Raw genomic sequence first — 144,179 nt, forward strand, 5'->3', positions numbered from 1 at the left:
ATCTAAAACAGCTCTAAACAAATACATTTGTGGATTTTGATGTGAGAGAACAACAGGAGATGGACTTTTTCACTGGAGGACGTGCTATCATGAATCACGGAGTCACATTTTGATCAGAAGCAACACTTTAAAGTTAGAAAATGCCTTAATTAAGGATTTGTTTCTTACAAACACACAGCTTTTGGCTTCACTAGATGTTAACTGATGGACTGGAGTGGTGTGGATTACTTGCGCATTATTGCAATGTTTTTATCAGCTGTTTGGGCTCTTATTCTGACGGCACCCATTCACTGCAAAGGATCCACTAATGAGAAAGTGATGGAATGCTACATTTCTCTGCTCCACTATTATGCCCTGTCCGACGCCCCTGATTCCATTACTTGCTCACCAATGGAAGTGAATGGGTGCCGTCAGAATGAGAGTGCAAACAGCCGATAAAAACATCACAATAATCCACAAATAATTCACATCACTCCAGTCTATCAGTTAACATCTTGTGAAGCCAAAAGGTGCGTTTTTATGGAAAAAAAAAATCAATCATAAAGTTGTTTTTAACTTTTAAAGCATTATTTCTGACTAAAATACGAGTTCTCTGTCCATAATTCTGCTTTCTCTAGTAAAAAAGGAGAGAAATCTGCACAGAAATTAAGCACCGTTTACACGGCAAAACCGTCTAAAACAGCTCTAAACAAATACGTTTGTGGATTCTGATGTGAGACAACAGGTGATGGACTTTTTCACTGGAGGAAGTGCTATTATGAATTATGGAGTCATATTTTGAACAGAAGCAACAGTTCAAAGTTTGAAAATGCCTTAATTAAGGATTTGTTTCGTACAAACACGCAGCTTTTGGCTTCTCAAGATTTTAACTCATGGACTGCAGTGGTGTGGATTACTTGTGGATTATTGCAATGTTTTTATCAGCTGTTTGGACTCTCATTCTGACGGCACCCATTCACTGCCATTGGTGAGCAAGTAATGGAATCAGGGGCGTTGGACAAGGGGTAATAGAGGAACAGAGTAACAGAGGCCCTCCGTCACTTTCTCATCAGTGGATACTCTGCAGTGAATGGGTGCCGTCAGAATGAGAGTCCAAACAGCTGATAAAAAAATCGCAATAATCCACACCACTCCAGTCCATCAGTTAACATCTTGTAAAGCCAAAAGGTTGTAAAGCCATAAAGTTGTTTTTAACTTTTAAAGCATTATTCCTCTGTCCATAATACTACTTTCTCTAGTAAAAAAAAAAGGAGAGAAATCTGCACAGATCAAGCACCGTTTACAAGCCAAAAATGGCTAAAACAGCTCTAAACAAATACATTTCTGGAGATGTGAGAGAACAACAGGAGATGGACTTTTTCACTGGAGGATGTGCTATCATGAATCACGGAATCACTCTCATTCTGACGGCACCCATTCACTGCAGCGGATCCACTGGAGAGCAAGTGATGCAATGCTGCAGAAACAAACTCATCATTTTGCAGCACGTTCTTTTTTGGGTGCACTATTCCTTTAAATCATTGTGCTATCTGGAAACACTCACATAACACTAGGGTTGGTCGATCGGTTGTATTGTTCTGTGTTGACGATAGTCGGCGCTGTTTCTTAGTTTTTTTGTCGACGAAGCGCACAGTGGGAGTGTTCCTTCTCATTCAAGGGGTTTCCTTCTCCAGCGCTGCTGTCATTTACAACCAGAAAAGACACAAAGGAAGATCACTGATGAAGGTGTAAAGCTCACCGCATGTTCGAGCTGGATGTGAGCTGGACTGCGTTTATTCCGCTGGAGGATCGTCTGATCTGATGTCTGGCGCAGGTGGATCATTTACCGCATTGATCAGCTGAGCCTCGAAAATCAGCATCAGCATCAGGCGGTAAGACAACTCTTCATATAAATCATTCATATCAACACAGCTGCTCACATTAATTAACTTCATGATACAGTGCGTCCCAGTAAATGGTATTAATAATCATTCTGAATTAGTAAAGAAACCACTTTTTCCTGTCAATGGATTTTTCTTTTGAATAATAGTAACTGGGTTTCCTAAGATGGTAATGCAGCAGTGTTTTCATCATCTTTGAAAGATTGGGGCTTTTTATACCATTACAAGGTAATATATGAAGACATATACGTAACGTGTTTTATGGAAGCTATCACCTACCAGATACCTGTTTTCTGGTATAGTGGGCTTATAGGAGAATACCGGGAACATCGTGATCTATACTGTCACAGGGCATTATGACACAAGACCCAGCCTTACAGAAATGCAGTGCAAACTGTTGAACACCAGTGCATTTTAGGAAGTACTTTGTATGCATTCTGTTTTGACTTGCCTTTATTAGCAAGGCAAAATCAGATGTCACTCATTGTCATGAAAATGGCAAAGTCTTTGCATTGCACTGCATATACGCCCATGTCAAATGCAATTCATTAATAATAGTTCCAGTGCTTTATTCTGATTGGATGAACGTAAAATGCAAATAAGCGCACAATTCTAATGACCGCATATTCGGTATTAATGCGCATAAAAGTGTTGATATATGTGACCCTGGACCACAAAACCAGTGGCATGGGTATATTTGTAGCAATAGCCAAAAATACATTGTATGGGTCAAAATCATTAGGATAGTAATTAAAGATCATTTTCCATGAAGATATTTTGTACATTTTCTACCATAAATACATCAAAAGTTAATGTTTGATTAGTAATATGCATTGCAAAGAATTTAATTTGAACATCTCTAAAGTCGATTTTCTCAATATTTTGGTTTCAGATTCCAGATTTCAGATTTTCAAATAGATCTCAGATATTATTCCTATCCTGTCAATGTAAAAGCCAATTTATTCAGCTTTCAGATGATATTTAATTAAAAAAATAACCCTTATGACTGGTTTTGTGGTCCAGGGTCACATATGACAATAATTGATATATGTTTATTATTCATATGTGACCCTGGACTACAAAACCAGGTATATTTGATGAAATTAAGACTTATGTGTCATCTAAAAGCTGAATAAATAAGCTTTCCATTGATGTATGGTTTGTTAGGATAATATTTGGTCAAGATACAGCTATAATAAAATCTGGAGTCTGAGGGTGCAACAAAATCAAAATATTGAGAAAATTGCCTTTAAAGTTGTCCAAATGAAGTTCTTAGCAATGCATATTACTAATCAGAAATTAAGTTAAATTAAGTTTTGATATACTTATGGTTGGAAATTTACTAAATATCTTCATAGAGCATGATCTTTACTAAATATCCTAATGATTTTTGGCATAAATTTTGAGCCATACAATGTTTTGTTGGCTATTGCTACAAATATACCTGTGCTACTTGGTTTTGTGGTTCAGGGATTTCATGAAACATTGGTGTCTTTTATTTATTATTTATTTTTTCTGGGTACTCAGTTTTGCATATAACTTATTTTACTTATGGAAAATCACTGGTTATTGCTTTAGTGGTGTTGTAAGCATTATTATTATATTTTTTTATTTTACCAAACATTTTTTTTTTTTGCTTGATGTATAGCCATATGACATTTTTAAACCTTATTTTCCTAAGTTATATCATCTAAAATGTAATTTATCTTGATTTAATATTGAAACTACAGACTTCTCTCTGAGAATTAAGTTTAGGTTTGTAACAGAGAACTGCTACAACTCTAAATGACTATGGGTAGGGTAGTTATGGTTAGGTAAAACTAAAACTAAAACCATAAAATCTGTTACCTGAAACAAAGTAAATATCAACTGAAATAAAATAAAATACAAAATAATACACTTGTTTTATTTCAGTTTATTTCATTTATTTATTTTTTCATGCTAAAATACAACAACAAATGAAGAAAATGACCTCAAATTATAATATATATATATATATATATATATATATATATATATATATATATATATATATATATATATATATATATACAAAAAATGTATTTAATATAAAATTGACATCAACAAAAGTACTAAAATTAAAATTAAAGTGAAAACTAAAATATATAAATAAAATCTAATTCAAAAGATTAATAAACTATACTTTATCATACTAAAACAACACTGGGCCTGGGTCTTTTCCTCATAACATGTAGCTACACCATCTGACTGCAAATACCATCTTTCTCCATTGATGACCATTCAAAAATGTCTGTGCATTGTGATAAAATACACATTTTTTGCATACATTTACATATGCTATAAACTGCATGCAGAGACAGGTTTGTGCACACTGCAGATGAAGATGTAGGTCAGGCCTGTCTGTCTGTGAGGCAGTTTGCAGAACAGAGAGAACTGAACTGTACAAAATCAAAATCATGGCATTCCTACCTGATCTCTTCCAAAGCTGTGAGCTCAGATTGCAGTATATTCAAATTATGGTGTTATGTTTATATTTCAGATTGCAGAACACCACGTCTGCATGTACGATCGTAGAACGAGAAACAACAAGCACTACTCTACACTGCTCAAAACTTGCATTTGAATAGCCAGTAGCAAATTCTTTAAATATGAAAGCGTATTTACAGGCTGTGAGTCAGACGCGCCAGATTGTTTTTGCAAAGTTGGAATTGCCCCACTTTATAGTGTTCACAGCCGCATTGTAGGCTACTCTCCCAGATTCAGGAAACAGTCCTTCGTAAAATGGGCTGGACACACTCAAATATTTGCGTTGTACTCTTCTGGAACAGTGTTGTAGATACAACTTAACCACTGATTTCTAGTTGTGTACTCGTTTGGAAGGCCAAACAAAGTGCTTTTGGTTTCTCAAAACGAAACACACTTAATGCAAATCTCTAATGATATACATTGATGGATTGATACAGTATGAGTAAAAGTAAAAGTGGTAGTAGTCTTGTTTTAGTAAATTAAAGAAGGACAAAAACCAATGTACAATAAAAAAATCACTACAATTTTAAAGGGGTCATGTGATGTTGCTAAAAAGAACATTGTTTTGTGTTTAAGCAGGTTAAGGTTCAAAAAACACATTATTTTCCACATACTGTACAGTCGTGGCCAAAAGTTTTGAGAATTACATAAATATTGGAAATCGGAAAAGTTGCTGCTTAAGTTTTTATAATAGCAATTTGCATATACTCCAGAATGTTATGAAGAGTGATCAGATGAATTGCATAGTCCTTCTTTGCCATGAAAATGAACTTAATCCCGAAAAAAACTTTCCACTGCACTGTTAAGAAGGCTTCAGGGCGTCCAAGAAAGTCCAGCAAGCGCCAGGATGGTCTCCTAAAGAGGATTGAGCTGCGGGATCGGAGTGCCACCAGTGCAGAGCTTGCTCAGGAATGGCAGCAGGCAGGTGTGAGCGCATCTGACGCACAGTGAGGCCAAGAGTTTTGGAAGATGGCCTGGTGTCAAGAAGGGCAGCAAAGAAGCCACTTCTCTCCAAAAAAAACATCAGGGACAGATTGATCTTCTGCAAAAAGTATGGCGAATGGACTGCTGAGGACTGGGGCAAAGTCATATTCTCCGATGAAGCCTCTTTCCGATTGTTTGGGGCGTCTGGAAAAAGGCTTGTCCGGAGAAGAAAAGGTGAGCGCTACCATCAGTCCTGTGTCATGCCAACAGTAAAGCATCCTGAGACCATTCATGTGTGGGGTTGCTTCTCATCCAAGGGAGTGGGCTCACTCACAATTTTGCCCCAAAACACAGCCATGAATAAAGAATGGTACCAAAACACCCTCCAACAGCAACTTCTTCCAACAATCCAACAACAGTTTGGTGAAGAACAATGCATTTTCCAGCACGATGGAGCCATAAGGCAAAAGGGATAACTAAGTGGCCCGGGGACCAAAATGTTGATGTTGAAATTTTGGGTCCATGGCCTGGAAACTCCCCAGATCTTAATCCCATTGAGAACTTGTGGTCAATCCTCAAGAGGCGTGTGGACAAACAAAAACCCACTAATTCTGACAAACTCCAAGAAGTGATTATGAAAGAATGGGTTGCTATCAGTCAGGATTTGGCCCAGAAGTTGATTGAGAGCATGCCCAGTCGAATTGCAGAGGTGCTGAAAAAGAAGGGCCAACACTGCAAATACTGACTCTTTGCATAAATGTCATGTAATTGTCGATAAAAGCCTTTGAAATGTATGAAGTGCTTGTAATTATATTTCAGTACATCACAGAAACAACTGAAACAAAGATCTAAAAGCAGTTTAGCAGCAAACTTTGTGAAAACTAATATTTGTGTCATTCTCAAAACTTTTGGCCACGACTGTACATTATTGTTTCCCCCACCTTTCGGAAACGCTTAGATTTTGACAAAACTCATCGCTCTGAAAAGCCAGGGGGTCTTTGATTAGCCTGCTATTCGGTGCATTGCTATTGGCCGAATACCTCAAGCCTGGACGGAAAAGTTACGCCCATTACAATGTTTCCGACGCGACGAGACAAAAACAATAAAAACCTATTCTAAATGAGGCATTTGTTGCATCCAGTGAATACATATCTACTAATTATAATGACTCATACTGTCTTTTTACATTACATTGCGTCATGCCACATAAACATAACACTAGGTCTGCACTTGTGTTTGTAGAAATGACAAACAAGCATTACTCTACACTGCTCAAAACTTGCATTTGAATAGCCAGTAGCAAATTCTTCAAATATGAAAGCGTATTTACAGGCTGTGAGTCAGACGCGCCAGACTGTCCTTGCAAAGTTGGAATTGCCCCACTTTATAGTGTTCACAGCCGCATTGTAGGCTACTCTCCCAGATTCAGGAAACAGTCCTCCTTAAAATAGGCTGGACACACTCAAATATTTACGTTGTACTCTGAAACAGTACTGTAGATACTGAACCACTGATTTCTAGTTGTGTACTCGTTTGGAAGGCCAAACAAAGTACTTTAGCTTTTTCAACGAAACACACTGTGTCTCCTCAACATGTTGGCGGCTGTAACAATACTACAGAATAAAAGTTTGCCGTGTTCTTTGACATTTGGGTGGTGTTATGCAAATCTTTCTTCACTGTGACATAGAATTGTGGGAATGTGTTTAAATGAGTCGTTTTAGAAAGGTGTGGCTGAGTCTTAACTTTTATAAAGAATATATCTCCAAAATATTACAAACCCCTCAACAAATCCCTCCGTAAAAACCTTCAGGATATAGACAGGAATAAACATGTAAAGTTTGGTGTGTGTAAGTGCTACTGAAGTGGAGATTTATGGCTCAGTGTAGGAGAAAAAAACTCATTTTGAGAAAACGGCCTTTAAAAATATGTATTGCAATCTAAATCTATTGACACAAATAGATAAAAAAAGGCAAAAAAAGAAACACTTAATGGTGTCTTTTGGATGTTTTCTTTCCACTAGTCTTAAAAAACATTATATGGAAAAACAAAAAGCCTAAAATCTCAAAATTGACAGGTGCATGAAAAAACTGTGTTTTTTTTCACTGTGTTTTCTGCAGTGTCTCCCCTTAATGCTAAGAACATGACTCCTGGTCTGTTTTAGTCTTCTGTACATGTCCCAATCAATCAGATAACAGTAGCTTCAGGCGTATTTGACGCCTGCTACATTTGCATTGCCTTTTCATCATCCCTTTAAGTGTTAATTGTCAGATCAGCAGATCAGAATGTAAAGTCACCATGTTTTTTGTTATCATCTCTTTGGTCACAATGCAGCGGGGGAGGCAGATATCGTCTTTGCCCTGCGGCGTGACACGCGAGACATGCAGTCAGGAAACTAGTTTAGTCAGCAGACATTCATATCACAGCTGGGCAGAAAGAAAGGAAACGACCTTCATCTAAACACCTCTGTGAAACTTAGTGCACTACATGGTTGCAAAACAACACCTCGCTCTTTAAACCTTCAAGAAGCTAGACACTATTGATACCAGTGTTGGGGGTAATGCATTAAAAGTAACACAAGTTACCTAATAATAGTACTTTAGTAAAGTAACCCATTCATTCAGTTACTTTTTCAAATAAATAACGCCAGTTACTTTTTTCCCTCATTTATTGATTAAAAGCTCTCCTGTTCTCATGTTGAGAGAAATTGTGAGTAAGATGTTACTTTAGTTCTAGAATAAATGTGAACATGCATTAATTCATCTCACTCTCTAAAAAAACAGATTCCTCAAAATGAATAAAAACTGTGAAATTCAACGCAAACCTGCAATAATTAAAATGTTAAATAATACAAATATCCTTTATGTATTTAATCTAATTTTATTAACTGATGTCTTTGCTGCCGACCTTCGATGATCCAATTCATCCATACTAATAAGCAAAATGACTCAAGATAATCTAACATTTGTCTTCCTTTTTTATTGCTGAAGAGTTGACATTTTTTCTTCTGCGGTCTACTGTACAGACGTCAATTTACTTTTCTCTAAACCTGAGGCTTTTGGTGTGAAAAGGCTTTTACATTTGACAAAAATAGAACTTTTTATATTAAAAACAAACAAGCAAGCCCTGCCCAGATTGAAAAAGTAACGCAAAAGTAACGTAATGCATTACTTTCCATAAAAAGTAACTAAGTAACGTAATTAGTTTCTATTTTAGGGAGTAACTCAATATTCTAATGCATTACTTTTAAAAGTAACTTTTCCCAACACTGATTGACACTACTGTCAGGATGTACTAAACACACATAATTGCATATCCTTTATAGGTCCAAACCTTGTGAGAGCTCATTTGCGCTACTCTTGGTAGATTGTGTTGGTCATTTTGGAAATTATTCGACTGCATATGTGTTCTTTCATTGACCATATGCACGGATTACTTCCTTGTTTTAGAAAAGCCAGCTCAGTCATTTCTGGTCAACTGTACTGAGCTGTAATAGCAGTGTACTTTGCTTGTTTTCTTTACATAATCCATCAACAATCGAGGAAACGTTTTGTTTGTCTAATAGGACCAAACGTCCATGTATAGCTTTTCAAGAATGACAAACGCCAGTTAAAAAAAATATTTGAGTAAATCGGCGAAATATGCAAAAAAAAGAGCTGTGCATTAAATGATTCAGACTAAATTCAGAGTTACAAATCTACAGCAGTAACAAGTTAAATATAGGCTCTTTAATAGCTTTTACAGTTCAAAATAAAGCTTAAAAGATGTAGTTATATCAAATATTTCAGATTCACATTGAGTGCATTTTTTAATTCTTATGCCATTTATATTTAACCTATTTAATTTGTAGTGAACTATATATAAGTATTTAAATAATTCACCCTTATAGGCAGTTAGTGTCTAAGCTTAATGACTTTCTGCACTTGCTATATTATATACTTCAGTGCGGTAAAAGTACTACAATTTATTCTACTAGTCGTTTTATAATAAATCGAAAAAAAACTTGAAAAAAATAGGGAGCTGAAATGGCAGCCATTGATTGATCCTATGCTGCCATCTTCTGGTTATATGAGTCATTTCATGTCATTTTTATCTTAAAAAAGACGTTTTTTGTGAAAAGACATTTTTTTCCATGTCGTCTTTATGAATGAACAGTGAATCTTTGAAGTGAATTTTATTGCACAGCTGTAGAGTTGAAAAATAATAAAGACTTGTTCATGACTATGAACGCAAGTTACTGATCATCAAGAATACGATTAAGATGATAAAAGTATAACGTTAGCCTAAACAGGTTATGATAGTGTTTATCTGTCAGCATTTAAATGTAGAACTACGCAGGTCTCCTGAGATTAGCAGACTCAGCATTTAAATGATATGTTGTTAAATAATATGAAACTGAACTTTCATGCCGCTATCATTATTTATAATGTTGCAATTATTATTTGTCTCAGTTTCTGATAAGAACGAGGCAGTAGAGGAGCCTCAAGAGTGTCCACCGATATACAGCACATATAAAATTAGCTTCAGTGGAAGTTTACAAGCTGCTTATCATTGAACGCTCCATGCATATGGTCAATTCCCTCATTGTCAGTAGATCAACCACAGAGCAACCACTCCCATTGGGCTTTTATGGGATTGTGGTCTCATTTTCCCTGTTTAGTAGCCCAAATCTGGCTCTAAGTCCATAATCATACTGTTCAATCAATATTGTAACATTATGTGTATACTGTTTAGCCAGAGGAGAATTGGATCCCCAGTGTAGCCTAAGGTTGTTTTCTTCTCCATTATCCAACATCAAATGGAGTTTTTCATTCATTGCCACAGTCGCCTTTGGTTTGCACACCAGGGGACTAAAGATAAATGATATGGCATGATGTTCTATCAACTTTTTGATGAAACTGCTTGGAGGTGAGCGATATGACCAAATCATTTTATTCATAATTGTGATACACATCACCTAATAGTAATTCTGGCTGAAAATGGGTTTGTCATTACACTAAAATGTATCTTCAGTTGACAACTATTACAGTTCTCAAAAGAAAAATATAGGCTGCTATAGCAACACTGCAAAAAATGCTTTTTTTATTTAGGTTTTTTGTCTTGTTTCCAGACAAAATACCAAATAATTCTTAAATCAAGAAGGATTTTCTAGACGAGTAAAAATGATTTTTGTTTTCAGAAAAAACAAGTCAAAATTATGAATGTTTTTGCTTGAAACAAGCTAAATAATCTGCATAATTGGCAGATTATTTTGCTTGTTCTAAGCAAAAACTCACTTAATTTTGACTTGTATTTTTTTTCTGAAAACAAGACTTAAATCCTTCTTGATTTAAGAATTTTTAGATATTTTGGCTGGAGACCAGACAAAAAATCTAAGTAAGAAAAGCATTTTTTGTAGTGAAATCTCAACTGGTTGATCGCCTTCATTATTGGCAATTGTGCACTATTATAAAACATTAAAGCACTATAGACTTTATTTGCATTTTAGCTTATTACACTGTCTAACTTAATAATATTACATTGTCTTGGCTTGACTTCAGACCTTTTGTTTAAGTCTTTAAGAAATTATATTGTTCAGAACTCTTCTGCTCACCAAGGCTATTTATTTGGTCAAAAGAAAAGTAAAAACAGTAATATTGTAAAATATTATTACCATTTAATAAAACTGTATTGTATTACAGTACAGTACAGAATATATTGTAAAATGTAATTTATTCCTGTGATCAAAGCTGCATTTTCAGCATCATTACTCCAGTCTTTAGTGTCACATGAACCTTTAGAAATCATTCTAATATTCATATTTGCTGCTCAAAAAACACTTATAAATGTTGTGTTGTGCTGCTTAATATTTTTGTGGACATATATTTTATTTGGTGATTAAAAAGGCCAAAAGCATTATGATTATTTGGTGAATAGAAAGGCCAAAAGAACAGAATTTATTTAAAATCAATTTATTTTTAGTGTCACATTTGATCATATTTAATGTGTCCTTGCTTGATAAAAGTTTTTTTTTTTGGTTGCACTTAGTGTTTAGGAACCGATTCTCACTATTAACTAGTTGCTTATCGCCATATTACTAGAATAGTGGCTCTTTATTAGTACTTATAAAGCATGCATTAATGTCTTATTCTGCATGAGCATATTTTAGATGCCTTAACCCAACCACATATCTGAACTTAACAACTACCATAAGTATTAATAAGCAGCAAATTAAGAGTTTATTAAGGCAAAATTCATTGTTTATAGTTAATTAATAGTGAGTATTGGTCACCTAACTAAAGTGCGACCTTTTTTAAATTTTATTGATTACAAACTTTTGAATGGTAGTGCGACTTATACACTTGTTATACAGTTGAAGTCAAGAGTTTACATACACCTTTCAGAATCTGCAAAATGTTAATTATTTTAGCAAAATAAGAATGATCATACAAAATGCATGTTATTGTTTATTTAATACTGACCTGAATAATATATTTCACATAAAAGATGTTTAGTCCACAGGAGATGAGAAATGACCCCGTTCAAAAGTTTACATACACTTGATTCTTAATACTGTGTTGTTCCTGAATCATCCACAGCGGTGCTTTTTTTGTTTAGTGATAGTTATTCATGAGTCCCTTGTTTGTCCTGAACAGTTAAACTATCTGCTGTTCTTCAGAAAAATCCTTCAGGTTCCACAAATTATTTGGTTTTCCAGCATTTTTGTGTATTTGAACCCTTTCCAACAATGACTGTATGATTTTGAGATGCATCTTTTCACACTGAGGTCAACTGAGGGACTATTATGCAACTATTACAGAAGGTTCAAACACTCACTGATGCTTCAGAAGGAAAAAACATGCATTAACAGCCAGGGTGAAAACTTTTGAACAGAATCTAGATGTGTGCATTTTCTTTGTTATTTTGCCTAAATATCATATTTTTCTCATTTAGTACTGACCTTCAGAAGATACTTGTTTCCCAGAAGACAAAATAAGTTAAATTTACCCTGATCTTTAAATTCAAAAAGTTTTCACCCCCCGGTTTAACTGTTCAGGACAAACAAGGGACTCATGAACAGCTATTACTACAAAAAAAAAAAAAAAAAAGCACAGCTGTGGATCATTCCGGTAACAACACAGTATTAAGAAGAATCAAGTGTATGTAAACTTTTGAACAGGGTCATTTTTATAAATTCAGCTATTGTTTCCTCTTGTGGACTATATGTAAACATCTTTTATGTGAAATGTCTCATTCAGGTCAGTACTAAATAAAAAAATAACATGCATTTTGTATGATCCCTCTTATTTTGGTCAAATAATTAACATTTTGCAGATTCTGAAAGGTGCATTTAAACTTCTGACTTTAAACTGTACATGATTTAGAAATGCACAAAAACACTCTGGCTATGAATAAAGTACAAAAATAGACTACAATTGCAATTTTTGACATTTTCTTCAGAATGTAAACATCTATTTTATGACTAATAACTGAAACCTGCTCTTCATAATTTTGTAGTAAGTGGGCTTTTGCCTACATCATTGCACTGCCAAGCTCTCTTATCTCTTCAGTCATCTGAGATTTATGAGTTACAGCAAAGCTATAGTGAAGAATGTTTTTGCACTTTTTTGTGCCTACATCTGCAGAAGTGTAGCTCTGATATATTACACAGCTTCAGCTTCAAGATGTATGATATGTTGCATCTGTGATTATTTGGATCTTGATTGCACTAGCAGGATTTAGTTGACAAATGCCAGCGGCTTGGATTAAATCCGCAGACAAATCCTGGTGGAACTTTAGTGAACCCAAGACCAGTTAGCAAATTACTGAATTAGGCTGAAAGCCACTCTTTTGTACACTCTTTGTGACAACTCTGTCATTATACAGTTGTTCATGTGTTGCTTGTTTTCCGTGATTTTTCTCAAGTAGAATCTTGTATAGAGTCGGTTCGTTTTAAAGTTTTAAAAGATTAATTACATTGTGTTCTAGAAACCATAGATGACTGCAAGCTTTAATAAGAGCATAGTACTGTTTTGCACTCTAGTTCTTCATCATATGATCCAAGAGCAAAACAAATAATCTTTATTTGGTGCTAAGCGCAGAAATCTGGTCAAGTACTCATTGAGTGAATGATTGCACCATTGTTATTGAGGACAAAACAAGAGTGTATTCTGGGATTGTTTTAATACCAAGACTGTGAAATCGCATTTTCCGCTCAAACCGTTGCATTTTCGGTGTGAGTTACAGCACGCCGTTAAGCTGCGTGTTTGTAGTCAACACTGCAGAATGCTCAGGAACGTCCTAATCTAATCTAGCCTCCATATGTTTCTCTTTAAGAGATCCTCCCATGCTTAAGACCTTTCGTCTGTGCGATGGTCAGAAATTCCTTGCGTAATTGTATCTTGGCACCTGTCCCTGAGTGTTTGTGGCATTGCAGCTTTAATTCAGTTTTGGCCTTTGCAGAAGAACCAAACATGCTTTCGTTCATTAAGTTATAGAGCGTCTCGCAGTGATTGAATTGATGTAAATTGTATTAAACAATGTGGAATATTCGGTGGTTGTTTTTCTAAGGCAAGCATCACTTGTAGTTCTGTGAGTACTGAACTTGCAACATGAAAAACATGCCTCTACCTGCATTTTTGCAAAACTTAACAACATACGTACAATTCAATGCAAGTAAAGTCACAGTAAAATTCTCTTCCGAAATTTTTGCATGCAAAAAAAAAATATATATATATATATATATATATATATATATATATATATATATATATATATATATACAACCTCACATTGTGTCAATCATGTCTACACACTAAAAAATAAAAATAAATCAGATCGGGTTTAATGTTCTGCATTTTTTGCATTTGTAGCAAGCATTTTAAGAGGTGTTTTGACAATTCCGAGCCACCGCGATGTTCTGTGAGTGACGAATTTTGAAAAATTCAGTCAAACTCAGTGTGCAAGGACCTTAAAACACCAACAACTTTGTATTCCCTTTTCACACAAATTGTGATTACGGGGACAGATTTACAATGAATAAAGACTTATTTTTGCATGATTTCTTGCACATAGTTATGTTATGACCTCAAAACACTTTTATCACAGTGCATGATTTGTAAACGAACACATTTTGATGTTTCCATCACATAACCAGCTCCATATGTATGGCTTATCTAAAAAAGTAAAATTGCTCAGTAGCGCACCTGGTACGCCATTAAGTTTGTCATGTTAGGTGCTCAAGTATGAGTTTCGTGACACATGAGTTGCGATAAAAGAGCTTAAAGACTTGTAGAAGCGAGATAAAACAACATGGTTGTTTTAGGAAATATGTTTTTATCTCACGTTTTGTTATGAGATTTTCAATACAGCATTAAAATTATAGTGCCACTCACAGACATTTAATTTCAGAATTTCTGCAATACGTACATTAAATAAAATAATAATATATTGCCTGATGCATGTTGGTCCGTGTAACGATTTGCAGTTCTTTGTTCAATTTGCACCATCAAAATTAAACAGATAAAAATTGGCTTCAAACTTTCATTTTTTCGTTTTTTTCAAATACTTCAAAAACGGAAAATTGTCTCTCTGTTTAATTTTCTTTTCTACAATTTTAGGTTGTGGCATCTGTATAAGATTTTTTTAACAAACAAAACATAACTCATTATTCTGATTTTCCATTTTTTGTGTGTTTTGCGCTCGCGGTTGGTCCGTACCATTACCGCCGGGGGAGGAGACGGGGTGGCTGGATAGCCTACAGCCAGAGCCCTGCTGCTTTGTGTATAGTATAATTTATTGTCTAAATCAGAACCCAGTGACTGTGACTGCGTTAACAGCCACAGATTGTGTGTATGATAGTGTGGTAAAGTTGGTTTTAGTTTCGATATTCGCCGTATTGCTTTCATTTGCCACTGTTCAAAGATATCACTATCACGATTAGTTTTAACAATTATATAGACATGAAAAAATATTTTAAAACTGTTGTATTGCAAAAGCAAACTTAAACTGGAAAAAGTTTGATGCGCTATTGCAGCACTTGATGTGTGACGCCTGTTTCACACATACTCCGTATTCAGTGCGTATGTGCTGCGTATTTTTTTCCGCACCCATGTTAACGGATCAGAGCGTTCACACTGCACGCGTTTGCTGTCCAGCAGTGCGTTCCAGAAGTGGAGCGTTTGCAGCAGTGCAGCGATCATTTCCGCACCGAGTCTATTTTTTGCTGTGCTGTATGCGCTGCATGCGCTGAATTAAAGTGACAGCGCATTGTTCGCTGTAAAAATGAACATGGATTGACACGGAATTTCCGTGACGGAAATGAGACTACACCATAAATGCATATAAATAAAGTCTACTGTGTTTCACAGTCAACGCGTTGCTTTTTGGTTAGGTTTAAAACAAGGAAAAGTACAGTTTTAAATAAACAAGGCAACATAATAGATGCACTTGCCCGGGTAGAAAAGTTCTTTAAAGGATTGTTTTTAATAAAGATTTAGTGTGAAAGAATGGCACAAGAGCCGACTGTTTCTGTCTGTGGTAAGTTTTAATTTAAAACATTTGTGATAGCCCAATTTCAATAAGAACATGAAGCTATACCTATGCTGTGTTTAAATGTGTTGCAACTTGCTTGAGCAACTTAATATACAAATCTAGTCAAGTGCATTGAATAATACGTTGTTTATATTTATTGAGTTTAAACGTGAATATGTATATTAATGATTGTATTAATGTACTGTGATAAAAGAGGATCACAATGCTGAAAAAGCACGTTTGGGCTACAGGTGAGACTTTGTCAATATCTCCCTTACTGTATGTACAGTATACAAATATTTTCAAGAAATAATTACTGTAATTTACCAAAAAGGTTTTATCATGTTCCAAAGGTAATTGTGTACTTCACACATATGAAGGGAGGTATTGGCAAAATCTCATCTGTAGTATGTCAGTCGTGTATCTTGGAACATAAATACTACAACTATTTTTTTCTAAACTTATTTTTATTCACTGTACCTACAGTAATGGAGGTTTCAGCAAAATTTCACCTTTCATAAGTCAGTCTTGTAACTGCAAAATATTACAACCTTTGCAACATGAAAGAAAACTGTATATATGAAGGAAGATATTGGCAAAATCTCACATGTAGTAAGTTAATCTTGCCACTAGGAACATACTACAACCTAGAACATGAAAAAAATATTTTGGGAGTGTATAGTCGGTTTTTATGATAATGTTTGAACACTGCACATACAGTAAGGGAGCTATTGGCAAAATACCACCTATACTAAGTCTGTCTAGTCACTATAAACATACTACAACATTTGGAACATAAAAAACCCACTGGTAATTTAAGTTTTTCATAAATTGTGTACTGTACATACAGTATAAGAGAGATATTGACAAAATCTCACCTGTAGTAGGTCAGTCATGTAAGTAGGAATATACTACCTTGGAGCAAAAAAAAAAAACTCTTTGGTAAACTACATTTGTTTTCTAAAAATTATTTGTGTACCGTTCACACAGTAAATGAGCTATTGGCAAAATCTTCTGGCCACTAGAAACATTGTACAACCACTGGAACATAAAAACTGTTTGCTGTTTGTACTTCTTTCTTACAAGCTTTACAGTTTAACAATGTGCTTTTTCAATGTTAAAAGTCATTTTAATTAAAATACGTTTTAACCCAGTCGACGGAATTGTCAGACGGTCCCTTACACATCAAGCGCTGCGAAAGCGCGTCAAAGCTGTCTCCGGTTTAAATTTACTACAATACACATGGGCAGTTTTGAAATAATTTTTTCATGTTTATATAAGTTGGTTGCATATTATTAAAACTAATCCTGATAGTGATATCTTTGAACAGTGGCAAGCGAATGTAATCCAGCAAATATCGAAACTAAAACTAACTTTACCACGCCATCATAAATGTGGCTGTAAACACGCACAATGCACGTTTCCATTACATATTTGTAATAAATTATTCACTAGCTGGTTTAAGAAATTTCCAACAGTAAAAAACTGCTTCTTTTCATTGTTAAGGTTCATGTTTTCGTTGCAATATACTGATCCAAATTAGTAATCGATAATAGTTATTATTTTACGCACCTCCCCTGACCAGAGCCGTATAGAGATCTCTCTATGGTTCTGCCCCTGACATGCTCTTCTCTTGCGTACTATGAACACGCAGAATCTGGGTGGAGGAGTGGACGGAGCGGGCGCATTAGGCGCAATCATGAATTAGCTATTCATGTGGTGCACTGTCATGATTTTTGGCTAATGCAGGACACTACTGAATCATGCACATCAGAGTGATTTAGAAGTGGATATATGGAAAGGCGACTGATAAAGTGGGTATACGCCGTATACCTATGTATACCCTGCACTACACCACTAGTTCTGAAGTATCCATTAAATTATCGCATGGTCAAATCATTGAACCTCATTCCAATACATAAAGCGGCAGCGCTCTGGCTGTATAGGCTAATCCAGCCACCCAGTCTCCTCCCCCGGCAGTAATGGTATGGACCAACCGCGAGCGCAAAATCAGAATAGCGACTCATGTTTTACGTGTTAAAAGAACACTCCACTTTTTTTGGAAATAGGCTCATTCTCCAACTCCCCCCGAGTTAATAAGTTGAGTTTTACCGTTTTAAAAACCATTCAGCCGTTCTCCTGTTCTGGAGATATCACTTTTAGCATAGCTTAGCATAGATCATTGAATCCTATTAGACCAATAGCATCGCGTTCAAAAATGACCAACGAGTTTCGATATTTGTTGTATTTAAAACTTGACTCTTCTGTAGTTATATCGTGTACTAAGACCAGTGGAAATGCAAAGCTTCAATTTTCTAGGCTGATAAGATTAGGAACTACACTCCCATTCCGGCGTAATAGTCAAGGAAGTTTGCTGCCGTAATATGGCCGAAGCAGATGCAGTAATACCACGCAGCACATTTGCAAATGCTAAACTAGCTGGGAACTCATTTCTGATAATACTCCGCCTGCTGCGTCCATATTACGGCAGCAAACTTCCTTGACTATTACGCCGGAATGGGAGTGTAGTTCCTAATCTTATCAGCCTAGAAACTCGCAGCTTTACATTTCCACTGGTCTTAGTACACGATATAACTACAGAAGAGTCAAGTTTTAAATACAACAAATATTGAAACTCGTTGGTCATTTTTGAACGCGATGCTATTGGTCTAATAGGATTCAATGATCTATGCTAAGCTATGCTAAAAGTGATATCTCCAGAACAGGAGAACGGCTGAATGGTTTTCAAAACGGTAAAAATCAACTTATTAACTCGGGGGGAGTTGGAGAATGAGCCTATTTCCAAAAAAAGTGGAGTGTTCCTTTAAATAATCTTATTCGGATGCTACAACCTAAACTTGTAGAACACAAAATTAAACAGAGAGACAAATATCTGTTTGTGAGGTATTTGAAAAAAAAAAAAAAAACGAAAAAATGAAAATTTGAAGCCAATTTTTATCTGTTTAATTTTGTTGGTGCAAATTGAACAAAGAACTGCAAACCGTTACACGGACCCATGTTCCTATATTTTGGATAAAACTGAACATGCTTTTAGTGCAATGCAATGGAAATTTAGAAACATACAAGAAGCAGCATAAAATTATTTTGCTGAAATGTTGCCACAGGCCTGAGACTTATCTAGAGATCAAAAATATCATAGACACTAAAGGTCATTGCATACTGAGTCCAAAAAAACGCATACGGAAAATTCTGACTCAGTGTGCAGGACCTTAAGGGCCGTTTTTACATTACTTACTGTGTGAAGATGCATCAAGCAAAATCAAATGAGTTTCAAGAACTGTGGCAGATTTCATTTTTGTGGAAACCACAAGTGAATGTGAACTGAACCTGAAGCCCTTCTTCCACATAATGTTTCTTCTACAGCTGAAAAGCTCTGTAAAGCATATCACTGATGTTATTTCAATCACTTTCATGAAGTACAGATATTTCCCCTCCTGTTCATTACAAACACATGATGTGTGTGTGTTTTACATTAGCTGCAAAGAGAGTTTGTGGCCTAAAAAATAGTCCAGACACTGGCGTCTAGAAACCCACACTTGTCACTTTGACAATTATGAATTTGCAACTTGTCAATCAAATGGGTTACAGGTTTACAATATTTTGCCAATTTGGTCTATATGCACTGTACTTGAAGTACAGTGAGTCACAGTGTCATCACTTTGAAGAAAAAGTCAGAATAGTAGTTCATAGGTTATATTAAACTCAAATAAACAGTGAGGTAAATATGAACAGGATTCAAATTTTTTGATGAACTAAACCTTTAAGTTGGGTTTTCATATAGGGTTGCATTTCATTCAGAACGAAAGTGAGAATATTGGTAACTTCCAAATTTAGATACTGAGTTTTTAAATTAAGGGTTCAAGCATGTAGCGCTGAAACCCTATTGTAATTGATAGAATGGCCAAGCATCAGCAATCTCAATGTAAAACTGATCAGGCAGACCAAACAAAAAAGGTTCTTCTAAGGCATCGTGAAACGAAAAACCTACTTTTGCAAATTAGTCCTAGGTTTTGCCCGATCAGAACCGAACCAGTGCAGAAAGATTCTCTGTAGAGTGAATATCAATTATCAAAAACTCGACTCATCGTCGCAAAGGGACGAAAAACACAGCAGTACAATTCTCTGGACTCCCTAGCTCAATAATTATCAAAAAAAAAAAAAAATATTTGTGACACTGGACCACAAAACCAGTCATAAGGTTAAATTTGACAAAACTGAGATTTATACATCATATGAAAGCTCAATAAATAAGCTTTCTATTGATGTATGGTTTGTTAGGATAGGACAATATTTGACCGAGATACATCTATTTGAAATCAGAAATCTGAGGATGCCAAAAAATCAAAAAGACTGAGAAAATCATCTTTAAAGTTGTCCAAATTAGGTTCTTAACAATGCATATTACAAATCAAAAATTACATTTTGATATGTTTACAGTAGGAATTTTACAAAAAATCTTCATGGAACATGAACTTTACTTAATTTCTTAATGATTTTTGGCATAAAACAAAAATCAAAAATTTTGACCCATGCAATGTATTTTTGGCTATTGCTACAAATATACCCCAGCGACTTAAGACTGGTTTTGTGGTCCAGGGTCACATTTACGATTTGGGAAACTATAACAGGGTCATTTAGAAAAGAGCCCTGTCCAAATTTACTCAAAATCCTATAAAGCCTAAAGGAAAGCTCAAAACTTCACGAAACCTGGTAAGCACGTGCGACAGGTGATTCTAAACAAGCACGCAAAGTTTAAAGGAGATCGGACCACAGTTGGCACTATAACGGTCATAAAAGTTAAAAACATAATATTTATATGGTAAATTACCTGGATTTGCCAAAAAATGTTTTTTAAAATTTAGGTGGTTACAGGCTTGCTAAATAATGTGTTTTTTCATATATGCTTAAGGAGAGACACTTCAGGTGAATAGGGTAAAAAAAATTAACTAATTGTTATCACCAGTCAATCAGTTGATTGATTAAATTGTTAATTGTTAACATTTTTTGTATTGTTAATCACATTTTCTAAATGTTAGGTTTTAATATGCAAATGAGCCATTGTTTAGTGAAACGTGCTAATTTGCATACATTTCTAGTACAAAAATCTAAACAATAGATGAAGTCAGGTTAAAATTTCTTGTTTAATTTGACATATTAGAGTCAAATGTTTTTGGGGTAACTCATTTTGTCACTCCATAATTCAGAAAATATTTAGAACAGACAGAAAACGATTGATTTTTTTTTTACAGTTTTTGGGGAATAAAATGTTGTAAAAAATCAAGCAAATTATATATGAACAAATCCCTTCAGAATATAGTCAGGAATAAAAATGTAAAGTTTGGTGTGTGTTAGTGCTACTGAACTGGAGATTTATGGCACAGTCTAGCAGAAAAACTCATTTTGAGAAAACAGCCTTTAAAAATATGTATTGTAATTGAAATCTATTAACACAAATAGATAACGTGCTATAAAAGAAACACTTAACAGTGTCTTTCGGATGTTTTCTTTCCACTAGCCTGAAAAAAACACTTTCAAAAAACAAATCCCAAAATCTCAAACTTGACAGGTGCATGAAAAAACAGTGTTTTTGCCTGCAGTGTCTCCCCTTAAATGACTTAAATCGCTTGAACCCCGGTAATCGCTATTTAATCGCTTATTTTTAAAAATCTTGGTTCTTAAATTAATTAAATTTGAGGTTTGTAGGGTGGAACACTAATTAATGAATTGAAAAGGAGCAGGCAATTCTTAAATTCAGAATTTTGTCTAGTCCTAGGCAGAAAGGATTAAGTCAGTCAGCGTAAAATTGGTAAAGATCTTTGATTTAATTTGCCTGCTTTGAGATGCCAACGGAAGTAGCGTAAGCAAGTATAGTACCCTAGTATCAGGGGCAGCTCAGTGTCTTTGGCTCTTTGTAGATGAATCTGAGCGACTGAAACCATGTCATTGTCTATCAGCGTGCATCCTGTTTTCGGCGGCTGCGCACGAGAACGATCAACTCTCAAGCATGTGATGAAGTGTCCCGTGAGCTCATGACACACGGTTGGATTCTTGAAAATAAAGCTCATTCTGGGTTCTTGTATTTGATCATTACATTTATCAGAAGGCTTCTGCACCTCCATACTTTTTAATAACCAGTATTAATAATTAATAAAAAAAAAAAAATAGGTGCAAATGCTAAAACCGTTTCTTTGTTTGCGGTCAGAGCTGTACCAGACAAAACTGAAGTGAACCTGCAATAGAGACTGAAACTGATACCTTTGTTGGATCTCTTTGCATTTGGCATAATGTCAGTCACAAGCCAGTTATGAAATTATGATGCATTGCAATGCATTGAGTTGTGACATTATTTTGTCATATTGTATCATTAGGTAGTTGTTGATATCAAACCAAGCTCATCAAAGATGATTTTTGTTTCCTAAAAATATAAAAAGCTACTTCCCTGATAGCCCTGGAGGGTATAATGGTTATAAGGAATGTAAGATATTTCTCTACAAGCCAAAAATGGCAAACTGGGCCTGGGCAGACAGTGATGGCTTTATTAAGCAACTGGTCAATCTTCAGTATCTGGGTCATTGCCTTAAGGAGAGATGAGACATTGATATTGCCTTTGCCAGCTGGCTGTAATGGCAGAATAAGGCAGGCTTTGTTAACACTTTCTTTGCAAAGGGAAATGAACCCTCTACCAGTGGTGCAGCCATGCAAACATATCGTGCCAGACTTGGTGACATTTGTGGTCAAACACATCCTTTCTTGCATGCTGCAAGGTGTAGCAATCTGCATCAGATATCTCAAGTCAGCTGGTTGCATTGAACTGTCTTAAAACAACATCCCATCTCTGTATTTTAATTAAACTATGCTTTAAAGATTTTCACCTTGCCTAGAATATGCACCTTTATAGGTCAGGGAATGCATGCATTGAATGCAATGTAAATCCCTTTGTCCAATGCATACATGTATTTATTAATTATTAGTATATTAAAGTGAATGTATAATTAGTATTATCATGCCAATCTACTGTCAGACTTTTAAAGGGGCCATGCCCATTTTCCACAAGTTCATATGATTCTTTAGGGTCTTAATGAAAAGTCTACAATATACTTTGGGTAAAAATTTTCAACAGTAGTGTAAAAAACACCCCTTTACCTTGTCAAAATCAGCTCTGCAAAAAATCAACTTATTCTATTGCATGCTCCTTTAAATGCAAATGAGTTCTACTCGCCCCGCCCCTCTCTGCTGTGAGATGATGAGCCGTGATTTTACTTTAGCCGCGTTTAGCCGCGTTTAGCCGCGTTTAGCCGCGTTTAGCTGCGTTTAGCGGCGAAACTTGCCAACAAGCACATTATTAAGAAAGGCCATTTGCAAAGATTCATAAAAAACCTTTATACTCACTTCTGCTGTGGGTGAAGCTGCATCACGAATGATTTGCACGAACATAGACGCATATGTAGATCGGGATCGGCGCTTTCCTTTCAAAAACGAAAGTAACGTTAATCCTCTGTGTCTTCAGCGGCTCAGATGTCGGGAGTAACTGACGACTGCTATGTTCATTATTACATCCAACAATAGCACACCTCAAGAACTGCTCTGTTCTGCATGAAAGCAATGGAAAAATCGTGGTCACGCAAATCTTAATAACTGGAAATCTCATGTGACTGGGAGAATTAAGATAAGAAACCATATGTTTGTTTGAAAGGTTTTCTAAAACTTAAAGTGGGCCAGCTACACTCCAGATGCCATAGAAGAACCTTTTTTTCTCTATATGGTTTCATAAAGAACCCTTAACATCTGAAGAACCTTTGTTTCACAAAAGGTTCTTTGTGGCGAAAGAAAGTTCTTCAGATTATTAAAAAGGTAAGAAAGAGATGGTTCTTTGACGGAACGGTTCTTTGTGAAACCAAAAATGGTTCTTCTATGAACCTTTTAAAGCACCTTTATTTTTAAGAGTGTAATGGGTCTTCAGAGGTCTGTGACTATGTGGTCTTGTGATCTGGTTTACAAGGAGGACTTGTCTACCAGAAACAGAGGAAAAGCATGATGTCATCAGAATGTGCCGCTGGCACAGTGAAGAGAAACATTCGTAAATATTTCAACAACGTTATGAGATCAGAACTATTTCCTGGTTCTTATGTGTAAATAAGGGAGGCATTCAAAATGTGCAGGTCTGTGAATTCCCAGGAACAAAGCTGAGGACCACTGATGAACTCATCTGGCTGATAGGATGATCTTGTAACATGACTGAGAATGGCTGTATTGACATCCAGAGATCTCAAGACGCTTGGCCCAATGTGTTTCCAGCTGCCATCTAGTCGTGTACCAAAATAAATGCAACAAAGCATTGGTCTGCTCAATCTGGTGCACAAAGCAGTTCAATAAGACTCCATAACTTCTGAAGCGATGTCCATCAGCAAGCAAGATCAAATTTTGTCAAGTTTACAAGACGCTGCACACTTTCCACCAATCTTTTATTGGTTATGAGCTACTGTTTTACTACCCAGGCGTTTTCTGCCAAACGTACCAAAATGTACGAATTGCTGCAGTTTACAGTTAAAATAAAGAGTAAAACTCAAACTTTTATTCCTTTTCATGCAACTTATGATTTACAGGGCAGTTTCGATTAAGAAAGCCTCATTTTGGCACAATATTATAGTGTCTAATCATTATTTTGACAACTGAGTAGATTCTGACGATTAATCGAGTAATCTGATAATTAGGGGCCAAGCGTCGAAGGTGCGATGGCACCTGTTGTATCTGTTTGCGTTCTTCTTCTGTTTCTTCTGCTCTTGAGTCTATGGCAGCCCATAGAACCGGTTGCGGGAAAGCTGTGCAATTTGGCACACTGATAGAGGACAGTGTCAACATTAACCATAGCAAATTTGGAGTCTCTAACTCACCCATACTTGTATGTATGGGTACAGTCATTTTAAACAGTTGCAACAGAGATGGAAATGCAATTTTTAAATACATGAATTATTGTTGCCACAGTTTTGGAAGTGCCTTTTTCTGTTCTAAAGAAGGGGTGTCCCAATACTTTTGTCCATATTGTGAATGTACAAGTCATTGGTGTTTGGTGATGAGTTTTTGGCTCAAGGTCTGCATTTAAAGTCACCCCAGAGGTGTTAAGATGAGATTAGGACTTGGCTTTACACACTGACTGAATTAATAGTTTCTTTTTGAACCTTGCTTTATACACAGATGTATTGTTAGAATAGAAAAGGGCCCTGTCCAAACTGTTGCTATAAAATTGGAAGCACACAATACTTCATAATATAATTATATGCTTAAACATTAAGGTTTGTACTCATGGAAATTATTACAGCAGTCAAACCTGTTCATTAGAAGGAGGTGTCCAAATACTTTTGGCAGTATAGTGTGTGTATGGGTTTTCTAACTCGGTTGATATGGTGTTGTACTTGTGAAGCGTTCCGGTCTGAAACAGTTCAACAAAATGGCTCAAAGTTGTGTTTAAGGAAGATAAATTTGCACAGTTGCATCAGCAAATGTGTTTTAATATCGCTTTTGCGTTCTTTAACACTATCGGGTAGGTTTAGGGTTGGGTTTGGTGTAGGAGGTTTGCTATTTTCCAACACGATAAAGCATTAACCTTTTAGTGAGACTCATTGGACAGTAAAAAGTGGATCTTGATGGAGTTGCCCAGTCCTGGTCTTAAAGGGGTCATCGGATGCAAAAGTAACTTTTACATGTTGTTTGAACATTAATGTGTGTTGGCAGTTTATGTACACAACCACCATACAATGATAAAAATCCACCTAGTGGTATTTTTTAATATTCAAAAGTAATATCCCCTTTTTTAAATCAGTTGATTGACATGAGCGCCTTAATTTAGCCCCGCCCTCACCGAGCTGAAACAGTCTGACTCTGATCGCCATTGTGTGACTCAGGTGCAGAGGAAGACAAGAATGTCTCCGATTGAGCGATTGAGGTGTTCTGTTGTTGGATGTAATAATGAACATAGCAGTCGTCATTTACTTCCGACATCTGAGCCGCTGAAGACGCAGAGGATTAACATTACTTTCGTTTTTGAAAGGAAAGCGCCGATCCCGATCTACATATGCGTCTATGTTCTTGCGAATCATTCCTGATGCAGCTTCACCCACAGCAGAAGTGCGTATAAGGGTTTTTTATGCATCTTTGCAAATAGCCTTTCTTAAACATGGCTAAAGTAAACATTACAGCTCGTCATCCCACTGCAGAGAGGGGCGGGGCGAACAGAGCTCATTATCATTTAAAGGGACATGCAACAATAGCTCGCTCTAAAAAGGGGTGATTTTGACAAGGTAAAAAGAGTGTTTTTTTCACACTACCATTGAGAAATTTTAACCAAAGTATGTTATAGACTTTAAATGAAGATCCTTAAGAATCATATCAACTTGTGTAAAATGGCCGTCCGATGACCCATTTAAAGGGGTTCAAGATGACACCAAAAAAATGAAGCAGGATTAAATTCAAGACAAAAATACAAGGATTCAAGATAAATTAAGTTCCATTTCCAAGTCTCTTGAGGTTATTTCATTGACTGAATTGATCAGTGTTGCGGGTACACTCTTAAAAATAAAGGTTTCCAAAAGGTGTTTTTGCAGTGATGCCACAGAAGAACCTTTCAGTGAAGAATAAGAACAAATAAGTACAGCAAGTTACTTTTTTTTAATTTTTTTTTTATTGACTGACAGCTCTCCTGTCCCTGTGTTGAGAGAAATTGGGTATAAATGCATAGGCACTTTCTTTAGCCTGAGGCTTATTCATTTCACTTTTGGTGTAAAAGCTCCTTTACAGTATAGCCAAACATATAACCTGGGGCTTTTTGTTATTAAAAAACAAATAAGCATGCCCAGCTCAGATGACAAAAAATAATGCAAAAGTAATGCATTGCTTTCCCTAAAAAGTAACTAGTTACTTTTTCAAGGAGTAATGCAACATTGTAATGCATTACCTTTAAAGTGAATTTTTCCCCAACACTGTAGCAGAGTTTAGGTTTACTCTGAATACTGTGCTCTATACTACATCTTAACTGTTTGTTGTTGTTTTCATGATTACTTTTAATTCGACTTTGTATAAATAATGCAGCCAGATTAGTTTTGACTGAGCAACATTCTGAATGAATTCTTGCCAGTTTTACAATCAGGTGGATTTACTGAATGGAAGTCCCTGAGAAAGAGCTGAATGAAAATGGAGCCGCTTCAGGGAGTGAAAGAACAGGGAAGCTTTTTTTTCTTTGGCAAATAATTAGAAAATATCCCTGAATGGAGTGAATGTAAAGAAAAGGGACTACTCAGTCTGCATTTGGCAGCATTGGCGAAAAGGGCTGAAGCGCTTGCAGATGGCCTGTGTGTTTTTGTGGGCCTATATAATCAAACACTGTACTGTCACAGAGTTTGCCTTTAGTGGACCTGACTGTTCCTATGTAAAAGACCCAGAGACATCCTATGTCCACAAACTGACCTAGAATAGAAAGTTCTTCACAAATGTGACTGTAATCAACATAGTTGGCTAGAATATATTTCCAATATGTACTGTATTACATGGAAGTTATTTGTAACAGATTTGGCACTGCACTTCTGTGTGGATAAATATGGTGGTTTGAGGAATGCCTTCTTTTCTTTGTTTACAGACGTACGGAAATATCAAACAAATTACTGATGGCTGGAATTTCCTGTTAAAATCAAACCTGACAGCTTTGAATTGGAATTATTTTAGGCATTATATTTTATGGATGTTATAACGTCATTTAACAGGAATCAGGTATTTTGCATGAGGAAATTTTCTTTTTTGCCAAAGTAGATATCACTTGTGTTCAAGTTAGTCATGTGAATGACTGCACTGACTAATAGAAAGCTTTTGGAAAGTGACTTCTATGCATCGTGCATCACTACACTATTGACAATAGACCATGGAGCTTTTATTTGTTCACAACATTTACAAAAGTGACTAAACCTTATGATAAGAAAAATCTTCCGTAATGTACCTTTAGTAACAACAAATAAGACAAAATTGCTAAAATTAGCATTTGCTGTGCAAATGTTTAAAATAGAAATTAAAAAAATAAATACAACAAAACGTCTCGGGTTACTAACGTAACCTTAGTTCCCTGAGGGAACGAGACGCCGCGTCATGGAACGCTATGGGGAACGCCATTGGCGGGCCGCACTCTGAATCATGTCTACAACCAATGAACGACGGGGGTGACGTCACAGGCGCGGTGACGTCACCGACCAGGAAGTATAAAGCACGTGCGTTTGAAGCCGGCGGCAGCTCAAAGGAATGAAGCGAGCGCCGCAGGGTGCGGGAATTATGGTCCGAGACGCGGCGTCTCGTTCCCTCAGGGAACTAAGGTTACGTTAGTAACCCGAGACGTTCCCTTCCGGGAACTCGAGCCGCGTCATGGAACGCTATGGGGAACGAGACTACCAACGCTCCCATGATTACCAAACCCTGCGTAGTGTCTGTGCAACCAGGGTAAAAAGAGCCTTTGTCTAGCATTACGCGGACAAGGAGGCCCTGTAGTCCTCGGCCCTCGGGCACACGAGGAGAGGTAGTCTAAGTCCTTTGTCTGGGAAATAGCCAGAACAAGAGGGACCGAATGACCACTGTCTAGCACTCGGCGGACAGATGGTATACGGTAGTCCTCGGTCCAAGAGGACAACGCACTCGACCTCAAGAGTGCTCCCCGGGCACCCGGGGAATGGGGTTCTACCTCTGTCTGGCCTCGGCCAGAGCGAGAGGTGCTCCTCGGCTCACACGAGGAGTCTTAGTCCTTTGTCTGGGAGTAGCCAGAGCAAGAGGGACTGCAACGACCACTGTCTAGCACTCGGCGGACAGATGGTGTTAGGTAGTCCTCGGTCCGCAGACCCACGAGGACAGTGCACTCGACCCCAAGAGTGCTCCTCGGCCCGCAGGCGCACGAGGAATGGAGGTCTTCCTCTGTCTGGTCGCCAGCCAGAACGAGAGGTACTCCGCGGCCCTCAGGCACACGCAGAGTCTTAGTCCTTTGTCTGGGAGTTAGCCAGAACAAGAGGGACCGAATGACCACTGTCGGCGGACAGATGGTGTAAGGCAGTCCTCGGTCCGCAGACCCTCGAGGACGGTGAACTTGACCTCAAGGCTCCTCGGCCCTCGGGCACACGAGGAGAGGGTGATCCTTTGTCTGGGGGTACAGCCAGAACAAGAGGGATCCAAGGCTCGGCCTGGAGCTCCGCCAGGACGCGAGGGAATAGGCCATTGTCTAGCATTCCGCGGACAAGAGGGCACTGCAATCCCCGGCCCTCGGGCACACGGGGAAGACAGTAGGGGCCTCTGCGTGGTAGCCAACCAGCGCGTGAGGCACTCCTCGGCCTTATTCTAAGGCAGACGAGGAGTCTTAGTCCTTGGTCTGGGATGAGGCCAGAATACCAGAGGGACCGAACTACACTCGGTCTGATAGCACACTGCGTCAGAACACGAGGACAATTAAGCCATTGTCTAGCATTCCGCGGACAAGAGGGCTGTACAGTTCTCGGCCTCCAGGCACGCAAGAGAACCGTGGACCCCTTGCCTGGTTCGCCAGCCAGTGCAAGAGGCACCCCTCGGCCCTCGGGCACACGAGGAGTCTTAGTCCTTTGTCTGGGGTTTAGCCAGAACAAGAGGGACCGGATGCCACTGTCTAGCACTCAGCGGACAGCTGTTGAAGGCAGTCCTCGGCCCGCAGGCACACGAGGAATCTTAGTCCTCTGTCTGGGAGTACGCCCAGAACGAGAGGGAGTAAGACTGGGTCTGATGGCAGCATCAGGGCATGAGAGTAAGGGCTTTTGTCTAGCTTTCCGCGGACAAAAGGTAACATTGCAGATCTCTTTAGTGGCGAAGTGACTTCTCTTCTCTCCGTAGAAAGAAGGCGCCTTGCGAAGTCTCCTCCTGGCTAGGGAGGTGGCTGACTCTCTAGGCCTAGCGCACTAGGCCGAGAGCACAGCTGAGCCTGGAGCGGCTCTGAGGTCAAGTTCGTAATACCTGACGAATATCAGGGGCGTGGACCAACCCGCAGCATTGCAGATGTCCTGGATGGGGACACCTGCCGTCAGAGCTCTCGAGGCACTCAGACCTCGAGTAGAGTGAGCCTTGAGTCCCAAGGGAGAGGGGAGATCAGAGGACTCATAAGCAGTAGATATGGCATCGATGATCCATCTACTAATAGTAGGCTTTGAAGCCGGGCTCCCCCTCTTAGGGGGGCCGTAACAGACAAACAGTTGCTCTGTTTTACGCCACGTGGCAGCTCTGTGGACGTATGCGTCTAAGGCTCTGACTGGGCACATGCAGTTCAACTTCCTGTGATTCTGCTCCACGTATGGAGGAGGATAAAACGCCTGCAGCGTTACGGGCTGTGGTGCTAGGGAGGGGACCTTCGGGACGTACCCGACCCTGGGATACAGAAAGGCCTTGGCCATCCCTGGGGCAAACTCTAAGTGAGACGGGGCCACTGAAAGGGCCTGCAGGTCCCCAACTCTCTTAAGAGAGGTGAGGGCTATCAGAAGCGCTGTCTTAAGGGTAAGTATGCGATCTGTAGTTTCTTCTATGGGCTCGAATGGAGGCGCACATAGGGCTTCTAGGACCACAGCCAGGTCCCACGTGGGGACCCTGGGTGTCACTCGAGGCCTCAACCTGAGCGCACCGCGGAGGAATCGTATGACCAGGGGCTCTCTGCCTACTGAGAGGCCACCTAGAGGGGCGTGGTAGGCACTTATAGCCGCCACGTAAACCTTCAAGGTGGAATGAGCTAGCCCAGCGGATAAGCGAGACTGTAGGAACTCCAGAACTGTACCAACCGGGCAGTTGACTGGGTCTAGGTGGCGCTCGCGGCACCATCTCGCGAATAAGTTCCACTTGAGGCCATACAGTTTCCTCGTAGAGGGAGCTCTGGATTGGAGAAGGGTCTCAACAACCTCAGTTGAGAGACCCGCTCCTATGAGTTGTGCCCCCTCAGGGGCCACACCCATAACCTCCATTTCTCTGGGTGGGGGTGGCATATTGCGCCCCCAGCCTGAGACAGGAGGTCCCTCCTGACGGGAATCTCCCATGGAGAGCCGTCGAGGAGAGATATCAGGTCCGAGAACCACACTCGGGCCGGCCAGTACGGGGCTACTAGTAACAGCCGTACTTGAAACCGGCGGACCCGTTCCAGAACTCCCGGGAGCAGAGCGATCGGGGGAAAGGCGTACAGACGAAGCCTCGGCCACGTCTGTACCATGGCATCCAGCCCCAGTGGAGCTGGAGGAACTAGAGAGTACCAGAGGGGACATTGCGATGTCTCTTGAGTCGCGAAAAGGTCCACCTGTGCCTGGCCAAACACTCTCCAGATCTGCTTCACCGCCTCTGGGTGAAGCATCCATTCCCCGGGCCTCGGCCCCTGCCTCGACAGGACGTCTGCTCCCACATTCAAACGTCCAGGAATGTGGACTGCTCTCAGGGAGAGGAGTTTTCCTTGAGACCACAGGAGCATCCGGTACGCCAGCTTGAATAAGGGGCGTGAGCGGACACCTCCTTGATGGTTTATATAATAAACTACCGCGGTGCTGTCTGTACGGACCAGCACGTGACGGTTTCTTAGGTCTGGTAGAAAACTCCTGAGGGCCTGGAACACAGCCAACATCTCTAGGCAGTTTATGTGCCATGAGAGGTGGTGAGGGCTCCACAGGCCTTGGGCTGAGCGGCCACTCATGACCGCTCCCCATCCGGTAAGGGACGCATCTGTCGCTAGCGTGACGCGGCGGCAGGGTGCCCCTAGAACCGGACCCTGAGAGAGAAACCAAGGTTTCTTCCACATGGCCAAGGCACGTAGGCAGCGCCGCGTGACCTTGATCTTGCGGAATGGGTTTCCCCTCGGGGAAAACCCCTTGGTTTTGAGCCACCACTGCAGTGGTCTCATATGCAGCAGTCCAAAAGGTATCACGTTGGATGCGGCTGCCATAAGACCTAACAGTACTTGGAACTGTTTGACAGTGAGTGACTGGCCTAGCTTGACCGCATTTACTGCAGTAAGTATGGAATCGATCCGAGCAGGTGACAATTGTGCCCGCATCGTGGATGAATCCCACACCACGCCTAGATAAGTAGTCCTCTGTAATGGAGAGAGGACGCTCTTCTTGGCGTTGAGTCTCAACCCCAGCTTTTGTATGTGAGCGAGAACAGCACCTCGATGCTGAACCGCTAACTGTTCCGAACTGGCCAGAATAAGCCAGTCGTCTATGTAGTTGAGTATGCGGATGCCCTGGAGTCGTAGTGGAGCCAGCGCAGCATCCACACACTTCGTGAAAGTCCGGGGTGAGAGAGCTAGGCCGAAAGGAAGTACTCTGTATTGGTACGCTTTGCCCCTGAAAGCGAACCTGAGAAACTTCCTGTGTTGAAGAAGGATGGAGACGTGAAAGTAAGCGTCTTTTAGATCTATCGTGACAAACCAGTCCTCGGACTGGATTTGTGACACGATCTGCCTGACAGTGAGCATTTTGAACTTCAGTTTTCTGACTGAGCGATTTAGCAGTCTGAGATCTAAGATGGGCCGAAGCCCCCCATCCTTCTTCGGAACAATGAAGTAACGGCTGTAGAACCCGGATTCCCTGTCTTGAGGAGGGACCACCTCGATGGCCTCCTTCCTCAGAAGAGTATCTACCTCTTGTTCCATTACCAGACCCTGCTCGGGGCTTACTAAAGTTGGAAATACCCCGCTGAAGGGCGGCGGCTTGCCGCCGAACTGAATAGCGTAACCCTTCTCTACAGTACGCAGGACCCACGTTGTAACATTTGGCAGTAGCTTCCACGCTGCCAGAAAGTTTACTAAGGGTACCAGCCTCTCGAGGCTGGTGTCTGGATTTCTCTGAGGAACTAATTCGGAAGCCTGTAGCAGAGAACTGGCAGGGAGTTCCTGAACTAGCTCCTCTGTAGACCCCCGCGGGGGCTGCGAACTCTCCAGGGCCGCTACGTTTCGAGGCGGAACAGCTAGAGAATGTTCGCGGGAGAGCGCCGCGCCCTGTAACACTGGCAGGGTTAGCTGACTCATCTCCTGAGGGCCACGAGGGGGTTTGAAACCCGCACCTGAGGGTACGGTGCAAACCTGCTCGTGAGGGGCTGCCCTCAACGGCCCTGAACCACAATCGTCAGGGCCGTTTGGCCGAAGACCTCTTAGATTGAAGGACGACCCTCAGGTCGGGCTTCTTCTTCGAGGCCTTCGGCTTAGAGCGTTGCTGACCCCGCCCTCTAGGCCTGGCCGGAGGAGCACGGGTGGCAACGCTCTGTTTTTGTGCCTCACGGTGAGAGGAGCTGGTACACGGCTGAGGCTGCTCCCGTCTAGCAGCCTCAGAGGAGTAAACCCGGCGAGGAAGAAATGTCCTGAATGCCGCCGCCTGTTTGCGGGCCTCCTGGTGCCTGGCGACAACTGTGTCGACCGAAGCACCAAAGAGGCCGGCTGAATCCAGGGGGGCATCCAGGAGCGTGACCCTGTCCTTTTCTTTGACTTCGGACAGGGTCAGCCAGAGATGCCTCTCCGCGGCCACCAGGGCTGCCATAGACCGCCCCACAGCTCGGGCGGTCTCCTTGGTGGCGCGGAGAGCGAGATCTGCGGTTCTACGCATCTCTGTGATGTTGACTTCCTCGCCATCATTAAACTCCTTTAGCAGGTCGGCTTGGTACGCTTGGAGGATTGCCATAGTGTGTAGGCATGTACCAGCCTGACCTGCTGCCGTGTACGCCTTGCCCATTAAGCTAGATGTAACTTTCAAAGGCTTAGTGGGCAAGGGCGGAGCCTTCAAGGACGACGCCGAGCCGGGTGACAGATAGCCCGCAAGCGTCTGTTCAACCCGTGGCATCGTCCTATATCCGTGCTCTTCCGCACCCCCCACGTTTCCGTAATTTTCAGAGGGGTTAAAGAGGCGGAAAGAGTACGGCTTCTCCCACGATTTAGAAAGCTCTTTATGTAAATCGGGGAAGAAGGGAAGACTCCGCTTAGGAGGTGCTGACTTTGTCCGCAGGAAGCGATCATCCAATCGGCTTCGCTGCGGCTCATAAGTTTGACTTTGTTCAGCGGGCCAAGAGATGTGAAGCTTGGCGACCGCGTTTGTCAGCACCTCCATCAGCTCCTCGTAGTGAGGCGATCGGGGTGGCGGTGGTGGTTGCACATCCAGGCTCTCAAAGTCAACCTCCTCGGAGGAAGACAAGAGAAGCTCTGGGATCCCCTCCCGGGGGGAAGAAACCGCAGTGCGGGCTTCCACATCCAGGAGGAGATCGCTCGATCCGCTGAGTGAGGGCGGAGATAGGGGTTCACCCGTCTCCATACCCTCCAGCAGATCGAGCTGCGAACCCCACGAGTGCAGCTGCCGCTCCGCCTCGGCGGAAGCGGGGCCAGACCCGCGGGGAACGCTGGTGAAAGCCCCCTCCTCAAAGAGGGCTTTCCGGGAGCGAAGCACCCGCACTGGCAAACGTTCACAGTGCGGACAGCCAGCCTTTTCGAGGGCTGACTGTGCGTGCTCCGCCCCCAAGCAAACCACACATAGGCTGTGTGTATCCCCACCAACAATGAAACGTTGGCAGGGAGGAACACACCGCCTATGTGGGCGCTGCACCGCCACAAAACTCTTTTTTAAAGGTTGCTTTGAAGCCATAACTACTCAAATAAAAGTGTACCAAACTGGGCACGAAAAAACAGCAGAATGGCTTCGAGACAGACACAGACATAGAGCGCTCTCGCTGAATGACAAAAGCTGCCGCCGGCTTCAAACGCACGTGCTTTATACTTCCTGGTCGGTGACGTCACCGCGCCTGTGACGTCACCCCCGTCGTTCATTGGTTGTAGACATGATTCAGAGTGCGGCCCGCCAATGGCGTTCCCCATAGCGTTCCATGACGCGGCTCGAGTTCCCGGAAGGGAACAGTTTATAAGCCATTAAGAGGGTTGTTGCGCCAGCAGTGCATATATTTGATGGCCAGCAAACAGCCAAAATAAAAGCTAGATGGTTTCACATTTGAAAATGAACAAACTTAATAAAATGTTAATATTAATATATTGTAGTTTTACAGTTTTATAAAATATATAAAATGCAGTTTTTGTAACAGTATTTGGCTAAATGAACTGGTTTTAGCTGCTTTTTGCTGAATCATCTTGTTTTAAGCTATTTTTTGCTAAATATTTTGCTGTTTATTTTCTAAATAAGTTTTTAAGTGGTTTTAAGCCCTTTTTAACTATATTCCAGGAAATGAAATGGTTTTAGATGTTTTTTTTAGCTGTTTTTTGTTAAATCAACTAGTTTTATCTGTTTTTATGCTGTTTTTAGCTGGGTTTATTGCTAAATCTGGTTTTAGCATTTTCTAAAACAACAGTTTTTTAGCAGAATTCAACTGGTTTTAGCCTTTTTTGTAACTGTATTTGGCTAAATCAACTGGTTTTAGATGTTTTTTTAACTGTTCTTTGCTAAATCAACTGGTTTCTAACAGATTTTAACTGGTTTTAGCCTTTTTTGTAACTGTATTTTAATGAACTGGTTTTAGCTGGTTTTTAGCCGTTTAGTTTCTAAATCAACTGGTTTTTAGCCGATTTAAACTGTATTTCAGTAAATGAACTGGTTTTAGATGTTTTTTAGCTTTTTGTTTTGCTAAATCTACTGATTTTAGCATTTTAAGTTGTTTATTTTCTAAATCAACTGTTTTTTTTAGCAGAATTCAACTGGTTTTAGCCTTTTTTGTAACTGTATTTGGCTAAATCAACTGGTTTTAGATGTTTTTTAAGTGTTTTTTGCTAAATCAACTGGTTTCTAACAGATTTTAACTGGTTTTAGCCTTTTTTGTAACTGTTTTAGGCTAAATCAACTGGTTTTAGATGTTTTTCAACTTTTTTTGCTTGATCAACTGGTTTCTAACAGATTTTAACTGGTTTTAGCCTTTTTTGTAACTGTATTTGGCTAAATCAACTGGTTTTAGATGTTTTTTAAGTGTTTTTTTGCTAAATCAACTGGTTTCTAACAGATTTTAACTGGTTTTAGCCTTTTTTGCAACTGTTTTAGGCTAAATGAACTGGTTTTAGATGTTTTTCAACTTTTTTTGCTTGATCAACTGGTTTCTAACAGATTTTAACTGGTTTTAGCCTTTTTTGTAACTGTATTTGGCTAAATGAACTGGTTTTAGCTGTTTTTGGTAAATCAGCAGGTTTTAACGTAGCTGCTTTTTGCAGAATCATCTGGTTTCTAACAGATTTGAACTAGTTTTAGCCTTTTTTTGTAACTGTATTCCCTGGTGAAAAAAACAGCTAAAACCAGCCTAGGCTGGTTGGCTGGTTTTAGCTAGTCAACCAGCCTGGTTATAGCTGGAGGGCAGGCTGGTTTTAGAGGAGTTTTGGCCACTTTTCCAGCCTGGCCAGGCTGGTCAGGCTGGGAGACCAGCTAAAACCAGCTACTTCCAGCTTAAACCAGCTAAGACCAGCCAACCAGCCTGCTGGAATTAGCTGTTTTTTTCAGCAGGGTTTGGCTAAATGAACTGGTTTTAGATGTTTTTTAGCCTGTTTTTGTTAAATCAACTGGTTTTAGCTGTTTTTTTAGCTGTTTAGTTTCTAAATCAACTGTTTTTTTCTAGCAGATTTTAACTGGTTTTAGCCTTTTTGTAACTGTATTTGGCTAAATTAACTGGTTCTAGATGTTTTTGTTAAATTAGCTGGTTTTAACTGGTTTTAGCAAAACTTATTTTTTGCTTTGCCATTATGGAGTAGGGAGTGTAGACTGATGTGGGAAAAAAGTAATTTAAAGTAGTTTAACATAAGTCAGCAACATAACAAAATGTGAAAAAAAATGGGTATGAATAATTTCGCAAGGCACCGTATTTTTAAGAGTGTACCCAAACCCTACCCCAAAACGCACCCTCACAGGAAACTTTCTGCAGTTTTAGATTTGCAAAACACTTTGTTCTGTATAATTGCACCCACAACCCTGGTGAAAAAAACAGTTAAAACCAGCCTAGGCTGGTTGGCTGGTTTTAGCTGGTCATAGCTGGAAGGCAGGCTGATTTTAGAGGGGTTTTGGCCACTTTTTCAGCCTGGCCAGGCTGGTCTTAGCTGGTCAGGCTGGGAGACCAGCTAAAACCAGCTACTTCCAGCTTAAACCAGCTAAGACCAGCCAACCAGCCTAGGCTGGTATTAGCTGTTTTTTTCAGCAGGGAAGGTCAACATTTACTGGTGTTACTATCCTTGTAGGGACATTTAGTCCTCATAACACACACACCTCACCAAAACCACTACCTCAACTAGTGTCTACCCTGGCAACAAGTCGAATGATAAAGGAATTGAAAGCCAGTGTTCAACAACAAGCCAGACAATCGTCCCGTGTCAAGCATTGGTTAATGAGCTGAGAAAAGGGCAGCTGGGGTTTCCCTCTCTGAAAAGAACATTTATATTTCCACTTCTCCAATCAGCCATTTTTGCTGAGTTGCATTTCCTCATGTTATATATCCATCCATCTCATGCTCTATTCCTGCTCTGTGCCAATATTCCAGCATTGGTGAGTCTAATCTGTGGTCTGGAATGTAATGGAGCGCATGAAGGCATGTTCTTATGTGATACACTGAACAGGATTATAGATTGTTGGGGTTTTCGCCACTAGTTTTCTTGTAAGCCAGTACACTGTGTGCGTTTCTCCACCCTGGCATTGCTTACGTAAGCCGCATTCAGTAGGAGCGCGCTGCTTCAGTGGGAGGATGGTGCTTACATAAAAGCCTCCGCGGCGGTGGGACGGAGGGGGCGGGGCTTAGAGCTCAGGAGCGTGTAGGGGGAGAGTCAGTGATGCAGTGAATGAATGCCACTTGCCCGCTGATCCGTAACTGAGTGAGGGACAAAGGCCTCCTGGAGAGCGGAGCGCAGCCGGAGCTCACAGCTCCTCAGCCTTGAGATAAACGCTGAGGCTGCAGCTCGCCTCTCCTCTCCTCTCACTTCATCACTGCGGCCAGTTGAGGATGGTGAGTAAACTCTTTTTAGAGATTGTGAATCAGCCGTTTTTTGGTGGATTTGTTGCATTGGTGTGTGATTTATGCGTTCGGTTGAGGCCAGTTCATGATGTGGTTTAGTCTTGATGATGGCTCTCTGAGTTATAAAACGCATTGACTTGCATTAATGCAAATATGGGGAAGGTGCTTTGACCAAAATGCTATTGTTGCCTGGTCGGAATCATTTTATATCATGTGTATACAAAAGTTTGACTCTTTCTTAAATATTTTTGAAGGAAGTATCTTAGGCTCATCAAGGCTGCATTCATTTGATCAAAACTGCAGTTAAAACAGTAAATTTGTGCAAGTGTGGTTGTGGTGCCCAATAATTTTGTGCTTTTTTCCATGATTCTTTGACGTGTTTAAAGTAAAAAAAAACTGCATTTATTTTGAAATCGAAATTGAATTGAATGCATTCTTTCTGGATATACATGTACACCACCAGTCAAAAGTTTTTGAACTGTAAGTTTCTTCTGCTCACCAAGCATGCATTTATTTGATCCGAAGTACAGAAAAAACTGTAAAAATTTGAAATATTTTTACTATTTAAAATAACTGTTTCCTATTTGAATATATTTTAAAATGTAATTTATTTCTGTGATATCAAAGCTGAATTTTTAGCATCATTACTCCAGTCTTCAGTGTCACGTGATCCTTCAGAAATCATTCTAATATTCTGATTTGCTGCTCAAAATACATGTATTATTTTAATTATTATGTTGAAAAGCTGAGTAGATCTTTTCAGGTTTCTTTGATGAATAGAAAGTTCAGAAGAACAGCATTTATCTGAAATTTTTGCAAATTTAAAGCATCTTTGCAAAAAAGTTGCATCAAAGAATCAAAAAATGTACTCAACTGTTTTAAATATTGCTAATAATAATAATAAATATTTCTTGAACAGAAAATTTAGCATATTAGAATGATTTCTGAAGGATCGTGTGACACTGAAGACTGAAGTAATGATGCTAAAAAATTCAGATTTGAAATCACAGGAATAAATTACGTTTTATAATATATATTTAAATAGAAAACAGTTATTTTAAATAGTAAAAATATTTCACATTTTTACCACTTTTGCTGTATTTTAGAGCAAGTAAATGTAAAAAAAAAAAAGTATCTTGACCTGCAAAAACTGACCCCAGAAATTCTACTAGTGGATACTGATGTAATTATTTTTATTTGGAATTCAATAAAAGTTGTTTAATAAATAACAACACTAAAAAAAAAAAAAAAAAACATTTTCACTCAAATATTGCTTGTAGACTACTTTTTTTAAAGTGCATGTGGAATTGTCTACATTTAGACTACCTTAAACTTATTTCCTTATTTTCTCATGTATTTTAAACTTGATGGCTGCGAACCAGAAGATGCAAAACCAGTCTAACATCAGTGTAAAAACAGCTTAGTGTTACATTATGTAACACTTGAGTTCTGAACAAACAATTGCTATTAATATTATATAATAGATAGCTCTGAGTCTGAATTCTGATTCATTGATCTACCTTCAAACCTGGAGTAAGATAGCTGTGTAAGTAACACATAGGTTATATTTATTCCAGTATAGTAATGGACGAAATTTCTCGAGCCTGCCATTTCTGTCACTGCGTGGCATCTACCCTGGGAACAGGTCTTGAGTTTATTGTGAAGGGTCTTCCTCTGACCCCTCACACAGAGGCCTTTCTTGTGCTGACAGTCTCTTTCAATGGGCCGGCTGCTCTTTGTGGCTCACCGCTAATGGAGTGTTTTCTGCGTGCATCCCTGCCGGAATATGGGATTCTTAATTAGAAATCATCCTTCTTTCCTTCAGGAGGAATAGGAAATGCATTTGCTAAAGTTTCACCTATCGTTTGCTCAGTTTGAAGAATTAAAGTTTACACTTCTAAGAATTTTCGAACTGCCTGGATGAGCTCAAAGTGTCCTTTCCTGAGGAAAGAGCAAATCAGAATTGGAGTTGTGTTTGTTTTGGGTCATGTCTGGTTTCTTTGAGGTAATCTACACCCAAATGTTGACTAAATTAACTTGAGTTGCTTTAACTTTAGCACATCAGTGATCAGTATATTTTTAAAGAAGTCTTTTCTGCTCATCAAGGCTGTTTATTTGATTAAAAATACAGAAAAAAACTGTAAAATGTAGAAATATTTTTACTATTTAAAATAACTGTTGTCTATTTGAATATTTTTTTAAATCTAATTTATTCCTATGATTTCAAAGCTGAATTTTCAGCATCATTACTCCAGTCTTCAGTGTCACACGATCCTTCAGAAATCATTCTAATGTTCTGATTTGCTGTTCAAAAAACATTTCTTATTTTTATTATAATGCTAAAAAAAAGATTAGTAAATTTTTTCAGGTTCTTTGATGAATAAAACAGCATTTATCTGAAAAATAGAAATCTTTTGTAACATTATAAATGTCTTTACTCTCACTTTTGATCAATTTGAATGCATTCTTTCTGAATATACACTACCAGTCAAACGTTTTTGAACAGTGTCTCTTCTGCTCACCAAGCCTGCATTTATTTGATCCAAAGTACAGCAAAAACAGTAAAATTTTGAAATATTTTTCCTTTTTAAAATAACTGTTGTCTATTTGAATATATTTTAAAATCTAATTTATTACTATGATTTCAAATCTGAATTTTCAGCATCATTACTCCAGTCTTCAGTGTCACATGATCCTTCAGAAAGCATTCTAATATTCTGATTTGCTGTTCAAAAAACATCTTTTATTATTATTAATATGTTAAAAACATCTGAGTAAAATTTTTTCAGGTTCTTTGATGAATAAAACAGCATTTATCTGAAATAGAAATCTTTTGTAACATTATAAATGTCTTTACTGTCACTTTTGATGAATTTTTAATGCACTCTTTCTGAATATACACTTCCAGTCAAAAGTTTTTGAACAGTGTCTCTTCTGCTCACCAAGCCTGCATTTATTTGATCCAAAGTACAGCAAAAACAGTAAAATTTTGAAATATTTTTCCTTTTTAAAATAACTGTTGTCTATTTAAATATATTTTAAAATCTTATTTATTCCTATGATTTCAAAGCTGAATTTTCAGCATCATTACTCCAGTCTTCAGTGTCACATGATCCTTCAGAAATCATTCTAATATGCTGATATTTTAAATAGTTAAAACATTTCAAAACGTTACTACTTTTGTTTTATTTGGATAAAATAAATACTGGTTTGGTGAGCAGAAGAGACTTCTTTAAAAAACATAAAAAATCTTACTGTTCACAAACTTTTGACTGGTAGTGTAAGTATTGATTTTTTTACAAACATATCTTGATCCCCAAAAACTGACCCCAAAATGATTAATACATAACAGCACTGAAAAAAATAGTGTAGAAACAATTTACATCCAAATATTGCTAGTAGATTTCACAAATAATTACACAGATTAAGCAAGTAATAAATTTAAATAAGCATGCAACTTTAAAGCTGAAAGACTAAAATAGTATTTTCTTGCAAAATCTTGCATGTGGTATTGTCTACATTTTAACGTATTTTCTCATGTATTTTAAACTTGATGGCTGCAATTTAAAATAGTGGTTTTCTATTTTAATATACTTTAAAATATATTTTATTCCTGTGATGCAAAGATGATTTTTCAGAAATCATTCTAATATGCTGATTTATTATTACTGTTCAAAACAGTTGTGCTGCTTAATATTTTTTTGTAACCTGTGATACTTTTACTTTTAGAATTCTCTGATAAATAAAACATTAAAAAGAACAGTTTTTTTCAAAAAAATAGAACACTTTTGTAACAATAAACACCTTGTTCAAAGTTTGAGGTCAGTCATTTTTTTCTTTCTTTCTCTCTTTGAAAGAAATTAATACTTTTATTCGGCAAGGATGTGTTAAATTGATAAAAAGTGATAGTAAAGGCTTATATTGTTAAAAAAGATTTCTATTTGGAATAAATGTTGTTCCTTTCAACTTTTTATTCATCAAAGAATCCTGAACTATCACAGGTTATGAAACAATATTAAGCACTGAAGACTGAAAATTCAACTTTGCATCACAGAAATAAATTATATTTTAAAGTATATTAAGACGATCAAATAAATGGAACTTTGATGAGCATAAGACATTTTTTAAAGCATAAAAAATCGTACTGATCCCAAACTTTTAAGCAGCAGTGTATGTTTAAAATGTAATCATCTTTCAAGACCAAAATTGTCGACCTTTAGGTTTTACATTGTGCCACATTTCTTATATGTCTTTGGTTCAGTCACAGCATGTGCCGGATACACTTCAGCCTGAAATGATTTCACATCCTGTCAACTTTTAGATCTTCCCTTGATTAATCCAGGATGAATAGAGAGTGCGGAGAAACTAGACACTGTCACATCAATAAAGGAATCAAAGCGTATTGAAATGCGGGGATAATTTTAGCAGCGGAAGACGCTGCACAGAGACCAGCTCTGTTCCAAGGTTCATTTCCATAGACATTTGGCTCATATCTTTGAGCATTAAGTGTTCTCAGCACAGGATGCACCAGCATGTGTCCACCACCTTGCCTACAATCATACGAATAGCACATTTTCAGTCAGAAAGTATAATGCAAGCATTACCAGGATTTTGGTTTTCATTTGACAGATGCTTTTATCAAAAGTGCCATACAGATTTAAGGCTGTGACATTAGGCATTGTGAAGCATTTCATGTATTTGAGCCAATTGTTTGACCTTTTTTTACTAGTGGGTTTCACCAGTGCATTTTTGGTTCCTCAAAGAACGTTTCAGTGAACAGTGATTTGTTTCTTAGTGTGAAAAACCTTTTAAGGCGAGACACTGCAGGTAAAAACGCATTTTTTATGCACCTATCAAGTTTGAGATTTTGAGCTTTTTGGATTTTCATAGTGTTTTTGTCAGACTAGTGGAAAGAAAACATCCAAAAGACACTGTTAAGTGTTTCTTTTATAGCACTTTTTATCTATTTGTGTCAATAGATTTCAATTAGAATACGTATTTTAAAGGCTGTTTTCTCAAAATGAGTTTGTTCTCCTACACTGAGCCATAAATCTCCACTTCAGGAGCACTTACACACACCAAACTTTACTTTTTTATTCCTGTCTATATCCTGCAGGTTTTAACAGAGGGATTTGATATATAATTTGCTTGATTTGATATATTTTATTCCCCCAAAAAATGGTCAAAAAATAGTGTTTCCTGTCTATTCTAAGTTTTTTTTCTGAATTATGGTGTGATGAAATGAGAAAATTCCCTCTGTAAAAACATTTGACTCTAATATGTCAAAAAAAAAAAAAAAACTAAACAAGAATTTTGAAACTGACTTCATCCAGTGTTTAGATTTCTGTACTAGAAATGTATGCAAATTAGCGCATATTTCATTAAATAATGGCTCAGTTGCATATTTAAATCTAACATTTTAGAAAACTTGTAATACAAAAAATGTTTGCAATTATCAAAGTAATAAAGCATCTGGGTAAGTAAGGCGATAACTATTCGTTTTTTTTTTTTTTTTTATCCTATTCACCTTGCCTTAATAGACTGAAGAATCTATAGCCTTCCAGCTATAAAGCACCATTTGTGCAGAGAAAAGATTCCATGCATGGAACCTTTTTTTTTCTTCAGAATGAACATTAAAGGAAAAATTACAATTCTGTCTTCATTTACTCATCCTGCACTTGACGGTAGCCATTGACCTCCATATTATGGAAAAAACTACTATAGAAGTCAATTGCTACCATCAACAGTTTACAAAATATCTTCAACAGAAGAAAGAAACTTATACAGGTTTGGAACGAGTAAAAGGGTGAGTAAATGATGACAGAATTTTCATTTTTGGGTGAACTACCCTTTTAATATAGTAAAAGATGGTCAATAACTATGACTTTTGCCTTAATAAACTCCTGGTTTGCTGCTTATTAATAGTAAGGTAGTTGTTAAGTTAAGATTAGAGATGTAGAATATGGTCATGCAGAATATGTGCTTTGTAAATACTAATAAACAGCCAATATGTTAATAATAGGAATGCTAATATTAATAGTGACTAGTTAATAGTGAGAATTGTTCCCTATACTAAAATGTTACCCATTTTATCAGGGTCAATGTCACTGTAATTATTACTATATTATGACGGTATTCTTATTTTATTGAAATTTCATTTTTGTCACATTTTGTTTTGTTGCAGCATTATGTTAAACTGCTTTAAATAAGTTTTTCCCCACATCAATTTACACTCCATACACCATAATAATGACAAAGCAAAAACCAGATTTGCAAATTTGACAAATGTATTAAAAATAAAACACTGAAATAAGTACATTGCATAAGTATTCGTACCCTTAACTCAGTACATAGTTGAAGCACCTTTACAGCCTCAAGTCTTTTTGGGTCTGATGTGACAAGCTTTGCACATCTGCATTTGGCAATTATCTGCCATTCTTTGCCTCACCTTTTCACCCTTTCAAGATCTGTCAGCTTGGATGGGGGCTGGCAGACATTTTCTAGAGTCCTAGTTGTTCCAATCGTCTTCCATTATGGATAATGCTTCTGTCAACCTTCAATGCAGCAGATTTTTTTCTGAACTCTTCTCTAGATCATTGCCTTAACGCAAGTCTGTCACTGAGCTCTACAGGCAGTTATCTTGGTTTTTGCTCTGATATGCATTTTCAGCTGTTAGACCTTTTCTGAGAGGTGTGTGTCTTTCTAAATCAGACTCATTCAAATGAATTTGCCACAGTTTAACTCCACTCCAAGTGTAGTAACATCTAGAAGCAATATGAATGCTCCTGAGCTAAATTTCGAGTGTCCCAGAAAAGGGTATGAACACTTATGCAACGGGATCTTTTAAGTTTTTTATTTTTAATAAATTTGCACAAATGTTAAAAACCTAATTTTTGCTTTGCCATTATGGAGTAGGGAGTGTAGGTTGATGTAGGGAAAAGTAATTTAAAGTAGTTTAACATTAAGGCAGCAACATAACAAAATGTGAAAAAAATGAAGGGGTATGAATAGTTTCGCAAGGCACTGTAAAACCAAAAGACCATGTTTGCTAAAGTTAAACCATGGTTACCACAAACTAACCATGGCCTTGGTACACTAACCATGGTTTAACCATGGTATTTGCAGTAAAATTATGGTTATACAAATGGTACATGGTTAAATTTCCATAAGGGAAACACACTAACTAGCAGAAGTGTTTGTGGACAAGTCAGAGTGTTTATATTTTATGGGCAGGTGGGGATTATGCTAATGTGATGTATATCAGAAAATAGGCAGTTCTTTCATTTGAGAGACAAAGGCTGCGTCCGAAAACCTAGGCAGCTGACTTGCTGCCTCGCTGCCTTATCACTATCAGGCAATGACTTTGAAAGGCTTAGAAGGAACAGTTTCGGGCAGGTTTTAGAGGCAGTGTAACGTGACATCGATGCTAGGAGAAAAATTATCGAATATAATTGTATATAAATGCTTTAACAATGCATAAAGACCTTGATGTCATTACCTGCCGAAGGGCTGTGTGTCGGAGAAGGCGACTGAGAATGCCAGCTATTTTTTGCTTAAAAAATAAAAGCACTGATGCAAGTATTATTGCAGAACAGGTCATTGTTATCATAGGCTGTTTTGGTATTATTTGTAGTTTATTTACTGTCATGCTATATATTTATTTACTGAGACTAAATTTTCTGAACGCTACTCCTCCTAGGCCTTTAATGCCACTAGCCCCAAACTTGGCAGATACCTGGGCCCTGATTTGAAGTTTGTTGCTATGTCTTTTTAGACTGCTCACACTTACAGTTTATTTATTATTAATTTTTAAACATGAAAAATTTCCCATAGACTTACATTGACTGAGAAAAATGCCCGCTCTAAAGGAGCAATTCCACTGCACTGAAGGAGAGGGGGAGTGACCGCTTACCTACTTTCACTTTGAAATCGGTGGAAAATGCAAATAAATACTGGCTTTACAATTAAAATATTCCAGCGATTTAATTCAATCCACCCATTAGAACACATCAAGAGATAAATTCGGGTGTTTGCGAGCTGCTTTATGTAAAACTGCAAGCCTTGCGTCGGCTTTCATGAGAACGTGAGCTGACGGCAATAGCCAAAAATACATAGTATGGGTCAAAATGATTGATTTTTCTTTTATGCCAAAAATCGTTAGGAAATTAAGTAAAGATCATGTTCCATGAAGATTTTTTTTTGTAACATTCCTACTATAAATATATCAAAATGTAATTTTTGATTAGTAATATGCATTGTTAAGAACTTAATTTGGACAACTTTAAAGATGATTTTCTCAGTATTTGATTTTTTTGCACCCTCAGATTCCAGATTTTCAATTAGATGTATCTCGGCCAAATATTGTCCTGTCCTAACAAACCATACATCAATAGAAAGCTTATTTGTTGAGCGTTCATATGATCTATACATCTCAGTTTTGTCAAATTTAACCTTATGACTGGTTTTGTGGTCCAGGGTCACATATGCATGCTAATAAGCAACTAGTTAGCAGTGGGAATTGGTCCTTAAAATAAAGTGTTACTGAATAATGCATGTACTTATTAGTGAATGACACCCAGTATTATGCAAATAGACTATAGTTCCTCTGTTCCTTCTGTTTTCACTGCAGTACTACAATATCTATTTCCTGTCTCGCTTGTCTCACAGCCTTAGTACATTAGCAACTGAAGTTAGTAACTGATTTCATGTTCCCTGCACTTGGTTTTTGTCTTAGTAATTGAGCTCTTGCCCATGAATGGATTGGTACTAGTGCAGAAGAGTTGAGCTGAAAGACCGTGTCCTGTGTTTGTGGTTTCTGAGTGCTGTGAAGTGGATTAATGAGTGCAGACTTGGACTCTGGACTCTAATGACTTCAACACACTAGTAAGTAGAGTTTGTAATCCAACGTGGCCCTCGTTCCTCCAGCTGTGGGTGTTGAACAGTGAACTGCTGTTAACATCGGCTTTAATACTTCATCAAGAACAAAGCACTTACAGTCTCAGAGGACAATCTTTTCTGGATTTTCCAGAAGGTGTAAAGCTATTAGTTTTAAAGTTTTCAGTGAGGTTTTCATCAGGTTTATATTGTGAGTAGAGATGTGGCTACACTTTCGGACACACTTTTATCATGATTTATATTTATTTTTTGTGTGTATTTATGTGGTCTGTTTTAGACAGATAATGTACTCACCCCGTTGTCATCCGAGATGTTCATGTCTTTCTTTCTTCAGTCGTAAAGAAATTGTGCTTTTTGAGGAAAACATTTCAGGATTTCTCTCCATATAGTGGACTTCTATGGTGCCCCCGAGTTTGAACTTACAAAATGCAGTTTAAACACAGCTTCAAAGAGCTCTAAACGATCCCAGCCGAGGAACAAGGGTCTTAATTAACAAAACAATCAGTTTTTTTTTTTTTTATTAAAATTTCTGTACTTTTTAACCTCAAATGCTCATCTTGTCTAGCCCTGCCTGAACTCTCTGTATTCCGGTTCAAGACAGTTAGGGTATGTCGAAAAACTTCCATCTCATTTTCTCCTCCAACTTCAAAATCGTCCTACATCGCTGCAGATGACCTCAGGTTTTTGCTCTGATATGCATTTTCAGCTGTTAGTCCTTTTCTGAGAGGTGTGTGCCTTTCTAAATCAGACTCATTCAAATGAATTTGCCACAGTTTAACTCCACTCCAAGTGTAGTAACATCTAGAAGCAATATGAATGATCCGGAGCTAAATTTCGAGTGTCCCAGAAAAGGGTATGAATACTTATGCAACGGGATCTTTTCAGTTTTTTTTATTTATTTTTTTATAAATTTGCACAAATGTTAAAAACCTATTTTTTGCTTTGCCGTTATGGAGTAGGGAAGTGTAGATTGATGTGGGAAAAAAGTAATTTAAAGTAGTTTAACATTAAGGCAGCAACATAACAAAATGTGAAAAAAAATGAAGGGGTATGAATAATTTCGCAAGGCACTGTATCTGTTTCCCATTAGGCAAACGCTGGTGTAAATAATCTGACAGCATCTTCTTGTGTCCTGCAGGTCTGAGTGTCTGCTAAGTGGACTGAGCCATAAACAGGCTTCCTGTCTGGATCTCTGCCACTGCTCTCTGGATCCTGACCAAGTCCGGAACCTCAGGCAGAAGAACTCCGCCGTCATCCCAGATCGGAGCTTTGGAACGTCAGACTTGTGCCCCGTCCAGAAGCGCCAGAGCCCCTCAGGGCCCACGGGCACAGCGGCACTTTAGGACTGTCTGCTAGTCATGAGTGAATTCTGGTTGTGCTTCAACTGCTGTATCGCCGAGCAGCCGCAGCCGGTAAGAGGAACAGTGCATGTTCATCACCTCCAGGCATCAGACCACAGAAAGCAGGAAGAAATCACTTTGTTTTCATTAATCACCTGCTCAAGTTTGTTCCTGTTCCCCTGCTGGGTTCCCAGTAACCATTTTCGTTGAAAAACAGCCATCTGTTTAGACTTTTCTATACATTTTTTTACTATCAAGTCCAATTATAATGTTAATTGACCATATGCATGGATTACTTCCTTGTTTTAGACAAGCCAGCTCAGTCATTTCCACTCAGCTGTAGTGTGCTGCAATAGTAGTGTACTTTGCTCGATTTCTCTACATAATCCATTCACAATCGAAGAAAAGTTTTGTTTGTCTAAGAGGACCAAATGTCCATGTATAGCTTTTCAAGAATGACAAACACGAGTTAAAAAAAAAAAAAGTGAGTAAATCGGCTAAATATGCACAAGTCTTTGACAGTAATAACGGGACGAACATCTGACAAGCTGAAAAAAGAGCTGTGCATTAAATTATTATTACTACAGCAGTAACAAGTTAAATATAGTTCAAAATAAAGCTTAAAATATGTAGTTATTAAATTATATAAAACATTTCAAATTCATATTGAGTGCATTATTTAATTCTTATACCATTCATATTTAACTTATTTAATTTGTAGTGAACTATATATTAGTATTTAAATAATTCACCCTTATAGGCAGTTAGTGTCTGAGCTTAATGACTTTCTGCACTTGCTAAAACTTTTGGAATTCGAAGATCAGGCTAAATTTAACTTCTGGGAAACATGTAAATATCTTCTGTAGCCTCTGAAAGGCAGCACTAAATGAAAATAATATAATATTTTGGCGAAATAAGAAAAATGTACACATCTTCATTGTGTTCAAAAGTTTTCACCCCCAGCTCTTTATGCATGGTTTTTCCTTCTGGAGCATCAGTGAGTGTTTGAACCTTCTGTAATAGTTGCATATGAGTCCCTCAGTTGTCCTCAGTGTGAAAAGGTGGATCTCAAAATCATACAGTCATTGTTGGCAAGGGTTCAAATACACAAAAATGCTGAAAACCAAAGAATGTGTGGGACCTGAAGGATTTTCCTGAAGAACAGCAGATAGTTTAACTGTTCAGGACAAACAAGGGACTCATGAACAACTATCACTAAACAAACAAACCTGTGGATCATTCAGGGAACAACACTATATTAAGAATCAAGGGTATGTAAACTTTTGAACAGGGTTATTTTTATAAATTCAACTATTATTTCCACTTGGTTTGGCTTGTTAGCTGCTGGTAGAGCCGTTTTTGCTGTTTGGTTTTATTAGACTTTATGAAAATTTATAAGCAAAATAAGACAAAACAGGATAGGTAACAGCAGTTGCGTGTGTGTTCATGCGCATCGTTGTAACAGCACATATTTCAGCACACACACATCTGATTTATGCTCATCTACAAGCATGTGTGTTTGATGAGTCTGTTATCCTTGGCTGGAGTCTCAGCTCTGCTTGGATGTGAATAATTTTGCCCTTTTTGCCCCAGCCATTTTTAATCATCACACATTCTGGGAGATGTCGGCTGTCACAACACATTATGGCAGAGTTTGTCTCTGCTCAGTTAATAAGGCTGACAAGATTTATAATAACAAAATACATCAGCCCCAACAGACATGCCACATCTTCACATAACCAATAAAGGGTTTACTGATAAGATGGGTGTGAGGAAATCTAGTTTGAGACTGTTTGCCAAGTTTAACCTGGGTACAGTTTGTCAGGGGTTTATAAAGTACCATACCTAAGTAAAAGTGCAGATATCTTACCAGAAAATGACTTTGGTAGAAGCTGAAGTCACCATTTACAACATTACTTGAGTAAAAGTCTTGAAGTATGTGATATTTATTGTACTTAGGAACATAAAGTATTTTTTTAATCTTAAATGTACTTAAGTATTGAACGTAAAAGTACAAGTAAATGCATTTTTTTTTTCGCAATTGCGAGTTTATATCATCCATTTCTGAGAAAAAAACGTCAGAATTATCAGTTTCTATTGCAATTTTTGACTTTATTTCTCAAAATAGTTTTATTACCTAATTCAGTTTATTCAAAGTTTATATCATGCATTTGTGACTTTATTTCTCCGAATTGCGAGTTTAAAGTCAGAAATGCATGATACAAAATTGCAATTGCAAGTTTAAAGTCAGAATTGTGTGATATAAACTCTCAATTCTGAGAAATAGTCACAATTTAGAGTTTATTCAGAGTTTATATCATGCAATTGTGACTTTATTTCTCCAAATTGCGAGTTTAAAGTCAGAATTGCATGATATGAACTCACAATTCTGAGAAATAGTCACAATTTAGAGTTTTTTCAGAGTTTATATCATGCAATTGTGACTTTATTTCTCCAAATTGTGAGTTTAAAGTCAGAATTGCATGATATAAACTCTCAATTCTGAGAAATAGTCACAATTTAGAGTTTTTTCAGAGTTTATATCATGCAATTGCAACTTTATTTCTCAGAATTGCAAGTTTAAAGTCAGAAATGCATGACACAAAATTGCAATTGCAGGTTTAAAGTCAAAATTGCATGATATAAACTCAATTCTGAGAAATAGTCGCAATTTAGAGTTTATTCAGAGTTTCTATCACGCTATTCTGACTTTAAACTTGCAATTCTGAGAAATAAAGTCGCAATTGCATGATATAAACTCTGAAAAAACTCTAAATTGCAACTATTTGCAACTATATCACGCTATTCTGACTTTAAACTCGCAGTTCTGAGAAATAGTTACAACTTTATTTCTTAGAATTGCGAGTTTAAAGTCAGAATTGCATGATATAAAATCGCAATTGCAAGTTATATAGTCAGAATTGCGAGTTTAATATCAGAAATGCAAGATACAAAGTCCTGGGAAGAAAGCCTGGGAGTTTATATCCCGCAATTCTGACATTATAATCTGCAATAGTGCGTTTATATCTCACAGTCAAAAAAAAAAGAAAAAAAAAGTCAGATTTGCCAGTTTATATGACTCAATTCCAAGAAGAAAAGTCAGAATTGTGAAATAAAAAGTTGCAATTACCTTTTTTATTTTTTACCCAGTGGCGGAAATGGTCTTCCAGAATATTTGCCAATGTTTACAACTAAATTGTAAATAAAAAAAACATTTGACTTGGGTTTGACATGGTCAGTATTCGAATAGTTAGCCAGATCTCTGCTTAGGATCATCTGTAATGATGTGTCATTATATTCAGCGATATCCACATCAACACCACAGACTTTATTAAGGCTTCAAGCCAGTGTTAATCATTCAGTGATGTCCCTCTTTGACGAAACACTAACAGCTGGTGTTAAAGAATGTGTGGATGCTGTTATTCAAAGGCATTTATATTGTTGCACGGCGTTGAATAAAGGCTGACCAGCATGAAATGGAATGAGGAGGGAAGTTTTCATTAAATGAAAGTCTGTAAGGATCTTCTAAAGAACATGGAGCAGGTTCAGGAGGATTTTGTGAAATCGAAATTTGTCTTTTGGTCACATTTTCTCTGAACAGTTAATGTGTTGAATACTTTAGTTTGGAGTTGTATAAGCTGAAAGATTTGCCACCTTTGGCCTTTTAAAGCTAAAGCATGCAAGGAATTTCAGACTTGTGTTATTACAAGCACTTATGACGTTTGACCGACCGGTGATTGAAATGATTGCCCACGTTGTCCACTGTATAAAATGTACACCTACTTCAACTTTAAAAATTAAGTTTGGTTGCTGCCATAAATTAATTATAATCAAATTAGCCGTGCAAGTCATTTAAACGCAACATTCAATATTAACCCTTGTGTGTCGATTGAAAAAAGTTACACATGTCCATAGAGGACAAAAATTTCCATGTCCATTGAAGCTTTGAAGCATTTTTTATATCAAATATATATTTTATAAAACATTTTGAACTCAAATATTGATAGAAAATCAAAGCCATACATCTAAGCAAGTTGTGTGCCAAATTTGAGGTTGATATCTCAATAAAATAGCTTTTAATAAGATTTTGTTTGGGTGCATTTCCAGAATGTTTCCAATTGACTCTATAATAGACTATAATATGCATAAGCAGAAAACAGGAATAAAGCAAGTATCTGCTTTACATGCCAGACCTGAGAAAAATGTCACCATCTAGTAAAAAATACTAAAAGATTTAATTTAAAAAGCCTATTAACAAATACTGCATCATTTTATATTTAAATGGCCCTAGGAAACATTGCAGTTTAATGGGTTTCAATGAGGACATTTTTGTCCAAAATTGTGCGTCAATTTAAAAAGGTAACACATAGGTTCATAGAGGACAAACATTTGAAGCTTAGGAGTACAGACTTAAGTTTGGTCTCATTTTAAAGAAGTCGCTTGGCAGATTATTGTTGAAAAAGTTGTAAAAAATTTAAACCAAAAAAGTTTTAGAAGTTTAAGTGCATGAAAATGATTTATGCACTTTTTTTATATATCAAAATATAGAATTTATAAAACATTTTGAACTCAAATATTGATAGAAAATCAAAGCCATACATCTAAACAAGTTGTGTGCCAAATTTGAGGTTGATATCTCAAAAAAAAAAAAAAAGCTTTTAGTAAGATTTTGTTTGGGTGCAGTATCAAACTTTTTGCAGTACCATCCAACTGACTCTATAATAGACTATAATATGCACAAGCAGAAAACTAGAATAAAGCGAGTATTTGCTTTACATGCCAAACTTGAAAAAATGGCACCATCTAGTAAAAAGTAGTCAAAATTTAAATTTTGAAGCCTTGCCAAACAGAATGAAAGCCTACTAACAAATACTGCATCATTTTATATTTAAATGGCCCTGGGAGTAAAAATCGACATTTTAATGGGTTTCAATGAGGACATTTTTGTCCAAAAGGTCCTGAGAGGATCTATTTTTGTACCTAGTGTAAAATAGATTTAAAGGAAATTAGGATGAAATATTAAAATTGCAATAAAATACACATCTGAGCCCAAATTTATGCAGTCAGCATTAACACAGGCACAATTATGAATGTCCATAAGGTTGCACAAGGGTTAAGTCATGTGGAAACTGAAACAGACAATATTATTAGCATATAGACGGTTTATTAGTACTTAAAGGAGTCATATGTTTCATATTATTTTAATATGTTCCTTGAGGTTTACTTAACAAAGAAATATGTCGAAAATGATTATTTTCAACCCTCATTCTGACCCTGTTTTAAAGGACGGCTGGTCAGTAATTGGCCACTGTTATGATTGGCTAACGTCACTGCATAGGAAACAGTATCAGTGTCCCATCCCCTTGCAATTGCACGTAAGTGTTTTGACAAAATGATCAAAATAAAACATCAAAATAATTTACTTACAGTTTGTGATGCAGCTGCAGTCAGATCGAGTACCGCTTCGCCTTTCACTTCAACTCCATTTGTCCTATTGACGACAGATAAAAGCATGTGGACTGTGTCAGAAAGCGAATGTGCATCTGTATACCTCAGATCCAAGTGAGTCAGTTTAGGAGCCTGATTTAAATAAAGGCTTTGTTTAAATGAGGAGGACATTTTAAGGCGAGACACTGCAGGGTAAAAACATTAACTAATAGATATCTCCTTACTTAGTTGACTGATTACTTTGATAATTGCAAACATTTTTTGTATTACAAGTTTTCTGAAATGTTAGGTTTTAATATGCAAATGAGGCATTCTTTAATGAAATATGCGCTCATTTGCATACATTTCTAGTGCAAAAATCTAAACACTGGATGAAGTCAAAAGTCAAAATTCTTGTTTTTTTTTTTGTTTGTTTGTTTTTTACATATTAGAGTTAAATGTTTTTACAGAGGCAATTTTGGGTCTCATTTTGTCACTCCATAATTCAGAAAATACTTAGAACAGCCAGAAAACGGTAGATTTTTTTGTACAGTTTTTTGTTGTATAAAATGTTGTATAAAATCAAGCAAATTATATATGAACAAATCCCTCTGTAAAACCTTCAGGATATAGAAATGTAAATGTAAAAATGTAAAGTTTGGTGTGTGTAAGAGCTACTGAAGTGGAGATTTGTGGCTCAGTGTAGGTGATAAAACTCATTTTAAGAAAAAAGGGCTTTAAAAATATGTATTGTAATTGAAATCTATTGACACAAATAGATAAAGTGCTATAAAAGAAACACTTAAAGCTGTCTTTCGGATGTTTTTGCAGGATGTTTTAATGGTACAAAGACCTCTTACTGTATGCCAAAAGATCAAGGCAAAAAAAAAAAAAAAAAAAAAACTTTAAAAAGCACATATTAATGGCTTATTCTGCATTTTAGATGTCTTAGTCTGACCTGTACCTAAACCTAAAATGTCATAGTTAATAGTTCATCAATAGTGAGAATTGGACCTTAAAATGATTAAAAGTTATTTTCAGTATTCGTTTTACATAAATAACAACATTAGTGCACAAGTTTGATGCTGAACTTCAGAAGTTGCAATAAGGGCGGCTGATCTCAAATCAGGGTGTAATTTAAGAAGATGGGTGCTTATTCAATTAGGTCACATTTTCCCCAGACTGAAGAGACTGTCCTAATTATGACTGTCATCTGTCCTGAGACGATTGAGGAAAGAGGATCTATAAACACCCCCTGCTTAAACAGCAGAAACAGCTTCACACAAATAGTTTCCTCACTGGAAACACATACAGGAGACTCAACTCACAACTGACAGAGTTGTCATTAGATATCTACTTTTGTTGAATTGGTATTGTTGGTATATTGGTATTATATATAATATTGAGAAATACTGCAATTTAAAATAACTGTTTCTATAAGTTGTTTGCAATCACAAAATCATTTTTCTCAACAGGAATCAATAGGGGAAACTCAAAATGCCTGTTTTGAGTTGTTTAAGGAAATCGGTCAAACCTAGAAATTTCATTTCGTATCGTGTATGAGAATTTGCTGTTCATAAGGAGGACAACGCAAGAAATTGACTGAAAGACGCAGAGAAAAGTGGCTCTCAGGAGGAGAGTTGGATAGTGCTTGTGTGTGCAAATGGTTTATAAAAGATATAATAATATTAAGATATAAACAAATATATAAATAGATACAGGGTGAGACCGTGAGAATTCACTCAATGCTAAATGCCACACATAGACACAGTGTAAATAAGATATTATATTTGAGCTTGATTACAACGGAGCCTTGTGAGATTGCGATAAATTGATTTAATGACTTTTTAGTGACTATGGAAGTGATATTTGTTCGCTTTACGTGCTGCTAACAGGACCAATAGACAAAACCCCTGTACAGCAGTAGTTAGGAGTGACATATACAGTGCCCTCCACTAATATTGGCACCCTTGCAGCCTAACAGTTCTGAGTTTTCTCCAACAATGTCTAATGAGTTTGGAGAACATCTGACAAAAGATCAGAGACCATTCTTTCAAACAGAATCTCTCCAGATTCTCCAGAATCTCTCTCTTCCCAGCTTCATGTTGGTGCTTCTTCTCTTCAGTTTCTACAGGGTTCAGGTCAGGGATATGGGACGGCCATGGTAGAAGCTTCATTCTGTGATCAGTGACACAATTTTTGTGTTGATTTTGATGTTAGTTTTGGATAATCGTCCTGCTGGAAGATGCAACCATGACCCATTATAAGATTTCCAACAGAGGCAGTCAGGTTTTGATTTTATATCTGCTGGTATTTGATAGAATCCATGACGCCATGTGTCTAAACAAGATGTCCAGGACCTCCGGCAGAAAAATAGGTCCACAACATTAAAGACCCAGCAGTGTTTTTAACCGTGGGCATGGGGAACTTTTTTATCCCTGTCTGCACCAAAACTATCTGGAGGGTTAGCTGCCAAAAAGCTAATTTTTAGTTTCATCTGACCATAGAAGCCAGTCGTGAAGTTCCAATCATGTCTGACAACTGAATATGCTGGAGTTTGTTTTCGGATGAGCCAGGAGGATGTTTCTTGAAACCCTCTTAAACAACATATAATAATGTCAGGACTGTTTGATCATTTTATTTTAGGCTTTCTGACCCCAAGACTCTGCAATTCTCTGCAATTCTCCAACTGTGATCCTTGGAGAGTCTTTGGCCACTCCAACTCTCCTCCTTATCGTGCATTAGGGTGATATAGACACACGTCCTCTTCAAGGCAGATTTGTAACATCTTTAGTTGATTGGAACTTCTTAATTATTGCCCTGATGGTGGGAATGGGGATTTTCAATGCTTTAGCTCTTTTATTACAGCCAATTTTGATTTTGTGAAGCTCAACAAACTTGTTCTGCACATCAGAACTACATTCTTTGGTTTTACTTCTTGTAATGGATGATTAAGGGAATTTGGCTTTTGTGTTCCTCATATTTATGATCCTGTGGAACAGAAAGTCATGACTGGACAATTTTATACTCCTAGCCACCCTGGTGTGCTAAAAAAAAATTTATATTAATGGAAATATCCTTCAGAGATATTTTACTTAGACACATTTCTAAGGGTGGCCAACGTGAACTAGAGAAAAACATTTATTTCATAATGAGATGTCCCCCTCAGTTTCCATTGTTTTACTTCAATGAAAGGTTAGAATTTTGTGAATTTTTCGAATAAAACATCTAAAGGATAAACAATGCAGATTTTTTTCACAGTCACCTTTGCTCTTATTTACCAAGGGTGCCAATATTAGTGGAGGGCACTGTATCCTCCATGCTTCATATAAATGTGGGAATCACTTTCGAAATTGTTTGCAATCAGGCTTACTTAGCTTATATTTACAGCCTTGATGGTAGGCAACTATTTCAATTTGGTTGAAAAAATCCTCTTCATAACAAAGATCACAATCCAACATATGTTGTGATTTTCTGTTTATACTTTCCTCTTGTAATAGTGTCTAAACCAGTACAGTACAGACTGTCCTCCGTTTCATCCATTATGCATTTCTCACTTTTCATTTTTCATTATGCAAATTCCAAACTGATTATAGCCTAGAAAGCGAGCAGATAGTGCTTTCATATAGTCACTAAAAAGCTGTGACTCAGTTCAGTTTCGAAATTACAATATAATATCTTACACTGTCTACGTGTGCGTTTAGCATTGAGTGAATTCTCACTCTCACCCTGTATTTATATATTTCTTATTAATATCTTAACATATTATTTTCTTAACCATTTGCAGACACAAGCATTATCCGACTCCTCTCCCTTTTTTTTTTTTTTTTTTTTTTTAGAAAAACTGAGGCCTAGTGTCCTCTACAGAGGACATAGAAATAAAATATGAATAAAATATAATTTTTCAAAAAAATACTAAATTCACAAATCTTTTTTTTCTGGGTCTCAGGAAGATATTTTAAATAAAAAAATTATTTTAAATAGTACAATTATTTCCAAATTTGACAGTTTTTGCTGTACTTTGGCTCAGACACATGCATGCCTGTTGAGCAGAAGAGACTTTTTTAAAAACCATTAAAAATCTTACTGTTCAAAAACTTTTGACTGGTAGTGTGTCGTACAGCGTCAGAAACTCTGTGGCCCAACAACTTCCAGTTTGCATACATCAATGTGTTAGAATTATAGGACTTTTGAGTAGAATCAGGCCTAAAGATGGTATTTTAGAAAGGCAGCATAACCTTCTGCTTTGATGCTTGTCTATGATGTTTTAAAATGTGTCAAAGCGCTACATCCTGAACAGATACTTAATGTCCAAATGCACAGTTTAGCCTTCATTGTGAGTTAAAAATGTGTGATAAAACGGAAGGTGCGTAATTGGTGACCTTTCTCTGCTGTGCAGTTCCTCACAGCTGACTGCCGTTTGGAGCGATGTTGTGAAATTGCAGTAATAAGAGGTTTTGTCCATTATATTGATTTCTGCTGACAGCTCCTGCGCTCCTAACAACTCGCATGATCCCAAAACTATTAGTACAGTTAATACAACCACATGCAGTTTGATGGTTGATCGAAGAATTGAAAGCCAGGGATTTAGAGTTGCAAACATATATAATATAAGGCCACTTGTTTTATTTTGAAATATTGCAAATGAGAAATGATTTGTTTCACAGCAAATGTACAGTCAAACCAAAATTTATTCAAAATGTATTTATTATTATACCTTCAACATTGCTCACATTATTAGTTTATTCACTATAGTTTAGAAAATGGTAATAAAATATGACAAGAACTCAGAGTTAAACACAAATTCATCTTGATAATGTCCGATAACTTTGATAGAAATGTAATAGATTACAATCAGCCAAAAATTCACAATAGTTCACTGTATGAAATATTTTTGGGTATAATATGCCACAGTTTACTTTATTTAGCTATCCTCACTTACATAAATTAACTATACTGCCCTACAAAGGCAAAGTGCAGTAACTACGCCAACACTGAAATGCAGAAAAATGCCTTTAAAGTTTTTACACCATATATGGTATTAGTTTGGATTTTGTAGTTACTGCGATTTTGACAAAATTGAACCAGGAGACTTTACCACAAGACAAAATAGTTGTCACAAAGTCCATTTTAAGCCTTAACTCAATTTTGACCAAATGTGTAGTTACTGTGCTTTGCTTTTGGAGGGCAGTATAGTGCCCTGGACACACTAGTAAAAAAAAATATAAAAAAATATACACTGCCACTTAAAAGTTTGGGATCAGTAAGATTTTTAATGCTTTTTGAAGGAGACTTTTCTGCTCACCAAGGGTGCATTTATTTGATTACAAATACAGAAAAAACTGCAATTTAAAATAGTGGTTTTCTATTTTAATATACTTTAAAATATAACTTATTCCTGTGATGCAAAGCTTATCTAAACTGTTTTTGTTTTGTAACCTGTGATTCTTTGATGAACAAAACGTGAAAAAGAACAGCATTTATTTAAAATAGAAAACTTTTGTCACAATAAACACCTTGTTTAAAGTTTGAGGTCAGTACATTTTTTCTTTCTTTCTCTCTTTGAAAGAAACTAATACTTTTATTCAATAAGGATGTGTTAAATTGATAAAAAGTGATAGTAAAGGCTTATATTGTTAGAAAAGATTTCTATTTTTAATAAATGCTGTTCTTTTTAACTTGTTATTCATCAAAGAATCCTGAAAAAAGTATCACAGATTCCAAAAAAATATTAAGCAGCACATCTGTTTTCAACATTGATAATAAAAGCAATAAGTCAGCATATTAGAATGATTTCTGAAGGATCATGTGACACTGAAGACTGGAGGAATAAATTATTGCAATAATATTTCATAATGCTACATTTTTCTGTATTTTTAATTAAATAAATGGAACTTTAATGAGCATAAGAGACTTAAATTGTTAAAAAACATTAAAATCTCATCCCAAACTTTTGAGTGGCAGTGTATCTGGTGTCTGAATAATTTTTGGTTTGACTGTAAATGCTTGTTACTGTCACAAACGAGCAGGTGGTGATGTAAAGGAGAACCGGAAGAACAGAATTATAAATGAAAACACTTTAATTAAACTAAACAAACAGAAATCCAGGATAAAACAGAAAAACGTAGAACATGGAGCGGCGCAAAACAAAACAGAAGTAACGTTAATCATCGACAGACAAAGGGGAGTGATCAGACACAGACACTGAAGACAGGGTGTGGTTACAAACGAGCAGACGAAAGGGAAATACATATATGGGCATGACTAAACCAATATAGGCAAAACCAGAAGGGGGAGACAAGGACTAAACAGAACAGAACAGGACAAAACACTGACATATTCCTGACAGTTACAATCTTAAAAATAAAGGTGCTTTGAAAGGTTCTTCACAGGGATGTCATAGAAGAATTTTTGGTTCCACAAAGAACTATTCAGTCAAAGGTTCTTCAAAGAACCATCTCTTTTTTACCTTTTTATAATCTGAAGAACCTTCTTTCGCCACAAAGAACCTTTTGTGAAACAGAAAGGTTCTTCAGATGTTGAAGGTTCTTTATGGAACCATTTAGACAAAAAAGGTTCTTCTATGGCATCGCGAAGCACCTTTATTTTTAAGAGTGTAGTGTCATTTTATTTTAATTTTGAACTAGTACTGTGACTTTTATAATGAATAAATCCAGTGTGGCCTGTTACGATTTTTTCTCTTGGTATTTAATATCAATATTCTTTTGAAAAGATGTATTTCATGAGCAGTGTTGGGGGTAACGCAATACAAGTAATGCAAGTTACGTAATAATATTACTTTTTCCAAGTAACTAGTAAAATAATGCAGAACTTCTTAATTGACAAGAAAATATCTGAGTTACTTTTTCAAATAAGTAACATTTTCACACTCAGAAGGAGGCAGAGACATGGATATGTGTAATAACAGTGTGGTAAGTTTATTGATCAAGATGATAATGTTGAATATAAACATGAAGCAGTAAAAAAAAGTCTTAACTGAGTAGTACTTGAAAACACAGATGGTGAAATCCAGGGGAGCAGGCAGGAGCACAAAGTTCGTAGAGGGGAAGTTGGGTCTGGAGGAACGCAAGGCATGTGATCCGTAGACCAGATGAATAGCAACTGAACAGTCCAGGTATATATAGGGCGTGGTGATGGCAATCAGGTGAGTAATTAGAAGTCAGGTGAGTTGGAGCGGATGGGTGGAGTTTCGGGAGGTGTGGTTTGAAGGGGTGACTGCGGTAAATGCCTGACAAACACCAGTTACTTTCTCCCCCCATTTATTGATTAAAAGCTCTCCTGTCCCCATGTTGAGAGAAATTGTGAGTAAGATGTTACTTTAGTTCTAGAATAAATGTGAACATGCATTAATTCATCTCACTGACTAAAAAAAAAAACAGATAGAGTATTCCTCAAAATGAATAAAAACTGTGAAATTCAACGCAAACCTGCAATAATTAAAATGTTAAATAATACAAATATCCTTTATGTATTTAATCCCATTTTATTAACCGATGTCTTTGCTGCCGACCTTCGATGATCCAATTCATCCATGCTAATAAGCAAAAATTACTCAAGATAATCTAACATTTGTTTTCCTTTTTTATTGCTGAAGAGTTGACATTTTTTCTTCTGCGGTCTACTGTACAGACGTAAATTTACTTTTCTCTAAGCCTGAGGCTTTTGGTGTGAAAAGGCTTTTACATTTGACAAAAATACAACTTTTTATATTAAAAACAAACAAGATTTAAAAAGTAACGCAAAAGTAACGTAATGCATTACTTTCCATAAAAAGCAACTAAGTAACGTAATTAGTTACTTTTTTAGGGAGTAACTCAATATTGTAATACATTACTTTTAAAAGTAACTTTCCCCAACACTGTTCATGAGAATAATTAGCTAGTACAGAACATTGTGTTGCCAATGGTCACATATTAAATTAAAATATTTTAGAAGCTTATTTAGTCAATGAATAACAAGTAAATATGACCTTTTTTGTCAGATGGGCTTAAAAGAAGCTTTAAAAAGCCTTCTGAAAACACGTTGACATTCTTTAAATGCTTCAACTGTTCTCTTTTGCGGTACACAGGAAAAAAAAAACAGGTTAAAGGCATAATGTGACACAATGTTGTCAGAAATTACATTTTTGGTGTCCTTTTAAGGCGAGACACTGCAGGCAAAAACACAGTTTTTTCATGCACTTGTCAAGTTTGAGATTTTGGGCTTTTTGGTGTTTCATAAAGAGTTTTTTCAGACTAGTGGAAAGAAAACATCCAAAAGACACTGTTAAGAGTTTCTTTTATAGCACTTTATCTATTTGTGTCAATAGATTTAAATTACAATCCATATTTTTAAAGGCCGTTTTCTCAAAATGAGTTTTTTCTTCTACTCTTTGCCATAAATCTCCACTTCAGTAGCCACTTCAATTTTTATTCCTGAAGGTTTTTACAGAGGGATTTGTTCATATATAATTTGCTTGATTTTATACGTATATGTAAAAATATATATATATATATATAATTTTCTGTCTGTTCTAAGTATTGAGTGACAAAATGAGATACCCAAAATCCCCTCTGTAAAAACATTTGACTCTAATAATTATGTAAAAAAAATTAAACAAGAATTTTGAAACTCACTTCAGATTTTTGTACTAGAAATGCATGCAAATTAGCGCATATTTCATTAAATAATGCCTCATTTGTTCCCGTATAGAGAGTAGCATAAGCATGTGGTGAGTATATTGATCTAAAAGTGTTTTCTACAGCTGAAGCTCTACAGGTTTCTTCAATGCAGAAGCAGTGAGCTGTGAAATGCCTTCTCCTCAGTCACTGTCCAGTTGTCATAGCAACTGCAGGATGTCATGTCTGACTTGATACTGAGTAACAGAAGAGTGAAGGTTTCTGTCGATGTCTGGCACATTAAGAGCAATCATTGACTTTTAATCTGTTTAGTGAATGAGCCACAGCCAAGGATTCCCCCTTAACGTTGTATTGACTGAGAGGCGTTTAATCACATAACCATGTATTAACTCTACGTTTAAATGCTTGATCGAATTTAATTTACAGTGTGCACTGATTTGTAGTGAGGTCATGTGGCAAATATGTGGCATCGTATTCAGACGTATCAGTGAATAATGCTGCTGTTATTGCATGGGTTTTGCTGAAAAACTGCTGTAAGCATTTAATGCACTCTGCAAATTACCATATTTTTAGGATATTTTTTTTACACTGTAAATAAAATATAGAAACATAATGTATGAGTACACTCTGAAAAATAAAGGTGCTTTAAAAGGTTCTTCACAGCGATACCATAGAAGAACCATTTTTGGTTCCACAAAGAACCATTCAGTCAAAGGTTCTTTAAAGAACCATCTCTTTACCTTTTTATAATCTGAAGAACCATCTTTCATCACAAAGAACCTTTTGTGAAACAGGAAAGTTCTTCAGATGTTAAAGGTTCTTCTATGGCATCGTGAAGCACCTTTACTCAGTGATGTTTTATGGATTTATTAAATGAGGAGGCTGGGTTTGAGCTTTTTTAGGCTAAACTCATTTTATATTTCAGTTATTTCACAGTTTACATTCTTTGATAAATTCTGACCATGGGGTGAAAATGCTCTGCTCAAATTAAAATGGTTGCAGTTCCTGAACCCTTTGATACTGATACTGGTATCTTTAAAAGATTTCTAATTCACAAAAACATTCAAGTTTCTAAAAGTTCATAATGGCAGTATATACATAATTCATATGCAGTGGTGTAATAACAAAGTAATAATACTTCATTACAGTACTTAAGTATTTTTTGGGAGTATCTGTACTTTACTTGAGTTTTTATTTTTCAGCCTGCATTTACTTTTACTTTACTCCACTACATTTCCTAATTAAAATGTATACTTTTACTCTGATACATTTCCCTGAAGCAAATTCGTTACTTACTACAAAATAGTCAGAAGTCAGGATCTCAGTCAGAATTGCGAGATGTAAACTCACAACTGTGAGAAAAAAGTTTTCTTTCTTAATTTTGGAAAAACTGTATGAAAAAAAATTCTCACAAAAGTATTGCATTCTATCTAGAAAGTGTTTGCTCACAAAAATATTGCCTTTCCCTCAAAAAAAAATTTGCATTTGCATTACAATTTAGTTTTCTTTCACCTCTTTATTTCCGTCACAAAAGTTTTTGTGAGCAAACATAGTTTATAAACCTATAATAAGTCAGAATTGTGAATTTTATATCGCAATTCTGAATTTTTCTGAGATAAAAAGCCGAGATAAAAAGTTGAGATAAAATTCACTATTCTGACCTTTTTTCTCGCAAATTCAATTTGTATCTCACAAATTCTGACTTCTTTTCAGGAAATTCTGGCTTTTTTCCCCAGAATTGCTTGATAAAAAAAAACTCAATTCTGACTGTTTTTCTCCGAATTGGATGATATAAACTTGTAATTGCCAAAAATAAAGTAAGAATTGCGAGATATAAACTCAGAATTCTGACTTTTTTTTCTCAGAAATTGATGATATAAACTCACAATTGCGAAAAAAAAAAATGTGCATTTACTTTTACTTTCAATACTTTTACATTTAAGTACATTTAAGATTTAAAAAATGCTTTTTGTACTTAAGTATTGTCAGGGTCGTGTATTGGAGGTGAAGTGGTGGAGATCCAAAGAGAAGCCGGGAAAACGGAATACAAACAAAAACACTTTATTTAAGAAAAACAAACATAAATCCGGGAGCAGATGGAAAACACGAAGTAACATCATCGACGGACACTGGGGTGTGATCAGACACAGACTTAAATACACAGAAACAGGGGTGAGGTTACAAACAAGATAACAAGGATAACGAGGGGGAAATACAAATATGGGCAAGACTAAACCAAAATAGACAAAACCAGAAGGGGGAGACAAGGATTAAACCATATGAATGGGAAACATGGGGGGAAAACACTGGGAAGACAGAACAGAACAGACTAAATCCTGACAAGTATCATAAATATCACATGCTTTAAGACTTTTACTCAAGTAATATTCGAAATGGTGACTTCAACTTCTACCAAAGTCGTTTTCTGGTAAGATATCTGTACTTTTACTGTAGTATGGCTTTCAGGTACACCACTGTTCACATGAACATAACAGTTTATTCAAAGTCTTCTAAGGAGATTTAATCACTTTATATGATGATAAAAAGTGATAAAAAGATGTTAAACCAATGAGGTTTTGGTGGAATTAACTTTCATTGGAGGGTTAGAAATCTCAAAGGTGAATAAAAGTCATGGAACGACATGAGTGTGAATAAATGATAGCCGTTTTTGTTTTTTTGGCCAATTCTCGCTATTAACAAACCATTAACTATGACTTTTGCCTCAATAAACTCCTAATTTGCTGCTTATTAATAGTTAGTAAAGTAGTTGTTAGGTTTAAGTATTGGTGAGATTAGAGATGTAGAATATGGTCATGCAGAATATGTGCTAATAAATGCTAATAAACAGCCAATATGTTAATAATAGCGTTGTTAATAAGCAGTTAATGGTGAAAATTGTTCACTATACTAAAGTGTTACCCTATTTTTTCCACAGTTTACATTCTTTAATTCATTTTGAAAATGGAGTGAAAATGATCTGCTCAAACTAAAATGGTTGGTGTTTCTGAACCCTTTGATACTGATGGTTTCTTTTGAAGATTTCTAATGAAGTCTGAGAGTTTTCTGCCCCTCACAAAAACGTTCAAGTTTCTGAAAGTTCATAAAGGCATTGCATGATTCATATAAAAATAACAGTTTATTCCAAGTCTTCTAAGGAGATTTAATATGATGATAGAAAGTGCTTGTTTTGACACTTGAATTAAAACTAATGAGGTTTGGTGGAATGAACTTTGATCAAAGGTGAACAAAAGTCATGAAATGACATGAGTGTGAATGTGTTTTTGGTCATGCTTTATTTTAAAGTCCAATTCTTGCTATTAACAGACCAACTATGACTTTTGCCTCAATAAACTCCTAATTTGCTGCTTATTACTAAGTAAGGTAGTTGTTAGGTTTAGGTATTGGTAAGATTAGAGATGTAGAATATGGTCATGCAGAATATGTGCTTTATAAATGCTAATAAACAGCCAATATGTTAATAACAGGCATGTTAATAATCAACTAGTTAATGGTGAAAATTGTTCACTATACTAAAGCGTTACTCAATTTTTTTCCACAGTTTACATTCTTTAATTCATTTTGAGCATGGGTTGAAAATGATCTGCTCAAACTAAAATAGTTGCTGTTTCTGAACCCTTTGATACTGATGTCTGATACTGGTTTCTTTTAAAGACTTATAATTAAATCTGAGAGTTTTCTGCCCCTCACAAAAACGTTCAAGTTTCTAAAAGTTCATAAAGGCATTATGTACGTAATTTACATGAACATAACAGTTTATTCAAAGTCGGAGATTTATTCGCTTTATATGGTTATAGAAAGTGCTTGAATTGATGGTTAAAACAAACTGGTTTTGGTGGAATTAACTTTCATCGGAGGGTTAGAAATCTCAAAGGTGAACAAAAGTCATGGAACAACATGAGTGTGAATAAATGATAACCGTTTTTGGTCATGCTTCATTATAAGGCCCACTTCTTGCTATTAACAAACCATTAACTATGACTTTTGCCTCCTAAATAAAGTCATAATTTGCTGCTTATTAATAGTTAGGATAGTTGTTAAGTTTAGATGTCGAGTAGGATTAGGGATGTATATGGTGATGCAGAATATGTGCTTTATAAATACTAATTAACAGCCAATATGTTAATAATGGGCATGTTAAAAAGCAACTAGTTAATGGTGAAAATTTGTTCACTATACTAAAGTGTTACCCAGTTTTTATTTTTGTGTAAATTAACTTTAGTCAATAGTTGTATAAACTTGTCCAGATGTGTATTCAGCTATGTTTGTTTGTTATTCTGCAGAAGAGGCGGAGACGTATAGATCGGAGTATGATCGGCGAGCCAACTAATTTTGTCCACACGGCCCATGTAGGCTCTGGAGATATCTTCAGTGGCATGAACTCTGTAAGTACAGCTAATGTTCGATCCAGAATCACATCTCACTGTAATTCAGAGCCATTATTCCTCCAGCAACGTGAATCCAAATGTGACCCTCGACCACAAAACCAGTCTATTGCAACAAATATTCCTGTACCATTTAAGACAAACAATGCAAATACACAATCATGCTAGAAACATGCTAGCAACTTGCTAATAATGCTAACAACAAGCTAGCAACTTGCTAATCATGTTAGAAACAATATGAAAAACCAGCTAAAACCAGCCTAGGCTGGTTGGCTGGTATTAGCTGGTTTAAGCTGGAAGTGGCTGGTTTTAGCTGGTCTCCCAGCCTGGTCAGGCTGGTCTTAGCTGGTCAGGCTGGTCTTAGCTGGTCAGGCTGGTTTTAGCTGGTGGTTTACCAGCTTGACCAGCTAAGACCAGCCTGACCAGCCTGGCCAGGCTGGAAAAGTGGCCAAAACCCCTCTAAAACCAGCCTGCCGACCAGCTATGACCAGCTAAAACCAGGCTGGTTGACCAGCTAAAACCAGCCAACCAGCCTAAGCTGTTTTTAGCTGTTTTTTTCCCATGCTAGCTACTTGGCAATCATGCTAGAAATTTGCTAATCATGTTAGAAACAATCTGGCAACATGCTAGCTACTTGGCAATCATGCTAGAAACTTGCTAATCATGTTAGAAACATGCTAGCAACTTGCTAATAATGCTACAACAAGCTAACAACTTGTTAATCATGATAGAAACATGCTAGCAACTTGCTAATCATGTTAGAAACAATCTGGCAACATGCTAGCTACTTGGCAATCATTGCTAGAAACCTGCTAGCAACTTGCTAATAATGCTACAACAAGCTAACAACTTGTTAATCATGATAGAAACATGCTAGCAACTTGCTAATCATGTTAGAAACAATCTGGCAACATGCTAGCTACTTGGCAATCATTGCTAGAAACCTGCTAGCAACTTGCTAATAATGCTAACAACAAGTTAACAACTTGTTAATCATGTTAGAAACATGCTACCAACATGCTAGCTACTTGGTAATCGTGGTAGAATCATGTTAACAACATGCTAGTAACATGCTAATCATGCTAGAAACATGCTATCTATGTATCAAACATTAAGCTTTTAAAACTACTTTACACGTCAAACTATTTCAGATTGAAAAGCCTCAAACTTTTAAAACTTGGAAATATTTTTAAACTTCTTAATCTTTTTTAAACTGTTCAAACTTTTTAAAACTTTCTGGTCCAGCTTTCTCAAGCCAACTTCAACTTCTTTTTATCTAGTTCAAATTGTTGTGTCTTACCATATTATTTTAATGTATTATCTTAATGATGAACACACTGCTTTGTAGTGCAAACAGTTTACTGCAGTTATTCTTCTTCTCGTTATTTCCCTATAGCGACTAATGAACCAGAAGTCTCACCCATAAGCTTACTTCCACATTGTAGAAAAAGGTGGATAGGATTACATGAGTGTATTTGATAATGTCCGCTATGACTTCAGACACCACTACAAATGGCTGCCCCTCAAATACTGCATAAATAAAGCTATAGGGATTGATTTCAGACATCTCTAGTGTGCATACTAATTGGCTGTAATGCAGTCTGAGTTGATTTTGTTGTAATCCTATGAACTGTGTCCAGGTGAACTCAATTCAGAACCAAATGCAGTCAAAAGGAGGCTATGTAGGAGAGGCCATGTCTGTTAACGTACAGATGCAGCTGGTGGATACAAAAGCAGGATAATTCGTGTTGTTGGAAGGGGTGAGTAAACCAATCTTTACTTTCGACTGTCTATGGGCTGCAATAACAGCATATTTGCTGTAATATTAAGTTGCAGTTGCAGATAATTGTGGCCTGGTGTGGTTTAGTGCTTAAAAATTTGTCCTGGAATCTAAAAGGTTATAAGTTTGTGAGATATTTTACAGAACTGAAGCTCTTGTTTATATGAAACTACAGTGCCTTGCAAAAGTATTCATACCCCTTCATTTTTTTTCACATTTTGTTTTGTTGCAGCATTATGTTAAACTGCTTTAAATTACTTTTTTTCCACGTCAATCTACATCTCATACACCATAAAGACAAAGCACAAAACAGGTTTGTAACAACTTTGCAAATTTATTAGAAATAAAAAACTGAAAAGATCCCGTTGCATAAGTATTCATACCCTTTTCTGGGACACTCCAAATTTAGCTCAGGAGCATTCATATTGCTTCTAGATGTTACTACACTTGGAGTGGAGTTAAACTGTGGCAACTTCATTTGAATGAGTCTGATTTAGAAAGGCACACACCTCTCAGAAAAGGACTAACAGCTGAAAATGCATATCAGAGCAAAAACCAAGTCCTGAGGTCAAGATAACTGCCTGTAGAGCTCAGTGACAGACTTGCATTAAGGCAATGATCTAGAGAAGAGTTCAGAAAAAAATCTGCTGCATTGAAGGTTGACAGAAGCATTATCCATAATGGAAGACGACTGGAACAACTAGGACTCTAGAAAATGTCTGCCAGCCCCCATCCAAGCTGACAGAGCTTGAGAGGTGAAAAGTTGAGGCAAAGAATGGCAGATAATTGCCAAATGCAGATGTGCAAAGCTTGTCACATCAGACCCAAAAAGACTTGAGGCTGTAAAGGTGCTTCAATTATGTACTGAGTTAAGGGTATGAATACTTATGCAATGTACTTATTAGAGTGTTTTATTTTTAATAAATTTGTAAAATTTGCAAATCTGGTTTTTGCTTTGTCATTATTATGGTGTATTGAGTGTAAACTGATGTGGGGAAAAAATAATTTAAAGCAGTTTAACATAATGCTGCAACAAAACAAAATGTGAAAAAAAAATGAAGGGGTATGAATACTTTTGCAAGGCATTGTATAAAATATCTATACCCATAACAGGGTCAGAGCCATATTTAGATCAAATCAATATTTGAAATGAAAGGTTTCAAGGTTTAATGACAAGCTAATAATTAATTAAATCATAAAGATGTAAAACTAAAGTACATAATTTTGAACAATTATAATAAAACACTTATTTAAAAAAGAGATGTTTGTTTACCTACATGTCATGAGACCAATGACAGAGAACTGTGAACATGAAAATGTGAATAACTTATTTTCTTAAAATGTCAGGGAGGACATAAAGTAAATATATTAGATGAAAGCTGACAAAAATGTAAGTATGGTTAACCTACTGAGTGATAATTCAGTAGTCTAATTACAATTGTTTTAAAATGTAATATAATCTAATTACAAGTACTTCATTTTTGGAATCTGATTACGTAATCCAGATCACATGAAATCTGTTCACTTCTTATTATCACACACAGAGAGCACAGCTGGCACCCTCTGGTGGTGAGGAAGAAAACCAGCATTAAACATTAACAATTTACAAGGCATTGTCAGAGGTGCAAAAAGTGAAAATACAGATACTCAAATAAAAGTACAAGTATCTGGCCAAAAACAAAGTACAACTTTAAATTGTCCTCAAGTGTTAAAAAAGTAGAAGTATTTTTTTTCTGACGGACATACAGACGTATGGTTAAAGGGAGAGAGCGAAACAAAACACAGTTCAGATACATACAGTCAAGCCCGACATTATTCATACCCCTGGCAAATTCTGACTTAAAGTTACTTTTATTCAACCAAGTTTTTTTAGACCGGAAATGACACAGGCTTCTCCCAAAAGATATTAAGATGATGTACAAGAGGCATCATTGTGGAAAAATTATTACTCATCTTTTATTTACATTTGAACAAAAAGTGGCATGTCCAAAATTATTCATACCCTTCTCAATAATCAATAGAAAAGCCTTTATTGGCTATTACAGCAGTCAAATGCTTCCTATAATTGCTGAGCAGCTTTTTGCATGTCTCCACTGGTATTTTTGCCTATTCATCTTTAGCGATGAGCTCCAACTCTTTCAGGTTGGAGGGTCTCCTTGCCATCACCCTGATCTTTAGCTCCCTCCACAGATTCTCAATTGGATTTAAGTCAGGACTCTGGCTGGGCCACTGCAAAACCTTAATGTTTTTGTCTGCTAACCATTTCTTCACCACTTTTGCTGTGTGTTTTGGGTCGTTGGCGTGCTGAAATGTCCACTGGTGCCCAAGGCCAAGTTTCTCTGCAGACTGCCTGATGTTGTAGTTGTTGAGAGTTTTGATGTATTGCTCCTTTTTCATGGAGCCGTTTACTGTGATTAGGTTCCCTGGTCCACTGGCTGAAAAACACCCCCAAAACATTAGGTTCCCACCACCATGTTTGACAGTGGGGATGGTGTTCTTAGGGTTGAAGACTTCTCCTTTTTTACGCAAAATGAAGGCTATATCATTGTGGCCAAACAATAACATTTTTGTTTCATCTGACCATAAAACAGAAGACCAGAAGTTCTTCTTTGTCCAGATGAGCATTTGTAAAGGTCAAGCAGGCTTTTGTGTGCCTTATCTGGAGAAGTGGTGTCCTCCTTGGTCTGCGTCCGTGGAACCCAGTGGTGTCCAGTGTCCGTTGGACTGTCTGCCTTGAGATGTTGCCACCAGCAGAGCCCAGATTCATCAGGATGGCCTTGGTGGTGTTCCTTGGATTCTTTTTTACCTCTCTCACTATCCTCCTGACCAGCACAGGTGTCACTTTTTGGCGACCACATCCTCTGAGATTTTTCACAGTGTGGAACGTCTTGTATTTTTTAATAATACTTTGCACTGTAGCCACTGGAACTTCAAAACATTTAGATATGGTCTTATAGCCCTTTCCTGACTTGTGAGCAGCCACAATGCACAGCCGCAGGTCCTCAGTGAGCTCCTTTGTCTTAGCCATGACTGTCCACAAACCAACAGCAGAGAGCTTCTGTTTTTCACCTGTTGAGTTGATTAAAACAGCTGTTCCCAATGAATCAGGGTAATTAGGATGCTTTAGAGCAGCTGGGACTATTTGGAATGGTATAGAACTTTGGATTTTCCCATAGACTGTGACAGTTTGCAAAGGGTATGAATAATTTTGGACGTGGCACTTTTTGTTCAAATGTAAATAAAAGCTGAGAAATATTTTTTTTCCACAATGATGCCTCTTGTACATCGTCTTATTATCTTTTGGGAGAAGCCTGTGTCATTTCCGGTCAAAAAAAAACTTGCTGGTTGAATAAAAGTAACTTTAGTTACTCTCTCTAAACATTCTGCTGCTCACTAAATATTAGTGATGTGACATTTGACACCGAAGCTTCGAAGCTTGTATCAAAAAAGCGAAACATCTCACAGTGAATCACTGTACCGGAGCTTGATTCGTTTTGTCCATAACCACGTGACCTGTGACGTCCGAAGCTTCGTTTTCGCGCACAACCACGTGACTGCTTCATATTCTGATTCAAATAACGTGAACCCCTTGTGCAAGTATCAAGTGTCATACACTTTTTGTCAAGAATAAATCATAATACGAATAAATGTGTACATGTGTAGTTTTGTGCATATCCATTTTGTAGTTATCCTTGCTTCACAAGCACTTCTAATTAATACTAATATTAGTCAAAATTATTCTTAATTTACTTTGGACATATATGCCTACATGAACCATGCTTATACTTGTATCATTTTATTAAAATGTTTATTTACAGATCAATTCTAGTAAAATTACTGTTTTTCTGACACAGCACAAATTGATGTGTTTGATGAAACTGTTAAAAATCGCTTTAAGATCTGTGACGCGAAAGCAACTTTTTCCACCTTTGTCCACAAGATGTCATTAGTGTGCAACATGTTGAAAAGCTTCGAGTAACGAACCTTTTTATGATACAGTTGATGGGAAAGCCTCGGTGCTTCGAAAAGCTTCATTTTCCCATCACTACTAAATATGTTTTGTGAGCAGTGCACGTTTGGAGAGAGTGGGGTAAGCAGTAATAACCACCAATCAATCAGAGCGATTTTGAGCATAAAAAAGCTGATTGGTCGAAAATATGTTAAGGACCAATACATATCCTCCAAATACATCTACATAAACCCGCGCTTGCTCTGTCTCATATGCACGCACTCACTGTCACGATCTAATGCACTTGTTAATGCCAGAACTTTAAAAACAAATACCGGAATGCAAAAATCCAAAATCCCAAAAATGAAAATTTGATGTTTATCTGCTTACCCCCAGGGCATCCAAGATGTAGGTGACTTTGTTTCTTCAGGAGAACACAAATGAAGATTTTTAACTCAAAGCAGTGCAGTCTGTTAGTCATATAATGGCAGTGGATGGGCACCAAACCTTTAAAAGTTAAAAAAACATGCACAGACAAATCCAAATTACACCCTGCGGCTCGTGACGATACATTGATGTCCTAAGACACGAAACAATCGGTTTTTGATGATGAGCTCGTGCTCAGGACAGTTGGACGTGGCTGTGTATCAAAGGTAAAAAATGATTTAAATACTGTACAGTTTCTCGCAAAAACCAATCGTTTCGTGTCTTAGGACATCAATGTATCGTCACGAGCCGCAGGGTGTAATTTGGATTTGTCTGTGCATGTTTTTTTAACTTTTAAAGGTTTGGTGCCCATCCACTGCCATTATATGACTAACAGACTGCACTGCTTTGAGTTAAAAATCTTCGTTTGTGTTCTCCTGAAGAAACAAAGCAGATAAACATCAAATTTTCATTTTTGGGTGAACTATCCCTTTAAGCTCTGACTTACAGATATTGAAGGAGCTTGAAGCTTGACACCAGTGATCAGCATCTTTGTGTGCAGCTAATCTGTGTGATATTTTCCACAGGGTCCCGTGATGTGCTATGTCTGCTCACTGGATCCCCTCCAGCATCTCTCCACGTGCCCTCGGTGGCAACTTTTCACCTCATTCCTACCCAGCAAACACATGGACAGTTGTGCACTCCATGGTACAGAGGCCGTCCAGCCCATCGGACAGCAGGATCCCACAGCGCTTCAGTGTTGTGTCTGTAACTGCTTCATCGCATGCCCCTCGACGCCCACCAGCCTAGAGTGCAGTGTGTCCCTGCTTTCTTCTGTGGTTTGCCGTAAACTCTTGCTTTTTTTCCATCATGCGCATTTGTGGGTCCGGAACCAATACGAACAGTTGTTCTGGGTTGGTTCTCTTTTGTTTGCTCATTTTGTTATGAAAAGACTGCTTTTTATTTTCGATTTAACGATCAGCGCGGAGCCGACGACAATGTTTGTATGAGAAAGTGGCTGGTTGCAGTCATGCGGTGCCAAACTGCTCAGTGCAATGGAATGACGAGAAGTACTTTGTGTTTTTAACTTGAGCACAACAAACGCCATTTTTAAGGAAATGTGATTGTTACTTTGCCGTTTACAACGTTCCAATTTGCATTTCTTATTTTCATTGTGATTATTTTTTTCAGATTAGCATAAGCACTGATGTTGAAAGGCATGAGTGGCGTTTCACCCTCTGCTGTCTGCTGTGTCAATGTACGTCCGTAACTTGATGTAAAGCATCTAAAGCTATAGATAGTGTACAGATAAAGTGTAAAAAACGATTTTGATTAGTTCTAGTGCTCTTTATCGATGTAGCTACAATTACAGGGGCATTTCAATAAATAAGGTAACGAGAACTGTGATGTGAGTACATTTACTCAGGTAACATAATGTCCAGTTTGAAGATGACTGGACTCATTGAGATGCACAGTAAGATCCTATTTCTGCATGTAAAAGTATGAAGGCCCTAAAAGGACGTAGTGAGGGAAAATGTAAGATTGGGAGGAAAAAATTAATTCAATGCTTTTGCATTTGCTTGCAAATGTTTTCCATTCCCCTGAAAACTAATATGTGATCCTGGGCCACAAAACCAGTCATGAGGGTCAACTTTTTGAAATTGAGATTTATGCATCATCTGAAAGCTGAATGAATAAGCTTTTCATCGATGCATGTGGACAATATTTGACTGAGATACAACTGTTTAAAAATCTGAATGTGAGGGTGCAAAAAAACCCAAATATTGAGAAAATCGCCAAATGAAGTTCTTAGTGATGCATATTACTAATCTAAAATTAAGTTTTGCTATATTTACGATAGTAAATTTACAAAATATCTTCATGGAACATGATCTTTACTTAATATCCTAATGATTTTCGCATAAAAGAAAAATTGATAATTTTGACTCATACAATGTATTTTTGGCTATTGCTACAAATATACCCCTGCTACTTAAGACTGGTTTTGTGGTCCATGTCACTTATGAGATTAAAGGAGTAAAAAAAATCATTTCAATGCTTCTTTGGGGAATGCAATACTTTTCAAGCAAATGCAAAAGTTTTTTGGGAGAGCACAAAAGTTTTGTGAACCTTTAGGGGCTGCATAGTAAAAGATATAATGCCAGCTGAAATTTATTGCCTGCATGTAAAGGTTGTCCACTTGATCCAACCAAAATATTAATGGGTACCTTATTTACTGAAAGGCCTTTATATTATAAAGTCACAGACTGATTTCTGGGGTCCTTCCACTCGCTCTTGCCTACTGTTGAAGTTTTTATTCTAGGACATGTAATTTTCTTTTTGATAGAGTTACACTCTCAAAAATGTTGTGGTAAATCTCATGAAACCTGTCGAGAACAAGTCCTGATCATATTTAAGTCCGCAAAAAGAAGAAGAAAAACAAAATATTTCACATATATAAGTCAATTTTGAGTTATGTTAACACAATGCCTTGCAAAAGTATTCACGCCCCTTCAGTTTTCCACATTTTATGTTGCAGCCTTATGTTAAATGCTTTTTTCCCTACATCAGTCTACACTCCATACACCATTATAACAAAGCAAAGACTGAAATGTGACAACATCACAATAATAATAATAAAAAAAAACACTGAAATAAGTACATTGCATAAGTATTCATACCCTTCCCAGACAGCACACATACGTCGGGCCGATGTCGGCCCGTAAGCAGAACGTCGGCCTCATAAACTCTAAGATCTAAAAAGGATCGGCCAGGCGTAGGCGGGTGTAATTTGGTCAGTGCTCTACTTTGCCAGCTCATCAAAGGTCGGCTCTGAGTCGGCTCACGACAGAAGGCCGATGCCGCGTTTTTCTGTTTGAACTTGTACGGTTACTCGTCTCTTAGCAACCCACCAGAGAGATGGCGACTCCCCCGGCGACATCCGTGGCTTTCAGGTAAGTTTTCACTTGAGTTAAATTGGAAAAAATATATTATTTTGTTAATTTTGTGACACTTTATAACTAGTAAGGCGCTTGGTGCACTGTAGTACAGGTAAAAGACTTTGCGTGAGCCCTACTTGAGACTTTGGCTCGTTTCTTGTTTAGCTAACGCTAACGGATTTTATTTTACTGTGTTTCCAGCTGTTTCTCTGAGGGGACGAGCTAACGTTAGACACTGAGCAGCAAAAAGCTTAGTTCAGAGTTTGTTTTTAGTTTTTATTTCAGTAGTGTTACACTACTTTGTCCTAACTAACGTTTTTCGTCGTGTTTTTCACTCTGTTACAGGCTGCCAGAAAGTCTCCGTCTCTACGGTGAGCCAGCTATTGTTGTGGTTCCTTTTTAAACTAATAGTCTGTTTTAAATTCATTATTGGATAATGATTAAATGAAACTAGATTAATAATGTAATGATTTAATTCTAGATGTTTACTTTTGTAAATACTGCGTGACTTTGACGTATTTTAATATGTTGAATATCTAAGTTTACGCTGGAGAGGTTGCCATGGAAACGGGGCTGCAGCAAGTCACCTGACACTAAACTCAGTCTCTCGGTGCTGTTGTCGTCGCTGCTTTTAGGTAAGTTTAGTGCTTAAAATCACACAAGTATTACATATAACTGTTCCTTACTTGTAATTGACTCGTTTCTGTTGAATATTTACTTCGTATAAATGGTTTAATGTCTTCGAAAAAGTTCGTTAGCATCTCACAGATGAGGTATGCTAACTCTAGAGATTGAGCTCTTGTTTATGAAACTTTTTTTATTTTTATTTATTTATTTATTTTTTTTGCTGACAGATTGTCTGTGGGTTATTGGAAGTAGGCTCATTTATTGAACCTAAATGGCTGAAAACAAGTGAAAATGCTTCTTGATCTTGTAAGGTAAACACATACTGACAAAATTTGTTCTTTCAGGAGGACAGAAATAAAGCCCCCACAACAGAAGGGAAGCTCCAAGGTTTCAAAATGTCTGAATAGAGCTGCTGACAGAAGCAGGAAATACAGGTGAACCGAAGAAGCTCATAAAAATAACTTAATATGCATTTTTCACACAATATATTTAACCTATATAACCATGTGTCTGTTAAATTATTTTGCTAAATTAAATATTTATTATAGTAATTTTAAGAAGCTTTTCACAGCCAAATGTAACTACTTAACACTAAAAACATATTGTTATATAATTGTAGTATATTATGTATTCTTTTTTCTGCATTGTACCTGTACTTTAACTTGTTCAACCTTCTAATAAACCAGCAACTGCATACTAAATATTGTGGTCTCTGTGACAAATGTTTTGTTCCTAGATTCTTCCATGATGATGGCCTGTGGCACATCAGCAGACTCAGAGTGAACCTTCTTCTCCAAAGTGTTGTAAACCAATGATCTAGTAAGTAAAATATCAAACATACACTACTGTTTCGTAAGTTTTGGTATGGTAAAGTTGCTTCTGCCCACCACAGCTTTGTGTATTTTGATAAATAATACAGTTAAGCAGTAATATTGTAAAATTAATATAATTTAAAATGATTGTTCTCTATTTTAATATAGTTAGAGAACTAATTTATTTCTGTGATGCAAAGCTACATTTTCAGTATCTTTACTCCGGTCTTCAGGGTCACATGATCCTTCAGAAATCATTAATCATGTGTTTGAGTTTAAGCAAGAGGATATTTTGATGAATAAAAAAAGTTTTTTTTTTTTTTTTTTTTTTTTTTTTTTTTTTTTTCCATTTACAGCATTTATTTAGTTTCCTTTAACTTTTGATAATTGATAATAAGACATTGCATGATTTCTGAAGGATCATGTCACGCTGAAGACTGGAGTAAAGATGCTGAAAATGCAGCTTTGATAAAAAGAAATTAAGTTCACAATATATTCACAAAAATCTGTTAATTTGTAATAATATTTTACAATATTATTGTTTTTACTTCATTTTTGATCAAATAAATGCAGCCTTGGTGAGCAGAAGTGTCTTATTTCAAAGACGTAAACTTTTGAAAGGAAGTGCAGATTACAGTTATGATGTACCTCCCACTTATAGGGCTAGTTCACCTAAAAATGAACATTCTGTCATTAATTACTCACGCTAATGTTGTTCCAAACCCGTAAGACCTCCTTTCATCTTCTGAACACAATTTAAGATATTTTTGATAAAATCCAAGAGCTTTCTGACCCTGCATAGACAGCAAGGGTACCACCAAGACAGAGACGGGTAGTAATGACATTGTTGACATTGTCCATGTGACATCTGTGGTTCAACTGTAGTTTTATGAAACTCTGAGAGTAATTTTGTGCACAAAAGAAACTAAATTGGTACTCTCGTAGCATCATAAAATGAAGGTTGAATCGCTGATGTCACATGGACTATTTTAATAATGCTTTTACTACCCTTCTGTGTCTTGACCGTGTCAGGGCCCTTGCTGTATATGCAGGGTCAGAAAGCTCTCAGATTTCATCCAAAACATCTTAATTGGTGTTTTTAAGATGAGCAAAGGTCTTACAGTTTTGGAATGACATGAGAGTGAGGAATTAATGACAGAATTTTCATATTTTGGTGAACTAATCCTTAAAATTATACTGTGGCATATGTAGTCCATTCCGTGTCTGTTCCCTGAATACTGAGGGCAAATAATATATTTACCAAGGGTTCTATAAAAATTCTTATTGTGATTAAACCAGATCACAATAAGCACAAATACGGGCAACAGCAGCGATAGTACTTGGCCTCTAATGAGGTTACAAAACTCTGGACTATTGATAATAGTGAGAATGTATCAAAGTCCACTAAAGTATATAAGCACATTTTTTGTATTTTATTCCTTAACTTTAAAATAGTCTTCCTGATAATGTCCAGGGGTCAGGTACAATCTTTTTGTTTAAATTAAATAAAAATACACATTTTTAGCCAAGCATTCACATAACACATCTCAAAACATTGCACTACAATTATATGTAATTTAAACAAATCATCCTTTGTCTGAAATAATATGAAAAGCTGCTATGCTAATCTTTCTCCTTTTGCTTTCCTGTTTCTTTCTCTGGATGCCCATCCCAAGGTTACCAGAGGTTACACCAGTTCAAGATCGAATCCAGCCTTACTTGTGAAGACTTCAGAAGACGGCAACACTCAAGTTTTCAGATGATGCCAGCTGTACATGGACATACAAAACTGTGAAATATTATCCTTATATTGCCTTTAAGGGTATACATTTTCAAGCCGCTTTGTATTATTGCAGTGTTTCTAATATCTGTAAATCTGTTTACCTATAAATCCCTTTTTACTTATAAGCAACACTCTGCAGGATGACTCATAATGAAATGATGAATTTTGACAAAAACACTTTTTGCATCAACAAAATGACAAAATACTGCGTTTTCCGTCATGCAGCAGAGTTCTCTCATAAATAAACTGGGGATCTCAGAGAAATCTTTTACATATATTAACAACTTTGTAACATACAAAGTGGATTGAACATTGTTGACCTTACCCTTTAATAATGTTAAATGACTGTGTTTAACTGAACACTTCACTGGAGACTTTAGTAATGTTTTATCATAAAAGATTTTAAAATTTGTATCATATAACTTAAAACATTTTAACTGCTGTAGTGTTTGCTCAGTTTTTATTTTGTGTTCATGTAGCTCTTGTAATATTGTACATTGGTTTTTGCCATGAAGATAGATTAGATTCTGATGTGGCAATGAAAATAGATAATTACCTTTATCTTTGAGATTCTGTCATATGGACATTTCTTTGTTGCTAAAAGATCTTTTCCAGTAAGTCTCAGTCACCTCTGGCTGATTAAAGTTTTTTTTTTTTTTTTTTTTACATTGTAACCTTGGAAAAATGCATTTTCTGTAAACCTACTTTGAAATGAGAAGTATTATGAAATGTGTATATAATTATAGAGCAGTTAACCATGGTTTTTCAATAGCAAAACTGTAGCAACTATAAGTGTAGTAAACAAGTTTTTTTTTTTTATTTTATTTTTTTTTTTTTTTGGTTCATAAGGTTTTGATGCCATGGTTCTACTATAGTTGAATTGTAGTAATACTAAAGTAAAACTGTGGTAAGCATGACTGTAGTAACCATAGTTTTTAAAAATCATAATAAATGTGGTTGCTATGGTTTTACTGCAAATACTATAGTAATGGTTAGTTTTGTACTTACTGTGGTTTTAATGCAACAGTCATTGTTAAACGGTTATTGTAGTAAAAATATTGATTTAGTTTTTACTATGGTTTTACTGCAAATGCTGTGGTTAATCTTTGAAAGAGTGAATGATTCTCATTTGTATGTCACTTTTGATACAAATATATCTGATAAATGTAAATGTATTTGTATGTTTAATGTCTGCCTTGAAAATGTTAATAAACAAGCAACCGTTATTGAGAGTGGTGTCGTGTGTATTGTTTTATTATAAACCAGCGGCTCCTGCCGCGGGTGGTACGTTAGAATAGGAATGAGCGAAACTCCGGTGAACCGCGCCCACGGCGAGCAGCCGGGATTTAAAGCTGCATCGGCCGAATGTCGGCCGGAGAGCATTTGCGATCAAATGCCGACATCGCGGCGATGTCTTGCCGATTAGCAAACGACCTCGGAGCGACATCGCGCCGATGGAATTTTGTAAGTCGGGACGACGTCGGCCCAACGTATGTGTGCTATCTGGGTTATGAATTGAATGCACTTAATTGAAGCACCTTTACAGCCTCAAGTCTTTTTGGTATGATGCGCCAAGCTTTGCACATCTGCATTTGGCAATTATCTGCCATTCTTCTCCTCACTTCTTCACCTCTCAAGCTCTGTCAGCTTGGATGATGAATGGCAGACATTTTTAGGTTTCTCCAGAAATGTTTGATTGGGTTCAAGCCCAGGCTCTAACTGGGCCACTTAAAGCCCCTCTTGCTGTGTCCTTAGGATCAATGTCCTGTTTGAAGGTGAACCTTCTGCCCAGTCTGAGGTTCTGAATGTTGAGCTTTCCTTTTACTCTGATGAGTCCCTCAGTCCCTGCCTGAGAAAAACAGGCCCACAGCATGAGACTGATACCAGCACACGTTACTTTTGGGATGGTACTCTGCAGATGATGAGCAGAGCCTGGTTTCTTCCTAACATGATGCTTGGAATTGAGGTTCATCAGACCAAAGAATCTTGTTTCTCACAGTCTGAGGGTCCTTTAGGTGCTTTTTTGCAAATTCCAAGTGTGTTTTCATGTGTCCTCACTGAGGAGAGGATTGAGTCTTGCCACAGCACCATAAAGCCTAGATCAGTGGAGTGTTGCAGTGATGTTTGTCCTTCTGTAGGTCTCTCCTATCTTCACATATGATCATTGAACTCAAGTAGAGTGACCATCAGGTTCTTGTTCACCAGTCTGACCAAAGCCCTTCTCCATCAGTTGCTCACTTTGACCAGGAGGCCAGTTCTAGGAAGAGTCCTGGTTGTTTCAGACTTCTTCCATTAAGGGTAACAGAGACTACATGCATCTGAGAACCTTCATATGTGCGGCCTGACACAACGGCCTGTTTCTGAGCTCTACAGGCAGTTTGTTTTTTACCTCAGGGCTTGGTTTTTGCTCTGATATGCATCTTCAGCTGTTAGATCTTTTTTGTGTGTGTGTGCCTTTTCAAATCATACCCATTCGATTGAATTTGCCACAAGTTAACTTCACTCAAAGTGTAGTAACATCTACAAGCAATATAAATGCTCCTGAGCTAAATTCCAAGCGTCCCAGAAAAGGGTATGAATACTTATGCAATGGAATCATTTAAGTGTTTTATTTCTAATGAATTTGCAACGTTGTCACAAACTTGTTTTTTGCTGTCATTATGGTGAATGGAGTGTCGATTAATGTGGGAAAAAAGTTATTTAAAGCAGTTTAACAAAAGGCTGTAACAACAAAAGGTGACAAAAATGACAAGGCAAGGCACTGTAATTCAGTAACATCAACCCCCTTCACTTCTCATAAAAATCTTATTCAAATAAGAATTTATTTTGCATATTTGCAAGTAATACACTGGAAAACATGCTTTTCTTAGATTTTTTTGTCTTGTTTCCAGGCAAAATATCTAAAAAAATCTCAAATCAAGAAGGTTTTTCTAGACAAGTAAAATTATTTTCTTGTTTTCAGAAAAAAGTCAAAATTAAGTGCGTTTTTTGCTTGAAACAAGCAAAATAATCTGCCAGTCTTGTTTTCTGTTTGAAATAAGATTTTTTTGCTTACCCCATTGTAGATTACTTTGCTTTAATCACTTAATTTTGACTGGAAACAAGACAAAAAATTGAAGAAAAGCATTTTTTTGCAGTGTAAACGACAATAATGATACAATGAAGTGAACTTGACCTAGACATGTTTTTGTGAGATTCATTTCTTGACTATCTTCAAGATTAAGCAGGCAGTTTAATGAGTTTTTTGTCTAATTTCACTCAGTTAGTTCAGCCGGAACACTCTTATTCTTCACTTAGATCAAGATAAAAATGACTAAAGTTGTCTGAAACCTCATTAAATCCAGACAAACGTGTAATTATTTTACAGTATTGTCACAAACAGTTAAAACTGTAAATTTGGGTAAATATAATTCCCTTCATTTTCGACCCAGTGTGGTGAAGTTTGGTATTTTGTGCTATTCTATTTTAATAAGGCCTGCTGTGTCCTTGTGAATATTTGCCACATGAAAATGTAGAATCTTGATATATTGGCTTTGAGAAAGTCAAAAAGATGACTTGTATTTGAAATAAATGCAAGTCGGATCCCATGTAGGTTTGAACATGGAATGCTAAATGTATCTGTGCATCGCTCCCTGTTATCTCTTGTCTTTTCTCAAGTGCTTTATGTTTGTAAATACTGTATCTGCACTCGGTTTGCCACCGTACTCCCTTAAATTATTTCCCCTGTTTTGCAACTATTGTGTTTTGTTGTTTGTGTCCGTCTTAGGGCGACTACACACGGGTCACAGAGCTCTCTCAGTCCATTTTAAATGTGGATGGTATGATTATGGATGTAGAAATAAAACTAGAAGGTATGCAAATGTGACATGCATCACATGACCAAATGTTTTTAACCTTTGATGCAACTCTGTCTTAAATATTCTGTAACTGAAACAGGTCTTTCTACACCTTCAAAATACATCTTGTTCAGAGGTTTCTCTGGTGTGTAAGTGTGACCCTAAGCCATCAGCCATTTTGGCACTTTTTAAAAATAATTCAAAGGGACAGTTCACCCAAAAATGATTCACTGCAAAAAATGCTTTTTTTACTTAGATGTTTTGTCTTGTTTCCAGCCAAAATGTCAAAAAAATCTTAAATCAAGAAGGATTTTTAAACGAGTAAAAATTATTGTCTTGTTTTCATAAAAAACAAACCAAAATTAGCTTCTATGCTGTTAGGGTGTAGGCCAACATGAAATAAATGACATATGATATGAATATCTAGTGTTTGAGTGAATATATAAGCATTTTTTTTTTAGCAATTTGAGGCCATTTAAAATTGAAATTGTGTGGTTTTGAAGCCTTTTTAACTGTTATTGCGCCACCTATGGTCCGATCTCAATGAAACTTTGCATGCTTGTTAAGAGTCATCTGACGCACGTTTTCACCCATTTTCGTTAAGTTTTGAGTTTTTGTTTAGGTTTTATAAGCTTTTGGGCATATGTGGCCACACCCCTTTTCTGAATGGTCTTGTTATAGCCAACCAAAGGACAAAATTCAACTTTGTTTGGGATAATTATTGATCTACACTGCAAAAAAAAAAAAATGCTTTTCTTAGATTTGTTTGTCTTGTTTTCAGCCAAAATATCTAAAGATTCTTAAATCAAGAAGGATTTTCTAAACAAGTAAAAATTATTTTCTTGTTTTCAGAAAAAAACAAGTCTGGAGAACTGCGCTGCAGTGGTTTGAGAAAAAATATTTAGAGTTTCATTTTAGAGAAATTATTTTATTATTTATTAAGGGGTAAGAAAAATTATTTTGTTTTCTGTTTGAAATAAGATTATTTTGCTTACCTCACTGCATTGGCAGATTATTTTGCTTATTCTAAGCAAAAACTCACTTAATTTTGACTTGTTTTTTTCTGAAAGCAAGACAATCATTTTGACTTGTCTAGAAAATCCTTCTTGATTTAAGAATTTTGCTACATTTTGCTTGGAAACAAGACAAAAAAAATCTAAGTAAGAAAAGCATTTTGTGCATTTTTTGGATGAACTTTTTGGGTGAACTGTCCCTTTAAGGCCTTGTTCATTAAAGACAAGCCTAACGAATGTCTTATGTAAACTGAATTTCTCATGTAAATTGTTTCTATAGATATTCGCTGTGTTCATATTTTATGAGTGGGGCTCATATCGTGTTGCTAGACTAAAATGGTGGCATAAATCAGAGAGGATATGTGACGTTGTGTTGAAGACATTGAGATGCCCTTTTAGTTAGACTGGTGTTTTTTATTTGAATGCAATATTATTTACCGTGTGGCCGAAGTGTTGTCAGCCAACATGCAATACATGACAATAAATCTACTCTCTGCCTTTGTTTGACTACGGATGGATTTCAGCATCAGGGAAACAAGCTCAGCTTCGTCGATGTCAGATGTCAGATGTCACACTCATTTCTTTTGGTACCCATGTTATTTTACATTGTGTCAACTGGTCGACTGCCCGATGTGTTCTGTCAAAATAAATATTTTTTACATGCAATATTGCTTGAATCAATTTTTTTTTAAATATTTGGGAAATGTTGATGTAATCAGGTGTAAAATAAATGTCATTTATAAGCATAAATCCAAAAACCAACCTATAAACTACTGTTTTAGTGGCATGAATGAGCCCATTTTGATCTTCTGCTGCCATCTAGTGGTTAAAATTGCAATTTTTATTCAATATCTCATACAAACATTGTGTTTTAACCTTCATAGCTTTTATAGTGTTATTTTTTTGACCAATCTCTCTTAAATTTAGCATGTTTGTTTAGAATGAAATTATGCATAGTTTTAACAAGCTGTGGGCTTTCAGTATTTAAGGCTTTTGGGTAATGTAAAGAACATATTATTGAATGTCCTTGTTATAGCTGTTCATGCAAAGGTTCAACATGGTTTACCAGGGTTTGAGCATTTAAGGCCTTTTTGGCTTCTGTGCTGTTAGGGTGTAGGCCAACATGAAATAATTGACATATGATATGAAGATCTAGTGTTTGAGTGAATATATGACCATTAATTTTAGCATTTTGAGGCCATTTGAAATAGAAATTGTGTTATAGCGCCACCTATTGTCCGATCTCAATGAAACTTTGCATGCTTGTTAAGAGTCATCTGACACATGTTTTTCTAAATGATCTTGTTATAGCCAACCAAAGGACAAAATTAAATTTGTTTAGATAATTATTGATCTAAGGTGTTGACGGAATGAAATCGATAGAACATTTCAATTTTAAAAGGCCGTATTTATTTTCATTTTTCCGCTCCACCCCTTCAGCGGAGTGGAATGGCTTAAACTGGGCATTATTTTTCGTAGGTGACCTGTGGTTAGAGGCATTGTTTCTTGTTAGTAAGACATATGGCTTAATAAATTATGTTCTTGGGCATAATTTGCAAGCTAACATGCAGTACAAGCAATATCCTACGTTATAAATGCATTTTATTCAGTATTTTTGTGCGTCCTCTATAAAAGCATCATTTATGAGTAGTGCGCATGCGCACAAATGCCTTAAGGGAACTTTCGGAGTATAAGAGGGAACCTGTGCTAAATCAAACAGAAAATACAGCTAAATGACAGGGAACAAAAAATATGAAATGAGTGATTAGGTGCTATGTTCAATACAGTTGCATTTTTTGAGAACTCTAATCAGTTAAATAGCAGAAGTTATTAGTTGGTGAGGTCTTTAACAACAGCCGTACTTTGTTGAACTAATGTGGTTCAAACGATGAGACCATGTGAAACAGTCATTACTAGCTAATTCGTTTCCACAAAAATGCAGCACAAATAAGCAAGCATTTTGACGTTTTAAATCCACTAATCAACTATTATTGTTCAATCGCTGGAGTGTTTATTTTTTATTATTTTTTTAATGCCTTTAAAATATGTAGTTTTGTGAACACGGACGAAGAAACGCCAGCCCTGAAGCTCATCCGTAAACCATATAAAACAGCTCATATGCGCTTAATATAGCTCTTTAAAATGATATTCTGTTTACATTGTGTACAGTCGCTGCAGTGGCGGAGCTAGAATTTTTTACATGGGGTGGCCAGGGGGTGGCCACTGCTATTTCAGGGGGTCCTCACACACGAACTCTACTCATAAAGTTGAAATAATAAATTAAGGAATTCTAAAGTTTTATTTGCAAAAATAATGCTTAGTTCATTTACAAAAACATTAGCATAAAGAAAAAACAACTAAACAAAAAATACTGCAATTAGAGCATACATCAAACCCGGATTTGAAAACAAAAACACAATTTTAGTCATCACTTACAAACTTATCCTAGTTATGTTTAAAACAACATAATTCTGCTGTTCTGATGAGAACTGGCAAAACGTTTCACAAATTCATCCATGTTGAGGGAGCGTGCCCTCCTTGACTCAACACTGAGAATCCCTAGGTGACTTTAAGGTGGGTTTTAATAAGTTTTAACGCAGAGAAGCTTCTCTCGCAAGTTGCATTGCTCACTGGTGTAACAAGAGACATTTTACAAAGTCCAAATAACATTGTTAATTAAATATAATAACTTATATACAGGGCACAAAATTCACTTTTTCACTTTTTACCAAAAAAATAAAAATAAATAAATAAATAAATAAAAATAAAAAATATGAGCACCCAATTTCTTTTTTAGTAATGCACATATTGATTCTTCATGGTCTATTCTGATTGCCGATGTTTTACAAGCAAATGGGCTGATTCTGAAAGCCTTTTTTACGTATTTATTTTATGCCTTAAGCAAGGGACAAGAAGCCATTTATAGGTACAGCCATTTAAATTTGAGACAACCACTGCATTTTTTAAGAATCTACATAAATAACAAAATATATTATAAATGACAAAAATAAATGACACAGTTCTTTCTTAGTCGTGTAGAATAAATGCAGCCATAATCAAAGTAGGCTACTCTTTCGATATTCAATGTGCAAATAGAGACCGAATCTTTCAAGATTGCTTTTGAATGCGGTGCGCGTTTTGGTTTCGTTTTAATGATCGCGCGAAACTCTCAGCAGCGCTGAGCGTGCATTCTACAATACAAGAGATTACTTTTACAAAACCATTTGAAAGTGGGAGGACACAAACGGGATTTTGAAAAACGTGTCCCCAGAGAAAATTACGTCTCCCGCTGAGTTATCATATGATGTGAATGTATGGCGCGTTATTTTGACTGATATTTAAAATGTAAAAATGTAAAGATTAAGTTCAAATGGTTATGTAATGTTGGAGCGAACAGCAACCTGTCACTGCATCAGCTCACAAAAGTAGTTAGGCTACTGAAAGTTTTGTAAAGAACTGAAACCAAGTTGCACCACAACAATTTCTCACTCTTGCATAAAATATAATTAGATTTTGGAAGCATATGCGACAAAACGGTCGCAATTTCGAGCCCTGTACATACATGGTATGGTACATGGTATGTAGGCTACATATAATACCATAGCACAGATGAAGTATAGCGTTAACTATCTAAAGTGTGAATTGATCTCTCTAATCTCATTAAGTTAACTGATGTCGTCGTTGCCTAGTTAATTTACACAACGGATAATAAACGTTACCCAGCAAACAAACCTTATGATAAACTATAAAACGTACGGTATTTCAAAAATGATGTTTTATTATTCGTCTTACATTGATGCTCATGTCTTTGGCTCGTCTTGATTTGGAAATGGCTTAAACAGCGTTACCGGCAAAATTCTAAAACGTCTTTAGACAAATGAGATGTCAATCAGCATCAGGTACTGCCAGCAGCAAATAAAATTTTGGGGTGGCACCCGGGGTGGCCAATCAGATGTCAGGGGTGTCCAGTGCCACCCCGGACACCCCTCTGGCTCCGCCACTGAGTCGCTGGACTGTTTTTATTTAAATGCTTTTAAAAGAGGCTCAGTGACGTAGTTCGCAGACCGAGAGCTCGGAGCCTTTACTCTCATGTCAGTACAACAGAAAACACTGGCTGAAGGCAGCTCTCTCCGTTTTAAATGAAACTACTTGCAAACACCTGAGTTCTTTAACAACAGCCGTACTTTGTTGAACTAACGTGGTTCAAACGATGAGACCATATTCATGAAACAGTCTTTACTAGCTTATTCGTTTCCACAAAAATGCAGCACAAATAAGCAAGCATTTTAACGTTTTCAATACACTAATCTACTATTACTGTTTAATCGCTGGAGTGTTTTTTTTTTTTTTTTTTAATTTTTTTAATGCCTTTAAAATATGTAGTTTTGTGAACACGGACGAAGAAACGCCAGCCCCGAAGCTCATCCGTAAACCACATAAAACAGCTCATATGCGCTTAATATAGCTCTTTAAAATGATTTTCTGTTTACATTGTGCACAGTCGCTGAAGTGTTCTTATTTAAATGCTTTTAAAAAAGGCTTAGTGATGTAGTTCGCAGGCCGAGAGCTCGGAGCCTTGACTCTCATGTCAGTACAACAGAAAACACTGGCTGAAGGCAGCTCTCTCCGTTTTAACTGAAACTACTTGCAAACACCTGAGTTCTTTAACAACAGCCGTACTTTGTTGAACTAACGTGGTTCAAATGATGAGACCATATTCATGAAACAGTCTTTACTAGCTTATTCGTTTCCACAAAAATGCAGCACAAATAAGCAAGCATTTTAACGTTTTCAATACACTAATCTACTATTACTGTTCAATCGCTGGAGTGTTTTTTTATTTTTTATTTTTTTAATGCCTTTAAAATATGTAGTTTTGTGAACACGGACGAAGAAACGCCAGCCCCGAAGCTCATCCGTAAACCACATAAAACAGCTCATATGCGCTTAATATAGCTCTTTAAAATGATTTTCTGTTTACATTGTGCACAGTCGCTGAAGTGTTCTTATTTAAATGCTTTTAAAAGAGGCTTAGTGATGTAGTTCGCAGGCCGAGAGCTCGGAGCCTTGACTCTCATGTCAGTACAACAGAAAACACTGGCTGGAGGCAGCTCTCTCCGTTTTAACTGAAACTGCTTGCAAACACCTGAAATTAGCTCTTGGTGCGTTATAAGGGGTCGACGGAATGAAATCGCTGGAACATTTACATTTTAAAAGGTCGTATTTATTTTCATTTTTCCGCTCCACCCCTTCAGTGGAGTGTAATGGTTTAAACGGGGCATTATTTTTCGTAGGTGACCTGTGGTTAGAGGCATTGTTTCTTGTTAGTAAGACATATGGCTTAATAAATTATGTTCTTGGGCATAATTTGCAAGCTAACATGCAGTGCAAGCTATATCTTATAGTTAACCTAAATATAAATGATTTTAATCTGTATTTTTGTACGTCCTCTATTAAATCACCATTTATGAGTAGTGCGCATGCGCACAAATGCCTAAGGGAACTTTCGGAGTATGACGTAAGAGGCAACCTGTGCTAAATCAAACAGAAAATACAGCTAAATGACAGGGAACAAAAAATATGAAATGAGTGATTAGGTGCTATGTTCAATACAGTTGCATTTTTTGAGAACTCTAATCAGTTAAATAGCAGAAGTTATTAGTTGGTGAGGTCTTTAACAACAGCCGTACTTTGTTGAACTTACGTGGTTCAAACGATGAGACCATATTCATGAAACAGTCTTTACTAGCTTATTCGTTTCCACAAAAATGCAGCACAAATAAGCAAGCATTTTAACGTTTTCAATACACTAATCTACTATTACTGTTCAATCGCTGGAGTGTTTTTTTATTTTTTATTTTTTTAATGCCTTTAAAATATGTAGTTTTGTGAACACGGACGAAGAAACGCCAGCCCCGAAGCTCATCCGTAAACCACATAAAACAGCTCATATGCGCTTAATATAGCTCTTTAAAATGATATTCTGTTTACATTGTGCACAGTCGCTGAAGTGTTCTTATTTAAATGCTTTTAAAAGAGGCTTGGTGATGTAGTTCGCAGGCCGAGAGCTCGGAGCCTTGACTCTCATGTCAGTACAACAGAAAACACTGGCTGAAGGCAGCTCTCTCCGTTTTAACTGAAACTGCTTGCAAACACCTGAAATTAGCTCTTGGTGCGTTCTAAGGGGTCGACGGAATGAAATCGCTGGAACATTTACATTTTAAAAGGTCGTATTTATTTTCATTTTTCCGCTCCACCCCTTCAGTGGAGTGTAATGGTTTAAACGGGGCATTATTTTTCGTAGGTGACCTGTGGTTAGAGGCATTGTTTCTTGTTAGTAAGACATATGGCTTAATAAATGATGTTCTTGGGCATAATTTGCAAGCTAACATGCAGTGCAAGCTATATCTTATAGTTAACCTAAATATAAATTATTTTAATCTGTATTTTTGTACGTCCTCTATTAAATCACCATTTATGAGTAGTGCGCATGCGCACAAATGCCTAAGGGAACTTTCGGAGTATGACGTAAGAGGCAACCTGTGCTAAATCAAACAGAAAATACAGCTAAATGACAGGGAACAAAAAATATGAAATGAGTGATTAGGTGCTATGTTCAATACAGTTGCATTTTTTGAGAACTCTAATCAGTTAAATAGCAGAAGTTACACTGAAAAAAATGATTATGGCCCCAATTAAATTAAGCATGATTCAATTTCGCTAGTTTAAATAATAAAAATTTAGTTTTTGATTTTAATTAATAAGTATTAATTGGTTTTAAGCAAATTGCATGTGTTTTAAATCCAAGCCATGTGAATTAATTAAATTCAGTTAGAAAATATTAAGTAAACTTTCTGCGCATGCGCACAAATGCACATTCTCCCTGGCGCCAAAAGGAGTTTCCAGTCACGACTCAGTCAGGTTCACGGTGGGAACTTTTCATTCCGGACCCGGAGTTTTCATCATTCGGTCGATTTACACGGTGAGTAATATTTATGTGAGTAATAATGTAGTGTAGCACTGTTTATTACAGTAAATAGTTTGTTCGCTGTATAAATAATATCTGCAAAATGAGTCTTTGGGAGAAATTCCACAGCGACCAACGGACGGTCACATATAACTTACACAAATAACACAAATAATACTTTTTTATGTGACAGAATGTACTTTTAAGATATTTTTGTATGAAAATGTAGTTGTATAAGCCTAAAATACGCCGTTTATTTGAAAGGATAGCATCTATTTAAATGCTTAAGCGCTTTCGGAGATGCTCAGGCCGGTAACGTTATTGGTGTTCCCGCCTAGTTAACGTTACCACAGCCAGTCCTTCGGGAATCTGCCGGCTTCTAATGTGGTTAAACATGACATATAACGTTAAATCCTTTTGGACGGGTCATCTTTAATGTCCTAACTTGTTTGTTCAAGAGCAGTTTGTTTTGGCTGAAGGTAAGGTAGTGCTTGCGTGATACCGAAAAAAATTATTAACTTCTGTGGCAACTATTGCATTTAAAGCAATGATGGGAAGATCGTATCCTTAACTGCGTGTTTGTACTGTAGAATTGTTTCCACAGACTCAAACTTTATTTGTGGTGTTACGTTAGATGTGTTTCGTTCATACTGGACACCATCACAACTCCAAATAACTATGCCTTGTAATAGAAAGTTCCGGGAAATCAAAAATATGGACGAAGGCATGAAGTTATGAGGGGAATTTCCAGTTAGTTCCTATCAGTAAATCTCACAATATAACATTGGATTTCTGAATGTTTTTAGTGTTCACAATTGTAATCATGTGAACATGCCCCTTTTTGCTAGCTTTAATGGTGCAGCATGTAAACTGTTTTAAACTAGCAATAATAATTATTGTGTTTTTACTTTCATTTGAGGGACTCTCTGCATGTTCCTGTGACTAGGACACATACCATTTCCTTGATGCCAAAGGAAGTTTCCAGGTTCGCCACTTTCCTGAAGTTGTATTATTCCAGCAATATGCACAGTAAGTAATTTTAGTATTAAAGCATTTTACAAAAAAACCGTTGACTTTAATGCAATATATCATATAATGTAATATGTTATGTTCCACAGATCACTGCTGTTTTCCAGAAAGGAGGTCTTACTGGGAGGAAAATGGTCAAATATTTCGGCATTTTACAGGAGGTATGTATTCATTTATCAAGTGTCTTTTCCTTTCCCATATGTATTATTATTTAACACAGTGATGTCAAATACAGTGTCCAGACAAAAATGTCTCTGCTTGAATTTAAATTCTACTTAAATTTCAAATACTAAAAGGGTTATAGTTGCCCAAAAAATGAAAATTCTGTCGTTAATTACTCACCCTCATGTCTTTCCAAACCCAGAAGACCTTAGTTTATCTTCAGAACCAAAAAAAAATTAAAACATTTTTTTCAATGAAATCTGAGAGGTTTCTGGACTTGCATAGGCAACAATATAACTGGCCCAAAAACGTACTAAGGACATAAGTGTAACCATTTATGTGACATCAGTGGTTCAACCGTATCTTTACAGAGCTAAAGAATAATTTTAATGTGCAAAGAAAACAAAAATAACTTTATTCAACAATTCTTCTTCCTGCCTCCATTGTCAAGACTACAATGACATATGCGTGTGTTTTTCTTTGCTTATAAACATGGTTCAGCCCATGCATGTTCATGTCAGCAACACCAAACACTTGTGTCATGGTACTCTCATGAATGGCAGACGGTGGCGCGGAGGAGTCTGTATTTTTGTTTTCTTTGCGCACAAGTATTCTCGTAGCTTCATGAAATTACTGTTGAACCACTGATGTCACATGGACTATTTTACCAATATCTTTAATGTGTTTCTTGGCCTAAGAACATTTCAGTTGAGTTGCGTTGCTGTCTATGCAGGGTTAGAAAGCTCACAGATCTCATTAAAAATATCTGAATTTGTGTTCCATTTGCAGATTAGGAACGACATGTGGGAGATATACAAATAGATTTGTCAGTTTTCTTTCTCATCTGCTTCCTTTCACTTTAACTTAAAAAAAAAACAGCTGTTTATGGTGACATACTGATGTGTTTTTGTGCATATTGGCTGGTAAATATCAGTTGATACCCAACCCTACTAATAACAGTTTCTTTTTATTTAAATATAGGACAGTCAAAGAGATGACTCCTTGAAAGACCCACAACACATCACCATGGGCATACCTGTAAAATCCATTACAAATTGCAGTTTGTTGCATGACATATGAACAGTTTTAGCACTATTGTTTTATTCACTATTGAAAAAATACAATATACTGTTTAATCACTATATACTGTTGCCTGTTTCCACATATTTTTTATTAATTTTGCAATTCCAAGTCCGCACTCAACAATGTGGCCTCTTTCACCTGTGAATTTTTGTTAATTTTTATTTTGTGAATGTGCAACGTTAAGTAAGCACTTGTCTTCCAAACACTTGTTGTATATACAAAGAAACTGTTACTGAATTTACATTTGATGACATTAAAAATAAATTCAAAACATTAAACTTGTTGTGTGTATTTGCAAAGCCATTTAAGAACCTCTCCTTAAGAAAAGGATTTTTTTTAAGGTAAGTGATTAAAACAATTTTGAAATTTAGTCAACAAAATGTGGTTATTTAAATGTAGCTAAAATAAATTGATTGCAACCACTTACCTTAAAAAATTTGAGTAAATTCAATGAATATTTTTTCTTCAGAAACAATTAAATAAATTAAGAGGAAGTAGCATATTTAAATTGGGCTGAAATTACTATTTTTTTTAATACTAAGTTAACTAAATAAAATTGTTTAAATCCAAATAAATGTGTTTGTTTAAATTTAGATCAAATCAATTGATTGCAACCACTTACCTTAAAAAAATTTAGTAAATTCAATGAATCATTTTTTTCAGTGTATTAGTTGGTGAGGTCTTTAACAACAGCCGTACTTTGTTGAACTTACGTGGTTCAAACGATGAGACCATATTCATGAAACAGTCTTTACTAGCTTATTCGTTTCCACAAAAATGCAGCACAAATAAGCAAGCATTTTAACGTTTTCAATACACTAATCTACTATTACTGTTCAATCGCTGGAGTGTTTTTTTATTTTTTATTTTTTTAATGCCTTTAAAATATGTAGTTTTGTGAACACGGACGAAGAAACGCCAGCCCCGAAGCTCATCCGTAAACCACATAAAACAGCTCATATGCGCTTAATATAGCTCTTTAAAATGATATTCTGTTTACATTGTGCACAGTCGCTGAAGTGTTCTTATTTAAATGCTTTTAAAAGAGGCTTGGTGATGTAGTTCGCAGGCCGAGAGCTCGGAGCCTTGACTCTCATGTCAGTACAACAGAAAACACTGGCTGAAGGCAGCTCTCTCCGTTTTAACTGAAACTGCTTGCAAACACCTGAAATTAGCTCTTGGTGCGTTCTAAGGGGTCGACGGAATGAAATCGCTGGAACATTTACATTTTAAAAGGTCGTATTTATTTTCATTTTTCCGCTCCACCCCTTCAGTGGAGTGTAATGGTTTAAACGGGGCATTATTTTTCGTAGGTGACCTGTGGTTAGAGGCATTGTTTCTTGTTAGTAAGACATATGCACTGTAAAAAGCATTCAAGGGTGTTGTCCATAGGAATTTATTTTAAAAAGTATATTTCTTCCAATAAATTGATTCCCTTTTCTTTTTGAATTCATTTAAGTTTTACATAAGTAAAAAGTGTGATTGTTTTTGTAACTTATTATTCCCTATCAAAAAATTGTTTTTTACTGACCTTCACAATAAAATGCTTGTACAAAACTCTATTTAAGTGTTTATATCCAAAGTATAACGTCACGACCCGCCCACATGCAGAACACCAACATCGTTGCTCGCTGTCACCTGAACCGGACCAGTTTCGGAGTTTTTGAGAACTTTTTACAACGTGCAACACATGTAAGTAACTATTTACATTGCATAAAGTTAGGTTTTAGCCGAATGAGCACGCATTTATTGCACTATAACATGTAAAAGCGTCGCCAGGTTACAGATAGTAACGGTAAGTTTTTCAGTTTTGCAGGCGCCATGCGGGCTTGCCGAAGGTCTTGAAATTAACATTAATCTTAAAACAACAATCGCTAACGTTAACATAGTATATGTATATGTGAGATGTATTGCCAAATTATGTTATCTACTTAGTTTGGTTACTTAAAAAAAAACATCGTCATTTTGTTTATTTATGGAGTCTAATAATGTTAGCATCGGTATTAGGCTATGTCTCAAATCACTTGTCTTAAATGTTCTGCCTCTTTCCGAATTAGCTAGCAAAACAGTAACATGGTCTCTCTCTCATCCTCGTTGTGTCAGTTAAAAGTTACGTTAGCTGCTAGGTTTGTAGTCACAGTTGTTCCCTGCATGATTGAAAAATATGGGGACATTTTTTTTTTGGCGCCTCTTTCTGCATTGTATCATACAAATTCTTAAACTTAATCTTTTTATATATTTGTTTGAAATATTTTATATTGTCTTAAACCATTTGTTCAACTAAAAAGATTAAATATTTATTTTGCATTGCAATAACTTGATCCTTATATTTCCCTAAACTCTTGTTTCATTTGTGTTGCTTTTTTAGGAGACCATCAGATCTACTGGAAGGAGCAGTTCATGGAGTAGGTAAGCTCTTTAGAAGGTGGAATTGTGGTAAATGTTTCATAGGTTTGTCCATTTAGAGCAATTAAGGTACCCAAAAGTCCGTAATTGAGAGTTGGAAAAAAGAAAGGAAAAAAAAAAAAAACTAAATTTGCATCCCTTTCTATTTTTAATGACAGATGGGATGGCCTTGTAAATTATACAGCGCTGTTGTACCAGGGAATACTGATAATCTAAAACATTATAGACTGCATCATGGGACCTTTGGACACAGCCATGCCTTGTATACATATAGATTGTATAGTATACTACAGTATAGTATGGCACTGGTTCTCAATCCTGGTCCTGGGGGCCCCCTGCTCTGCATATTTTGCATGTCTCCCTTATTTAACAAACCTGATTGAGATCATCAGCTCATAAGGAGAGAGATCCATGAACTGAACTGAACTGACGAGGTGATGATCTCAGTCAGGTGTGTTAAATAAGGGAGACATGCATAATGAGCAGAGCAGGGGTCCCCCAGGACCAGGATTGAGAACCACTGATGTATAGTAAAGAATACAGTGTGGTTCTGTATAGTACAGATTACAGAACCACACTGATAATGACATTGTATGTTTGTAGTTGTATTGCCTGCAATATTCAGTTTTCCTTTATTCACTACCAACTATAGGATCCAAGTACCTCGTGAAGAAGAGAGACGTGACTCTGAGATGCCTCATTCAATACATGGGAAACAGCGGGCAAGAATCATCTCTGACTACTATGTAAGTATTGTTTAAAAAGCATAGTTTGACTCTTTTGGGAAAAGCACTTATTCCTCAGATATCAATCTTATGTCTGTCTTAGTACGGAGCTGGAGTTGGGGATTAGTTAGCTTGTCTTAGAACAAATATTGTAATTGGGTGGCAATGGCTAGTCTGGCTATGTCAAAAGTTAAAAAACACACCTACAAACATCCAAATGTATGTGTAGGAACCAGGGTCCCTTTTTTGTCTTTCAGTTGCTTGTGGACTTGATTTAAAAAATAAGTTGTTTTTTTTTCTCTCTTTTTTTTTACTGCATTTTCACAAAAGTAAAATCCTTGTTTTACATTAATGCAGGAGTCATAATCATCTGATGATAAACTATAAGAGTGGCATTTTCAGAGCTTTTACTTAATCACGCCTTTTGAAGATTGTTCTCTGTTGCAACTTATTGTTCTGTTTATTCTCATACAGGGACAAACGGAGAGCAGTGTCCATGAGGATTTGAACATATGCAGATATATGTCTGCCGTGAACCAGATGCAGTGGGCATCATCATAGAGGGAAACCCAGTGCTTACTGATCTTGGAAATTTGGCCAGGGCATGGTGCCTGCTTCCGGGAATGACATTTGCTCCGAACCTGCAGTTTCCACCACAACTCTGCAAAACATTTGAGGTGTTCCAAAGACTTTTTGTGGGATTTGACACACTGCGCCCAAAGCCTTCCTCCCGTTTATGTAATTTGTTTATGTAATTTTTTTATGTTAAAATGTCTACAACATTAACATTAAAATTGATTACAGATACTTAGTGCACCCAATTGTTTGTACATGGCAGCTGTTAATAAAAGTTGGAAACAAATACCTCTCTTTCCTTATTAAAGTTATGGCAAATCTAACTAATTATGTCAAGTGGATTAAATAAATAATTTGTCTAAATTAAGAGTAATAGAGTAAATTAATTAATTAAAATAAAAAAGTTTAATTTTTTATTTTAAATGTTACTTATTTTAACTAAGTATGATTTGGTCAATATGTTGCTCTTTGTCATAAAGGTTAAACTCAAATGTTTTGCTTTATATTGTAGATGCTACTTAATTTTTTAGCATAGAGTAAAATAAATAATACTGATTTTTACCAAATCAAAATAACAAGAAGTTCACTAAACTTACAAAAAGTAGTTGGAAAATGTTGCCTTAATTTTTTTGAGTTGAATCTAAGTAACAGTTTTTACAGTGTGGCTTAATAAATGATGTTCTTGGGCATAATTTGCAAGCTAACATGCAGTGCAAGCTATATCTTATAGTTAACCTAAATATAAATTATTTTAATCTGTATTTTTGTACGTCCTCTATTAAATCACCATTTATGAGTAGTGCGCATGCGCACAAATGCCTAAGGGAACTTTCGGAGTATGACGTAAGAGGCAACCTGTGCTAAATCAAACAGAAAATACAGCTAAATGACAGGGAACAAAAAATATGAAATGAGTGATTAGGTGCTATGTTCAATACAGTTGCATTTTTTGAGAACTCTAATCAGTTAAATAGCAGAAGTTATTAGTTGGTGAGGTCTTTAACAACAGCCGTACTTTGTTGAACTTACGTGGTTCAAACGATGAGACCATATTCATGAAACAGTCTTTACTAGCTTATTCGTTTCCACAAAAATGCAGCACAAATAAGCAAGCATTTTAACGTTTTCAATACACTAATCTACTATTACTGTTCAATCGCTGGAGTGTTTTTTTATTTTTTATTTTTTTAATGCCTTTAAAATATGTAGTTTTGTGAACACGGACGAAGAAACGCCAGCCCCGAAGCTCATCCGTAAACCACATAAAACAGCTCATATGCGCTTAATATAGCTCTTTAAAATGATATTCTGTTTACATTGTGCACAGTCGCTGAAGTGTTCTTATTTAAATGCTTTTAAAAGAGGCTTGGTGATGTAGTTCGCAGGCCGAGAGCTCGGAGCCTTGACTCTCATGTCAGTACAACAGAAAACACTGGCTGAAGGCAGCTCTCTCCGTTTTAACTGAAACTGCTTGCAAACACCTGAAATTAGCTCTTGGTGCGTTCTAAGGGGTCGACGGAATGAAATCGCTGGAACATTTACATTTTAAAAGGTCGTATTTATTTTCATTTTTCCGCTCCACCCCTTCAGTGGAGTGTAATGGTTTAAACGGGGCATTATTTTTCGTAGGTGACCTGTGGTTAGAGGCATTGTTTCTTGTTAGTAAGACATATGGCTTAATAAATGATGTTCTTGGGCATAATTTGCAAGCTAACATGCAGTGCAAGCTATATCTTATAGTTAACCTAAATATAAATTATTTTAATCTGTATTTTTGTACGTCCTCTATTAAATCACCATTTATGAGTAGTGCGCATGCGCACAAATGCCTAAGGGAACTTTCGGAGTATGACGTAAGAGGCAACCTGTGCTAAATCAAACAGAAAATACAGCTAAATGACAGGGAACAAAAAATATGAAATGAGTGATTAGGTGCTATGTTCAATACAGTTGCATTTTTTGAGAACTCTTATCAGTTAAATAGCAGAAGTTATTAGTTGGTCATTAAAAACGGCCGTGCTTTGTTGAACTATGTGGCTCAAACGATGAGACCATATTCATGAAACAGTCTTTACTAGCTAATTCGTTTCCACAAAAATGCAGCACAAATAAGCAAGCATTTTAACGTTTTCAATACACTAATCTACTATTACTGTTCAATCGCTGGAGTGTTTTTATTTTTTAAATGCCTTTAAAATATGTAGTTTTGTGAACACGGACGAAGAAACGCCAGCCCTGAAGCTCATCCGTAAACCATATAAAAGCAGCTCATATGCGCTTAATATAGCTCTTTAAAATGATATTATGTTTACATTGCGTACAGTCGCTGGAGTGTTTTTATTTAAATGCTTTTAGAAGAGGCTCAGTGATGTAGTTCGCAGACCGAAAGCTCGGAGCCCTGACTCTCATGTCAGTACAACAGAAAACACAGGCGGAAGGCAGCCCTCTCCGTTTTAAATGAAACTACTCGCAAACACCTGAATTTAGCTCTTGGTGGGTTCTAAGGGGTTGACGGAATGAAATCGCTGGAGCATTTAAATTTTAAAAGGCCGTATTTATTTTCATTTTCCGCTCCACCCCTTCAGAATGGCTTAAACGGGGCATTATTTTTCGTACGTGACCTGTGGTTAGAGGCATTGTTTCTTGTTAGTAAGACATATGGCTTAATAAATTATGTTCTTGGGCATAATTTGCAAGCTAACATGCAGCACAAGCTATATCTTCCATTTAACCTAAATATAAATGATTTTAATCTGTATTTTTGTGCGTCCTCTATAAAGCACCATTTATGAGTAGCGCGCATGCGCACAAATGCCTAAGGGGACTTTCGGAGTATGACGTAAGAGGGCACCTGTGCTAAATCAAACATAAAATACAGCGAAATGACAGGGAACAAAAAATATTAAACGAGTGATTGGGTGCTATGTTCAATACAGTTGCATTTTTTGAGAACTCTTATCAGTTAAATAGCAGAAGTTATTAGTTGGTCATTAAAAACGGCCGTGCTTTGTTGAACTATGTGGCTCAAACGATGAGACCATATTCATGAAACAGTCTTTACTAGCTAATTCGTTTCCACAAAAATGCAGCACAAATAAGCAAGCATTTTAACGTTTTCAATACACTAATCTACTATTACTGTTCAATCGCTGGAGTGTTTTTATTTTTTAAATGCCTTTAAAATATGTAGTTTTGTGAACACGGACGAAGAAACGCCAGCCCTGAAGCTCATCCGTAAACCATATAAAAGCAGCTCATATGCGCTTAATATAGCTCTTTAAAATGATATTATGTTTACATTGCGTACAGTCGCTGGAGTGTTTTTATTTAAATGCTTTTAGAAGAGGCTCAGTGATGTAGTTCGCAGACCGAAAGCTCGGAGCCCTGACTCTCATGTCAGTACAACAGAAAACACAGGCGGAAGGCAGCCCTCTCCGTTTTAAATGAAACTACTCGCAAACACCTGAATTTAGCTCTTGGTGGGTTCTAAGGGGTTGACGGAATGAAATCGCTGGAGCATTTAAATTTTAAAAGGCCGTATTTATTTTCATTTTCCGCTCCACCCCTTCAGAATGGCTTAAACGGGGCATTGTTTTTCGTACGTGACCTGTGGTTAGAGGCATTGTTTCTTGTTAGTAAGACATATGGCTTAATAAATTATGTTCTTGGGCATAATTTGCAAGCTAACATGCAGCACAAGCTATATCTTCCATTTAACCTAAATATAAATGATTTTAATCTGTATTTTTGTGCGTCCTCTATAAAGCACCATTTATGAGTAGCGCGCATGCGCACAAATGCCTAAGGGGACTTTCGGAGTATGACGTAAGAGGGCACCTGTGCTAAATCAAACATAAAATACAGCGAAATGACAGGGAACAAAAAATATTAAACGAGTGATTGGGTGCTATGTTCAATACAGTTGCATTTTTTGAGAACTCTTATCAGTTAAATAGCAGAAGTTATTAGTTGGTCATTAAAAACGGCCGTGCTTTGTTGAACTATGTGGCTCAAACGATGAGACCATATTCATGAAACAGTCTTTACTAGCTAATTCGTTTCCACAAAAATGCAGCACAAATAAGCAAGCATTTTAACGTTTTCAATACACTAATCTACTATTACTGTTCAATCGCTGGAGTGTTTTTATTTTTTAAATGCCTTTAAAATATGTAGTTTTGTGAACACGGACGAAGAAACGCCAGCCCTGAAGCTTATCCGTAAACCATATAAAAGCAGCTCATATGCGCTTAATAAAGCTCTTTAAAATGATATTATGTTTACATTGCGTACAGTCGCTGGAGTGTTTTTATTTAAATGCTTTTAAAAGAGGTTCAGTGATGTAGTTCGCAGACCGAGAGCTCGGAGCCCTGACTCTCATGTGAGTACAACAGAAAACACAGGCTGAAGGCAGCCCTCTCCGTTTTAAATGAAACTACTCGCAAACACCTGAATTTAGCTCTTGGTGGGTTCTAAGGGGTTGACGGAATGAAATCGCTGGAGCATTTAAATTTTAAAAGGCCGTATTTATTTTCATTTTCCGCTCCACCCCTTCAGAATGGCTTAAACGGGGCATTATTTTTCGTACGTGACCTGTGGTTAGAGGCATTGTTTCTTGTTAGTAAGACATATGGCTTAATAAATTATGTTCTTGGGCATAATTTGCAAGCTAACATGCAGCACAAGCTATATCTTCCATTTAACCTAAATATAAATGATTTTAATCTGTATTTTTGTGCGTCCTCTATAAAGCACCATTTATGAGTAGCGCGCATGCGCACAAATGCCTAAGGGGACTTTCGGAGTATGACGTAAGAGGGCACCTGTGCTAAATCAAACATAAAATACAGCGAAATGACAGGGAACAAAAAATATTAAACGAGTGATTGGGTGCTATGTTCAATACAGTTGCATTTTTTGAGAACTCTTATCAGTTAAATAGCAGAAGTTATTAGTTGGTCATTAAAAACGGCCGTGCTTTGTTGAACTATGTGGCTCAAACGATGAGACCATATTCATGAAACAGTCTTTACTAGCTAATTCGTTTCCACAAAAATGCAGCACAAATAAGCAAGCATTTTAACGTTTTCAATACACTAATCTACTATTACTGTTCAATCGCTGGAGTGTTTTTATTTTTTAAATGCCTTTAAAATATGTAGTTTTGTGAACACGGACGAAGAAACGCCAGCCCTGAAGCTCATCCGTAAACCATATAAAAGCAGCTCATATGCGCTTAATATAGCTCTTTAAAATGATATTATGTTTACATTGCGTACAGTCGCTGGAGTGTTTTTATTTAAATGCTTTTAGAAGAGGCTCAGTGATGTAGTTCGCAGACCGAAAGCTCGGAGCCCTGACTCTCATGTCAGTACAACAGAAAACACAGGCGGAAGGCAGCCCTCTCCGTTTTAAATGAAACTACTCGCAAACACCTGAATTTAGCTCTTGGTGGGTTCTAAGGGGTTGACGGAATGAAATCGCTGGAGCATTTAAATTTTAAAAGGCCGTATTTATTTTCATTTTCCGCTCCACCCCTTCAGAATGGCTTAAACGGGGCATTATTTTTCGTACGTGACCTGTGGTTAGAGGCATTGTTTCTTGTTAGTAAGACATATGGCTTAATAAATTATGTTCTTGGGCATAATTTGCAAGCTAACATGCAGCACAAGCTATATCTTCCATTTAACCTAAATATAAATGATTTTAATCTGTATTTTTGTGCGTCCTCTATAAAGCACCATTTATGAGTAGCGCGCATGCGCACAAATGCCTAAGGGGACTTTCGGAGTATGACGTAAGAGGGCACCTGTGCTAAATCAAACATAAAATACAGCGAAATGACAGGGAACAAAAAATATTAAACGAGTGATTGGGTGCTATGTTCAATACAGTTGCATTTTTTGAGAACTCTTATCAGTTAAATAGCAGAAGTTATTAGTTGGTCATTAAAAACGGCCGTGCTTTGTTGAACTATGTGGCTCAAACGATGAGACCATATTCATGAAACAGTCTTTACTAGCTAATTCGTTTCCACAAAAATGCAGCACAAATAAGCAAGCATTTTAACGTTTTCAATACACTAATCTACTATTACTGTTCAATCGCTGGAGTGTTTTTATTTTTTAAATGCCTTTAAAATATGTAGTTTTGTGAACACGGACGAAGAAACGCCAGCCCTGAAGCTTATCCGTAAACCATATAAAAGCAGCTCATATGCGCTTAATAAAGCTCTTTAAAATGATATTATGTTTACATTGCGTACAGTCGCTGGAGTGTTTTTATTTAAATGCTTTTAAAAGAGGTTCAGTGATGTAGTTCGCAGACCGAGAGCTCGGAGCCCTGACTCTCATGTGAGTACAACAGAAAACACAGGCTGAAGGCAGCCCTCTCCGTTTTAAATGAAACTACTCGCAAACACCTGAATTTAGCTCTTGGTGGGTTCTAAGGGGTTGACGGAATGAAATCGCTGGAGCATTTAAATTTTAAAAGGCCGTATTTATTTTCATTTTCCGCTCCACCCCTTCAGAATGGCTTAAACGGGGCATTATTTTTCGTACGTGACCTGTGGTTAGAGGCATTGTTTCTTGTTAGTAAGACATATGGCTTAATAAATTATGTTCTTGGGCATAATTTGCAAGCTAACATGCAGCACAAGCTATATCTTCCATTTAACCTAAATATAAATGATTTTAATCTGTATTTTTGTGCGTCCTCTATAAAGCACCATTTATGAGTAGCGCGCATGCGCACAAATGCCTAAGGGGACTTTCGGAGTATGACGTAAGAGGGCACCTGTGCTAAATCAAACATAAAATACAGCGAAATGACAGGGAACAAAAAATATTAAACGAGTGATTGGGTGCTATGTTCAATACAGTTGCATTTTTTGAGAACTCTTATCAGTTAAATAGCAGAAGTTATTAGTTGGTCATTAAAAACGGCCGTGCTTTGTTGAACTATGTGGCTCAAACGATGAGACCATATTCATGAAACAGTCTTTACTAGCTAATTCGTTTCCACAAAAATGCAGCACAAATAAGCAAGCATTTTAACGTTTTCAATACACTAATCTACTATTACTGTTCAATCGCTGGAGTGTTTTCATTTTTTAAATGCCTTTAAAATATGTAGTTTTGTGAACACGGACGAAGAAACGCCAGCCCTGAAGCTCATCCGTAAACCATATAAAAGCAGCTCATATGCGCTTAATATAGCTCTTTAAAATGATATTATGTTTACATTGCGTACAGTCGCTGGAGTGTTTTTATTTAAATGCTTTTAGAAGAGGCTCAGTGATGTAGTTCGCAGACCGAAAGCTCGGAGCCCTGACTCTCATGTCAGTACAACAGAAAACACAGGCGGAAGGCAGCCCTCTCCGTTTTAAATGAAACTACTCGCAAACACCTGAATTTAGCTCTTGGTGGGTTCTAAGGGGTTGACGGAATGAAATCGCTGGAGCATTTAAATTTTAAAAGGCCGTATTTATTTTCATTTTCCGCTCCACCCCTTCAGAATGGCTTAAACGGGGCATTATTTTTCGTACGTGACCTGTGGTTAGAGGCATTGTTTCTTGTTAGTAAGACATATGGCTTAATAAATTATGTTCTTGGGCATAATTTGCAAGCTAACATGCAGCACAAGCTATATCTTCCATTTAACCTAAATATAAATGATTTTAATCTGTATTTTTGTGCGTCCTCTATAAAGCACCATTTATGAGTAGCGCGCATGCGCACAAATGCCTAAGGGGACTTTCGGAGTATGACGTAAGAGGGCACCTGTGCTAAATCAAACATAAAATACAGCGAAATGACAGGGAACAAAAAATATTAAACGAGTGATTGGGTGCTATGTTCAATACAGTTGCATTTTTTGAGAACTCTTATCAGTTAAATAGCAGAAGTTATTAGTTGGTCATTAAAAACGGCCGTGCTTTGTTGAACTATGTGGCTCAAACGATGAGACCATATTCATGAAACAGTCTTTACTAGCTAATTCGTTTCCACAAAAATGCAGCACAAATAAGCAAGCATTTTAACGTTTTCAATACACTAATCTACTATTACTGTTCAATCGCTGGAGTGTTTTTATTTTTTAAATGCCTTTAAAATATGTAGTTTTGTGAACACGGACGAAGAAACGCCAGCCCTGAAGCTTATCCGTAAACCATATAAAAGCAGCTCATATGCGCTTAATAAAGCTCTTTAAAATGATATTATGTTTACATTGCGTACAGTCGCTGGAGTGTTTTTATTTAAATGCTTTTAAAAGAGGTTCAGTGATGTAGTTCGCAGACCGAGAGCTCGGAGCCCTGACTCTCATGTGAGTACAACAGAAAACACAGGCTGAAGGCAGCCCTCTCCGTTTTAAATGAAACTACTCGCAAACACCTGAATTTAGCTCTTGGTGGGTTCTAAGGGGTTGACGGAATGAAATCGCTGGAGCATTTAAATTTTAAAAGGCCGTATTTATTTTCATTTTCCGCTCCACCCCTTCAGAATGGCTTAAACGGGGCATTATTTTTCGTACGTGACCTGTGGTTAGAGGCATTGTTTCTTGTTAGTAAGACATATGGCTTAATAAATTATGTTCTTGGGCATAATTTGCAAGCTAACATGCAGCACAAGCTATATCTTCCATTTAACCTAAATATAAATGATTTTAATCTGTATTTTTGTGCGTCCTCTATAAAGCACCATTTATGAGTAGCGCGCATGCGCACAAATGCCTAAGGGGACTTTCGGAGTATGACGTAAGAGGGCACCTGTGCTAAATCAAACATAAAATACAGCGAAATGACAGGGAACAAAAAATATTAAACGAGTGATTGGGTGCTATGTTCAATACAGTTGCATTTTTTGAGAACTCTTATCAGTTAAATAGCAGAAGTTATTAGTTGGTCATTAAAAACGGCCGTGCTTTGTTGAACTATGTGGCTCAAACGATGAGACCATATTCATGAAACAGTCTTTACTAGCTAATTCGTTTCCACAAAAATGCAGCACAAATAAGCAAGCATTTTAACGTTTTCAATACACTAATCTACTATTACTGTTCAATCGCTGGAGTGTTTTTATTTTTTAAATGCCTTTAAAATATGTAGTTTTGTGAACACGGACGAAGAAACGCCAGCCCTGAAGCTCATCCGTAAACCATATAAAAGCAGCTCATATGCGCTTAATATAGCTCTTTAAAATGATATTATGTTTACATTGCGTACAGTCGCTGGAGTGTTTTTATTTAAATGCTTTTAGAAGAGGCTCAGTGATGTAGTTCGCAGACCGAAAGCTCGGAGCCCTGACTCTCATGTCAGTACAACAGAAAACACAGGCGGAAGGCAGCCCTCTCCGTTTTAAATGAAACTACTCGCAAACACCTGAATTTAGCTCTTGGTGGGTTCTAAGGGGTTGACGGAATGAAATCGCTGGAGCATTTAAATTTTAAAAGGCCGTATTTATTTTCATTTTCCGCTCCACCCCTTCAGAATGGCTTAAACGGGGCATTATTTTTCGTACGTGACCTGTGGTTAGAGGCATTGTTTCTTGTTAGTAAGACATATGGCTTAATAAATTATGTTCTTGGGCATAATTTGCAAGCTAACATGCAGCACAAGCTATATCTTCCATTTAACCTAAATATAAATGATTTTAATCTGTATTTTTGTGCGTCCTCTATAAAGCACCATTTATGAGTAGCGCGCATGCGCACAAATGCCTAAGGGGACTTTCGGAGTATGACGTAAGAGGGCACCTGTGCTAAATCAAACATAAAATACAGCGAAATGACAGGGAACAAAAAATATTAAACGAGTGATTGGGTGCTATGTTCAATACAGTTGCATTTTTTGAGAACTCTTATCAGTTAAATAGCAGAAGTTATTAGTTGGTCATTAAAAACGGCCGTGCTTTGTTGAACTATGTGGCTCAAACGATGAGACCATATTCATGAAACAGTCTTTACTAGCTAATTCGTTTCCACAAAAATGCAGCACAAATAAGCAAGCATTTTAACGTTTTCAATACACTAATCTACTATTACTGTTCAATCGCTGGAGTGTTTTTATTTTTTAAATGCCTTTAAAATATGTAGTTTTGTGAACACGGACGAAGAAACGCCAGCCCTGAAGCTTATCCGTAAACCATATAAAAGCAGCTCATATGCGCTTAATAAAGCTCTTTAAAATGATATTATGTTTACATTGCGTACAGTCGCTGGAGTGTTTTTATTTAAATGCTTTTAAAAGAGGTTCAGTGATGTAGTTCGCAGACCGAGAGCTCGGAGCCCTGACTCTCATGTGAGTACAACAGAAAACACAGGCTGAAGGCAGCCCTCTCCGTTTTAAATGAAACTACTCGCAAACACCTGAATTTAGCTCTTGGTGGGTTCTAAGGGGTTGACGGAATGAAATCGCTGGAGCATTTAAATTTTAAAAGGCCGTATTTATTTTCATTTTCCGCTCCACCCCTTCAGAATGGCTTAAACGGGGCATTATTTTTCGTACGTGACCTGTGGTTAGAGGCATTGTTTCTTGTTAGTAAGACATATGGCTTAATAAATTATGTTCTTGGGCATAATTTGCAAGCTAACATGCAGCACAAGCTATATCTTCCATTTAACCTAAATATAAATGATTTTAATCTGTATTTTTGTGCGTCCTCTATAAAGCACCATTTATGAGTAGCGCGCATGCGCACAAATGCCTAAGGGGACTTTCGGAGTATGACGTAAGAGGGCACCTGTGCTAAATCAAACATAAAATACAGCGAAATGACAGGGAACAAAAAATATTAAACGACTGATTGGGTGCTATGTTCAATACAGTTGCATTTTTTGAGAACTCTTATCAGTTAAATAGCAGAAGTTATTAGTTGGTCATTAAAAACGGCCGTGCTTTGTTGAACTATGTGGCTCAAACGATGAGACCATATTCATGAAACAGTCTTTACTAGCTAATTCGTTTCCACAAAAATGCAGCACAAATAAGCAAGCATTTTAACGTTTTCAATACACTAATCTACTATTACTGTTCAATCGCTGGAGTGTTTTTATTTTTTAAATGCCTTTAAAATATGTAGTTTTGTGAACACGGACGAAGAAACGCCAGCCCTGAAGCTCATCCGTAAACCATATAAAAGCAGCTCATATGCGCTTAATATAGCTCTTTAAAATGATATTATGTTTACATTGCGTACAGTCGCTGGAGTGTTTTTATTTAAATGCTTTTAGAAGAGGCTCAGTGATGTAGTTCGCAGACCGAAAGCTCGGAGCCCTGACTCTCATGTCAGTACAACAGAAAACACAGGCGGAAGGCAGCCCTCTCCGTTTTAAATGAAACTACTCGCAAACACCTGAATTTAGCTCTTGGTGGGTTCTAAGGGGTTGACGGAATGAAATCGCTGGAGCATTTAAATTTTAAAAGGCCGTATTTATTTTCATTTTCCGCTCCACCCCTTCAGAATGGCTTAAACGGGGCATTATTTTTCGTACGTGACCTGTGGTTAGAGGCATTGTTTCTTGTTAGTAAGACATATGGCTTAATAAATTATGTTCTTGGGCATAATTTGCAAGCTAACATGCAGCACAAGCTATATCTTCCATTTAACCTAAATATAAATGATTTTAATCTGTATTTTTGTGCGTCCTCTATAAAGCACCATTTATGAGTAGCGCGCATGCGCACAAATGCCTAAGGGGACTTTCGGAGTATGACGTAAGAGGGCACCTGTGCTAAATCAAACATAAAATACAGCGAAATGACAGGGAACAAAAAATATTAAACGAGTGATTGGGTGCTATGTTCAATACAGTTGCATTTTTTGAGAACTCTTATCAGTTAAATAGCAGAAGTTATTAGTTGGTCATTAAAAACGGCCGTGCTTTGTTGAACTATGTGGCTCAAACGATGAGACCATATTCATGAAACAGTCTTTACTAGCTAATTCGTTTCCACAAAAATGCAGCACAAATAAGCAAGCATTTTAACGTTTTCAATACACTAATCTACTATTACTGTTCAATCGCTGGAGTGTTTTTATTTTTTAAATGCCTTTAAAATATGTAGTTTTGTGAACACGGACGAAGAAACGCCAGCCCTGAAGCTTATCCGTAAACCATATAAAAGCAGCTCATATGCGCTTAATAAAGCTCTTTAAAATGATATTATGTTTACATTGCGTACAGTCGCTGGAGTGTTTTTATTTAAATGCTTTTAAAAGAGGTTCAGTGATGTAGTTCGCAGACCGAGAGCTCGGAGCCCTGACTCTCATGTGAGTACAACAGAAAACACAGGCTGAAGGCAGCCCTCTCCGTTTTAAATGAAACTACTCGCAAACACCTGAATTTAGCTCTTGGTGGGTTCTAAGGGGTTGACGGAATGAAATCGCTGGAGCATTTAAATTTTAAAAGGCCGTATTTATTTTCATTTTCCGCTCCACCCCTTCAGAATGGCTTAAACGGGGCATTATTTTTCGTACGTGACCTGTGGTTAGAGGCATTGTTTCTTGTTAGTAAGACATATGGCTTAATAAATTATGTTCTTGGGCATAATTTGCAAGCTAACATGCAGCACAAGCTATATCTTCCATTTAACCTAAATATAAATGATTTTAATCTGTATTTTTGTGCGTCCTCTATAAAGCACCATTTATGAGTAGCGCGCATGCGCACAAATGCCTAAGGGGACTTTCGGAGTATGACGTAAGAGGGCACCTGTGCTAAATCAAACATAAAATACAGCGAAATGACAGGGAACAAAAAATATTAAACGAGTGATTGGGTGCTATGTTCAATACAGTTGCATTTTTTGAGAACTCTTATCAGTTAAATAGCAGAAGTTATTAGTTGGTCATTAAAAACGGCCGTGCTTTGTTGAACTATGTGGCTCAAACGATGAGACCATATTCATGAAACAGTCTTTACTAGCTAATTCGTTTCCACAAAAATGCAGCACAAATAAGCAAGCATTTTAACGTTTTCAATACACTAATCTACTATTACTGTTCAATCGCTGGAGTGTTTTTATTTTTTAAATGCCTTTAAAATATGTAGTTTTGTGAACACGGACGAAGAAACGCCAGCCCTGAAGCTTATCCGTAAACCATATAAAAGCAGCTCATATGCGCTTAATAAAGCTCTTTAAAATGATATTATGTTTACATTGCGTACAGTCGCTGGAGTGTTTTTATTTAAATGCTTTTAAAAGAGGTTCAGTGATGTAGTTCGCAGACCGAGAGCTCGGAGCCCTGACTCTCATGTGAGTACAACAGAAAACACAGGCTGAAGGCAGCCCTCTCCGTTTTAAATGAAACTACTCGCAAACACCTGAATTTAGCTCTTGGTGGGTTCTAAGGGGTTGACGGAATGAAATCGCTGGAGCATTTAAATTTTAAAAGGCCGTATTTATTTTCATTTTCCGCTCCACCCCTTCAGAATGGCTTAAACGGGGCATTATTTTTCGTACGTGACCTGTGGTTAGAGACATTGTTTCTTGTTAGTAAGACATATGGCTTAATAAATTATGTTCTTGGGCATAATTTGCAAGCTAACATGCAGCACAAGCTATATCTTCCATTTAACCTAAATATAAATGATTTTAATCTGTATTTTTGTGCGTCCTCTATAAAGCACCATTTATGAGTAGCGCGCATGCGCACAAATGCCTAAGGGGACTTTCGGAGTATGACGTAAGAGGGCACCTGTGCTAAATCAAACATAAAATACAGCGAAATGACAGGGAACAAAAAATATTAAACGAGTGATTGGGTGCTATGTTCAATACAGTTGCATTTTTTGAGAACTCTTATCAGTTAAATAGCAGAAGTTATTAGTTGGTCATTAAAAACGGCCGTGCTTTGTTGAACTATGTGGCTCAAACGATGAGACCATATTCATGAAACAGTCTTTACTAGCTAATTCGTTTCCACAAAAATGCAGCACAAATAAGCAAGCATTTTAACGTTTTCAATACACTAATCTACTATTACTGTTCAATCGCTGGAGTGTTTTTATTTTTTAAATGCCTTTAAAATATGTAGTTTTGTGAACACGGACGAAGAAACGCCAGCCCTGAAGCTCATCCGTAAACCATATAAAAGCAGCTCATATGCGCTTAATATAGCTCTTTAAAATGATATTATGTTTACATTGCGTACAGTCGCTGGAGTGTTTTTATTTAAATGCTTTTAGAAGAGGCTCAGTGATGTAGTTCGCAGACCGAAAGCTCGGAGCCCTGACTCTCATGTCAGTACAACAGAAAACACAGGCGGAAGGCAGCCCTCTCCGTTTTAAATGAAACTACTCGCAAACACCTGAATTTAGCTCTTGGTGGGTTCTAAGGGGTTGACGGAATGAAATCGCTGGAGCATTTAAATTTTAAAAGGCCGTATTTATTTTCATTTTCCGCTCCACCCCTTCAGAATGGCTTAAACGGGGCATTATTTTTCGTACGTGACCTGTGGTTAGAGGCATTGTTTCTTGTTAGTAAGACATATGGCTTAATAAATTATGTTCTTGGGCATAATTTGCAAGCTAACATGCAGCACAAGCTATATCTTCCATTTAACCTAAATATAAATGATTTTAATCTGTATTTTTGTGCGTCCTCTATAAAGCACCATTTATGAGTAGCGCGCATGCGCACAAATGCCTAAGGGGACTTTCGGAGTATGACGTAAGAGGGCACCTGTGCTAAATCAAACATAAAATACAGCGAAATGACAGGGAACAAAAAATATTAAACGAGTGATTGGGTGCTATGTTCAATACAGTTGCATTTTTTGAGAACTCTTATCAGTTAAATAGCAGAAGTTATTAGTTGGTCATTAAAAACGGCCGTGCTTTGTTGAACTATGTGGCTCAAACGATGAGACCATATTCATGAAACAGTCTTTACTAGCTAATTCGTTTCCACAAAAATGCAGCACAAATAAGCAAGTATTTTAACGTTTTCAATACACTAATCTACTATTACTGTTCAATCGCTGGAGTGTTTTTATTTTTTAAATGCCTTTAAAATATGTAGTTTTGTGAACACGGACGAAGAAACGCCAGCCCTGAAGCTCATCCGTAAACCATATAAAAGCAGCTCATATGCGCTTAATATAGCTCTTTAAAATGATATTATGTTTACATTGCGTACAGTCGCTGGAGTGTTTTTATTTAAATGCTTTTAGAAGAGGCTCAGTGATGTAGTTCGCAGACCGAAAGCTCGGAGCCCTGACTCTCATGTCAGTACAACAGAAAACACAGGCGGAAGGCAGCCCTCTCCGTTTTAAATGAAACTACTCGCAAACACCTGAATTTAGCTCTTGGTGGGTTCTAAGGGGTTGACGGAATGAAATCGCTGGAGCATTTAAATTTTAAAAGGCCGTATTTATTTTCATTTTCCGCTCCACCCCTTCAGAATGGCTTAAACGGGGCATTATTTTTCGTAGGTGACCTGTGGTCAGGGCCGTTTAAAGGAATTTGGGGGCCCCAAGCAAAATGGACATGGAGGCCCCCCGCACGCACGCATGCACGCAAAGGAACCACAGCATAGCCATACAGTTTAAATTCACTCACACTTTATATAAATCCATCTGTTCAGGTACAGAATGCATCACAGAGTGTCTGACACCTAAAATTTGACAGGCACTACTGTATATAAAAAATTCTGCAATGTTCATGGGCAAAAGTGACTAGTATTTACACAGTTTGATGGGAATTCAGTAGTGATTTGCACTGTTTTTTTCTAACAATATGACAGCACACACTCTGGGCTGTGCAGGATATGAGCTATAATTATAGAGCTTGTGGTACCTTGTGCTGAAGAGGAAACATCAGCACTGAGAAGTGATGCATCTGTTGATGTTGAGGATGAAGTTGATGGTGTAGCTGGGAAAATAATAATTTAAAAAATCTGAAATGACCATTTCACTGTTGGCATATTGAAAGAGGTCACTTTTAACAGCTCAGCTCAGGTCAGTGAGAGAAATTCACTCTACCTTCATCAGTGGAGGTATCCTTAGGAAGAGCCTGAGGGCTGAGAAATTTAAGCAAAGCACCTTGAGGGAGAAAGAAAAGATGGTAACACTTTATAATAATAACAATCATTAATAGAAGGTAAATTGACAGTTAATTAATCTTTAGTCTTTAGCTATGCATTTACTGAATGAGCATTGTGCAGCTGTTCGTCCGACTGTACTGTATTTTATTTTTCTAAACTGTTTTAATTATTCTTATTTCTTTTTATTATTTTAATTTCTTCTATGTAAAGCACTTTGAATTGCCAATGTGTATGAAATGTGCTATATAAATACACTTTTTACTGTTAACAAACAATGAAATTATAATTAAATGTTTACTAATTATTAGAAGTGCTGTGAGTCGACTACCAATGCTTAAAAACATCCCAAGCTAATGTTTGATGCACAGAATTTATTGTGTGGTTTTCCTAAATAGATTATCCCAGTGGAATAGTTAGTATAGCATGCCACTTTCATCAAAACCTATTACAAAGCTATAGCAATGTCATGTCATTAAATATGATAAACAGCGATTCTGGAACAGATCTGCGTCTTCCTTATCCAGTTAAAAAACATATTACAGTATGTAACCATGTTCCGTCCGTTCAAAAAAAAGTTGCTCTAACTGTTCGTTACAAGCAGCATTTGCTGTCAGCCAGGTAGCTTAGCTAACATACATAAACATATTTCTGCTAGCCTACGTGTTGCAAAATTGCACCATTTGTACAAGACAAGTAGAGCTATTTTATGTGTGTAATTTATCACTTACCACTGTCTTGTTTTTTCTTATCCTCCTCTTCCTTTCTCTTCTTTCTTTTTTGGCTTCCTGAAGCATAATTCCGCTTCATGACTGCCGAGGAAGTTTTGTATTTTGCCGGCAGCAGAGATCGCGTGGTTGGCTGGCTGCTGTCAGCGAGGGGGGCCCCCTTGAGGGTGATCCCGATAACAGTGTCATTGCACTTTACTGCATTCACTATCAATGGGGCGCTCACACAGTTTGTCGCTGCATTTTATTCTTAACCAGTCGTTGTCTTGGGGCCCCAGGCCAGCTCGGGGCCCCAAGCAATTGCTTGGTTTGCCTGTCTTGTCGCGACGAGCCTGCCTGTGGTTAGAGGCATTGTTTCTTGTTAGTAAGACATATGGCTTAATAAATGATGTTCTTGGGCATAATTTGCAAGCTAACATGCAGCACAAGCTATATCTTACATTTAACCTAAATATAAATGATTTTAATCTGTATTTTTGTGCGTCCTCTATAAAGCACCATTTATGAGTAGCGCGCATGCGCACAAATGCCTAAGGGGACTTTCGGAGTATGACGTAAGAGGGCACCTGTGCTAAATCAAACATAAAATACAGCGAAATGACAGGGAACAAAAAATATTAAACGAGTGATTGGGTGCTATGTTCAATACAGTTGCATTTTTTGAGAACTCTTATCAGTTAAATAGCAGAAGTTATTAGTTGGTCATTAAAAACGGCCGTGCTTTGTTGAACTATGTGGCTCAAACGATGAGACCATATTCATGAAACAGTCTTTACTAGCTAATTCGTTTCCACAAAAATGCAGCACAAATAAGCAAGCATTTTAACGTTTTCAATACACTAATCTACTATTACTGTTCAATCGCTGGAGTGTTTTTATTTTTTAAATGCCTTTAAAATATGTAGTTTTGTGAACACGGACGAAGAAACGCCAGCCCTGAAGCTTATCCGTAAACCATATAAAAGCAGCTCATATGCGCTTAATAAAGCTCTTTAAAATGATATTATGTTTACATTGCGTACAGTCGCTGGAGTGTTTTTATTTAAATGCTTTTAAAAGAGGTTCAGTGATGTAGTTCGCAGACCGAGAGCTCGGAGCCCTGACTCTCATGTGAGTACAACAGAAAACACAGGCTGAAGGCAGCCCTCTCCGTTTTAAATGAAACTACTCGCAAACACCTGAATTTAGCTCTTGGTGGGTTCTAAGGGGTTGACGGAATGAAATCGCTGGAGCATTTAAATTTTAAAAGGCCGTATTTATTTTCATTTTCCGCTCCACCCCTTCAGAATGGCTTAAACGGGGCATTATTTTTCGTACGTGACCTGTGGTTAGAGGCATTGTTTCTTGTTAGTAAGACATATGGCTTAATAAATTATGTTCTTGGGCATAATTTGCAAGCTAACATGCAGCACAAGCTATATCTTCCATTTAACCTAAATATAAATGATTTTAATCTGTATTTTTGTGCGTCCTCTATAAAGCACCATTTATGAGTAGCGCGCATGCGCACAAATGCCTAAGGGGACTTTCGGAGTATGACGTAAGAGGGCACCTGTGCTAAATCAAACATAAAATACAGCGAAATGACAGGGAACAAAAAATATTAAACGAGTGATTGGGTGCTATGTTCAATACAGTTGCATTTTTTGAGAACTCTTATCAGTTAAATAGCAGAAGTTATTAGTTGGTCATTAAAAACGGCCGTGCTTTGTTGAACTATGTGGCTCAAACGATGAGACCATATTCATGAAACAGTCTTTACTAGCTAATTCGTTTCCACAAAAATGCAGCACAAATAAGCAAGCATTTTAACGTTTTCAATACACTAATCTACTATTACTGTTCAATCGCTGGAGTGTTTTTATTTTTTAAATGCCTTTAAAATATGTAGTTTTGTGAACACGGACGAAGAAACGCCAGCCCTGAAGCTTATCCGTAAACCATATAAAAGCAGCTCATATGCGCTTAATAAAGCTCTTTAAAATGATATTATGTTTACATTGCGTACAGTCGCTGGAGTGTTTTTATTTAAATGCTTTTAAAAGAGGTTCAGTGATGTAGTTCGCAGACCGAGAGCTCGGAGCCCTGACTCTCATGTGAGTACAACAGAAAACACAGGCTGAAGGCAGCCCTCTCCGTTTTAAATGAAACTACTCGCAAACACCTGAATTTAGCTCTTGGTGGGTTCTAAGGGGTTGACGGAATGAAATCGCTGGAGCATTTAAATTTTAAAAGGCCGTATTTATTTTCATTTTCCGCTCCACCCCTTCAGAATGGCTTAAACGGGGCATTATTTTTCGTACGTGACCTGTGGTTAGAGGCATTGTTTCTTGTTAGTAAGACATATGGCTTAATAAATTATGTTCTTGGGCATAATTTGCAAGCTAACATGCAGCACAAGCTATATCTTCCATTTAACCTAAATATAAATGATTTTAATCTGTATTTTTGTGCGTCCTCTATAAAGCACCATTTATGAGTAGCGCGCATGCGCACAAATGCCTAAGGGGACTTTCGGAGTATGACGTAAGAGGGCACCTGTGCTAAATCAAACATAAAATACAGCGAAATGACAGGGAACAAAAAATATTAAACGAGTGATTGGGTGCTATGTTCAATACAGTTGCATTTTTTGAGAACTCTTATCAGTTAAATAGCAGAAGTTATTAGTTGGTCATTAAAAACGGCCGTGCTTTGTTGAACTATGTGGCTCAAACGATGAGACCATATTCATGAAACAGTCTTTACTAGCTAATTCGTTTCCACAAAAATGCAGCACAAATAAGCAAGCATTTTAACGTTTTCAATACACTAATCTACTATTACTGTTCAATCGCTGGAGTGTTTTTATTTTTTAAATGCCTTTAAAATATGTAGTTTTGTGAACACGGACGAAGAAACGCCAGCCCTGAAGCTCATCCGTAAACCATATAAAAGCAGCTCATATGCGCTTAATATAGCTCTTTAAAATGATATTATGTTTACATTGCGTACAGTCGCTGGAGTGTTTTTATTTAAATGCTTTTAGAAGAGGCTCAGTGATGTAGTTCGCAGACCGAAAGCTCGGAGCCCTGACTCTCATGTCAGTACAACAGAAAACACAGGCGGAAGGCAGCCCTCTCCGTTTTAAATGAAACTACTCGCAAACACCTGAATTTAGCTCTTGGTGGGTTCTAAGGGGTTGACGGAATGAAATCGCTGGAGCATTTAAATTTTAAAAGGCCGTATTTATTTTCATTTTCCGCTCCACCCCTTCAGAATGGCTTAAACGGGGCATTATTTTTCGTACGTGACCTGTGGTTAGAGGCATTGTTTCTTGTTAGTAAGACATATGGCTTAATAAATTATGTTCTTGGGCATAATTTGCAAGCTAACATGCAGCACAAGCTATATCTTCCATTTAACCTAAATATAAATGATTTTAATCTGTATTTTTGTGCGTCCTCTATAAAGCACCATTTATGAGTAGCGCGCATGCGCACAAATGCCTAAGGGGACTTTCGGAGTATGACGTAAGAGGGCACCTGTGCTAAATCAAACATAAAATACAGCGAAATGACAGGGAACAAAAAATATTAAACGAGTGATTGGGTGCTATGTTCAATACAGTTGCATTTTTTGAGAACTCTTATCAGTTAAATAGCAGAAGTTATTAGTTGGTCATTAAAAACGGCCGTGCTTTGTTGAACTATGTGGCTCAAACGATGAGACCATATTCATGAAACAGTCTTTACTAGCTAATTCGTTTCCACAAAAATGCAGCACAAATAAGCAAGTATTTTAACGTTTTCAATACACTAATCTACTATTACTGTTCAATCGCTGGAGTGTTTTTATTTTTTAAATGCCTTTAAAATATGTAGTTTTGTGAACACGGACGAAGAAACGCCAGCCCTGAAGCTCATCCGTAAACCATATAAAAGCAGCTCATATGCGCTTAATATAGCTCTTTAAAATGATATTATGTTTACATTGCGTACAGTCGCTGGAGTGTTTTTATTTAAATGCTTTTAGAAGAGGCTCAGTGATGTAGTTCGCAGACCGAAAGCTCGGAGCCCTGACTCTCATGTCAGTACAACAGAAAACACAGGCGGAAGGCAGCCCTCTCCGTTTTAAATGAAACTACTCGCAAACACCTGAATTTAGCTCTTGGTGGGTTCTAAGGGGTTGACGGAATGAAATCGCTGGAGCATTTAAATTTTAAAAGGCCGTATTTATTTTCATTTTCCGCTCCACCCCTTCAGAATGGCTTAAACGGGGCATTATTTTTCGTAGGTGACCTGTGGTCAGGGCCGTTTAAAGGAATTTGGGGGCCCCAAGCAAAATGGACATGGAGGCCCCCCGCACGCACGCATGCACGCAAAGGAACCACAGCATAGCCATACAGTTTAAATTCACTCACACTTTATATAAATCCATCTGTTCAGGTACAGAATGCATCACAGAGTGTCTGACACCTAAAATTTGACAGGCACTACTGTATATAAAAAATTCTGCAATGTTCATGGGCAAAAGTGACTAGTATTTACACAGTTTGATGGGAATTCAGTAGTGATTTGCACTGTTTTTTTCTAACAATATGACAGCACACACTCTGGGCTGTGCAGGATATGAGCTATAATTATAGAGCTTGTGGTACCTTGTGCTGAAGAGGAAACATCAGCACTGAGAAGTGATGCATCTGTTGATGTTGAGGATGAAGTTGATGGTGTAGCTGGGAAAATAATAATTTAAAAAATCTGAAATGACCATTTCACTGTTGGCATATTGAAAGAGGTCACTTTTAACAGCTCAGCTCAGGTCAGTGAGAGAAATTCACTCTACCTTCATCAGTGGAGGTATCCTTAGGAAGAGCCTGAGGGCTGAGAAATTTAAGCAAAGCACCTTGAGGGAGAAAGAAAAGATGGTAACACTTTATAATAATAACAATCATTAATAGAAGGTAAATTGACAGTTAATTAATCTTTAGTCTTTAGCTATGCATTTACTGAATGAGCATTGTGCAGCTGTTCGTCCGACTGTACTGTATTTTATTTTTCTAAACTGTTTTAATTATTCTTATTTCTTTTTATTATTTTAATTTCTTCTATGTAAAGCACTTTGAATTGCCAATGTGTATGAAATGTGCTATATAAATACACTTTTTACTGTTAACAAACAATGAAATTATAATTAAATGTTTACTAATTATTAGAAGTGCTGTGAGTCGACTACCAATGCTTAAAAACATCCCAAGCTAATGTTTGATGCACAGAATTTATTGTGTGGTTTTCCTAAATAGATTATCCCAGTGGAATAGTTAGTATAGCATGCCACTTTCATCAAAACCTATTACAAAGCTATAGCAATGTCATGTCATTAAATATGATAAACAGCGATTCTGGAACAGATCTGCGTCTTCCTTATCCAGTTAAAAAACATATTACAGTATGTAACCATGTTCCGTCCGTTCAAAAAAAAGTTGCTCTAACTGTTCGTTACAAGCAGCATTTGCTGTCAGCCAGGTAGCTTAGCTAACATACATAAACATATTTCTGCTAGCCTACGTGTTGCAAAATTGCACCATTTGTACAAGACAAGTAGAGCTATTTTATGTGTGTAATTTATCACTTACCACTGTCTTGTTTTTTCTTATCCTCCTCTTCCTTTCTCTTCTTTCTTTTTTGGCTTCCTGAAGCATAATTCCGCTTCATGACTGCCGAGGAAGTTTTGTATTTTGCCGGCAGCAGAGATCGCGTGGTTGGCTGGCTGCTGTCAGCGAGGGGGGCCCCCTTGAGGGTGATCCCGATAACAGTGTCATTGCACTTTACTGCATTCACTATCAATGGGGCGCTCACACAGTTTGTCGCTGCATTTTATTCTTAACCAGTCGTTGTCTTGGGGCCCCAGGCCAGCTCGGGGCCCCAAGCAATTGCTTGGTTTGCCTGTCTTGTCGCGACGAGCCTGCCTGTGGTTAGAGGCATTGTTTCTTGTTAGTAAGACATATGGCTTAATAAATGATGTTCTTGGGCATAATTTGCAAGCTAACATGCAGCACAAGCTATATCTTACATTTAACCTAAATATAAATGATTTTAATCTGTATTTTTGTGCGTCCTCTATAAAGCACCATTTATGAGTAGCGCGCATGCGCACAAATGCCTAAGGGGACTTTCGGAGTATGACGTAAGAGGGCACCTGTGCTAAATCAAACATAAAATACAGCGAAATGACAGGGAACAAAAAATATTAAACGAGTGATTGGGTGCTATGTTCAATACAGTTGCATTTTTTGAGAACTCTTATCAGTTAAATAGCAGAAGTTATTACCCAGCAAACATTGGTCCGACGGCGACGTCCTGTCCCTGGCCAAAAATAGTCGCGGTAGGACGACAAAGTATGCAAAAAATTTAAACACAAAATATTTCTTAAAAATGCATTCAGATGCATTTGTACATGTCTACAATTATATGTGGTTGCATGTAAAGTTTTTACTTTGACTTTTAGCTGAGTGTAGTTCAAAATATACCCGGTTGTGATTCGGTTGTGAAAGGACGTCCAGCAGGTGACGTCTTTTACACGTGCATTTATAGTCCATCGTCAACCTCTATAAAATCCTTATGAAATATGCAAAAGCAATTGTGCTTACATTCACATTCACATTGGCATACTACAGTAATTAATTTAAGTGCCCAAAGTAGTTTCTTAAGAGGTTGTTAATAGACGTCCACTGACGTCCTTTAAACGTTTAGTAAGACCCATGCAAACCAGCACGGAAATTTTTATTTAAAAAACTTCCATTTGTTTTACATCTTGTTTTATGTCAAATTCTATTCACAAATTGCTTGTAGTTAAGTGTGAAATCACTGCATTTACCCATTATTCCACCAGTTTCCCATACATTACAATATGATTTAATTATTTCGTTTTTAATGATTAAATATATATAGGCTATATACATAAGTAAGTCACAATTTAAAGTCTGAGCTGGATGCAAAAACTGCTGCCAAGATGTTGTTACAAATTCTGGCGATATGGTATCTCTATAGCAGATTATCTCGAGATATGACAGTTTGTATACTCAAAATTCCAGATCAATAGGTGGCGGTAATGCATCTTTTTATGCTGGTTTGGCAAAATCGCCAAAAACACCAGAAGAAGAGGAGTGAGCCGTAACGTACACCAGGAGAGAGTTTTTTGAGTTTACAAATCATTGAAAATTCACCGATGGGTAAGTACATTTTGAGGTATTTTATTAATGTATTTTATTTTTACTTGTTTTACTCGGAGGAACCAAAAGCAAGTATAAGCACACTGTCAAGTTAAATTAACTTGGGCTAAAGTTAGCTAGTATGCTAAAAGGTAATGTTTAATGCTATGGTCTTTTTTAACCCTAAAAAGAAACTCATCTGTGGCATATATATATATATATATATATATATATATATATATATATATAATTTTTTTTTTTTTTTTTTTCTTTATTATTAGGCAAGCTATAAAAGGGGAAAAAACAATAGTTAAATGTATATATGTACTTTGACATCAATGACATGCAGCACATAAGAGCACATTGGTTGATTAAACATGTTTAAAAATTAAATTAAAAAGTACTACTCAGATGTAGCATTCTGAAAGTTTATTTCTGAAAATAAATGCAATGAAAGACTGTGATATGTTAAAACTGTAGGAGGAGCTCAGGAACAATTCACTGAAATCTGTAAATTAATTTGAGCATGGCTGACTTCAATAAGTGCTTTAAAAGTATTTTGTAATTTCAGATTTGCTAAACATGTCCTCTGACTATCAAAGCAACTGGAGATGTCGAAGGGCAAGCGAAAGAGGACAGCAGCTCAGAATCCGAGGGGACATTGGAGCCTGCCTTGGTGTTTTACAATTTCAAATAGGTGGAACCAGATAATTACCCCATGCCATCAGCAAGTAAGGAATATTATATGGTGTTTGAAACGCAGGCCATTTATGGGAAATTCATTAAAGCAAAGTTTGCAAACAGTCCGTTTGTAAATCTTTTATTAGAGGTACAAGTAGGGCTGGGCGATAAATCGAAAGCGATTGTAAGGCGCGTTTAGTGAATGAAGCCGGTACTTTGATTAGTAGTAAATCTCCATCACGTGCGTTCAGCTGCGTTCATCTGGAGTGTTCAGAGGCGTAAATCACTGACAAGCTACGCCAAATCGCGCTAAAAATCGCATTCGATTCGATTCGATTTTGAGCGCGATTAGGCGTAGCTTGTCAGTGATTTACGCCTCTGAACACTCCAGCTGAACGCACGTGATGGAGATTTACTACTAATCAAAGTACCGGCTTCATTCACTAAACGCGCCTTAGAATCGCTTTCGATTTATCGCCCAGCCCTAGGTACAAGTAGTTGTTTATCGATAATCTAATGCCAATATCGATACCATTGTTTTTGTTTGCTGTCAATTCTGTCTTGCTCTTGATTTTTCAAAACATTATTACATTATTTTGATTGTGGTGTCACTTTTAGGTTCAGCAACTGTCCAGAGTTGGCCGAATGTCAGTCAGAGACTGTGTATGAACAGGTATGTATTTACCTAGCATTGTTTGTGTGTTTTGCTGTGTCGTATTTCAGAAAAAAAATGACAATAGTAACAGTATCCACAATAATAACCTCAACTTTTGGTAATACTATAATTCTGTCACACACTATATCTACTTATATAATTGCCTGTTTTTGTGTTGAAGTTGTAATGTCTGTGCTAAATCAGGTTGTTCGTAGGACTTAAAACAAGATATAAAAACATAATGTTAGTGTAAGAAATGAATGAGTCATTACTTGTCACAAAAACTTTGGATAGGGATAGAGCACTTATTACATGATAGAGAGTGGTTGTGAAAGTGTATGTTTTAACACTGCATGCAATTGGCAAGCTGCACAGTACTGCTAATTTGTAATACTGGTCTTACAATGCATTTTAATATTATGACTGAATCGTTTATTTCGCAGAATCATGTCAAATGCCTTAATGGCAAAATTCAACATGCAGGGTGGTGGCCAGCTGGAAAAGGCTGCATTCAAGGCTACACCTTTATATAATATAATACAAGGTAATTTGTGACACATCGTATGTTCCTTGTGTCTTATTTAAAAGACCTGTTTTTATCAGAAATGTCCAAACGCATAACTAACATGTTTTAGTCCCGGTGTTCTCATATGTGGACATGTATGAAATCAACATCCTGCATCACGAATTAAGTCGTCACTTTGTTTTGAAATGAATAACATTTTTCTGAGATGTTGATTCATGACACACAGTTTAAAAATTAGACAAATTTAAATAATTACAAATTATCTTATTTCCATAAGAGTGTCACTACATTACTTTTAGACTTTTTGAAGACTAATCATTTGGTATCTCAGAGAAGCTCATGTTCATGAAATGGATGGGAAAAGTCTTGTTCGACTGCATTGTACAATTAGTTTGATAGATAAAAACACTTTAAAAATAAGTGCTTGTTTAACTTTTTGCTTTTTACATTCATATTTTCTTCCCTCAGATGCTGTGAAGAGGTGGAACCCCAATTCAACGGAATCGGAAATTGATGGCGCTATGGCTGAACATCTAAAACATGCTCCAGGAAGAGCAGGGGGTGGGGGTTATAAAAAATAAGTTTTCGGGTGAAAAAGATGTGGGAGATATTTGTGACAGCTCAATTCCTTAAATTTAGTTATGAAACTGAATTTGTTTCGTGATGAACATGTTAATTTTTCCTGTTTCCCAGGTGAATTTGTATTAAAACCATAAAATAAATGTGATAAATAAATTGTGACTTTAGTTCATCCCATTATCTTTGATCATTTGTAATGAACTACTAAAATGTTAATAATATAACACTTTATTTTACAGTGACCTTGTTACATGTAGTTACTGTAATAACTATAAATTATGCATAATTGCATGTATCAAACCTTAACCTTATATTCAGATGCAGTTAATTTATATTAAGTACTTAAATGTATAAGTAAAGTAATGTGTTGTTTGATCTACACGTGATTATAACGTGTTATATCTAGACGTTTCGGTATGACTGGGCCGATTTTGGCCCTTTTTAGAACCTTTGTCAAGTTTAGATGCTTAAACGTCAAAATCGCCTGTTTACGATTTAACACAATTAGTGTATGATTATTTTATATGCAGGCTTATATGCCTACACTTATGCATAAACACACCATATAAACATCCAGAAGAAGACTAATTCTGACGTCCATGGACGCGCTGAAGAGACGTGGAATTCACGGCCAGAAAAGACGTGGAATTCACGGCCAGAAAAGACGTCGGTTCAACTTCCATTTTGGAACTATTTTTCAACCATGACGGGACGTGTCGGACGGACGTCTTTTCAACGGTCAATACACGTCCAAATGTTTGCTGGGTAGTTGGTCATTAAAAACGGCCGTGCTTTGTTGAACTATGTGGCTCAAACGATGAGACCATATTCATGAAACAGTCTTTACTAGCAAATTCGTTTCCACAAAAATGCAGCACAAATAAGCAAGCATTTTAACGTTTTCAATACACTAATCTACTATTACTGTTCAATCGCTGGAGTGTTTTTATTTTTTAAATGCCTTTAAAATATGTAGTTTTGTGAACACGGACGAAGAAACGCCAGCCCTGAAGCTTATCCGTAAACCATATAAAAGCAGCTCATATGCGCTTAATAAAGCTCTTTAAAATGATATTATGTTTACATTGCGTACAGTCGCTGGAGTGTTTTTATTTAAATGCTTTTAAAAGAGGTTCAGTGATGTAGTTCGCAGACCGAGAGCTCGGAGCCCTGACTCTCATGTGAGTACAACAGAAAACACAGGCTGAAGGCAGCCCTCTCCGTTTTAAATGAAACTACTCGCAAACACCTGAATTTAGCTCTTGGTGGGTTCTAAGGGGTTGACGGAATGAAATCGCTGGAGCATTTAAATTTTAAAAGGCCGTATTTATTTTCATTTTCCGCTCCACCCCTTCAGAATGGCTTAAACGGGGCATTATTTTTCGTACGTGACCTGTGGTTAGAGGCATTGTTTCTTGTTAGTAAGACATATGGCTTAATAAATTATGTTCTTGGGCATAATTTGCAAGCTAACATGCAGCACAAGCTATATCTTCCATTTAACCTAAATATAAATGATTTTAATCTGTATTTTTGTGCGTCCTCTATAAAGCACCATTTATGAGTAGCGCGCATGCGCACAAATGCCTAAGGGGACTTTCGGAGTATGACGTAAGAGGGCACCTGTGCTAAATCAAACATAAAATACAGCGAAATGACAGGGAACAAAAAATATTAAACGAGTGATTGGGTGCTATGTTCAATACAGTTGCATTTTTTGAGAACTCTTATCAGTTAAATAGCAGAAGTTATTAGTTGGTCATTAAAAACGGCCGTGCTTTGTTGAACTATGTGGCTCAAACGATGAGACCATATTCATGAAACAGTCTTTACTAGCTAATTCGTTTCCACAAAAATGCAGCACAAATAAGCAAGCATTTTAACGTTTTCAATACACTAATCTACTATTACTGTTCAATCGCTGGAGTGTTTTTATTTTTTAAATGCCTTTAAAATATGTAGTTTTGTGAACACGGACGAAGAAACGCCAGCCCTGAAGCTTATCCGTAAACCATATAAAAGCAGCTCATATGCGCTTAATAAAGCTCTTTAAAATGATATTATGTTTACATTGCGTACAGTCGCTGGAGTGTTTTTATTTAAATGCTTTTAAAAGAGGTTCAGTGATGTAGTTCGCAGACCGAGAGCTCGGAGCCCTGACTCTCATGTGAGTACAACAGAAAACACAGGCTGAAGGCAGCCCTCTCCGTTTTAAATGAAACTACTCGCAAACACCTGAATTTAGCTCTTGGTGGGTTCTAAGGGGTTGACGGAATGAAATCGCTGGAGCATTTAAATTTTAAAAGGCCGTATTTATTTTCATTTTCCGCTCCACCCCTTCAGAATGGCTTAAACGGGGCATTATTTTTCGTACGTGACCTGTGGTTAGAGGCATTGTTTCTTGTTAGTAAGACATATGGCTTAATAAATTATGTTCTTGGGCATAATTTGCAAGCTAACATGCAGCACAAGCTATATCTTCCATTTAACCTAAATATAAATGATTTTAATCTGTATTTTTGTGCGTCCTCTATAAAGCACCATTTATGAGTAGCGCGCATGCGCACAAATGCCTAAGGGGACTTTCGGAGTATGACGTAAGAGGGCACCTGTGCTAAATCAAACATAAAATACAGCGAAATGACAGGGAACAAAAAATATTAAACGAGTGATTGGGTGCTATGTTCAATACAGTTGCATTTTTTGAGAACTCTTATCAGTTAAATAGCAGAAGTTATTAGTTGGTCATTAAAAACGGCCGTGCTTTGTTGAACTATGTGGCTCAAACGATGAGACCATATTCATGAAACAGTCTTTACTAGCTAATTCGTTTCCACAAAAATGCAGCACAAATAAGCAAGCATTTTAACGTTTTCAATACACTAATCTACTATTACTGTTCAATCGCTGGAGTGTTTTTATTTTTTAAATGCCTTTAAAATATGTAGTTTTGTGAACACGGACGAAGAAACGCCAGCCCTGAAGCTCATCCGTAAACCATATAAAAGCAGCTCATATGCGCTTAATATAGCTCTTTAAAATGATATTATGTTTACATTGCGTACAGTCGCTGGAGTGTTTTTATTTAAATGCTTTTAGAAGAGGCTCAGTGATGTAGTTCGCAGACCGAAAGCTCGGAGCCCTGACTCTCATGTCAGTACAACAGAAAACACAGGCGGAAGGCAGCCCTCTCCGTTTTAAATGAAACTACTCGCAAACACCTGAATTTAGCTCTTGGTGGGTTCTAAGGGGTTGACGGAATGAAATCGCTGGAGCATTTAAATTTTAAAAGGCCGTATTTATTTTCATTTTCCGCTCCACCCCTTCAGAATGGCTTAAACGGGGCATTATTTTTCGTACGTGACCTGTGGTTAGAGGCATTGTTTCTTGTTAGTAAGACATATGGCTTAATAAATTATGTTCTTGGGCATAATTTGCAAGCTAACATGCAGCACAAGCTATATCTTCCATTTAACCTAAATATAAATGATTTTAATCTGTATTTTTGTGCGTCCTCTATAAAGCACCATTTATGAGTAGCGCGCATGCGCACAAATGCCTAAGGGGACTTTCGGAGTATGACGTAAGAGGGCACCTGTGCTAAATCAAACATAAAATACAGCGAAATGACAGGGAACAAAAAATATTAAACGAGTGATTGGGTGCTATGTTCAATACAGTTGCATTTTTTGAGAACTCTTATCAGTTAAATAGCAGAAGTTATTAGTTGGTCATTAAAAACGGCCGTGCTTTGTTGAACTATGTGGCTCAAACGATGAGACCATATTCATGAAACAGTCTTTACTAGCTAATTCGTTTCCACAAAAATGCAGCACAAATAAGCAAGCATTTTAACGTTTTCAATACACTAATCTACTATTACTGTTCAATCGCTGGAGTGTTTTTATTTTTTAAATGCCTTTAAAATATGTAGTTTTGTGAACACGGACGAAGAAACGCCAGCCCTGAAGCTCATCCGTAAACCATATAAAAGCAGCTCATATGCGCTTAATATAGCTCTTTAAAATGATATTATGTTTACATTGCGTACAGTCGCTGGAGTGTTTTTATTTAAATGCTTTTAGAAGAGGCTCAGTGATGTAGTTCGCAGACCGAAAGCTCGGAGCCCTGACTCTCATGTCAGTACAACAGAAAACACAGGCGGAAGGCAGCCCTCTCCGTTTTAAATGAAACTACTCGCAAACACCTGAATTTAGCTCTTGGTGGGTTCTAAGGGGTTGACGGAATGAAATCGCTGGAGCATTTAAATTTTAAAAGGCCGTATTTATTTTCATTTTCCGCTCCACCCCTTCAGAATGGCTTAAACGGGGCATTATTTTTCGTAGGTGACCTGTGGTCAGGGCCGTTTAAAGGAATTTGGGGGCCCCAAGCAAAATGGACATGGAGGCCCCCGCACGCACGCATGCACGCAAAGGAACCACAGCATAGCCATACAGTTTAAATTCACTCACACTTTATATAAATCCATCTGTTCAGGTACAGAATGCATCACAGAGTGTCTGACACCTAAAATTTGACAGGCACTACTGTATATAAAAAATTCTGCAATGTTCATGGGCAAAAGTGACTAGTATTTACACAGTTTGATGGGAATTCAGTAGTGATTTGCACTGTTTTTTTCTAACAATATGACAGCACACACTCTGGGCTGTGCAGGATATGAGCTATAATTATAGAGCTTGTGGTACCTTGTGCTGAAGAGGAAACATCAGCACTGAGAAGTGATGCATCTGTTGATGTTGAGGATGAAGTTGATGGTGTAGCTGGGAAAATAATAATTTAAAAAATCTGAAATGACCATTTCACTGTTGGCATATTGAAAGAGGTCACTTTTAACAGCTCAGCTCAGGTCAGTGAGAGAAATTCACTCTACCTTCATCAGTGGAGGTATCCTTAGGAAGAGCCTGAGGGCTGAGAAATTTAAGCAAAGCACCTTGAGGGAGAAAGAAAAGATGGTAACACTTTATAATAATAACAATCATTAATAGAAGGTAAATTGACAGTTAATTAATCTTTAGTCTTTAGCTATGCATTTACTGAATGAGCATTGTGCAGCTGTTCGTCCGACTGTACTGTATTTTATTTTTCTAAACTGTTTTAATTATTCTTATTTCTTTTTATTATTTTAATTTCTTCTATGTAAAGCACTTTGAATTGCCAATGTGTATGAAATGTGCTATATAAATACACTTTTTACTGTTAACAAACAATGAAATTATAATTAAATGTTTACTAATTATTAGAAGTGCTGTGAGTCGACTACCAATGCTTAAAAACATCCCAAGCTAATGTTTGATGCACAGAATTTATTGTGTGGTTTTCCTAAATAGATTATCCCAGTGGAATAGTTAGTATAGCATGCCACTTTCATCAAAACCTATTACAAAGCTATAGCAATGTCATGTCATTAAATATGATAAACAGCGATTCTGGAACAGATCTGCGTCTTCCTTATCCAGTTAAAAAACATATTACAGTATGTAACCATGTTCCGTCCGTTCAAAAAAAAGTTGCTCTAACTGTTCGTTACAAGCAGCATTTGCTGTCAGCCAGGTAGCTTAGCTAACATACATAAACATATTTCTGCTAGCCTACGTGTTGCAAAATTGCACCATTTGTACAAGACAAGTAGAGCTATTTTATGTGTGTAATTTATCACTTACCACTGTCTTGTTTTTTCTTATCCTCCTCTTCCTTTCTCTTCTTTCTTTTTTGGCTTCCTGAAGCATAATTCCGCTTCATGACTGCCGAGGAAGTTTTGTATTTTGCCGGCAGCAGAGATCGCGTGGTTGGCTGGCTGCTGTCAGCGAGGGGGGCCCCCTTGAGGGTGATCCCGATAACAGTGTCATTGCACTTTACTGCATTCACTATCAATGGGGCGCTCACACAGTTTGTCGCTGCATTTTATTCTTAACCAGTCGTTGTCTTGGGGCCCCAGGCCAGCTCGGGGCCCCAAGCAATTGCTTGGTTTGCCTGTCTTGTCGCGACGAGCCTGCCTGTGGTTAGAGGCATTGTTTCTTGTTAGTAAGACATATGGCTTAATAAATGATGTTCTTGGGCATAATTTGCAAGCTAACATGCAGCACAAGCTATATCTTACATTTAACCTAAATATAAATGATTTTAATCTGTATTTTTGTGCGTCCTCTATAAAGCACCATTTATGAGTAGCGCGCATGCGCACAAATGCCTAAGGGGACTTTCGGAGTATGACGTAAGAGGGCACCTGTGCTAAATCAAACATAAAATACAGCGAAATGACAGGGAACAAAAAATATTAAACGAGTGATTGGGTGCTATGTTCAATACAGTTGCATTTTTTGAGAACTCTTATCAGTTAAATAGCAGAAGTTATTAGTTGGTCATTAAAAACGGCCGTGCTTTGTTGAACTATGTGGCTCAAACGATGAGACCATATTCATGAAACAGTCTTTACTAGCTAATTCGTTTCCACAAAAATGCAGCACAAATAAGCAAGCATTTTAACGTTTTCAATACACTAATCTACTATTACTGTTCAATCGCTGGAGTGTTTTTATTTTTTAAATGCCTTTAAAATATGTAGTTTTGTGAACACGGACGAAGAAACGCCAGCCCTGAAGCTTATCCGTAAACCATATAAAAGCAGCTCATATGCGCTTAATAAAGCTCTTTAAAATGATATTATGTTTACATTGCGTACAGTCGCTGGAGTGTTTTTATTTAAATGCTTTTAAAAGAGGTTCAGTGATGTAGTTCGCAGACCGAGAGCTCGGAGCCCTGACTCTCATGTGAGTACAACAGAAAACACAGGCTGAAGGCAGCCCTCTCCGTTTTAAATGAAACTACTCGCAAACACCTGAATTTAGCTCTTGGTGGGTTCTAAGGGGTTGACGGAATGAAATCGCTGGAGCATTTAAATTTTAAAAGGCCGTATTTATTTTCATTTTCCGCTCCACCCCTTCAGAATGGCTTAAACGGGGCATTATTTTTCGTACGTGACCTGTGGTTAGAGGCATTGTTTCTTGTTAGTAAGACATATGGCTTAATAAATTATGTTCTTGGGCATAATTTGCAAGCTAACAAGCAGCACAAGCTATATCTTCCATTTAACCTAAATATAAATGATTTTAATCTGTATTTTTGTGCGTCCTCTATAAAGCACCATTTATGAGTAGCGCGCATGCGCACAAATGCCTAAGGGGACTTTCGGAGTATGACGTAAGAGGGCACCTGTGCTAAATCAAACATAAAATACAGCGAAATGACAGGGAACAAAAAATATTAAACGAGTGATTGGGTGCTATGTTCAATACAGTTGCATTTTTTGAGAACTCTTATCAGTTAAATAGCAGAAGTTATTAGTTGGTCATTAAAAACGGCCGTGCTTTGTTGAACTATGTGGCTCAAACGATGAGACCATATTCATGAAACAGTCTTTACTAGCTAATTCGTTTCCACAAAAATGCAGCACAAATAAGCAAGCATTTTAACGTTTTCAATACACTAATCTACTATTACTGTTCAATCGCTGGAGTGTTTTTATTTTTTAAATGCCTTTAAAATATGTAGTTTTGTGAACACGGACGAAGAAACGCCAGCCCTGAAGCTTATCCGTAAACCATATAAAAGCAGCTCATATGCGCTTAATAAAGCTCTTTAAAATGATATTATGTTTACATTGCGTACAGTCGCTGGAGTGTTTTTATTTAAATGCTTTTAAAAGAGGTTCAGTGATGTAGTTCGCAGACCGAGAGCTCGGAGCCCTGACTCTCATGTGAGTACAACAGAAAACACAGGCTGAAGGCAGCCCTCTCCGTTTTAAATGAAACTACTCGCAAACACCTGAATTTAGCTCTTGGTGGGTTCTAAGGGGTTGACGGAATGAAATCGCTGGAGCATTTAAATTTTAAAAGGCCGTATTTATTTTCATTTTCCGCTCCACCCCTTCAGAATGGCTTAAACGGGGCATTATTTTTCGTACGTGACCTGTGGTTAGAGGCATTGTTTCTTGTTAGTAAGACATATGGCTTAATAAATTATGTTCTTGGGCATAATTTGCAAGCTAACATGCAGCACAAGCTATATCTTCCATTTAACCTAAATATAAATGATTTTAATCTGTATTTTTGTGCGTCCTCTATAAAGCACCATTTATGAGTAGCGCGCATGCGCACAAATGCCTAAGGGGACTTTCGGAGTATGACGTAAGAGGGCACCTGTGCTAAATCAAACATAAAATACAGCGAAATGACAGGGAACAAAAAATATTAAACGAGTGATTGGGTGCTATGTTCAATACAGTTGCATTTTTTGAGAACTCTTATCAGTTAAATAGCAGAAGTTATTAGTTGGTCATTAAAAACGGCCGTGCTTTGTTGAACTATGTGGCTCAAACGATGAGACCATATTCATGAAACAGTCTTTACTAGCTAATTCGTTTCCACAAAAATGCAGCACAAATAAGCAAGCATTTTAACGTTTTCAATACACTAATCTACTATTACTGTTCAATCGCTGGAGTGTTTTTATTTTTTAAATGCCTTTAAAATATGTAGTTTTGTGAACACGGACGAAGAAACGCCAGCCCTGAAGCTTATCCGTAAACCATATAAAAGCAGCTCATATGCGCTTAATAAAGCTCTTTAAAATGATATTATGTTTACATTGCGTACAGTCGCTGGAGTGTTTTTATTTAAATGCTTTTAAAAGAGGTTCAGTGATGTAGTTCGCAGACCGAGAGCTCGGAGCCCTGACTCTCATGTGAGTACAACAGAAAACACAGGCTGAAGGCAGCCCTCTCCGTTTTAAATGAAACTACTCGCAAACACCTGAATTTAGCTCTTGGTGGGTTCTAAGGGGTTGACGGAATGAAATCGCTGGAGCATTTAAATTTTAAAAGGCCGTATTTATTTTCATTTTCCGCTCCACCCCTTCAGAATGGCTTAAACGGGGCATTATTTTTCGTACGTGACCTGTGGTTAGAGGCATTGTTTCTTGTTAGTAAGACATATGGCTTAATAAATTATGTTCTTGGGCATAATTTGCAAGCTAACATGCAGCACAAGCTATATCTTCCATTTAACCTAAATATAAATGATTTTAATCTGTATTTTTGTGCGTCCTCTATAAAGCACCATTTATGAGTAGCGCGCATGCGCACAAATGCCTAAGGGGACTTTCGGAGTATGACGTAAGAGGGCACCTGTGCTAAATCAAACATAAAATACAGCGAAATGACAGGGAACAAAAAATATTAAACGAGTGATTGGGTGCTATGTTCAATACAGTTGCATTTTTTGAGAACTCTTATCAGTTAAATAGCAGAAGTTATTAGTTGGTCATTAAAAACGGCCGTGCTTTGTTGAACTATGTGGCTCAAACGATGAGACCATATTCATGAAACAGTCTTTACTAGCTAATTCGTTTCCACAAAAATGCAGCACAAATAAGCAAGCATTTTAACGTTTTCAATACACTAATCTACTATTACTGTTCAATCGCTGGAGTGTTTTTATTTTTTAAATGCCTTTAAAATATGTAGTTTTGTGAACACGGACGAAGAAACGCCAGCCCTGAAGCTCATCCGTAAACCATATAAAAGCAGCTCATATGCGCTTAATATAGCTCTTTAAAATGATATTATGTTTACATTGCGTACAGTCGCTGGAGTGTTTTTATTTAAATGCTTTTAGAAGAGGCTCAGTGATGTAGTTCGCAGACCGAAAGCTCGGAGCCCTGACTCTCATGTCAGTACAACAGAAAACACAGGCGGAAGGCAGCCCTCTCCGTTTTAAATGAAACTACTCGCAAACACCTGAATTTAGCTCTTGGTGGGTTCTAAGGGGTTGACGGAATGAAATCGCTGGAGCATTTAAATTTTAAAAGGCCGTATTTATTTTCATTTTCCGCTCCACCCCTTCAGAATGGCTTAAACGGGGCATTATTTTTCGTACGTGACCTGTGGTTAGAGGCATTGTTTCTTGTTAGTAAGACATATGGCTTAATAAATTATGTTCTTGGGCATAATTTGCAAGCTAACATGCAGCACAAGCTATATCTTCCATTTAACCTAAATATAAATGATTTTAATCTGTATTTTTGTGCGTCCTCTATAAAGCACCATTTATGAGTAGCGCGCATGCGCACAAATGCCTAAGGGGACTTTCGGAGTATGACGTAAGAGGGCACCTGTGCTAAATCAAACATAAAATACAGCGAAATGACAGGGAACAAAAAATATTAAACGAGTGATTGGGTGCTATGTTCAATACAGTTGCATTTTTTGAGAACTCTTATCAGTTAAATAGCAGAAGTTATTAGTTGGTCATTAAAAACGGCCGTGCTTTGTTGAACTATGTGGCTCAAACGATGAGACCATATTCATGAAACAGTCTTTACTAGCTAATTCGTTTCCACAAAAATGCAGCACAAATAAGCAAGTATTTTAACGTTTTCAATACACTAATCTACTATTACTGTTCAATCGCTGGAGTGTTTTTTTTTTCTAAATGCCTTTAAAATATGTAGTTTTGTGAACACGGACGAAGAAACGCCAGCCCTGAAGCTCATCCGTAAACCATATAAAAGCAGCTCATATGCGCTTAATATAGCTCTTTAAAATGATATTATGTTTACATTGCGTACAGTCGCTGGAGTGTTTTTATTTAAATGCTTTTAGAAGAGGCTCAGTGATGTAGTTCGCAGACCGAAAGCTCGGAGCCCTGACTCTCATGTCAGTACAACAGAAAACACAGGCGGAAGGCAGCCCTCTCCGTTTTAAATGAAACTACTCGCAAACACCTGAATTTAGCTCTTGGTGGGTTCTAAGGGGTTGACGGAATGAAATCGCTGGAGCATTTAAATTTTAAAAGGCCGTATTTATTTTCATTTTCCGCTCCACCCCTTCAGAATGGCTTAAACGGGGCATTATTTTTCGTAGGTGACCTGTGGTCAGGGCCGTTTAAAGGAATTTGGGGGCCCCAAGCAAAATGGACATGGAGGCCCCCCGCACGCACGCATGCACGCAAAGGAACCACAGCATAGCCATACAGTTTAAATTCACTCACACTTTATATAAATCCATCTGTTCAGGTACAGAATGCATCACAGAGTGTCTGACACCTAAAATTTGACAGGCACTACTGTATATAAAAAATTCTGCAATGTTCATGGGCAAAAGTGACTAGTATTTACACAGTTTGATGGGAATTCAGTAGTGATTTGCACTGTTTTTTTCTAACAATATGACAGCACACACTCTGGGCTGTGCAGGATATGAGCTATAATTATAGAGCTTGTGGTACCTTGTGCTGAAGAGGAAACATCAGCACTGAGAAGTGATGCATCTGTTGATGTTGAGGATGAAGTTGATGGTGTAGCTGGGAAAATAATAATTTAAAAAATCTGAAATGACCATTTCACTGTTGGCATATTGAAAGAGGTCACTTTTAACAGCTCAGCTCAGGTCAGTGAGAGAAATTCACTCTACCTTCATCAGTGGAGGTATCCTTAGGAAGAGCCTGAGGGCTGAGAAATTTAAGCAAAGCACCTTGAGGGAGAAAGAAAAGATGGTAACACTTTATAATAATAACAATCATTAATAGAAGGTAAATTGACAGTTAATTAATCTTTAGTCTTTAGCTATGCATTTACTGAATGAGCATTGTGCAGCTGTTCGTCCGACTGTACTGTATTTTATTTTTCTAAACTGTTTTAATTATTCTTATTTCTTTTTATTATTTTAATTTCTTCTATGTAAAGCACTTTGAATTGCCAATGTGTATGAAATGTGCTATATAAATACACTTTTTACTGTTAACAAACAATGAAATTATAATTAAATGTTTACTAATTATTAGAAGTGCTGTGAGTCGACTACCAATGCTTAAAAACATCCCAAGCTAATGTTTGATGCACAGAATTTATTGTGTGGTTTTCCTAAATAGATTATCCCAGTGGAATAGTTAGTATAGCATGCCACTTTCATCAAAACCTATTACAAAGCTATAGCAATGTCATGTCATTAAATATGATAAACAGCGATTCTGGAACAGATCTGCGTCTTCCTTATCCAGTTAAAAAACATATTACAGTATGTAACCATGTTCCGTCCGTTCAAAAAAAAGTTGCTCTAACTGTTCGTTACAAGCAGCATTTGCTGTCAGCCAGGTAGCTTAGCTAACATACATAAACATATTTCTGCTAGCCTACGTGTTGCAAAATTGCACCATTTGTACAAGACAAGTAGAGCTATTTTATGTGTGTAATTTATCACTTACCACTGTCTTGTTTTTTCTTATCCTCCTCTTCCTTTCTCTTCTTTCTTTTTTGGCTTCCTGAAGCATAATTCCGCTTCATGACTGCCGAGGAAGTTTTGTATTTTGCCGGCAGCAGAGATCGCGTGGTTGGCTGGCTGCTGTCAGCGAGGGGGGCCCCCTTGAGGGTGATCCCGATAACAGTGTCATTGCACTTTACTGCATTCACTATCAATGGGGCGCTCACACAGTTTGTCGCTGCATTTTATTCTTAACCAGTCGTTGTCTTGGGGCCCCAGGCCAGCTCGGGGCCCCAAGCAATTGCTTGGTTTGCCTGTCTTGTCGCGACGAGCCTGCCTGTGGTTAGAGGCATTGTTTCTTGTTAGTAAGACATATGGCTTAATAAATGATGTTCTTGGGCATAATTTGCAAGCTAACATGCAGCACAAGCTATATCTTACATTTAACCTAAATATAAATGATTTTAATCTGTATTTTTGTGCGTCCTCTATAAAGCACCATTTATGAGTAGCGCGCATGCGCACAAATGCCTAAGGGGACTTTCGGAGTATGACGTAAGAGGGCACCTGTGCTAAATCAAACATAAAATACAGCGAAATGACAGGGAACAAAAAATATTAAACGAGTGATTGGGTGCTATGTTCAATACAGTTGCATTTTTTGAGAACTCTTATCAGTTAAATAGCAGAAGTTATTAGTTGGTCATTAAAAACGGCCGTGCTTTGTTGAACTATGTGGCTCAAACGATGAGACCATATTCATGAAACAGTCTTTACTAGCTAATTCGTTTCCACAAAAATGCAGCACAAATAAGCAAGCATTTTAACGTTTTCAATACACTAATCTACTATTACTGTTCAATCGCTGGAGTGTTTTTATTTTTTAAATGCCTTTAAAATATGTAGTTTTGTGAACACGGACGAAGAAACGCCAGCCCTGAAGCTTATCCGTAAACCATATAAAAGCAGCTCATATGCGCTTAATAAAGCTCTTTAAAATGATATTATGTTTACATTGCGTACAGTCGCTGGAGTGTTTTTATTTAAATGCTTTTAAAAGAGGTTCAGTGATGTAGTTCGCAGACCGAGAGCTCGGAGCCCTGACTCTCATGTGAGTACAACAGAAAACACAGGCTGAAGGCAGCCCTCTCCGTTTTAAATGAAACTACTCGCAAACACCTGAATTTAGCTCTTGGTGGGTTCTAAGGGGTTGACGGAATGAAATCGCTGGAGCATTTAAATTTTAAAAGGCCGTATTTATTTTCATTTTCCGCTCCACCCCTTCAGAATGGCTTAAACGGGGCATTATTTTTCGTACGTGACCTGTGGTTAGAGGCATTGTTTCTTGTTAGTAAGACATATGGCTTAATAAATTATGTTCTTGGGCATAATTTGCAAGCTAACATGCAGCACAAGCTATATCTTCCATTTAACCTAAATATAAATGATTTTAATCTGTATTTTTGTGCGTCCTCTATAAAGCACCATTTATGAGTAGCGCGCATGCGCACAAATGCCTAAGGGGACTTTCGGAGTATGACGTAAGAGGGCACCTGTGCTAAATCAAACATAAAATACAGCGAAATGACAGGGAACAAAAAATATTAAACGAGTGATTGGGTGCTATGTTCAATACAGTTGCATTTTTTGAGAACTCTTATCAGTTAAATAGCAGAAGTTATTAGTTGGTCATTAAAAACGGCCGTGCTTTGTTGAACTATGTGGCTCAAACGATGAGACCATATTCATGAAACAGTCTTTACTAGCTAATTCGTTTCCACAAAAATGCAGCACAAATAAGCAAGCATTTTAACGTTTTCAATACACTAATCTACTATTACTGTTCAATCGCTGGAGTGTTTTTATTTTTTAAATGCCTTTAAAATATGTAGTTTTGTGAACACGGACGAAGAAACGCCAGCCCTGAAGCTTATCCGTAAACCATATAAAAGCAGCTCATATGCGCTTAATAAAGCTCTTTAAAATGATATTATGTTTACATTGCGTACAGTCGCTGGAGTGTTTTTATTTAAATGCTTTTAAAAGAGGTTCAGTGATGTAGTTCGCAGACCGAGAGCTCGGAGCCCTGACTCTCATGTGAGTACAACAGAAAACACAGGCTGAAGGCAGCCCTCTCCGTTTTAAATGAAACTACTCGCAAACACCTGAATTTAGCTCTTGGTGGGTTCTAAGGGGTTGACGGAATGAAATCGCTGGAGCATTTAAATTTTAAAAGGCCGTATTTATTTTCATTTTCCGCTCCACCCCTTCAGAATGGCTTAAACGGGGCATTATTTTTCGTACGTGACCTGTGGTTAGAGGCATTGTTTCTTGTTAGTAAGACATATGGCTTAATAAATTATGTTCTTGGGCATAATTTGCAAGCTAACATGCAGCACAAGCTATATCTTCCATTTAACCTAAATATAAATGATTTTAATCTGTATTTTTGTGCGTCCTCTATAAAGCACCATTTATGAGTAGCGCGCATGCGCACAAATGCCTAAGGGGACTTTCGGAGTATGACGTAAGAGGGCACCTGTGCTAAATCAAACATAAAATACAGCGAAATGACAGGGAACAAAAAATATTAAACGAGTGATTGGGTGCTATGTTCAATACAGTTGCATTTTTTGAGAACTCTTATCAGTTAAATAGCAGAAGTTATTAGTTGGTCATTAAAAACGGCCGTGCTTTGTTGAACTATGTGGCTCAAACGATGAGACCATATTCATGAAACAGTCTTTACTAGCTAATTCGTTTCCACAAAAATGCAGCACAAATAAGCAAGCATTTTAACGTTTTCAATACACTAATCTACTATTACTGTTCAATCGCTGGAGTGTTTTTATTTTTTAAATGCCTTTAAAATATGTAGTTTTGTGAACACGGACGAAGAAACGCCAGCCCTGAAGCTCATCCGTAAACCATATAAAAGCAGCTCATATGCGCTTAATATAGCTCTTTAAAATGATATTATGTTTACATTGCGTACAGTCGCTGGAGTGTTTTTATTTAAATGCTTTTAGAAGAGGCTCAGTGATGTAGTTCGCAGACCGAAAGCTCGGAGCCCTGACTCTCATGTCAGTACAACAGAAAACACAGGCGGAAGGCAGCCCTCTCCGTTTTAAATGAAACTACTCGCAAACACCTGAATTTAGCTCTTGGTGGGTTCTAAGGGGTTGACGGAATGAAATCGCTGGAGCATTTAAATTTTAAAAGGCCGTATTTATTTTCATTTTCCGCTCCACCCCTTCAGAATGGCTTAAACGGGGCATTATTTTTCGTACGTGACCTGTGGTTAGAGGCATTGTTTCTTGTTAGTAAGACATATGGCTTAATAAATTATGTTCTTGGGCATAATTTGCAAGCTAACATGCAGCACAAGCTATATCTTCCATTTAACCTAAATATAAATGATTTTAATCTGTATTTTTGTGCGTCCTCTATAAAGCACCATTTATGAGTAGCGCGCATGCGCACAAATGCCTAAGGGGACTTTCGGAGTATGACGTAAGAGGGCACCTGTGCTAAATCAAACATAAAATACAGCGAAATGACAGGGAACAAAAAATATTAAACGAGTGATTGGGTGCTATGTTCAATACAGTTGCATTTTTTGAGAACTCTTATCAGTTAAATAGCAGAAGTTATTAGTTGGTCATTAAAAACGGCCGTGCTTTGTTGAACTATGTGGCTCAAACGATGAGACCATATTCATGAAACAGTCTTTACTAGCTAATTCGTTTCCACAAAAATGCAGCACAAATAAGCAAGTATTTTAACGTTTTCAATACACTAATCTACTATTACTGTTCAATCGCTGGAGTGTTTTTATTTTTTAAATGCCTTTAAAATATGTAGTTTTGTGAACACGGACGAAGAAACGCCAGCCCTGAAGCTCATCCGTAAACCATATAAAAGCAGCTCATATGCGCTTAATATAGCTCTTTAAAATGATATTATGTTTACATTGCGTACAGTCGCTGGAGTGTTTTTATTTAAATGCTTTTAGAAGAGGCTCAGTGATGTAGTTCGCAGACCGAAAGCTCGGAGCCCTGACTCTCATGTCAGTACAACAGAAAACACAGGCGGAAGGCAGCCCTCTCCGTTTTAAATGAAACTACTCGCAAACACCTGAATTTAGCTCTTGGTGGGTTCTAAGGGGTTGACGGAATGAAATCGCTGGAGCATTTAAATTTTAAAAGGCCGTATTTATTTTCATTTTCCGCTCCACCCCTTCAGAATGGCTTAAACGGGGCATTATTTTTCGTAGGTGACCTGTGGTCAGGGCCGTTTAAAGGAATTTGGGGGCCCCAAGCAAAATGGACATGGAGGCCCCCCGCACGCACGCATGCACGCAAAGGAACCACAGCATAGCCATACAGTTTAAATTCACTCACACTTTATATAAATCCATCTGTTCAGGTACAGAATGCATCACAGAGTGTCTGACACCTAAAATTTGACAGGCACTACTGTATATAAAAAATTCTGCAATGTTCATGGGCAAAAGTGACTAGTATTTACACAGTTTGATGGGAATTCAGTAGTGATTTGCACTGTTTTTTTCTAACAATATGACAGCACACACTCTGGGCTGTGCAGGATATGAGCTATAATTATAGAGCTTGTGGTACCTTGTGCTGAAGAGGAAACATCAGCACTGAGAAGTGATGCATCTGTTGATGTTGAGGATGAAGTTGATGGTGTAGCTGGGAAAATAATAATTTAAAAAATCTGAAATGACCATTTCACTGTTGGCATATTGAAAGAGGTCACTTTTAACAGCTCAGCTCAGGTCAGTGAGAGAAATTCACTCTACCTTCATCAGTGGAGGTATCCTTAGGAAGAGCCTGAGGGCTGAGAAATTTAAGCAAAGCACCTTGAGGGAGAAAGAAAAGATGGTAACACTTTATAATAATAACAATCATTAATAGAAGGTAAATTGACAGTTAATTAATCTTTAGTCTTTAGCTATGCATTTACTGAATGAGCATTGTGCAGCTGTTCGTCCGACTGTACTGTATTTTATTTTTCTAAACTGTTTTAATTATTCTTATTTCTTTTTATTATTTTAATTTCTTCTATGTAAAGCACTTTGAATTGCCAATGTGTATGAAATGTGCTATATAAATACACTTTTTACTGTTAACAAACAATGAAATTATAATTAAATGTTTACTAATTATTAGAAGTGCTGTGAGTCGACTACCAATGCTTAAAAACATCCCAAGCTAATGTTTGATGCACAGAATTTATTGTGTGGTTTTCCTAAATAGATTATCCCAGTGGAATAGTTAGTATAGCATGCCACTTTCATCAAAACCTATTACAAAGCTATAGCAATGTCATGTCATTAAATATGATAAACAGCGATTCTGGAACAGATCTGCGTCTTCCTTATCCAGTTAAAAAACATATTACAGTATGTAACCATGTTCCGTCCGTTCAAAAAAAAGTTGCTCTAACTGTTCGTTACAAGCAGCATTTGCTGTCAGCCAGGTAGCTTAGCTAACATACATAAACATATTTCTGCTAGCCTACGTGTTGCAAAATTGCACCATTTGTACAAGACAAGTAGAGCTATTTTATGTGTGTAATTTATCACTTACCACTGTCTTGTTTTTTCTTATCCTCCTCTTCCTTTCTCTTCTTTCTTTTTTGGCTTCCTGAAGCATAATTCCGCTTCATGACTGCCGAGGAAGTTTTGTATTTTGCCGGCAGCAGAGATCGCGTGGTTGGCTGGCTGCTGTCAGCGAGGGGGGCCCCCTTGAGGGTGATCCCGATAACAGTGTCATTGCACTTTACTGCATTCACTATCAATGGGGCGCTCACACAGTTTGTCGCTGCATTTTATTCTTAACCAGTCGTTGTCTTGGGGCCCCAGGCCAGCTCGGGGCCCCAAGCAATTGCTTGGTTTGCCTGTCTTGTCGCGACGAGCCTGCCTGTGGTTAGAGGCATTGTTTCTTGTTAGTAAGACATATGGCTTAATAAATGATGTTCTTGGGCATAATTTGCAAGCTAACATGCAGCACAAGCTATATCTTACATTTAACCTAAATATAAATGATTTTAATCTGTATTTTTGTGCGTCCTCTATAAAGCACCATTTATGAGTAGCGCGCATGCGCACAAATGCCTAAGGGGACTTTCGGAGTATGACGTAAGAGGGCACCTGTGCTAAATCAAACATAAAATACAGCGAAATGACAGGGAACAAAAAATATTAAACGAGTGATTGGGTGCTATGTTCAATACAGTTGCATTTTTTGAGAACTCTTATCAGTTAAATAGCAGAAGTTATTAGTTGGTCATTAAAAACGGCCGTGCTTTGTTGAACTATGTGGCTCAAACGATGAGACCATATTCATGAAACAGTCTTTACTAGCTAATTCGTTTCCACAAAAATGCAGCACAAATAAGCAAGCATTTTAACGTTTTCAATACACTAATCTACTATTACTGTTCAATCGCTGGAGTGTTTTTATTTTTTAAATGCCTTTAAAATATGTAGTTTTGTGAACACGGACGAAGAAACGCCAGCCCTGAAGCTTATCCGTAAACCATATAAAAGCAGCTCATATGCGCTTAATAAAGCTCTTTAAAATGATATTATGTTTACATTGCGTACAGTCGCTGGAGTGTTTTTATTTAAATGCTTTTAAAAGAGGTTCAGTGATGTAGTTCGCAGACCGAGAGCTCGGAGCCCTGACTCTCATGTGAGTACAACAGAAAACACAGGCTGAAGGCAGCCCTCTCCGTTTTAAATGAAACTACTCGCAAACACCTGAATTTAGCTCTTGGTGGGTTCTAAGGGGTTGACGGAATGAAATCGCTGGAGCATTTAAATTTTAAAAGGCCGTATTTATTTTCATTTTCCGCTCCACCCCTTCAGAATGGCTTAAACGGGGCATTATTTTTCGTACGTGACCTGTGGTTAGAGGCATTGTTTCTTGTTAGTAAGACATATGGCTTAATAAATTATGTTCTTGGGCATAATTTGCAAGCTAACATGCAGCACAAGCTATATCTTCCATTTAACCTAAATATAAATGATTTTAATCTGTATTTTTGTGCGTCCTCTATAAAGCACCATTTATGAGTAGCGCGCATGCGCACAAATGCCTAAGGGGACTTTCGGAGTATGACGTAAGAGGGCACCTGTGCTAAATCAAACATAAAATACAGCGAAATGACAGGGAACAAAAAATATTAAACGAGTGATTGGGTGCTATGTTCAATACAGTTGCATTTTTTGAGAACTCTTATCAGTTAAATAGCAGAAGTTATTAGTTGGTCATTAAAAACGGCCGTGCTTTGTTGAACTATGTGGCTCAAACGATGAGACCATATTCATGAAACAGTCTTTACTAGCTAATTCGTTTCCACAAAAATGCAGCACAAATAAGCAAGCATTTTAACGTTTTCAATACACTAATCTACTATTACTGTTCAATCGCTGGAGTGTTTTTATTTTTTAAATGCCTTTAAAATATGTAGTTTTGTGAACACGGACGAAGAAACGCCAGCCCTGAAGCTTATCCGTAAACCATATAAAAGCAGCTCATATGCGCTTAATAAAGCTCTTTAAAATGATATTATGTTTACATTGCGTACAGTCGCTGGAGTGTTTTTATTTAAATGCTTTTAAAAGAGGTTCAGTGATGTAGTTCGCAGACCGAGAGCTCGGAGCCCTGACTCTCATGTGAGTACAACAGAAAACACAGGCTGAAGGCAGCCCTCTCCGTTTTAAATGAAACTACTCGCAAACACCTGAATTTAGCTCTTGGTGGGTTCTAAGGGGTTGACGGAATGAAATCGCTGGAGCATTTAAATTTTAAAAGGCCGTATTTATTTTCATTTTCCGCTCCACCCCTTCAGAATGGCTTAAACGGGGCATTATTTTTCGTACGTGACCTGTGGTTAGAGGCATTGTTTCTTGTTAGTAAGACATATGGCTTAATAAATTATGTTCTTGGGCATAATTTGCAAGCTAACATGCAGCACAAGCTATATCTTCCATTTAACCTAAATATAAATGATTTTAATCTGTATTTTTGTGCGTCCTCTATAAAGCACCATTTATGAGTAGCGCGCATGCGCACAAATGCCTAAGGGGACTTTCGGAGTATGACGTAAGAGGGCACCTGTGCTAAATCAAACATAAAATACAGCGAAATGACAGGGAACAAAAAATATTAAACGAGTGATTGGGTGCTATGTTCAATACAGTTGCATTTTTTGAGAACTCTTATCAGTTAAATAGCAGAAGTTATTAGTTGGTCATTAAAAACGGCCGTGCTTTGTTGAACTATGTGGCTCAAACGATGAGACCATATTCATGAAACAGTCTTTACTAGCTAATTCGTTTCCACAAAAATGCAGCACAAATAAGCAAGCATTTTAACGTTTTCAATACACTAATCTACTATTACTGTTCAATCGCTGGAGTGTTTTTATTTTTTAAATGCCTTTAAAATATGTAGTTTTGTGAACACGGACGAAGAAACGCCAGCCCTGAAGCTCATCCGTAAACCATATAAAAGCAGCTCATATGCGCTTAATATAGCTCTTTAAAATGATATTATGTTTACATTGCGTACAGTCGCTGGAGTGTTTTTATTTAAATGCTTTTAGAAGAGGCTCAGTGATGTAGTTCGCAGACCGAAAGCTCGGAGCCCTGACTCTCATGTCAGTACAACAGAAAACACAGGCGGAAGGCAGCCCTCTCCGTTTTAAATGAAACTACTCGCAAACACCTGAATTTAGCTCTTGGTGGGTTCTAAGGGGTTGACGGAATGAAATCGCTGGAGCATTTAAATTTTAAAAGGCCGTATTTATTTTCATTTTCCGCTCCACCCCTTCAGA

At 37.1% G+C, this 144,179-nt stretch overlaps 1 protein-coding gene and 2 long non-coding RNA genes across 5 annotated transcripts; all 3 read left to right on the top strand.

The window, feature by feature from the left end:
* The first annotated feature begins 1,693 nt into the window (after positions 1-1,693).
* Positions 1,694-75,335, top strand: cdc42se2 (CDC42 small effector 2). Of its 2 annotated transcripts, none has more exons than XM_073830059.1 (5): positions 1,694-1,871; positions 47,848-48,121; positions 66,417-66,518; positions 68,159-68,278; positions 73,261-75,335. In XM_073830059.1, the coding sequence occupies exons 2-4, from the start codon at positions 48,068-48,070 to the stop codon at positions 68,258-68,260; spliced, it is 258 nt and encodes an 85-aa protein (XP_073686160.1). In that variant the 5' UTR covers positions 1,694-1,871; positions 47,848-48,067; the 3' UTR covers positions 68,261-68,278; positions 73,261-75,335. The 2 variants fall into 2 exon arrangements, with proteins under 2 accessions (XP_073686160.1, XP_073686161.1); XM_073830060.1 differs by lacking the exon at positions 1,694-1,871 and adding an exon at positions 37,667-37,805.
* A 59-nt stretch (positions 75,336-75,394) lies between these two features.
* Positions 75,395-79,034, top strand: LOC141298740 (uncharacterized). Its single transcript, XR_012341635.1, has 5 exons — positions 75,395-75,983; positions 76,154-76,247; positions 76,584-76,673; positions 76,976-77,058; positions 78,728-79,034. It is a non-coding gene; the product is annotated as an uncharacterized lncRNA (long non-coding RNA).
* Positions 79,035-90,474: 11,440 nt separating this feature from the next.
* LOC141299686 (uncharacterized) lies at positions 90,475-93,202 on the top strand. Of its 2 annotated transcripts, XR_012341825.1 has the most exons (4): positions 90,475-90,665; positions 91,570-91,679; positions 91,769-91,840; positions 92,823-93,202. It is a non-coding gene; the product is annotated as an uncharacterized lncRNA (long non-coding RNA). The 2 variants fall into 2 exon arrangements; XR_012341824.1 differs by having other exon boundaries at positions 90,480-91,679.
* Positions 93,203-144,179: the final 50,977 nt, after the last annotated feature.

This window comes from Garra rufa, chromosome 23 (assembly GCF_049309525.1).
Source record: "Garra rufa chromosome 23, GarRuf1.0, whole genome shotgun sequence".
Lineage (NCBI taxonomy): Eukaryota > Metazoa > Chordata > Actinopteri > Cypriniformes > Cyprinidae > Garra > Garra rufa.

Coding starts and splice junctions, on each gene's coding strand:
- cdc42se2 (XM_073830059.1), top strand. CDS start 48,068: ATGAGTGAATTCTGGTTGTGCTTCAACTGCTGTATCGCCGAGCAGCCG. Junction 48,122..66,416: donor TCGCCGAGCAGCCGCAGCCG/GTAAGAGGAACA, acceptor GTTATTCTGCAG/AAGAGGCGGAGACGTATAGA. Junction 66,519..68,158: donor TCTTCAGTGGCATGAACTCT/GTAAGTACAGCT, acceptor AACTGTGTCCAG/GTGAACTCAATTCAGAACCA.